Here is a 144,179-nt window from a genome sequence, read left to right as displayed (position 1 = left end):
TAGCTCACTATGTTCAACTCTTCAGTTAAAGCAGCTTCCCAGGATTTCTGAGGGCAAGTTTAGGCTGTGGTGAACAAACTGGACAAGCCTTTAGAATTGCTTTTGGGTAGACCTAAGACGTACAGTATACCCTTTCAGAATAAAATAGCAGATCCACTGGGCCTTGAACATACCACTCTCTTTAAGTGTAGTACTTTTACCCTTTACACAGCACTTAAAGATGAATTCAGACTGGTAATTCAGAAAAATAAAAATAATCTTTAAAAAATCCCACTTAATATTCTACTGTTTCATTCAACTGATTTGTGATTTTGATATTACTGGAATATGATGATTATTCATTAATAACTCCCAGGTGGAGAATATCAGATGCCTGGATTTGTTCAAACTTGTTCACCTCTTCCTTTAACCAACCTCCCTCACCCTGAAGGTACTCAAACAGTGAGAAGAAAACGCTTGGCTACATGCAACAAAAAGTGCAAAAGGGACATATCAGCCCCATTGCTCAGCTGGCTCAAGCATAGCCCAAAACACAGGCTGGCTCTGAGCACAACCCAGCTCCTGCTGCAAAAGCAAAGCAACCCTGCAGAGAACTTTAGCTGCCAGCCTGTGAAGACGGAGGTCCCAGAATTGCTAATAACCAGACAGTGGGGGAGATTGGGCTGGTGCATCTTCAGCCAAAGGAGGATTTTTGGGAGGCTGCACATTGCAAGGGCTCCTGTGTTTTGGAATTCACTCCTCCTCCTCTGTGACCAGAAATAACTCCAAATTCTTGACCTTTGGGCATAGTATAATCAGCCCATTTATTAGTTTGGGCTTTTGGGGAGGTTTCAGATGTACAAGGGGTGACTGGGCTCAGAGATTGATGATTTTTGGGGGGTCGTTGCTTTTTACTGGGGTTAGTGATTTGCTTCTGCATTTCTTGCATTTTATGGGGCATAACTGGAATAACTGAGGCTGTCAGAGTATGACATGGGCTTTCCTCATGTAGCCAAGTCAGAATTCATACAGATGTGAATGAAATGTGGCCTTGAATGCCTTGAATGTTATAGATTTTTTATTCTTTCTGGACTGTTCATCTCATTTGCTTCAGTACAAAGTTGGAACAAAATGCTACTGAATAAAAATTCTCCAACAATAGTAGCCTTTCACCAAGGTCAGGCTGACTGCACAACCCACCAGTGACTGTGGTCTACAAGCCCTGTGACCAGCCTTGCAGCTGGACCATGCTTACCCAAGAAAAGCCTGCACGCCATGAACAAGGTGGTCCTAGTGGTCTGACTTCAGGGAAGCTGGCACCCAGAGATGCTGAAGATTGACAGCCTACAAACACTTCATTAATCTGTGAAGGTCACTGCCCCTAGATAAAAGGAGGTCAAGTGCTCAAGAGGACCCCAAATGGATTGGCTTTTGTACTGCTCCTGCAGAATTCTAATTGTACTTGACATTCACAGAAGACAGCAGAGAAACCTTCATGTTACAAAGCACTATGCAACTGTTCCTGTAGTTAATGGGGAAAAAAAGACAGAAAAACACTGCTTGAACAGTTTCTCAGGAGCATTTGACAAGATCTAGTAAAAGAGACAGTCCACCCGAGAGACACCACTGCCATATGACCATTCCCAAACACCTCCCAGGTGTCTCTTGACTTGCTGAGGGGTAAACACAGGGGCAGTGAACAGCACTGCAGCTAAACAGTGAGTCCTCACCACTGCTTGATTGTCCCAGAAGATGCTGGCCATGCAAAATGCAGAAGCAGAGGTTTGGTGGGACAAGGCTCAGTGCAGTGTGGATGCAGTAGGCTAGTGTGACCAGCCATAGCAGTCCTGACTGCTTGCACCTCAAGGGAGCGGTGGCAGCATCTTGGGCCCTTTGCAAGGGAAGGCAGGGAGCCAGAAGCTGCCTCCTGACTCGGTGCGCATCTACCATCAGATCCTTGCCTGCAGCTCCAGGCTCGGGCACATACTTCAGAGGGGGCTTTGAATTCCTTCCAGAACAATGGCAAAAATTATTTTAAATCCATTGATGTAGACTGTGTTATTACCAGCTTGTTCTTCCCCTCTGAAATCAAATGAACTTTTACATATTATGGGGACTATATGCAAAGAAAATATTTACCAGGTTTTCCATATATTACTTAAAACACTGAAATAATAATGTTTTAAGCATATGACCCAGACCTTAACACACAGTTTTGAAATGTGCTTCTTTCCTGCATATTTACTGTACAGAAGAGTTCGAAAAATAAATTCAGGACTCGAAATACACTTTAGGCCTTTGATGCTCTAAATTGACCCATGTCTAATTTTGTTCCAATTAATCTGGAAAAGTCTCCAATTTTAATGTTACTCACTTTTTTGTTATGTTTTCAGACCAAGGTCCTGTAAGAATACAATACAAGGTGTTGTAAGAATACAAGCTTTCTGGCAGAGCAGTCTTTTACACCACCAATCTACTTTTCAGCCTTCAAAAATCGTTGCTAAGCACTTAGAGAGGTCTAAAAATGCACTTCTTCTTCTGAGTATAGATTAGTAGTCAAGAGAGATTATGCAGATCTAAATTCTCCTTCTGCAACCAAATACAGAAAAAGGGAAGCTTTGAAGTGCAAGAACAGCTAAGGATAATTGTCAGTAAACAGATGGAGTCACATGGATAGGAAGCAATACTCATGCTGCAGCTTTAGGTGACTATCAAGCTGAAATAGGAAGCCAGAAAGTTTTCGCTTCATCAGCAATGCTCAGGTTCATTACCCTACTTATAGTACTCTTATGCATGTGGATCATTTCAGGTGAACTGGTCTCTTTTGTTTTAGCACCAATAATTAAAAAACCATTCTCAATAAAATCCTGAAATACTAAATATAGGCATACAAAGGTATTAAATCCTAGTTATCAGCGAAGTAGTTCAGAAAATACCCATTGAGGTGTACTGATACAGTCAAAAATGTTCACAAGAGCTTAGAAACCACAACTAAACCTATTTTCATATTAGGTTAGATCTGAAATGCACATTAGCATCTGCTCCCAGATTTCCATCTCAAAAAGTTGTTTGTCAGGAGTGTTTGGGAATGTGGCCGTCAGCTCCACTGTGAGAGTGGTTAGGTGTTGAGTGAGGTGTTCTGGAAGCACTTTCCAGTTGTGTCTGAGGGCTGACTTTGGAAGACCATGACCTACTTTAAAAATTTGTCCCACTGCATGGGCAGAACAGAAAATATGACGTCTGTCAAAGAGTGCATGTAAGCATCAAGCAGTACATCTTTATGTAGAGTACCATAAATATTCACTGCTCTGGAAGCCATTATATCAAAATGGGTTCTTAATGGAAATATGTTGAGGAAATAAATATATCTACCTGGATATTAGTGAATCATATCCAACAGACATCCAGTGACAGAGAACAAATAACTGTTGCAGATTTGAGGACATTCACATTTTTGAGGGTAAACTCTTCCAGGGTGTTTAGATATTTGAGAGGACACAGTTGTACTTGTCACATTGTATTGACATGCCAGATATCTGTACTCGTGCCACACAGCTTGTGCAGGCATGAGTCTTTAAATGAAGCTTCAGCTTTTGGCTCAATCAATAGTACGCCCATCTTGACACATTACTTTGATCTAGGATCTTGACTGAGAGTCCAGTCCTTGGGTCATTGAGTTGTTACTGCACAGAAGATATTTTCCTATATTTTGTAACACCAATTATTCTCACAAACATTACAGTAGTGTTAATTGCATATTTGATTTTCATGTTCCGTATTTCCATATGTGCATCTCAGTGGATGGCATCATATATCACCTACATATGCTGATTTCAATGGCTCCACTGACCTTTAATATTTCTTCAGTGCCATGTGGAAGGAGTTTGCTGGTGAATATCTGGCCCCTGATATGCACCTTCACTCAGTAGAGAAGTTTCTGTGCAATTGGTCACGCTCTGTTGCCAAGCGTGTTTCAGAACATGCTTTGAAATAGGTAGGCCCACTCCTCAAATCTCTCCTAAATTTTGCCTGACACATTTTCATCAGCAAGAGTTAATATCCTTATTGCCTAACTTTTGCATCCTTTTCTCTTACTACAGCCTGGTTCCATGTGATATTTCCTCCTCTAGTCTATATAGGAATACTGCTTCTAATGATATTAAACTTTAACTTCAACCTTACGTTAAAGCAATGGGGAAAGAATTAGGCCTAAGTTGCCTATATGGAACAGAGATAGCCAATACATGAGCGGTTAACTATAAGCGTTATGCAACACACCTCAAAAAGCCGCACAAATGGTTCCCATGCAGCTAAATGCATCTTTTTAAGAAACAGGAGAATTAACATTGCAGTGCATGTACAAGACAGAAGTTTTCAGCAGGTTCCCTTCAGTGCAGTGCTCAGCTGAAAGAAACATCACAAGAACATCAACAAAGCCAGCTCTTGTCTCACTGTCTGAGATCAGAGGCTAGCTTGTAAGATCAAGTCTCCTGTGACAGGCTAAATCCTGCCATGTTAATTCACCTTCTACACAGTCCAGTGGTGGGAGGCAACTCAAGAAACCTAAGCTTTCTTCACAGCTAACTTGGCCAGGACTGGCTGCGTCACCTCACACAAAGCCCTTTACCTCCTCAGACTTCAGTTTCACCATCTCTGAAATAGGGCTTAGCAATGTTTCATAGAATCATAGAATTCATAGAATGGTTTGGGTCGGAAGGGACCTTAAAGATCATCTAGTTCCAACCCCTCTGCCATGTCAGGGACACCTTCCACTAGACCAGGTTGCTCAAAGCCACATCCAACCTGGCCTTGAACATTTCCAGGGATGGGGCATCCACAGCTTACCTGCTTTAGTGTCTCACCACCCTCATAGTGAAGAATTTCTTCCTTATACCTAACCTAAATCTACCCTCTTTCAGTTTAAAGCCATCACCCCTTGTCCTATCACTACATGCCCTTGTAAAATGTCCCTCTCCAGCTTTCTTGTAGGCCCCCTTCAGGTACTAGAAGGCCACAATAAGGTGTCCATAGAGCCTTCTCTTCTCCAGGATAAACAACCCCAACTCTCTCAGCCTGTCTTCACAGGAGAGGTGCTCCATCCCTCTGATCATCTTCATGGCCTCCTGTGGACCCGCTCCAATAGGTCAGCATCTTTCCTGTGGATCCAGAGCTGGATGCAGTACTCCACGTGGGGTCTCACCAAAGCAGAGTAGAGGGACAGAATCACCTCTCTTGGCTTGCTGGCCATGCTTCTTTTGATGCAGACCAGGATATGGTTGGCTTTCTGGGCTGCAAGTGTACATTGCCAGCTCATGTTGAGCTTCTCATCAACCAACACCACCAAGACCTTCTCCCCAGGGCTGCTCTCAATCCACTCGCCGCCCACCTTATAATTGTGCTTGGGATTGCCCCAACCCACGTGCAGGACCTTACACTTGTTCTTGTTGAACTACATAAGGTTTGCACGGGCCTACCTCTCAAGCCTGTCAAAGTCTTCCCGGATGGCATCCCTTCCCTCCAGCATGTCAACCACAGCACACAGTTTGGTGTTGTCAGCAAACTCACTGAGGGTGCACTTGATCCCACTGTTGCCAACAAAGTTGTTAAACAGTGCCATTCGTAATGCCAACCCCTGAGGTACACCAGTCGTCACTGGTCTCCACTTGGATGTCAAGCTGTTGACTGCAACTCTTTGAGAGAGAACATCCAGCCCATTCCTTATCCACCGAGTGGTTCATCTGTCAAATCCATGTCTCTCCGATTTAGAGACAAGGATGTCAGGCAGGACAGTGTCAAATGCTTTGCACAATTTCAGGTGTATGACTGGTTTCCTTGGAGTGCTTGAAGATCAGCAGCTGAGAAAAGGTATTTTGCTAGTATTTAGGTAAAAACATGTACAACTTTGTGGGAGTTCTGCACAAATAAAGAGAAGATTAATACTTTCCCTGAAGTGCCCGTCATGGGATATGAAACTCTCTGAGGAAGAGCCTGGGCTGACTCTGGAGCAGTGAGTGCACTAACATTATTCATACACTGAAACTACTTACTACAACACCTGAGAGCTGCTTGTAAATCTAGCCTCTAGTTAGCTTGGATACATTTTACCATCACCTTGCATAGTACTTACCTGGATTTCCTGGTGCACCTAAGCAACATATTCAACAGAAGTCTATGAAAATGGAAGAGATAAAAAGAACATTTTTTCCAAATTCTTCAGCTTTGTGGCTATTCACAAGTAGTCAGAAGGCCATCTTCTAGGAGTGAGGTACTATAGTTAAGTTCTCCACACAGCTTGAAAAACACTATAGCTATAAAATGGCTCTTAGTGAGTCCTAGTTACTTGCTTGTGGGAAAAGGAAAACAGTGTTATGTCCCACAGCAAGGTAAGCAAAACATATTTCATTTTAGAGTAGACTACTATAAAAGCAAATACTAAAAATTACTATATGAAAACCTCAAGGTATTCACCAAAACATTTTCTGATCTTTCTTTTAATAAAAATGGTTGTGTTTTTCTTCCTTTTATATATACAGAGGACACTTGTTTCCCAGGATGCCTTCCTGGGGGTTAGTCTTTGGGATAGGGTAGAATTTAAAATTATGAATATTTATTTATTTATTCTGGCTAGACACATGACTGGCATTTGGTTGCATTGTTTCCTCTTACAGTAAGTAATCAACATTTTTCTTTCTCATACAGCATTTCAATCGTCATTTGACAGTAGTTTAAACATATCAGTATTAGCAACTGTAAGCATACCCTGAAATAAACACACTAAAATGCAAGATACCTCCTGGTCTGCTTTTAATTCCGATTAAAGGTTTAGTAGAAACTCTCCTAGAAGGAAACATAACCTCAAGCAAACTATTTTAATGCTGTAAGGACAAACAAACTCTCAGGCAAAGCTAAACACAGCTCACTGTAAATTACAGGGGAGTCTTTCCCAGAGTATGAAAGATTATAAGCAGACTAAACTGACTTTCTCCACCCTCACAAATGAGGAAAAACACATGGCAGAGAAAGAAGTAATTTGTCTAGTCCTGAAGTAAAGACCAAAGGTAATATTATTATGATTACAGTTGTGGATAGTCTTAATAGTACTGCTCTGTTTTACGCTCATCCTTGCAGACAGATCTCAGATGTGCAAGCACAGGGCATAGCAAGCTGCCTTATAAAAAGATCTACCATAAAAGACTAGAAAATATGAAAAAATGAGGGAGTGAGGCAAAGCCCATTTGTAACTTGTCTAACAGTAGGCAGGGGTGTGACAGACCTGTAGTCTGACTGAGGTCAAACCTATGAGAGAAAGCAGACCCTGTAGGGTCATTACTCTGTTTTATATAAACAGCAACTCCTGCGTCCTGACCCCCAGGCCCAAGAAGATATTTTTGTTTAAGGTCACAATGAAAACAGAAAAAGCGAATAGATCCTGGCAGTTTTTGAAGGAGAAATACCTTAATTACATGGAGACAGACAGATTGCCTGCCTGTGGGAAGCTAACTGCTAGCTAGGCTTGATGTTAACTGTCCAACTCCAGAAGAGCTTTCCCATTTAGTATTCACGTACAAGATAGCCAGTGAAATCCCTTGTATTTTATTAATAGATGTTGTTTCTAAAATGAAAGAGATTTCCTGGATTCTTTTAAATAAAGCTACCAAAAATAGTCTCATACCACTGCCAAAAAATTAATGGAGTCCAAATTCCCATGGAAAGCACCAGTGTGTAGTATTTTCTTCAGCTGGTGTATAATTCCTGCCCAAATGAAATGCCACGTACCTCACCTGGAGTCCAAGAGCCACTGCTATCATCCATGAAAAGGAGGCTGTGTAACATGCTACTCCTTTCTTCGTATGGTGTTGAAAGGAGAATGCTTATAGTAATGAGGCATTTGAGGCAATGTTGTATACTATTAGGGTCATTAAACAGATCAAATAGAAATTACACTCTGTTCTAAAAGAATATTTGGCATGTCTCTATATCAAGACTAATAAGGATAACAGGAATACATATAGACATGTGGGGTCTGAGAGCCAAATCTTATGAGATGCTGAGTGGTCTCATCCTGCTCAGAATATTAAGCATTGTTTATCAGAAAGACTGATATTGATTCTTTTTAACCATTCACTAGGAAAAAAAGAATTCTGGTTCTTATGTATTGTTAACTGACGCAGGCCCTTAGCTTACAGTTATGGGACACTGCTCCTTTAACATCCTGAGAACATTCCTTCTCATTTGATTTTCAGTATCAGTCATCCTGGGTGCTCTGTATGAACCCACATGGCTCTTAAGCGCTGTTTTAAAAATCTGTGCTTATGGTGAAGGTTGTACATTCTGACATCTCTGGTAACCACAGCAGTTTGGTACGGTGATAGGCTGTCCTATTAGCATTTAATTTCAGCATCTTTTATGAGATTTGTGTGAGGCTCTGATCTGTGCATTCTTTTGAAACAGGACAGGATTAATACTGTTTCAAATGTGAATTGATTCTTTCCACATGGAAGGTATATAAGAAACTCTCATCCTTAAAAGTATTCCCCTGCAACAAAACACAGTTTGTTGTGACAGGGAGCAGGAAACACTATAGAAATTTGGGGTGGTTAGTCAGAAGAATGTTAATTATGTAGCAGGAAATTAGCTGGAACAATTTTCAGTTTTCAGAAATTGAAAATTTCTCAAAAAAAAAAAAAGAAAGATCTCAGAAAAGTCAAGAATTTTCAAGCTCTATTTGGAAGGCCCTGAAAATCTGCAAGTGGGTGCAAACAACTTTTCAGAAAAAAACCCAAAAAAGGTTACTTGCTAATATTCTTGTGTTTGGGTTGTCTTTTACAAACCCTTTAGAAAAGTAACTGCTAAGTTATGACATTGGTATAGAGGTGTAGAAGTTCGTTCTTCAGAAGCTGGGAAATGCCATGGGTCTTCATGATGTCTTGGATTTTAACCACTGAAAAGATAATTCTTTCAGCAATAGCAAAGAAAAGCCATATTGGTATCTTCTGACAGTTGTTTGGATTTTTCTTGGCTAATCACTGTACAGCTTTAATAATAATTAATTTGGTATTTCCTGTGATCATGGGCTGAGATGATGTATTTCTGACTAAATCGTTCTTAATTCTCCGTATTAGCTAGCATAAATTCTGATGTTCAGTGATTACATAGCTATGACCTTGCTGAGTTGTGTTGTATAATTTGACCATACTTACTGAACAATTTATGTCTTAGAATATTTATTTTTATTTTTTAAAATATAAGGAGAAATACTGTCAGATTCTATCTCCTCTTCTTCCCTCCCACTTTATCTTGTAAATGTCCTATCTATATTTCATCCCTCTGCATATCTGAAAACAAAAACATAAGTTCTCTCAGAGATATACGACATAGATGATTATCAGAGTATCACCTATGGATAATCATTCCCTACTCAAGGAACAGCCCCGATCAGTTTGTATCTCTGCTTCTTTGTATTTAGAGGACTAGACTTCCAGGACCATTAGCTCATATTTTGGAGGGATTTTAACTCCAATACTACTCCTTATTCAAGAACAGGAAGCATCTACATTGTAGGCATTCTTTCATTCATAAATATTCAGTAAAGATTTATTTCTTGCATACAGATGCCCTGCTCCTCTGAGGTTTGAGAAATTGTGGTTCCTTCCCAGGGTGAATCACACAAAAAAACCTATTCTTGCTAAGCTGAATTTCCACAGAAGAGCCTCTAGCCTTCCTCATTAGTGATCGAGCTTGGTTACTAAAATATTTGGTTGCTTTTGGATAATGAGAACTTTTGAAGTTACACTTAAATGTAATTTTTCCCTTTCCCCTTGTTCCTAGTATTTTCCATGAGCAGTTGTGTCAACATGGCTTAGAAAAATTGAAAGGAATCAAGAAGGAAGGCTTTTAGCAAATAGTCACTTCATTGTATAAAGATTCTTATACGGATCGTTAAAAACATTTTAAACATCTGGTATGGACAAGAGACACATGAATAATTTCTGATGGTCCAAAATCTGCATGCATTAAGCACCCATTGGGCTCTATTTGGAAATAGAATTTGGTTATTTGCTGTCATTTTCAATAGAAAAGAGTATTTCCAATTTAGCTTCTTTAGACAGCCTTAAAATTGTGATATGATTCTCTCTGTTTGCAAGATATATAAGAAACCCTCATCCTTAAAAGTATTTCCTTGCAACACAACACTGTTCATGGAAATTGGAGATTTGTGTGAAGAAACGGGAAGAGATAAAACAAACTGGCATTACAGATTGGCAATTTATAAAGGAAATGTTGCAACATAGAAACATTTTTATACCCATAACATAGCCCCAGGTTTAAATGGGACTACACGGGCCATCCAGCTTTATGTTGGAACCAAGCTGTCACAAAAACTGTCCCAGAATTTCTCCCTACAGCTCAAACCCTCATGAGAACTGTAGGAAGGGATCACCAAGCCTTTTTCTGCTTTTGAGCACACACATAAATGTATAGCTTGATAGCTTTAAATTTATAACAGAAAGATGCATTGTCACCTGCAGTCAGTGTGGAGTTTGGGTTTCTAGCATAATTTTAGTAGGATGGTAATGTGCAATAGAGACCTCCAAGGTAAAAGGGCAATGGGCTAGATTATTTATGATAAAATAGGTGTTCTTGTGTGAGCCTAGCTTGTGACAGGATGGGTTTTGTTCTGACAAAGAACTGCTAGAAGGCTTCTCTTGATTCCTGATGTAAAGGCTTCAGTGACTCATGGAAATCATCTAGGATATGTGCAAAGTTCTGAGATCTTTCTTCATGTGGAAACAACCTCATTTAAAGAGGTGGCTCAAGACAAATGAAGTTGAAATCTGAAATTCTCTGGAGAAGTAACTAACCAACAAAACAGCTGATGAAATTAATGAGTCATCTGAAGATTTAAGAGAATGAAAGGTAGGTAATTTCTCAGAGGAAGAAAAGATTAGAGACATCATATATTTTAGGAGATAAATTGTGTTCAGAAAATCAGTGAGACAGAAAGGATCCCAAACTCTTTGGTCAGTAGAGAGCCTGATCTCAGAGTGCTGAACCCAAATTTATAAAAATGTGAAAGAAATTGTTTGATTTACATATTTCTTGAGTTGCTTAATGTGCTATGTGAGTTAGCTATTGTTTGCCTGGAGAGAAAAAGCAGTGAACTTGCTTGGTCAGACTCCTAGAAAGCCTGGGCTGCAGACATGAAGCATTAGTGTGGGCACCCAGACCACAGATAATCAGCTGCACAGCAAAGGACACTCAGGGAAGCTGAGTGGGTTTAGCAGGAGAAGCACAGACCACTCCAGTCCTTGTACCTTTGCAGCTGAGATTGAAAACGCTTTGAAGCAGGGATTGCCTCAGCGTTTCTGGTAGTGCAGTGGGATTCACGTCTCAGCTGGAGTCCTTGAGCGCCACAATAAAGCAAATAATGACAGTCATCTCCCATAAACCTACTGAACTCCTGAGTCTATTTCAAGGAAAGAACCAGGATTATTAGTTCCTTGCTGGGTAATGGTTATAAATGCTCATCAGTTATTTTGCTTTCTAATTTTTTAAGCTTATTTTTTCAGTAAATGAAAATAATCTACATTTTAATGGATAGCTTTTACGCAAGTAAATACACAGAATGAAGTGCGTCAGCTAATTCTGACCCTACCTAATTTTAAATGTACTTGGTCAGAAGGGGAAGCTGTAAATAATGTAATCTTGCAGTTTCTGTCTGTAGGACAGAGAAATGCAAATGACAGTCTAGCTGTACATGCCTGAGTGAGGACTGGAACTGAACAGACTAGCCCATATTAACATTTTAAGAGATTTGAATCAAAGTGGTATTATAAGTTTAATCTAACCAAAGCTTGTCACAGATTTTACTGTCATACATAATCCTATCTAGCTCTTTAATAATGAGCAAAACACTTGAAAAATAACCTACAGAGACTTTACAGAATTATTTTAAAATACAGGCTCCTCTCCTCAACGTATGCATCTTAAGGGCTGCTCACTGTGAGTAATACAAAGATCAAATTAATTCATTTCTAAAAATCAGGCTACTTATTTAATTGCTACAGATGGATTTAGGTGCATGAATGTAAACACATATTTGAAAATCCTAAATTATGTGGCCTTTTCAGATATGGATCAAATTGTGGTCAGGTAGTCATATGCCTCAATTGCCTTCAGAAAAGGCTGCAGCAGCACATTTGATACTAAAGAAGGGGTCAATCAGTCCAGTATATGCATGGTGAGGGACGACAGGTACTGCATAGGCCTTCATGCCTTGCCTTGTAATCTCATTCCCTGGGTCTGATCTGGTTGTAAAGTTTCCAAAAGTTTAATGCCTGGATGTGCTGGAAATCATCTGTGGAGCCAGATAGTCAAAAATATTGTTATGGCTGAAAAATATTGCTGAATGTCTCTCACTGAGCACCAGAGAGTAAACAGCAGGCTCTCACCTGCGATTTACCTATATTTCCATAGAGTACAAAGTCTTTCAATCCTATTATGCGTGACTTGCAATTATTCCACATATGTACAAAACCAGGCCTCCCCCAAATAATTTTTAAGGGGACTACAGGCTATTATGTTTACCTAATTACAAGAATGACTCATAAATAATTTTATTATCAGGATTTGTCCACTTCCTAGAAGATCTGAGCTGTACTGATGCTGGATAAACTCCTCATTTCATTTCCTTTTCAAGATGTGGCCCTGGGTCACCTTTGCCAGTGACCTAATCATTGCCTTGAGGCCAGGGGTCCCTATCAGTACCAGGGGTGCCCCCCTAAAAGGTCTGGCTTAATCTCTATAAGAGATTAATAAATAAGAGACATTTGGGGATTTTTTAAAGAAATTACAGGTTTGCAGTTTCGGTGTGATTCGATTCCATGCATCCCTCATTCCTCAGAATGTAGCAGGGAGTGAGCACTCCAGGAGCCAGTGGTCTGTAATCAGAGTTGCAAAGGCAATTCTTCTCAAATCATAAATCCAGGAGATAGAAATAGATGTCAGGGTGTTGGGTTCTTCTCATTGACGATTTCCAGTTGTCAGAACATTTTCTAGCTGTTGTCTGACAGAGAGCTGTTAACTAAAAAGCAAACATTATGCTTTTCTGAACTAATTTAAAACTTTCAACTTTTTTAATGGGTGGGGAATTGAAAATGGCATTTTGAAAGTCAAACAAATGTCTCTATTTTTCATCCTGCAAAGACTGGAATGTAGCTTTTTGAAGTATACAAAATAGTAAGATACGGTGACATGTTAGCAACATGTAATTTCTATTACTGGTCACACAGCATTATTTTATCCCAATTGCTTTTGAGGTACTTGATTTAAGAGTTAGCCCAGGATGAGTGTGAACTCTGTTTCATGTTTGATAACATAAAAATAACCTCAAATTAGAGAAACGCAAGGCAGTCTCCATTTTGTGGGGCTGGTTAGCTTGCAGATCTTTAAAAAAGACTGCAAGTTATAATTCTATTAATATAGAATTACTACTGTGGTAGTAATTCATAACATTAGTGGTCTCTAAATTAATGTAAAGATGTAGAGGACTGGTCTGAAGAAACCCAAGTGTGTGGCTAACATTTCCACAGCCGGTCACTGGGATTGGAGGAAATTCTTGCCTGAGATACTCAGACTATAAAATTACCCACTGTAAGAGCTAAGTAGATCATTCTTGTCAAAGAAGCTGACATTAAGTGGAAAGCACAAACATATCAGTCTTTAATGTTTTGACATCCTCAGTAGATTATGTTGTTTTCTCATAAAATAAAACATTTATAATTAATCATAAGGATTGTTCATGGCATGTTTTGTAGTGCTTACGGCTTTTACTGCTGGCGCTCATGTAACAAAAATTTCTGACAACACTTATATTTTTAAAAGGCTTTCTGTGAGTTCTTGGCACAATTTAAAAATAATATATGATGGTCAATCCTTCTGCTAAATTCTGGAAGAGAGACTGTTTAATATTTTTAACTGCGTCCTCTGATCAATCAAACAAAATTAGTAAATATACAGTAAGTGTGAATAAGGTATGTTTTTATATCTTCTTCATCACTTTTCCCTTTTATTAGTGTTCACATTTACTCCCCAAAGTGTAGGCAAACAACACCCTGAATTTTGTGAACATATGTTTGTAAGCACAGCACATGGGTTCAAACCAGGCAGAAATAATACATGTTCACTTATAAAAGATAAGACTCAGAGCTTTGGTCTGCCCATTTCTGTCTCCAGTTGTGTTTTTTTGCTTTTCTGTCTTGACATTTTATTGTCTCAAAGTTGCCTTTATCTATGCTGTTTTTTCTCCTCCTTTTCTTTCTCCCCTAATTATTGATTTGGTCCTGGGTGGCTTAGGGCATTGAAGGCCCTGGGGTAACTTCCTGTCTAAGGACAGAATAAGATGAACCGCAGAACACAGCATAGGCATGCAATCCTACATCTCAGTGTCATCTTTTAGGGCTATCCCATCTCCTCTGTGATCAGTGCACAACATCCTAGTAATTGTGCATGATGCCCTTGCTACAGCCTTGCATCTACAGTAGCTCACAGGTGTATAACCATGCACGTCTTGAATCAAATTTTCCAGTGTTTGTGTCCACAAGCCTGCAAGAATACAATCTGAAGTGTAACTTTGTAATAGATATATTCAAATGTGCTACCAGGTACTGTTTGTTGAATATAATGAAACACAAATGCATAGGGTTTTACTGCAAGTCAGCTAAAGGATTAATGATGCTTAATCATGCATGTACTTCAGGTAAGTTAAAGTCCAGGAGAGCAACTTTATTCCCCTTGACTTACAGCTGCTAGGTGCATGCTATGCACAGGTGCATCTGAAGCCTTCAGTACTTTCAGCAGAGCAGGTTCAACCTGATGAGGGCCATGAGTTTCCTGAAAGATAAAAGAGTCTGTTGCACTGAAATTCCAGCTAACCTGGGAGCCTTCAAATCACATTAAAGAAATCCAGACATAACGTGCTCTGTAATCTTTCAGGACCTGATGATCTAAGTCGAATAACTCTTTCATAGACATTCTTAAAGATTTTTCAGGGTCACGTTAAACTCTGCATGTGCTTACAAAATTAGTACTTCCTAAGTAACTACAACATGACAACTTTCATGACCAGTCAAGTAACCTATCCAACCTTCCCCAAGCAGTGGGCAAGCAACAAAGAGGCATTCCATCACAGAGATTACCATAAGTGCCAGCTAATTTAGTTCATTCCAACAACATAAGGCAGTGATAAAACATTTTGTAAGCCATCTTCAGTATTTTGTGAAATATATCTTGGCCAAATGGAAGATTCTGAACTCTGTATTCTCTTTCTGAGTCCAGGAAATTATGTTTCATCTTGAACAATAGATTAATATAAAAAAGACTCCTATTCAAATAAAACACTGCTGCCTTCTCCCATGTCTATCTCCATGTGTTACTTTATGTTTTTAAAAGAAAATTAACCTTCCTCTGCCTTTAATATAAGTGCCATAGGAATATGTTTTTCACATTTATTCCAATACAAATTTTATCCCAAACTTTGTCATAAATACATATATTCCCTAGGCTGTCTCTCTGCCCCTAACAGTACCTGGTATGTTATAGAGGAGCAGAGCTGAAGCCAGTATGGTCTAAGAATAGAGTTCAGGCAAGGCACCACATGCTGTGTAGCAGCAACATGCTGTAAGAACAGTCTCATATAAATTGTAAACTCCTTTCCCTGAACATAATGCTTTCTTGTGCATCAAACTGCCTCAAAAAGAACGTTTTTTTCAAGTGTTTTCCTGTGGGGGGGGCAAACCCTTTCTTTGATTATTTTGTTTTTCTAGACATGAAGATAATTATTCCCCCAATTTTTCTTTTGGGGGAATTAGTACAATGAAAAACAAGTTGAGAAGAGAAGCATTAAGCCTGACATTTTCCCTGCTAAGCTAAAAGGCATATATGGTTTGGCAGAAAATAAATTACTTAAATTAGGCTCCAAATACCTTTTTGATAAAGCCATTTCATGGTTTAATAAAAGTACTATGTTATTGTGACTGGGGCAACTATGAAGCTCCCTTATCTAAGTAGGACATGACAAGTTACATGATAATAATACCTATTTCTGAATACAGTGTTGCTGCATTCTGTCCCTGCCCTTGAAGTCTCTTGACCTCTCATTTAGAAAGATGCTCTCTTCTCATGATCATTCCTTAGACTCAGGCTGTTAGCTAAATAGCAGTAGAGATGAGGATATGTAGCCCTTAAGAAATGGAGAAAGACTTGCATTTGGAAATGGGGCAGTAATCTTTTTTAATTACTACCATGATCTACCCCAGAGCTGAACTAGAAATTATTCTAGCCAATCTAATTATTCTAACCCAGTCTACTCATCTGCAAAATGACCAATACCTTTTAATTTTTTCTTTCAGACATGGTCAGCCATCACTGACTTTTGTCTAACAGTTTACTTAATTGACCACCTGGGTATGAAGCTATAAAAGAAGAAAACAAATAGTAATTCAGATCCTTGCAAGGAATGTTTTGGATTTTTTTTCTCTCTTCTTCTTATTACAAGTGTTAGAGGACTTTCTGAATATTTCATAATAATTACAGAGCTTTAAGTGATAAAAAGTAAGTCAAAACAAAAGAAAACTTACAGCTCTAGTGTCAATAATTTCACATTTTCTTTTAGAGGAATACGATGCTAGAGACATCTTTTGAACTTCGTTTTTCTAAGTAGATAGTCTTGAGTGATCCATGTAGGTAAAGGATACATTATCAACCCCCTTGATAATTTCTTACACACAGTGAAGAAAGTATCATATACAGCTTCATTCTTGTGTGTTTTTAAAAGCATGTTTTGCCTTCATTTTACACTTCTGGGAGAGAGACAGCCCAGCTGATGAGTGTTTGTACAGACCATATAGATCTTAGTAGGCCTTAAAATTGTCTTAATCTTAAGTAGTGTAGACCTAGAGCAGCATACCTTTAAACCAGTTTAATCCTTTTTGAAATCAGTTCAGCTTGTCTAAACACAGGATGCTTCCTTTGCACATTACTTACCAGATAGCTATTGCTCTAAGGTACTCTATAACTTATATACCCTTTCAGATCTTTGAATTTTGAGCTCAAAAATGGTTTTGGTAGAACTGTTCTTATGTTATGAGTTGTTAAAATATGTGAATGCAATGTAATAGAAGGAATACTGAAATATTGCATGGCTATTGTGCGTTTATGAAATATACAACTTTCAGTACTAAGTATGTGCAGCGTTGTATCCATATGATCATGATTCATCTTCTCTGTCTTTCTCAGCTGTTAATTCCCTGCCAAGTTTCACTGCTGGCAGTTTGTATAGTATAAAGAATTGAAATCAGTATGAGATTGGCAATCGTTACAGAAATAAGTTAAAAGATCACAATGCATTATTTATTTTTAAAGTGTTTGGACAGTTTTCTTTCTCAAGTTAGTAGCACAAATCACCCCTTTTGTGTTTTGGGCTAGGCTTCTTTCAGTTGCTGTTTCACAACATCAGTTTCACAATGCTAAGGCAACAGACAAACTAGTCTGCCTTGGCGACAGGCATTGTTATCCATTTGCATTTCATTTGAATATGGCTGGAAAATTAGGGAGGAGGAGAGTTGCTGCAAAAATGCATTTTAATATCATTGCCATCCAGTTAGATATGAAACTAATCCTTATCTTTGACTATAATTGCAAGAACTCGATATGAGGCGTAATTGATAAATCTTCATGTAACTTCAAATGTCTTAAGTTTTTCTCAGCAAGTACATGAGATTTCTCGGGTTTTCACACTTCACAGGAGGCAGATGGGATAGCTCAGGTGATGAACATGGGCGTAGGTGACAGGCACCATATTACTATGTCTAAACCCTAAAGAAGGGGAGGTGCTGCTGGAAAATACATATTCTCTGGCGGTTGTAACTGGCCTGCCAAGCGGCTGCCTTTGTTTCATGGTTTCCCAGAGCCAAAGGAAGCATGTGTGCTTTGCTGCCGATGCCCATGTCATAGGCACGCAGTGGGGCACGTTTGTAGCTATCAGTACATTTATAACAAGGACCTGTCCATCCTTGCAGTGAGCTGAGCTGGCCCATAGCATCCTGCCACTGCGATGGGCAGAGGATTTCCTGTCACTCCAAATCACGCAAGTATGGTGATTTCTTTGTCTGCAGACATTAAACTGGACCATTTTCTTGTTGTTTTTTATTTACAGAGGGAAACATTGGAAGTCACAAACATGAACAGTGTTGTGGTGACAGTCATCTGTATTGCCTTCTTCAAGGTGTTTGATGTTCCAGTCCCAGAAAAATGAATTCTTCAAGTCTTCAAGTCAATAAGATTTTGATCTACGTTTAAATGCATGTAGTCATGGCCATTATTTACATAGTTCAGATGTTACAGAAGAAATGATGCTTCCAATCTTGAAGGCTCTGCCACTGGACTATTAAAACTCTGCACATATGGTTCTTATGCGACTGGCTCATAAAATGCACACAGACTCTGTTTCTTACCTCTGTTTACTGGCTATTGTGGTTGGGTAGAAGGAGATTTAGAAGTGGTATGGACAGAAATGAGGGTGATGTCTTAGTGTCCCACTGCTCTGTTGCTGGGCAGGATGGGCTGTGTCCAGCCCTTTTGCCAGTCTCCGTTGGCTAATTTCTCTTCAGAGGGATGGGACCTGGCTACTTAACATGCTCCATGTCTGCACACCCTGCTTTCAGTTGCTTTCAAACCCTGCCCATGAAAATTTCCCTAGCACGGCAGCCACAGCCAGCCACGGCAGACAGAGCTGGGTATGAACACACTGGGGGACAGTCCCTTCCTGGGAAGCAAGTCAAGGTGGGGTGGGTAAGTCTGTGCAGAAGTCCAGAAAAATCACAGATCCCCCGAACCTCATCCCACCAATTTCTCTAATGAACTTCGCTGAGACTCTGTCATGCCAGGATCTCCCACAGTTGTCACTCTTCACGCACATGTGCCGTGGGCACCCATGAGGTTTGTGTTGGGATGAGAAGCATACCTCAGGATAGCTGACAAGGTTGTTATTGACAATTTAGTTTGCCCCTCCCCAGTTGCATGGATGGCTGAGATGTATTTAAATAAGCTGCTGAACCAGTGCAGTGTACAGCAAAATTTGAAGGCAAAAACCATGTTGTAATCTGCAGTATTTTGGCAGCTGAGGTGTGAGCAGCTCAGCTGTCCATGCACGGAGAGCAGCGTCGTGAGTTGCCAGCTGCAGCCATGCCGCGTCTGCTCAGGAGTCAGCACTCTTGGCATTTTTGGGGGTTTTTAAGCAGGGTCATTGCACAACTGTGGTTTAGACAAGCCATATAAGAAAGAGAATAGACACAACTGTGGGGACAGAAACTTCTGGGATGCTGAGACCAATCTGCTGGGCTCAGAAGTTTGGTAATGTCTTGAACAGATCTGTTCCCAACAGATTAGTCATGTGTAATGGGAATCCAGTTTGGACGCAGAGATAACCCAGATCAGAGTGCAGAATTTGAGTATGACACAGCTTGTGACTCAGAAGACTATAAAAGGAGAATACATGTATTCTCCAGTGTTTGGAGGTTTATTCTCCCCAAACCTTCTGGGTTTTATGTGGTAAAAAAAACCACTGTGCATTGAAAAAACCCACCAACTTGAAGTAAATGAGACTAATAGGAAACATAAGTTTATTTAATTTAAAATGAACCCACATAAGAGATTTCTTCATACACCAACACGTTAGGAAATTTTAAACATGAACAGTTAGAAAACCATGGCCTATTTCTGCAAACTTTTATTTCCAGCAAGTTCTTCCACACATATATCTTAATTTCCTGTACTGCGTTCTTCTTTAAGTATATGTTGTCACAAAGCCTGCACATCCTCTTCTGTTCTGAAAGCATTTTAAAGTATCTTTCAGAATTTCCAACAAAAATAAGATTATTAAACTTGATGTATCAAGTCCTGTCAGATGCATGAGCTGACAGTTTGTCAACCGTTCTTCACTTGATGGTGCTGTGAACAGCTACGTAAAATGTTGACATATGATTTTTGTAGCAACAAAAGTCAGCAGGACCTTTGACTTAGCATCTTAAAATATGCCTAATATGTATCTGTTGCTGTGTACATAATTTTATTTTTCAGCACAAAAAAAACATTGGCAGGACTTTGGATATATCTTCTTAGCATCTTGCTACCCCTCTATGTTTGAGGTTATGATTTCTAGAGTAGTACAATAACTAGAAGGAATCTATGCTTAACAAGAACTCCAATGTACTCGTATTAATACTGTCTGCTTCTGATTTTGTCTTGATTTATGCATATTTCTTCTAGTAAGATACTGTTCTTTGAATGAGCTTATCAGGAGACATCGAAGAAATACCATTCACTTTCACTCTAAGCAAAATAACTTTGATAAATATCCATCCTAATTTGTTTTACTGTTGCTCCAGCAACTGCTCCTCATCAACTGCTCTGGGAAAACTCAGCAGTGTACAAAGATTTTTCATAGTTGTACAGCAATATTTAGAAATGTTTGAAAGCCAATATATTTTAGGTGTCCCCAAATAAAGGCCTTGAACATAAGCACTTCATTTATTTAAGAAATAATACTTCTACCCAAAGGTTACCACTGCGGTCAGAGTAAAAACTCCCTTAAAGGAAGCCAAGATTTCACTTGTCTGTAAGAGCTCTCCAGAATATTGCAAATGTGACTAGTAACAGAGCTGACCACACGACTCCATCAGCACAAGTTCATTTCAAAATCTGGCTTACTTTTGTATTTAAAATTAACACTCCAAATGAAAAGTCTCAAGAAAAAATTCAGCTGAAATCAGCGTAAACATTTGATTCTGATAAGACATTTCATTTCAGGTCTAACTGCTATATGATCAATTTATATGCTATAATATGAAATAAATAACTTAAAATGCACAGAAAAAATAACCAGAAAACAGCAGAACAGGACATTTAGACCATACCAGAATCTTTAAAGGTCTTCTTTACCCAAACAAAATTTAGCCACATAACTATATGCCAAACACTGTTTGAGATGTGATTACAATTCTAGGTAGAAAACGGTTGCCTTAACTCTTTTTGCCTGTGTCTGATTAGCAGTAATGCATGGCATATATGTGAAAATGTTCGCTTCAGATTAGCTATGCCCTACCTAGCATATAACATGGATGTTTGTGCTTCTCTTGCTTTGGCTTTTTCCCTGTGATGAAAGAGGTAAGTGTCTTCCCAGTTCTAATACGGCATTGATAATCAAATGAGGTTGTGGTATCTTTCCCATAATTGGATCCATCTTACAAGTTAGTAGCCTTTAGAAGTACTGGGCAAAAAGGTAAGACAAGAAAAGGTTACAGATTACAATACTTATGCCAATCTGCAATTTTCTCTCTTTTATTGCAAAGGGAAAGACTAATACCTGCATCCAGAAAAAAGCAAAGTATCATTCATAACAGGAACTCACCTTCTTATTCATCTGTAACACTGGATTAATGACTGCAACATTTTAATGAAATGCTTCGGCATCTCCTTATACATAACACAAGACTTAGCTAATGTAAAAACCTGATTAATTCCTCTCCTACTGTAATGGACAGCATGCCATAGCAAATTAAGTGTTTCAATTTTTCTGAGATGAAGAATTTTACTAACTTGGCAATTCAGCAACAGCTCATCCATTCTCATGCTTCTTTTCAGATATTACAGATCAATCCAAATGTAAGATCCATTGCATTCACACCAAGTTTAAAATTGCAGGACTGTTGAAATGTTGTTTGGAAAGGCTGTCTTGAGATTATCTAGTCCAACCTCCTGCTCAAAGCAAGACTATTTGTTTTCATTAAATCAGATCAGTTGTCATGTTGTCTAACTGAGCCTTGGAAACCCCCAAGGATGGATATGTCACTACATTCCTCAGGTTCCAGTGACAGAGGAAGGATGTTTAATAGAAAAAGTATCCACCAGGAGCCCACTACCTGATAGTTCAGTGTTATGACAGCCTTACTGAAAACATAAGCTAAGCTTATCTCTGCATCCTGAAGGCTGGATGGAAAATTAGGTGGTGTTTGAATACAATAGTTTTTATTGCTTCTTGATCCTTGTTAAAGTAGTTTTATGCTCACACTTTGGCTGATTTATGTTCTGCTATAGCAGCATTTTTTGGGTGTTAGATGGTTTATTTATCATATGAACATAACTTTGGGTTGAATTTTCTGTGGCCTGACTTTGAGGGAGGAAGAGAGGCTCTAGGCATATTAAAGGTGTTTCCAACACTTCTTGCATGGCAAAAAGCAAATTCTAAGAGATGGAGGCTCTATTAGGAGCTAACATTGTATAAAACCACTTTATAGTACACCAAATAAGACCTATTATTTTGTATTTTTTCAAGTTGATTATGTTTACTGTGGAATCCCTGGTACATCATTACAAAGTTAGCAGAAATGTGATCCTCAAAGCACATTCATGGCAGGAAGACTTGGAAACCCCATGCAGCTTTGTGGCTGACACACTGAACTGGGCAGACACAGGTTTTTAGTCCCAACTTTCTACTCGCCCACAGTAGGCAAATAATTTCATCTGTTCCCCAACTGCAAAACAGAGTAAATGGCAGTGACCTACTTTATAAAGTGTTTTGAGATCTACTGACAAAAAAAGACTAAATGAGAGACTTTGCTGATACTAAATAAAAGGTCTTATCTCTGGGAATTACTCAGGGGCACTCTGATTCTTCATACAAGAGGATTGCTATGATTTAAATATGTTCTTTCGGAAACTGGTTTAGTTAAATCATTGAATCTTCTGCAGTACAGACAAGACCAAAGAAAAAGCCTGAAGCAATAAGTACAGGGGAAAGGGAATGTATTTACAGGTCAAGCAGTGCAGAGCAAAATTCCCAAGCAACCACTTCAACTGCAACCAGTTCTCACTAGCTTTCACGTCCTCCTGTTTTAACTTTGCATCACACTATACAAATGAATGCAATAGCAAAGAAGATCCAGCCCTTTTACCTAAAGTTCAACAGCACATTATTCTGTGCTGCAATATAAACCATACTTGCAACTTTCAGTAGATCATGCAGCCACGGAGGACAATTTAAAAGAACTAAGGAACAACCCGTGCCAGACATGGACTTCCTAGTATATTTTAAAGTAGAGATGATTCATTTTGGCAGCAATTCAAAGCCTGGCGGGGGGGACTTAGCCTGAAGGATAGATGGTGTTGTCACTCTCATCCTTCCTCATAGTTTTGTCTGGAACAGCTTAAGAGCCTTTTCAGCAGAGCATGCTGAATCAACTCATTCTTGGCCAGCTCAGTTTGCTTTTTGCTGAGCCCAGTGCAGGCAAAGAGGAGGGGGTGACAACCTCTTTATTCTGCAGACTTCATAGCTCCTTTGTCACGGTTTCTTCTACCTGGACCTAGTGCAAATTTTTGTGCATGTTCTTGAAGTGCAAAAAAGCTGTGGGCTTCACTATGATGCAGCCACAAACCCCCTTATCTGACTCATGTTATCAAAAAATTATTAGAGTTTAAAAATATTAATATGGGGATTTTTGATTGTAACAAGAAGAGGAAATAAGTGATGTCAAATGTAATGGCCCAGATTAATTAACTCAATTCTGTATGACTTTCTGTTAATTTGTGGGAGAAGTACATGTGTTTGCAGCAAAAAGACTTAAACATACTCTGCTTTAGATGAGTCTGTAAAGATTCTGGCAAGAGTATTTTGATGCTTGAATGCAAAAGAAACAGTATCTAGCCAACCTACTATCTTAACTGCAATCAATGCATTGAGACTAAGAAGCACTGAGCAGAGCACTAGATCTCTCTCTTCAGACCATTTGTTGCTGAAGCAAAGAGACAGCCCAAGCCATGACATGGAAGCCCATAAGTCCTGTATCTCTCCACAAGGTGATGTGCCTGTGCCTAGTGACCAGAGTAGATGGTCTCATCTGGTTTCACTTCCAGCTTAGGCCTTGAGTTTTCTGTGTGATGGTAAATTCTTTCACTTGTCTGTGCTTCTGGAATTGCAGTTATTCAAAAGAAGACTGGATATTCAGATAATTACAGGGTTAGAGGTGTGGAGCAACCTTAACACTTTACAATGCAATGAATGCTTTGCTTAAGGAGATCTTCATATCAGTATTAATACAAAATGCCACATGCCTTTCATTAGACACATGGGAGGATGAGACACAGTATCTTGATTTATCTTTTTCTCATTTAGAAAAAAATACTTTTTATTTTTTAAGAGGTTCTTCTAAACTTGAACTTCTTATAGGGACAAGATCCAGAACCCTTAAAGTTGGGATCTGGGCAAGAGAGGACTTTAGGCAGATGTTGTCTTCGCTGGGCCCAGGGACTTTGGTTACAGCACCTTCTCCCGTCACTGGAGCTGAACCATTTGGACCATGACTGGTGCTCTAAAAAATTTACATGAGGTTGCAAAGGAGAAGTGGACAGATCTTGCCGCTTCTATGTAATTTTGGAGCCTCCGTATATCCTCGTCTAGACCAATGAATGCCAAAATAGTCAGAAAATCATATGGTAAGCTTAGACTTACCAGCAAAATTTTCATTCATACTTTCCCATTTTTTGCAGCAAGACTAGAATGCAAGACATCAGTGGAATTCAGACCTACGACCTTCCAAATATTCACAATGAACCTGCTCTGAAAGCATCATACACTTCAATTTCAGGACAGCTTTTGTTGTCTTTGGTGTGGTATAATTACTAAAATAAGATGGTTGGAATGCCTTTCCACGTTGAACACAGACTACGAAAACCCTCACACAGTTCTGTAATGTCTATCTGACATCACATCTACTTTGGTTATGCATTTAAGCAAATCAATTGACAGGCTTATAAAGTTAGCCTAAGTCTCAAATATGAATCTTTATTATTCCAAATGGTAGCTATTTATCTCATGCTTTGTTGGGGCAGGGGAAACAGAAGCATTTTCTTTTTATAGCTACAACTTCGGCTTTCATTACATCATCAAAATGCATCGGAATTTAGCTTCTCTTCTTTCAGTACTTTAAAAAAAGAGGGAAAGAGGAAGGATACAGGATTTTATGTTACATGCCTCTCTAATATGCTGTCATTACTAATAGTTTTAGAATGAAAGATAAGAACCAAAGATAATTTTAACAGGAAAAAACCACACATAAAGAATTTTGCATTTATTGACTAACAGTCCTGTTTTATTTTAGACATAAATAAGTTGCTTTATACCACTCATATGAGGGGAAGTCCTGGGTTTAAAAAATAGGATTTTTGTCTTTCTGCAGGCATTTCCAATTGGCCACATTATGCTTTCATAATTTTCTCAAGTTATACTTTTCTGATGCCCTTCAGCTTCTTTCAAACATTGGGTAATTTAGAATGGCGAAAAGATGAGCTGTGATGTTCTTTGATATCTAGACTTTCATATAGAAGTGTATATACTACCCCAAATCCTTCAAAATTTGAAAGAGAAGCTTCTGGTGGACATGTATAGTGCTCTACAGAAGTACATATCTGACCATTGTGTGGAGACTGAAGATTCACAAAAACAAAATTGAGTTTTAAAAATTGAGGGGATTTTTGGAAACATGGAAAAGAACAGGGACTCTGTTAGTCACGGGGAGAAGACAGCTATGTACTGATTAATGATGCAGTGAATGGTGATCTACTCTACTAAAATCTAATTGGCGGAATAAAAGAATAAAGGATTAACCTGAACTATGAGATTGTTTTAACATATGAAGAGAAATGTACCTCTTCTTAGGGCTTAATGAGTTTAATGTCTGCCTGTGGGTTAACTGACATGGAGAGCTGGGCTATCCTCATACGTAAAATAAAATGTTGCTGCAATTATGATAAGCGCTTCCAGTAAACTAAACCCAAATAAATCTGAGTTGTCTGTGAAAAAGAAGGAATATCAATTATCAGAATTTATAGTAAAAATGGGGAGTTAGAATATGCAAAGGAATTCAGGAATAACTCAGAAAGCTTTGGGTTTAGGAACTTAAAGATAATAGGAGGTGCTCTTTTCTTTATTTAGCTTCTTCACCTTGAATTTTACTTTTACATTTGTTGTCTCTCCATGCTCAAAATATACATGGGTATGATCCAAAGGGTGAAAGAATTTATTAGAAAGGGGCCTGTACTAGTTCTTACTGTAGACTGAAAGGTATGTTACCACCCTGGGAAGGATCTTTTGTTCTGGTTAAACAGAACAAACAAATGTTATAATCTCAAGACTTCTGTGAATAATATGTGAATGTGTTAATACACATTCTTATCTTGCATAGAAATTAAAAAGAAGATTGTTCTTTTCAACATAAAGCAGACAGTTCATGCAGCTTCATGATTAAAATGGTAGAGACTACCTAATGAAGCTAATATAATGAAATTGATGGTAACATTTGTAAATAAAATCACCTCCCAGGCTTGTGTCTAGGGGACAGGAAACTAAGAGCAGCAGCTCAGTAGTGTCCATTTGTTAATGAAATTCAAGAAAATAGTGACATGTGTTTTTGAACTGATCTGGCTTGTGCTGTTAGTATCGTGCACATTAAACTTGATTAAGGCACCATCCTTGAAAAGCAGCTACGCAACTCACTGGAAGGGGTTTGCATGGCTAATACCTTCAACAGTAAGTGGTCAGTTATGCTTTTGAGGCTTGCAAGCCTTCATTCAAAATCTGAAAACTTTTGGCTTAAACTACAAAGGAAAAGGAAGATAGGCAATCTGACAAAATAAATTATGTATCCTACCTTGGCAAGCATTAAATCAATGCCCTCCCCCAAACCCACACAAACATCATCTGTCAAGGTCATTCTTTCCTTCTCAAGGCCTTTCACAGTGAAAACATGTAAAGCATGTGAAGTCAGCTCAGTTTTGTACCCTGACAATATTTTTAGGTTACCTCAGCAGGATGAAATGAAATAATCAAAATTAAAATTGCAAAATATAAAACCAATCTATTAAAGACGCAGCATATATATGTCACACATATACTTATAGTATATGCATGTATTTATATGACATGCAAATTAACTTTGCAAACGTCAGAGATGATCAGCTAATACATCTATTTTCTGTGATTTCAGTATCTAAGACAAGGAAGGTAAGTGTGCAGAAAGCAGAGGATTTATCTGCTGATGATTTATTGATAGGTGAGATTCATTAGTCTCTACAAATATCATAAAAATTTATATGAACTGGATGTAGCAAAGAAAGATATGATTTAGAGCATAGAAATCTGTAATATAGGGCAGCAAGAGCCCTATGAATTATAAACCCCAGGAACAGCAACCAAATTCAAGAAGTAAGTTTATACTGTGGAATAGATAGAATATTTTTTTAAATATCTTTAATCAGTAAATCAGGTCTCAAGAAAGGGAAGAAATCTGTTTTGCAATTATATATTTTAGTTAATTATATTTCTTCTGGAGCCAGCTGCTCATGGAATATAAAGGCAAGATGTTTGGGTTTAATACCAACCAAATACTAAGACTAAAAAAATACTTTCCTCAGAATTTCCCAGTGCAATCTTCCTTTTTCCAGAAACTGGGAAATGTTTTTATGACTCCTGGGCTTTTATTTACTTATGCATGCACAGAAGACAAAACTGTTGAAGCAACACAATGTTGAAAATATTTCGTCTCAGGATAGGCAAATGCCTACTACTCATGTCCAGATCATCTGGCTTTGGAGGATGTTTAGTTTAGATTATTGTTTCCTTTAAATGATCACTTGGGACACTGGATTAAGTGGCTTTGGAAACACCATTTTCAGGGACTGTCACTGGCACACAAGCAATAAAGTCGTATTGCACCTACTATAATTGCTGGAGGGAATAACTTATATTTAAGAGCTTAGGAAAAAAAAATGACGTGGCCTTTTGTAAAATGGTGGGTATGATAAAGACCTGATTGTTTGGACATAAAAGATCCCATAAGTATTTTTAAGATCTGTGGACTCCCTGCCATCATTACAGCAAAAAGCTATTTAGTTCACTTCTGACATGGTGCCAGAAAATTGAGAGGCTTGGCATAAAGGGATGATATGATGACCTAGGCACTAATGACACTGCTGTGTTTTCTTATTCCCTCTGACAGCTGTGAGGCCCTTGGCAGGTCTGCCTGCTGGATTTAGAAAGAGGAACAGTGCTGCCACCACTGCTAGCCATCATGGATGAAAGCGTACAGACAGTATTACTAGAGGGGCAGGATGGGATGAACAGTGGTAAAAAGGAGGGAGGGAATGTGTCAGGCTGGATGCCATTACTGCACCCAGAAAGGTTTATTCAGATATGAACTGGCTTTGGAAAGAGCAAGTAGGGTACTCTGCGGAGGGTGTTCTTGCCAGTGCCTTACCTATCTGGTGATTAATTAGGAAGGCAGTTACCGAGGTAGCTGTCAAATTGTGCTGCTCTTGTCTGCTCCTTTCCTACAGGATCCTCATAAGGCTTGTGTGATCTGTGCTGGATCTACCTATCATGCGAGACTCCTGGTTCGCAGCCCACAGCCATGCTGAGACACACCAACAAAACTGGCCTTGTTTTTATGTTTGCTGATGGCTGAATGTTTATGCTGTCGTCATGTTACTGTCCTACAGTAACTGCAGTTTATTGTTGGTACTGTATGATTCTGCTGCTGACAGAAGAAGGATGACAGAGCAGCAGGCAAGGGAAATTAATAACTGCGGGGTCCTCTTTGGTGGGAGTGAGGAAGTGGTCCTTCTTCCATCCTGACCCTTCATGCTCCCTTTCAGTAGGTTGCTATATTGCCCTTAGAGACAAAAATGAGAATGAAACTCTTGCTCCCTTGTAATTTAGAAATCTATAGCTTCCAGTGGAGAAATGCTTCCACAGTTTATTAAAATCTGTGCTTATGCCCCATGCCTTTGTCTCACAGAACAGAAAGAATAATAAGCACCTAGGTTGAAAGAGATGTAACAGCCACTGGTAGCAGTAGGGTAAAGGAAAGCTAGCTATTGCTGGTCTCCTGAGTCTGAAATTGTGCAGTTGCTTTCCCCTGCAGAAGGAACGGACAGTGGTGCTTACAATAGACCTAACTGCTGATCCAGGTGAGAGCTATGTTCTCTATTTAGTAGTCTGGAGGAATATAGGAAAAAAGAGCTGATGGCTGCAATAATTCTGGTAGCTTTTCATAAGTGATGTGCAAGAAGTCATTTAACAGGCCTTGGTCACTTCATTACTATACTTACTCTGAGCAACAGTATACGCGGAAACTCAATAATATTAAATCCCTCAGCCTTATGTCTGGCCTGAGGTAGGTAAATATATTTGTTACCCAGTTACAGTCGTGAGTAATTCAGTGATGAAAGGATGGTGACTTATTCGAGGTCAGAAAAATCCTCGGTAGCACAGCCAGGAATAATATCCAAATTAGACATCAAAGTATCAATATTTTAAAGACTACCTGAGGTCACAAATTCAACTGATTTTGGTAGCTAATGCAAGATGTACAAACTAGTTACAAAAAGATCAAGGCAGCAGATAGACTTCCACTGTACAAGAACTGCAATCTAGCTTGCTGATTGGTCTGTTCCTTGTCTGTCTTTCATACTTGCAAACTCTTTGGGAACAGATCACCTTTTTGCTTTGGATCATACGGTGGATAGACCAAATGGTTCCCCAGTTGATGAGTAGATGCTACAGGAAGAAAATTGATAACTGTAACGAATGTGACCAGGCAGTGCAGGGCGGTTAGAAGAAACATCAGTATTGTTAGTTATTAAGAAGAAACAGAGAACTGTTATTACGTGCTTTGGCAGAAAAAGGAGGATTGAGTACAGCTCTTATATAATGTGTCTGACACCTAACTTAAGATGTAATCTTTAAGTTTTGCAGATCCAAAATACATTTTTGACAGAAGTTCAGTCCTCTGTGAACTGAAATGTGAGAGAAGAAAGTTTTAAACGCATTTTCCATGGAAATCAATGCTGAAATTAGTAGGTAAACCAGTAGAAAAATACTTAAATTACAGTAAGACCAGATATTCCCAGTGAACTAAACCCATGGAATTCCCTGTAACAGGTTCTGGTTTTACCTGGCTTTCTCTATCCTGAAAAGTGATATGGCATCCTGACTTCCTGAGATGAAATTTCTTCTAAAAGGTGCACCTGTTACACTATGAACTAAGAACTGAGCCTCAGCAAGCCAGCAAAGCATTTCTACAGGCAACAGAGATACAAGCAGATTTTCAGCAGGTCCGAGGAAACAAGAATGAAAAGGACCTCAGACTCTGTCCTCATTCAGTTGCTTGATATCTCCATTACAGAGGAGTAAACAGGGAAGAATTATGGCTTAGAAGGAGGTTTGTTTTCCCTCTCTCGCAATGGAAAGAATGAATGGAAGATCAATGTGGGGATAAGTCTTTCTGTACAAAAGAACAGGATGGAGAGAATCTAGTTTGTATACAGTATTAAAGCACTTTTTGCATGTTTAGTCAAGACCAGAAGCTATGGACTGTGTTATCTGTTATATTTATTCTGTTTGTGGATGATGATGCCTAGATTATGTATTCAGGGGCATGGCAGATTCCTATCTCTAGCGTGTTGAAAATTGTTGGTTATTCATTATACTGTTACAGGTTTTGTGCAACGAGGAAAGTCCTTGGCTTGCAAAAACTTAAGTGTCTTCCCAAACAGAAGTTTCTTTGTGTACAACAGTTGATGTTCCAAATGTTGCACGATGCTAATTTGAGGCCAAAGGCTTCTGTTTCATAACAAACCCTGGGTGCCACCACTTATGACTTAGGGGAAACAGGCCCACTGAAAACTGCTAAAAGTCTCATGTTACCCTCCAGAGCTGTATTTTAGAGAGACTGAAAAACAATCTGTGCAAGAGGTAACAGAGAGTCTTCTGAGCTTTTCAGCAAGTTTTATGCTTTTTACGATCAGGTCAACTCACATTGATTAAGTGCAAAAGGATTTTTAAGAGCAGATCACAAGACAACACAGATGTCACTCAGCATGTTCAATTACTGATTTCAGAATTTAGTACTTCTAGTAGAGCCTCTGTTGTGCATAAATCTATGTTGCACACGGGCATTGCATTACCTAGCATTCTGGAGTGAGAAGTTTTCTTGTCTCCTACTGTGCTTCCCTGGTCAAGGCAGAGTGGAGAAGCATCCATTTGAGACAATATGGTGAATATAAGGATCATAGGCAAAATGTCATTTATTAGAGTTGGATTACAGCCAATAATCAGGGGATAAACAGCCCTTACAAGGCATGCCATGTATTCTTTAATGACTAAATAGTGAGGTTTTTCCACTTTGCATCTTGTTCAAAAGTAACTCAAAACCTTGCTAGTGCTGGACTTTCTCAAAAGGCAAAGTTGTGCCTTAAGAGGGATGGTGAGAGCACTTGTCCGCAGTTAATTCTTTCTTACACTGGTGCCTCCCAGTGTTCCTGGATTTCATGTTTTGCCCTGTTCTTAGCCACTTTCCAGAGGGCATTTCACCTCAGTGCACATGCACATTCCTCAGTACCCCATTGCCACTCTGACATTTTGCCTTGAATTTCCCAAGTTTCCTTCTCCTTTAAGCGTTGTTGGAGCCTTGGCACTCTGGGAGATGTCTCCCCGAGGACTCTCTCAGACCAAAAGGTCTCCTAGATTTACTTTTATTAGTTATTTCCTTTTTCTTCTCTGTACCCTTGTCTAACCAATTGCTATTCAAAGCTGTATTCCTCCTCCATGTGAAAAGTGTTTAGCAAATTCCTAAAACTGTTTTCTTTTCTGTTTAGAATGCTTTAAAAGCATAGGGGTTTTGTTTTAGTTTTGGGTTGTTTTTTTTTTTCTGCAAATGTTATTTTATGGCAGAAAGGAATATTTGAAAATACATAATAGTGCACTGTTTGTTGGTTTGTTTTCCTGTTGAAGCCTAGAGGATCCTGTGTACATGCAGGTTATGCTGCCAAGAACTGGTAATAATTTGAGTTCATTTCAACCATCTGCTTTGGAATTTGTATGCAACTAGTCTCATGCCACTTCTACGAGTCTGGAGGGAAAGACCTCTTCTAATCTGCTTGTCATATCCTTCAGCAAAGATTCTACATTTAGGTCAGCTTCTGATCACATCTGTAAGGCAAGAAAGAATCTGCTTCTCTTAGGAGCTACTTCTCACTCAGCTAACGCTTCAGGTCAAAGCAGTGATCCCAGCAAAGTGACCATAATCATTGTCGAGATGTTACACTTAATGTTACGCTTGGGGCACACAGGCTCATTTCTCAGAATTTGCTATAAGATACTCAGCTAAAGAAAAGTGCTTTGAACTGTGTGCCTTCTGTATCCAAAATCACTCCATCCTGAAAACAACCAGGCATGCATAGCAACATGTAGCTTTTCTTTCCTCGTCTCAGATTCAATCAGCATTCAAGTAGGTAGGCTTGTTTAACGGCAGCAAAACGGCACCTTTCCGACAGCAATGCACGCCCTTCCGTTCTTGCAAAATTTTAAGTCTCTTCTCTGCAGCTCGGAGGTTGAAAGCAAAACCACCCAATTGTGGTCGAGTGGAAATCTAGACCAAGAGCAAATTTGACTTGGACCTTCCCAAGGTTGTGGTCATGTGATGTCTCCTGCCTTTCTCCTCTCTCCCGTAGGTATATGTGGCAGGCTATAATCTAAACTGGATGTGCGTACGTATGCACATATGGAAACGGGCGCGCTCCGACGAGACGTTAACGCTTCTAAGTAGTTACAGACATGGAAAAGCATCTAAGGACGGGTGGAGCGGCGCCTGCCAAGTGAAGGCAGCCCGGAGAAGGACGCGTGACGGCTGCAAGCACGGATATGCGTTGAATTTCGTCCTACTCCCAGACAGCAACGAGCAGGTAAGCGCGGGCACGGCGGCGATTTCCCGGCGGCTCGCTGCAGCGCAGCATGGCACCGCAGGCGTTTTGCTCCCTCCTCGCCCTGCGGCCGGCTCCCGGAGAGGACGGCGCCCGGGGGAGTTTTGAGGGTGCTGGGGAGAGGGGACGGGCAGACGCCGTGCTGCGAGCTGGGGCGCGGCGCTGCCCGAGTTTCGGGAAGGGCTTCCCCGCGCCTCAGCTCCTGACAGGGCGGCAGCTGGCCCTGCGCCGCGGCTCCCCGCCCCAGGGCCGCCGGAGCGCCCGCCGGCTCGCCCACACGGGCGCCTCCGCCAGTTCCCGGGCGCGGCGCGGCCAGCCGGCCCGCCCTCCCATCCGTCCGTCCGTCCGTCCGTCCGTCCGTCGGCGGGCGGCCAGGCACGGACCGGGCCTGCCCCTGACGAGCGGGCGCGGCGCGCGGCGGGGGCGGGCGCAGCTCCCCCCAGCCACCAACACCTGCGCGGGAGTGGGCGGGCCGGGTCTCCACGCGGTCCCGCCCCACCGTACCTACGGGCGGCCGCCCCGCCCCGCGCCGCCTGCCGCCACCAATCCACACCCGCCTCTTGCTCCCCCCTCCGCCTCCTTCTGTACGCCGTTTGCGCAGGCAGCGCTGTTTCCGCAGCGGGTCAGAGCGCTGGCTTCCCCCGGTCCTCGGGAGCCCGATGTGACCCGCCAGAGAAAATGGCGGCGGCGGAGGGGGATCGCTCCTCGTCGTCGGGATTACCCTCGGGCAGCGGCGCGGAGGCGGCCGCCGCCGCCGCCTGCGGGAGCCTGAAGGGCGGCGCGGCGGCGGGGAGCGTCGCTGGGAGCGTCGGGGGGCTCCTGCGGGAGGCGGGCGGCGGCTGCCGGGAGCAGCGCTCTGACTGGAGACGGAAGCAGCTGCGCAAAGTGCGGAGCGTGGAGCTGGACCGGCTGCCCGAGGCGCCCCTCTTCCTCCCGGCTGCCGCCGCCGCCGCCGCCACCTCCTCCTCGCCAGAGTCCCCCGAGACGCTGCTGCTCCATTACCTGCCCGGGCCGCCGCGCTCCAGCCCCGCCAGCCCGGCTGCCTCCCCCAGCCGCTGCGCCGAGCTCCTGGAGCCGCTGCCGGTGGGGAGCCCGGGGGGGACCGACCCCGCCGCGGAGCGGAGGATGGAGCCGTCCCCCGCCGGGAGGTGAGGGGGGCGCCGGGGCGGGGGGGCGGCGGCGGGTGACAGCGGCGTGGCTGTTGCCGTGAGGAGGGCTTTGGGTGGGCTCCGGCGCCCGTTCCCCCGCCGCGGCCGCCCGGCAGCGGATGCGGGGGCGGCAGGAGCGGCAGGGCTGGGGCGCGGCGGGCAGCCCTCGTCCGCCGCCTTCCCCCGGGGCGCGGGGGCACCTGGTGCGTGGGTGAGGGAGGGGCGGCCCGGCCGGGCCGGGCCGACCGCAGCTGTCAGCGGCTCGGGGCTGCGCGGGGCCCGGCGATCGATGGAGCGGGTCGGGCTGCGCGGGGCCCGGCCGCGGGGGGCGGCTGGTGTTTGAGTGTCTGCGTGTGTGTGTGCGGAGGGGGGGCTTTTGTGTTTAACCTCTGCCGGAGCCCCGAAAGTCTTTGAAGTTCGAGCTCGCGGCGGCGGCGGCGGGGGCCGGATGTGTCAGGCGGTGGGTCCGGGCCCCGGCGGAGCCGCTGGCTCTGCCGGCAGAGCTGCGGGCCGGGGCCGGGCTCCTGCCGCGGGGGCTCACCGGGCACCTGGCCCTATCCTGCGCGGCACTAGCAGTTCGCTGCGCCACACTGAGTAATTTTTTTTTTAAAAAACTGTTTTTCCGAAGTCTTAATTACAGTTTGCCGTGTCTTGGTATTGCAGAACGGATTTCTTTAGCTCTCAGTAAGGAGAAAAGGCTTTCAAACATAAATGCCCCCTCTGCTTTTTACAAGGGAAGGTGATTTTATGCTGGTTTCGTCTAGGTGGTTTCATTTAGTGCCCTGGTCCTTGTAGCCCGTATTTGTCTTCTGTATGTGTTATTTGATCAGTCCGTTTTCTTGAGGTTTTTATAGAACTGACCATATTCTGCCTATTTGACATGTGTGGAAGTATTCGGGATGAAAGCAAGCTCATTTCCGTGATGAAGCAGTTTAAGTACTTCAGAGCACATTTCAGCCTCAGTGTGCACTTGCTCGGTGTAACTAGCAGAGCGTGGGAAGACACTGCAGTAGTGACAGTGTGATTTTTGATGTGAAACATACAATTCCATATGGGTTACTTGTAAGGTTATACATGATGTGGACTGTGTAGTTTAAGGACTTAGTAGTAACACCTGAGGACCTATTTTAATGCTGCCTTAAAGTTTGTCTGGCTAATGATTTAAATCTCATAAGAAATCTAGTTCCAGTTTGGACACACGACTTGTATGCTCTTTTCAATTGTGTCTTATGTCAGTTAAACCTCAGGGATATTTTTTTAAAAGTTGACTTATCTTAGGACTACTGTAATAAGAACTGTTTTCTAGACCAATGTCCTGTTAATACGAATTCTCAGCAATTCAGATGAACTTTCGTCTATTTCAAGGACACTGTAAAAATACTTGATATGTTGTGGTCGTAAGAGACAAATGCTTGTGTATTTACAGAAGAATTAGTGGGAAATCTTAAGTGTTTTGGTGGGGTAATGTATGGGCTTTAGTAAGTAACATGTCTTTTTATGACTCTTAGCACTGTCTTTGTCTTTATCAAGTAATGAGATTATAAGGTACTGTAAATTATACTATGAATGTAATCAGTTTCATGGCTTTCAGGGAAAACAAAGAATCAGTGTCAGAGCACGTTTAAAACAACTTGGTCTCATGGTGATAGCAAGTTGGAATTAGGCTTGATGATAGAGGTTCAGGAAGGTCAATATATGTAGCATTGATGCTGAACCACTGAGTCCATCCTTGCTAGTCAGTCCCACAGCAGCAATGACAGAGCAGCTGTGGAATTTTCTCCTTTCACATGGACAGTTTTGCTTGCTTTGAGGTACCTGCACTTGGACAAGTCAGTGTTTTGAGTGTGGCTACAAGTTAAAACTCTTCTCCTAAATGCTCTCTGACATTCGACTAGGAATGTTGACAAATCATAGAAAATACTAAATGCTGAGTGCTTTTCCCTTTAGTATTTTAGTGAGATAAATTCAAAGTAGATTATCATAAGTACAGCTGAAAATACATGGCGACATTAATAGTGATTGTTCTTCAGAAATACTCTACATTAGCATTTATAGGATATCTTGGTAATTCTGTATGATGTGTTACCAGTAAACAGATGTTAGACGAAGTACTACTTTGTCAGGCCATATCAAGCATTTAAAACATCTCTCTGCCCTTATTGTTATATTAATTGACTTGTCCTAGCCAAAGGAGGGAAGTTAATTTGTATGTGAGTAACAGCATATTACACATTACATTTGTGTGTGCAGCTGTTGCCCAGACATTTATTAAGAGGCAAACTGAAGGATATAATCAAAGTAATGTATTATGTGGAGGTTTTCTATGCTCTTCTTAAATACAGTAGTTGTACTAGTGTAAGGATCTACTGTTAGTTAAAAGATACTGTGCTTGCTCCACAGTCCCCCTATCGCTCCCTTTGGTATTACAGTTACTTTCTTTTTAAATAGATTTTCTGTTTCAGTTTATGCTGGAAGACCTGCATGAGCCTCAGAACAAAGCTGAGAAGGGAAACTGACTCTCCTGTTAAGTCCTAAATGCAAATATTACCCTTTTGCTTTAATCTCAATCATTCTGCTTGCCACAGCAGTAGAGCAAATATTGTCACTAAAAGCTGTGAATGCTCTGAGCTATCTTTTTATATCACTGTAAGAGGAGGATGGAGTTGTTTTAGTAGGAAATGCAGCTTCAACATAAAGCACTTCAGACCTCTTATCCCATATCTATATTGAGAGTATATTGATATGGTTTATATAAAAAGATCCAAATATTTATTTCACTGATAAGTGTGGTGTTTCTTGTAACTTGAGGAAAATCCGTGAAGGCAAAATGTACCTCTTTCTCTGTGACCTTAACAGTGTTCTTTTAAAACATTGAGACCCTTTAAGTGATGTTTATTTGTATCTGAAATTGGTGTAGGTGACTTATTACATCTGCAAGTACAGGTTTAGTTATACTGTCATCACCATGTTTTTATATAAATTAAAGGAAGTGCTGCAATTCATCTCTTCTGCATACAGTAGCCATGTACTCTCTGACTTGGGTGAAAACTAAGTGTTTGAATTTGAAAATTATATGCTAGATACGGCAGACTTGTCAGATAGTTGAGCTGCAAGACAGCCTTTGTAGATATTTATACTGTATTTTCTGCCATTGCTGTTTGATCCCTGCTAGAGACGCTAAAGACACACTGAAACCGAGTGCTGACTATACGTACAAGTGTACTAGCAAAAGCTTGTTAGTTTTAGCTCTGCTTATTTGCAGCACCTTTGACTTTCAAAGGAGGACATGAATGCTTTAACAGAGCACTGCACGTACAGTGAAAGCACAGCATGGCTAAGGTTTGACTTGCTCTTTTTTATCTTTTCTTTTAACTGCAATGATGATAACTTTCTCTTCGTCTTGTCAAAATGTAGCTAAGGTAAAAATTACAGCTTATTATTGACCTTGGCTATTCTTAGTTAAGGTAAGATGTAATTTTTTGTGTTTTAACCAAGTCCACAATGCTGAATGTTTTTAACTGGCTGCTTAAATAAGCCATCAAATTTTGTGCTTCCAGTTTGAACTGGATACTACTGTGAGAGAAAATCCACCTTGTACCTTTTCTGTGCTCTGTGGCATGAGAGTTCTTTTGGAAGAGGGTCACCCTCTACCATGTCTGATTTATATCACTCTCAGTTAATTGCAAGTTGTAGGGCTCTGCATAAATGTCTGATCTGGTATGGCAGTTTCTTTGTTCCTATGCAAAGTCAATAGATTGTAGCTAACCTGGAGCTTTCTGTCTCATTGGATTTAGTGATACTAAAGGTTGAGTCTCCACTGGCACTCAGTGGAGTCCAAGTACCACTAGGTGCAATACCTGCGTTTAGGCATGTGTGATTGTGCCTTATCCAAAGGTTGAACCTGTAGATAACAAGATTTGAGGGTCAGTTTTTCCTTCTATATGATGGATTTGAACTTGACGAGACCTTTAGTGTGCTAATGTATTTGTTCTCGTTTGAAGTTGGAGCAAAGGTAATGGTACAGCTATGCAAAAGAGAGGATGAGGTGGGAGTGGAAACAAGAGACTGGGGGTGGGGTGACTGTGGGAATGCTTCGGGTGGCTTTTGCTGGCTTCCAGTATTGGTGAAACTTGGCTTCGGCTTGCTTAAAATAGAAATTATACGTTGTCATGTAAATGTTCTTGAAACAAACTTGTAAAGCTAGTTTTCAGCAGCAGTGGTGATAAGAGAAGGGATCCAGTTTGAGTTCTGAGTTTGTAATGCTAACCTCTGTGTTCTTGGAGGATTCTCTGCAAAGAGCCAAGGGTCATCTTATTTTACTTTTTATCTGCTCTGCCTCACTTAAAACTCTAGAATTACAGCTCATTTGTTTGCTTGAGGCAAAGTGGACAGAAAGCCTTTAAGAAGGCTTCATTACTTGTCTCTAAGTGACTAGGAGAGCGTGGTTAAGTGGAAAGTTGCTTTCTGTTGCTTCCCTCCCACTTTATCTTTACCCGGAGGCTGAGTGTGTTGCCTGCAGGACGGTTCCAATTTCCTGTCTCACCACACTGCAGAAGTGGAGAATCCTGCTTGTCAGTGAATAGTCTTGACTATTACTTTCCTATCAGATATGTTGTGGGTTTGGGTTTTCTTTCTGTGTGTTTTGCGGCTTTTTGTTTGTTTCTTGGTTTGGGGGGGGTTTAGGTTTTGTTGGGTTTTGGGTTTTTGTTGTCTGTTTGAGGGGGTTGTTGGTTTTGGTTATTGTTGTGTTGTGGGTTTGGTTTTTTTTTTTTGAAGATCAGTTTTGTTGGATCTTGGTTGAAAAATGTCCTGAATAAAAAGCAGCTCTATGTACTTGATATCTAAGAGTAATTTGAAATTGCAAAGCTTACCTTCTGTCTGAAAACTGATGAAATACTTTTCAAATTTTCTTAATAAAAGCTGATAGAGGCATCATTCCCTCTCAATCTTGCTCAGAAACATCCAAGTTTTTGGTACTGCTCAGCATTTGATGACTAAAGTTTGAAGATGTTTGCAGAAGGTGGGTTTTTTCTCTTTCTTTTAAACACAGAAGTGAAACAGGAATACTCAATGACATTCTATGAGATTAAACTGGAATTCAGGTCAATCTACCTTTGCTTTACACTGTCTCCATATATTTCTTTTGTGTCCCTGATGTGTAAACTATTCACATCATTCATGGTAATATAACATCATACCATTCTCATCTCGCTTTTCCTAATATTGTAATTTTTAATGGAATGCTGCTAATATACTTATTATGTAACTTCAAATCTTCCCTAGTATTTCTTATCAATAGCTTTCACACTGCTGTTGATAGTGCAGCTCCTTGTGACTTACCCAGGGTCACTGTGGAGGGTGGGAGCAGAGTACGGGGAAAAATGAGCTGTGTCTGCTGGACCACACTAACGACTGACCACATGTGACATCTTGTTTTGTGAGTTCTTTTCCATGCTCCTCTTGAGCATCCAGTCACCTTGCTTTTGAGCAAACTCAAATGAATCTTTGCTCAGCTGTCAGCAATGATGATCAGGGCCTTTTGTGAGCTGGTAGTTAAACCTCAAAGGTATGCAACTAATACTCCTTGTTTTGACCCACGGATACGCGTTTCATTTCACTAGTTATTTCTCTCAAGTACCCTCTTACAGCCTGAGGATTTTCTGTATGTCCTGTATGACTATCATGCTTGTATCTTTGGGATTGTTTGTTTCAGACACTGAAAGTGCTTGCTGTAAATATTTTAAGTGTTGAAGGAAAAAAAATCTGATTTGTGATAATACCAAATTGAGAAGCAGTTCTGGTTTTTTAAACAAATTGTCAGTGTTACCTCCCATTCTGCCAATAAATACCTGCAGAATTTTATTTTTGTAATTGTATTTTTTAAAAGGGGAACTTCAAAACTCAGTGGATAATAGGGCCTCCCCATTACCTTCCGGTAATATTTAACTGTTCTGCATCTGAAAAGCATAAAAAATGCAGGTATCTGAAATGTGTGGTGGAACTTGCAGTGACCTCCAGTTTTCAGTTCATGTAGGGTTTATTGAGTTTGTCAGATTAATATACTCTAGCAGGCAAATGTTTGTTTATTGTAATTGTTAAGACAGTATTATTATTGCTTTGAATTATGACATACCTTAATTTCTGGTTGCTGATTATGCACTTTGAAAATTCATGTGTAGTCAGTGACAGCTTTCTCAGTTTATCAGTACTTTACACTTTTTTTTACTACTTCCACATTTTTAGACTGCAGAGTTGCCAAGTATGATACTAATATTCCTTTCAATTTTTCTCTTGTTGGAAGTTTTAGCTTTACCACCAGATTTGTGATCAGTATCTTAAATGTTCGCATAAAATATATCTGAAATGTTTCTTATTTCACTAAAGTAAATACCTCTACAGATGCTTAGCCTATGACTAAAGACTTGTTTGCTTAATGTAAGAAAATATTGCAGTTGTGACTAGCATGGAAGCTCACTGAAATGGTGCTATTGTGTTCTTAAAAATTTGGAAAGGATCTGCCATATTAAGGATCTATATTATTAATCTTGTTGAATTATTAATGTAAATAAAACATAGGTGATGGCTCCTGTAGTTGCATAAAGTTCTTACCCAGTTCAGACTTTCAAAGGAAATATGAGCAGCTGGTTCTTAAATGGAGTGGAGCTGAATGGAGCTTCTCTTAAAACAATATTAATATGCATAAGTTTATTTTTCAAAAATTTGTTTCAATAATGCCTGCATATAGTTCTAGAAAATGAGCTTTTCTGTAAATATAGGAGAGATATTAATGTTTTGGTTTGCTAAGTTCTGCATTTGTTTGTGACTAACAGCTCCATACAGTAGGTTTCCTGATCTCTGCAGGCACATCAGATGCCCCAGCCTGTAGGAAGTGCAGGGGCACTGGGGCTTCTGTTCGGTTTTTCCATGGTATGTGTGGAAATGAGCTCTATGCTGCCCAACAGATGCAGCCAGGCTCTTCACTGCCTGCCCGGCAGTGGTGGCTGCTGGCTTCTGGCAAGGTCACTGTAACCAGCAGAAGTAGCTTTGTCTTTGAACCTCCAAGGCTAGGGCCAGGATTTCCTGCATGGGTACGTTCTACTCCACACAACCTTGTTCACACCTTCTTCAAACATTTTCCTAAAATTAACTGAGAGCTCTAGTTTCTTCCCTTGACAAGAATTTACTCTGAGTTGCAACTGCATGTTTCTTAGCCCTCCCTTAGGCTCTTGGGAGGAAAAGCAGGGGTGTGTACGTGGGGAAGAGGTCCTAAAACATGCGGATTGTTCTCTGTATTTGTTTTAAGCCAGTATTACAGGAAGAGGGAGGAGACGGAGCTGCCCCCCACCCCCGCCTCCTGCCCTGGCCTTGTGTACAAGAAGGCATGAAATGAAACTCCTTAAGCCATGCAGATCTCTGGCAGAGAGCAATGCAGATAGTCTTCAGGGTTGTCATTTTAGAAGTGTGTTGTTCCAAATTGATACAGAAAAGATTGGATGGCTGTTCTATTTGGTTTCTCTCACTGAAGATTGACGTGTGGACTGACACTCAGTACTGCCTTTTTTGTGGGAAGAAGGCAGATAATCCTCATCAGGGAGCTGAGTAATAAAATATTTCGGAGTCTTCCATCTGTGCAGAGTTGTAAGGTGCTTTCAAGTAAAGATGTGTTCAGTATTGTAAACCAACATACACTTATATCCTCAGCAAGCTCAGTGAGGAAAATATTAATGATTGGCAAAGTGTTTGGCTTAGGTGATATAGGGCAATTTAGAACTGCTGCAGTGGATTGCAGTACTGTAATGCCTGACTATTGCTTTTGGCTTGTGGTGCAGGTCAGCATGCCTCCATTCAAAATGGTTACTGTTGTCACTCATTTCAGCTATATTGTTGGTAGGGGAGGATTCAGATCTTAGAAAGCTTTTTCCTTGTGTAGGTACTTCAAAGCCAGATGAGTCTAAGTGACTCTCTTGGGAATGAAAAACATGGTGGAAAGAGTTAGAAAGCAGCAGATCAGTAAAATAAACAAATGTGAAGTGTTTCCTTGTACGTCGGGTACTTACCATTTCAGCCCAGAAGTATTTCTCAGGCGAAGCTTTTTTTTCTATCCATGAAAGAGATCTGGGTTGGCAGACTGCAATCCTAAACTCTCCTACAGGTTCTGTTTCTTTTCTACAGTGGAAGCTGGACTTTCTGAATGGAAAAAAAATTGTTGAAGGTTTTGAGCTGAAAATTGCCCTATGAGATGTCATCAAGACCTTTCCCATGGACATATCATTCAAATGTTTACTGTCTGTCCCAAATACATCAGTGTCAGTAACTTTCCTTGGATATTGCTTTTGGGATACTCTGTATAAGTTTGCTAATGACATCACAGACCTTTTTGAAAACTCTGGCATTTCTCAGAAAGGTACTGCCTTTAACCAAATCTTTCCTATACTTTCTCTAACTAATTATATTAAACTAATGAAACTGCTTAATGTTCATCTTTCTAAACTCATTTGGAGTATAATTATACTTTGTCTTGAAATGACATTATTTACATTTAAATTTTTTAAGTATAGATGAGCTCTTTAGGTAGCTATGTGTACCTATGATGCGAGGAGTAGTGCTACTGTATCTTTAGTTTTGTCTTTTAAGCATGTGGTTAAGTTCCAGCATGTTCAGCTACAATAGTAAACCCTCTTCTCCTGGTAAATATGCTAAAGTGTATAATTCCCCTTAGTACCTCAGCAGAAGATTAGTATGCTCTACTGTTTGCTTGTTCTGACCTGTGCTGACGTGTTTGTGGCAGTATTTTACAGTTCTGCCACTAGTGAGGATGCCTAGCAAAGCCAAGTGGGGAAGGACAATTGCTTCAGCATTTTGAAATCAGCTATGTATGAGTTACATTCCTGAATTCTAAAATTGGCTGTAAATGGGAATACAGGTCTGCTGCCAGGGAAGGCCACTTGTAGACCTTGGGAATCAAGGCTGCAGAGGAGAGCACAGTCAGAACTTTCAGGCTTTTGGCTTCCTTTCAGCCCACGGGGTGGACCACCAAGGAGCTAGCAAGGGGAACTAGTAGGGAATCTGCGAGCTTCTACCATGTAGACAAAGTCCATAGGAGCTTCATCAAAATGGGTCTCTGACTTTTTCTGAATTGCTTAATAATTTCTTTTCAAAGTATTTTTTTCCAGGCAGCAGCTTAGCTGTATGCGTAAGTATTTCCACTGTGTTTAAAGTACTCTTATGCACGTAAGTAGTTGAAACCTAAATAATTGGGACTCAAACAAAAATACAGGCTTTAATCTTGCGAGTGAGCCTCTAGTAAAAACCTTACGCAATGGTGGTGCTTTACAGGCTTTATGGGTATCCTTTGTGAGTGAGTCTTCACTTCTTGTGTGTCTGTCCCATTTGTGGTATTGGTGCCTTAGGCTGAAATAAAGTAAGGTTTACCACGAAGTAGGTGAAGCTTCTCTAATTCAGATTTTGTTCAAAACATGAATCCTAATTCAGAGGAAAATCAGGACCTGAATTACTGCTATGCCCGCTTTGGAGTTGTGTGACTCTGGCAGGGTTCTGAGTGAACCTTGTCTGCTCTTCAGCTCTGTCCAGCGACTGGCAGTAGGACGATGCTAGCATCAAACCTATTGTACTCACAATGACTAGGTAGGTGCTGTGCATCTTGTGGCGCTCAGCTGTGTAAAACTTGCTAACCTTATGAATCCCATACCGAGGTGGGCAGTCTCTGATGCTTCAGGCAGCAGGTGCTGATAGAGCTTGGGGAAAAAGCAAGGATGCAAGATCCAGTAGTGTAATATGTGTTACAAAGTGCAAGACCTCTTGGTTCTAAAAGAACATCCACATATAAATGTGTGTTTCAATTTAGGTATGTTAAGCACTCTTAGCTTGCTTCTGCCTAGCTGTGCTGAGAGTGTTTTGGTACTTGCTGATTTGTGAAATACCTGAAAATGGTGAGTTTCTGTCATGACTAAAACCCAGATTCAAAGGCTATAACAGTGAAAGCTGTCAAAAGTAAGAATGAGTGGTTCTCCTTCTTTCCGTTTTTTTTTTTCTTTAATATACCTAGGAACGTTAAAACTATAAATAGCTATACTTAAGGAGCCATAAGATTTTGGAAAAATACTCAAAGTTTGCTTCTTCCAGCTTAATGGGAAATAATTCAGCTCTGTTCCAATTCATGTTTGTAAGGGAAAGACTACTGAACAAATTTATACCATCTCTGGTTACCATTGGTAGAAAGTGTATGTCAAGTTTCTTTGATCTTAGAGCTAAAAGGGCTACACATATCCGTGATTTGCACACGAGTAAGTAGGTAAACTGGCTTGCAACAAAGTGAAAAACAGATGGAGGACTGATTTATGCTATTGCAGTGTTTCCACATCTGTGAAACACTCTCATCTGTGCAGAAGAGCTCTACTGGTTGTATTAGTTGGGACCAGCTGTGCTCTGTCTCCCCTCTGTGGGGAGAACACAGCTTGTGTTACAGGAGCTGGTACCTTAAGGACAGGCTCTTTTTTCCATTAGGTATTTTCAGTTAAGCTCTGGGGGAAAAGACACCGTTGCCTCTGGATTTCAAAACACTTTTTTTTTTGTGCAGTAAACGTGATGACAAACATATGATTTGGAGGAGGCACAAAACAGGCCTATGGATTTTGCCCTAAAGAAATTTTTAAAACTGTTTTTTTACTTGAAGTCACAAATAATAGCATAAATGTAGTCAAAGTTTTCACTGTAGTTATAACTGGGGAAGGTTTTGGCATTTGTCAGTAACAGTCTGTCCAATCTTTTCCCGGGTTTCTTTACAATCACTTTTGGAGAAAAAAAATACTGTGTAGAACTTGGTTCCCCCCAACCCCGCCCAGTTCACTTCAGAGATCCAACATCTCACTTTCTCTCCGGATGGCCCAGTGTCTGCCTCATTGCATTTTTGAGCCTTATTGTGACAAGGTCTGCATTTTGGTACCTAAAAGGAAATGGGAAATGAGTCAATATGGGTCTAGCACTGTTACTCCCTTTCCATGTTAAAATAAATGGCATGTTTTTATAACTGGGAGGGGATAAAGCTGGCTTTCACAAGGGAAGTAGTTAGTGTAGCTGGTTCTTACCATAGTGACTTTTGATAAGGATTTGTTGGGTTACTGTATACTTACTTGCAGTCGCTAAAATAATCTATAGTTACAGGATTTAAAATTATTAACTCTTTCAGTTTAACTACAGTAGTCCTTCAGAAGCTGCAAATGGTCGGTCAGGGTATAAGAACTGAGAACTGTGCTGTTCCATATTTGTACAGCAGCTTGCTTCTAACATTGTGTAGGTGTGCGGCTGGCTGGCTAATGCTTAGCCCAGACACAGCTAACCAAGTACGTGGGAAGCCTGTCTTCTGCATGTGTTGACATTCCCTGTCTCCAGTGCTCAGAGAGATACAGTGGGGTCCTGTATCTGAACATTCGTGTAGTATTTGTTAGAAATGTGAGTGAAGCTGACTGTGCAGATGCCTTCAGTTTTCCAGGGTACGATTATGTGACAGTGTATCCTTCACTGGTCCTGTGCAGTCCGGGCTGAAGTCAGCCTTTTTCCAACTATGTTCCAAAGTTGCATCTTCCTTTGGACTTCCACGTGGACTTTGGGCTCTGTCACCCTAGCCACAGACTGCCTGTCAGTTTCGTGTAGCAATTAATTCAATGGGTGATACCAGTCTTCAGCTTCTAGTTCACAACCAGGTCACTTGCAGTACCTAGTGTAAGATTAACTTATTGAGAAAAGTATTTCCATATACAGTCCGTTAGTAAGACACAGGGACATGACCTGTTCCACACACAGACTTCCCCCAACTATAGTTCCACCAGTGTTTCCTGGAAACTAGTTTTTATTTCTGGTATTTTATGTATGTGATGTAGTTTAATAGTGACTAGAAAAACACACACCTGTTCAAAGAAATAAGACTGCTTTCTCAATTACTGTCCCATTTTTGAGGGGCTACTACTGTAAGACAAGACCTCATGGTAAGAAGTAAAATGAGCTGATGTCTTCAATGATCAGAAATATTTGCTTAATCTTTGAATATTCTGTTAAAATTTAATAAGGAACTGATCTGCATGTTATAGCATTTGCTTTAACACACAGATATCCTCTTGTCTTAAACATTTGTCTTGCAAAGGTCTTTAGGAATAGTATGCTTTTCATTGGCCTTAAAAATTAGCATATTGCAAGTGTGTTTCAGTGATGGTAGTTAACTTTGTAAGACATTTGATCACACATTGATTTGACATAAGATTCTTTTTGTAATGTCTTAATATGTGGCAATGCCATTGAACTAGAGCACCTTCTGGAGTTGTAAGTGTGGATTTTTTCCCTACTTTTTTCATTCTTTCAAAGTAAAATTTATATTGTGTAGCAAAGTAAAGAAAATGGAATTGGCTTATGAATTTGTAGCAATCAGACAAATTCTGGGATAGTTTCCTACAATGTCATGTTAGCACAGTTGTTTTTAACTAAGGTTGAAAGTCCATTCAGAGGAGCCATAACACAGCAGGGTAGTCACAAATGGGACTGTAAACTAGTACAGCTGCCACCCTGGTCAAACTGCTCAGCAATCACCTGTTTAATATGGTGCTGCTTTATCCTTCCATATGCTGAAGCACAGCTGGTGAGAAAAAGCATTCTTGGTAGCACCTCAGGGTATTTCTTCATATTCAGTTGTTGTTACTGATTATCCCCCTTGTTACAGAGGAAATATCTTTCACCCAAAGGTAATTTCCCCTTTCTTAAGTTGATTCAGTGAAACCTTGCACTCTATTTCCCACATTTTTACGATTATTTTGTTACTACAGCAGGTATTACTGCTTCAGGTCAGAGTCCTAGTTTGTATTTTGTGTTTCTGATCTTTAAATGTATTGCTTAAAAAAACTCTGCTTTAGGTTGCTACTGTTTTTCATATGGGCTCTGATTTTAAAACTTAAAATATATTGTGGAAGTGTGGACAACATGCAACTTAGATTTCACTTATGACTGTTTCTGGAAAAAACACCTGTGAAACTTCTGGAGGAAAGTTTTATAAGGCAGATTTAACAGTTTGATCTTTCCAAATAAGAATGAATGTTCTTGAACAGAATTACCTCTTAATTTTCATTTCACTGAATTTTGAGTAAAGTAGTTATGGCTGCTTGAAAATAAATGAAGTCTATCTAAAAATTGTGGATTGGTCTAATGAGTCTAGTACAAGAGTGAGCAAATAATAACTTGCTTCAGAATGAAGAAAAAATAGACACTCTTTTGAGCTATGCAAGATTAGATTTTTACAGTGTGAAGATACTTTAACCAAATTGAGTGTAGAGAGAATTACAGAAATCAGTTCAAACAGAAATGAGCTGTGCTTCTTCAAATCCAAAAATCAAAGAAGAATTAGGTAAGTTGGGCCCCACCTGTGCCTTAAGTACATGCTGGTACATGAATAGGGATACGAACCACACCAAAATGTCTAGCTAGTAACTTCTTGATTTTTTTTATATCCAGTTTGATTCTCATTCATTAAAGTCTCATTTTCCTTGTAATTAGGCTTTTTTCAAAGTAACTATCATATCCCTTATTCAGTGGGTTTTTTTATATTTTGAGTTTTTAAACACATTGTCTTCTATTGCTGCTTTCTAGCTTGATATACTTCTGTCTGAATGTTCATACAAAAAACCCCACTCAAGTTACTCAAATTTCTTTTAAATTACAGTTAATAGTTCTGAATTTCTCTTGTCGGTATTTGATTTATCTGTCTTCTGGAGATGAATGCATCTTCTGTTCTTTTTTTCTTTACTGTGCCCCCTTTAATTAGAATTACTTATGCAGAAAAAGAAGGCTGGATTTTAAATACAGCTGAAATATAGAATTAGTTTCTTAAATGTGAAGCCTAAATTTGATAACAGCTTTCAGAGGCTTGGCATTTTTTTAGAAAACCAAATTGCTCCTATGGATACTTATGCATTGGGAAGCTTTTGTAATGTGAAGGCAGGGAGGGCAACAATCGAGAACATCATTTGCTGGTAGTCTTTCACCTTCTTCAGAAATGTAATGCCCTTTTTTCTGAAGCTGTCAGTGGGAAGAAATTTAACGGAGGAGTATTTTTATCAGCCAGTTTGTTCAAACTGGTGTGCTTTATTCTGACTTTTTTAGAATTGAGTGCACAAAATTAAATGTTATTTGCATGATTAATTTGAAGTTGGAAGTGATTAAGAATCTTCTGAGAATAATGCCAAAAATTAATTTTCTCAAAATATGAAATTTGCTTGAGGTACTTTTTGTTAAGTGTTTTTGAAGGGAGACATAGCTGGCTTTTATCCATCAATTTGAAAACCAATAAGGTGTCTGACAGTGGGATGTAGACAGGAAAAGCGACAGGTCTTGGCTTTACTGAGACTCTGGAGCTGGTTCAGCATTGTCATTTATGGCCTCTTCTGGGTTCACCTTTGTTGTACGCGTATGTTTCAAGTGTTTTCCATTTGTTGTTCTTCACTGCAATAAACAGTAGGGTGAAAGTTAAGGAAAAAATATTTCTGTAATTAGGTTCTATATGAGATTTTTAGGAGGTGGATTTCTGATTTTGGCTTTTTTCCTGAAAGCACAGACACCAAAAAATGCTAATTTAAATAAAGTTTTTCTTGCAGTTGCAATATTATATGGATGTCTTTCAAACATAATAACATCCATGTCTAGGTCTAATACTGTTGTTTAAAACCCCTTAAATTTATGGAATATTTTTTAATAGCGTCAACTACCAAGGAGATCCTGCAAAGTAGCTAGTTTTATTATTTTCTGGGATATTTCGTTAAGGTTTTAAAATAAGATAAATTGTAGCATTATGCAGTTTGCTTTCATTGCAGATTCATAAATCTTAACCTGCAGATTGAAAATTTACATTGGGTTTCATAAGTTAATTAGAAAGGTATCCTAGACACACTGGCATAAAAACACCACAGAGGATTTGCTATGAAGTGAGCAATCTAGAAGCCACTTTTAAAGAGAAGTGGTTAAAAAAAATGGGAGACAAATATGGAAGTTATAATTTAAACTTGATACACAGATTCAGTCTAGTATTTACTCTTTTTTAAAAAAAATCTTTTACATGCTTTATTCCAAATAAAAGGGGGAAAAAATTAAAGCCAATCTCTTCTGCTCACAGGCAGCAACATAGTCAATGTCAGTTGGGAAAATTTTGGACCCAGCAGAAGCAAGGATGCCTTTCAGGCCTGCCATTATAGGTTGATTTGAACAAGTGAAATATTGTTGAGTAGTACAATTCCAGATCAGGAGAACAGCGTAATAATTATGGTAGTATGGGATAACTGTCTATATCAGGAATTACTTCACAAAAATGCCTACTAAAGTGTTGCAGGATCTTTGTCATGTCTGATTTTCAGCACTTTCTGGAAAAACAGTACCTTCAGTCTCCTGTCTCTATTTCATGGATTATTAATATACAAGGAGTTTACCAGCAATCTTGGGCATGTACCTCTGTGGCACAGTGACAGTTATGAGATACTTGAATACATGGAATAAAGTGCAAGGAAAGAAGATATACATTGGTTTTGGGTTGTTTTGGGGTTTTTTGAGGTGAGTGGGATACAGGTATTGGAGTGATTTCTTTTGACTTTTTCTGATAGTGTTTCAAGACTTTTGTGTGTTTTTCTTCCAGATTTAGTGTTAATTGCTTGCTTGCTTAGATAGAATTGCTTGATTGATTTGTGGGGCTGCCATTAATACCAGCATAGTTCTAATGTCTTTTGATCTGATGGCAAGTTAACAGTATGTTTCAGTATGTTTTATGCTAGAAGCCTTGCTTTTAATGATCAATTTGTGAAGCACTAAAGGGGTAAACAGTGGAATATCATCTTAGTTGCTTATAATTGTACTAGCTGGTGAATATATGAAACCAGAAGAAGATTCAGACAAGGATAACTGTTCCTCCCCTACATTACTGCCTGCCCGCCCCCCCCCCCCCACTAGTGGCACTTGTACATTGTGTTAAATTAGACACAGACATTTTTGCTTAATGTTCTTTTACAATTGAATTCTACAGCCCTTCATAAGGGTGAAAAACTATGGATATTTTGAGTATAATAAAAATACCAGGTAACTAACCTGCTTCACGCTTTGATCATAATTTTTGTTGGCAACACTTTAATGCATGGGCTAGATTTCATGCTTTACTTTCTCCTCAGTAAAGACATTGCTTTTAAATTAATGCTGTTAGATAGATGTGAAGACATCTCTTTGCTTATTGGGTCCTGGTCTAAAGAGGTCCTGGACAGATATGCTGTCCTATGGATAAGAGATTTCCATAGGATATGAATATGCAAGTAGTTTACTCTCTAATGCACTGTGAAATGAGCTGGTGAGTTGCAAATGGAACAGCCAGCTGCTGCTTACATAGTAAGCATAATTAGCTAGCATTTTCTTTACTGTACCACTTTCAACTTAGATGTATTATATGTGAATGGCACAAGATTTCTTTTGCTGTAAAGAGAAAAATTTTCTGAGAGAAATATTTGCATTTTGTGAACTGTAAAACAATTCTCGCTAATAAAAGGGCAGATCTGAGTTTGTTGCTTCTAGATGAACTTTTAAGAATACTACTGTAAAAGTCTTCTGAGATAAACTGCAGGTAACAAGTGCCTTGTACCTTCTCTTAGCTTACCTCATGCAGCTCAATCTTTAGCAGATGGTGAGTTTGCTGTGGACTGATGCAAAGTAACAAAATGCTTACTGCAAAGAAGGGTCCCGGTGAATGTATTCTGCAGTGCAAGGAAATAGTCCTGATCTCCAGCAAAACGCTTCCTATTGTGTTCATAACAGCTCTGTTGTAGTAAATTGTTTATTACTTAACTCATCTAAGGAGAAACTGAATTGTGACAGATTGGATAGTACAGTAAAATTCACTTCTGTGCTGATCATATCTCTTTTTATTTAACTATTATGTATGTTAAATTGAGTCAACTGTGTACTGCGCTAGTCATAACAATTCAGTGCAAAAGTCACGTAAGATTGTTTCACCCGTTATAAAAAGGGAAATATGTGTGTGACAACAAACAGCTATATTTCTATATTGTACAACCATTTTGGTTTTTTGAATATAACATTCTGTAGAAAAGGAATTGCTTCATAAAACATAGATATTAACACAGCACTTAGAAATCTGGAAAACAGAAGTTATTTTTGCCTCCCATGAACTGAATTTCACAGAGATTTTTGCATGCTAAAACAAGAAAGAGAAGGGGTTTTTGTTAGCTAGATAAAGGAAACTGAAAGCATGTAGCTGATTTCTGCAAAATGTTTTTCATTCCCTACTTCTGCAATGGAAGGAGTCCTTATGAGCCTTCTTTAACTTCCGTTAGTAACTCTGTCCTCATGCCATCTGTGATATGGCAAATATAACTTTAATGTGTGTATTGACATTTCTGTCCTTTTTGTATTAGTGTTTCAGAGAGAGCATGAGAATGCATCTTTCTTGACTAATGTTTGGTCTTGCTCTGTCTAGGCCTTGGGAAGACACTGCCTTTTTGTTGTTGATGCCTTCAGAAAGTTGAGGGTGTTTTTTTGTTTTTGTCTATCTTTAATTCTGCTGCCAGTGTTCCATCATAGCTGAGGTGCCATTTTCAGCATGCTAATGGAATGCTATCAATATCTAGGTATGGTAATCTGTTCCTGTCTGCCTGTTAAATGTTGAAAAAGTGACAGTTGTTTTGATAGTTTCGCAAAGCAGGAAATTACAGACTTATTACGCTTTGTCAGAAACTTCAATGCCCGGAGCAGGAAGAACTGCTGAGATCCCTAAGAACAAACACAGTGTTTCTGTTTTAGCCTCACTGCTTGTGAGGAAAATGATTTAATTGAACACTGTTTCTTTTTTAAATAGTTTGTACTAATTGATTATGATGTTCTGATTTGTTTAGGTATGACTTAAATGTCATTTTTTAACAAGCTATAATGCAATTAGACCTTATTTCGAAGAATTCCTTGTTAATATCCATGGGAAAGCCTTCATGAAATGGAACTTGCCTTCCTTCTCCTCTTTTGGGCTGTATGTATGTAATAACACTGGCAGATCTGTTTGAACGTCTGCTTGCATGGACAACTTCTTTGAGAGTTTTAACATAAACCATAGTTGTACAGTTTCTCCTTTTGCCTTCCCCAAAGGTCAAGTAGGTCATTTGGGATTTTCCATCTGCCAGTTTAATTTCAGTGAAACTTAGTCATTAAATATACTTTATGGCAATATCAGAGGTCCTAACCTTAAGTATCATTTCTCTGCCTCCTCATCTATCTCCCTTCCTAAAGGGGAAGGAAGTTTTAAGAAAGCTAAGGCAGTAGATTACATACATTGCTAGGAAATGCTACCTGTGTAACTCATGGTAATACATATCGGAGTCTGTAGTTCACCGCATTGGGAGAATTGCTTTTTGTAGTTTAAATGCAGTTGTATATAATGGCATTTCTGGTGTAAAATTTTCTGAACAATGAAACAGTGGTATTTCTTGTATTCTTGTGTATTAATGCTGGTAGTATGACATGTAATCAAGGACATACAATGTCCTCTACCTAGAGAAGTCAAAGACCTTCTTAAGATAACCTTATTCAAAGGAAAAGTAAGGAAAGCAAAGCCTATCCTCTGTGGACCAGTTAGTTTTCTCAGCACTTGGAAAGAAACCTGAATACTATCCTCCTTTTTGATTTACCTACAGGAGCAGATTTGATAATTACAGTTGTTTTGAACTTGCCTCAGAATTTTAAGATGGGTAGCTCAAGTGGGGGGTGTGTGTGTCTCTGTGGGAATTGTTTTTTAAGTTACTTTACTCCCAGGCCTTCAATTTTTCTGTTTTCTGACAATGGGGTTTGTTCCCTGACTTGCATTTGTACACAAAGGTCGCATATAAACTGTAATAAACAATGTGCACTTACCTCTAACATGTACCTAACATAACTTTCTGTACTACAGTTAATTTCAGTTGTCATCTTGCCTTTTCTTTTTTAGTATTGTGGTGTGCTGAGTAAATGTCACTTGCTTTTTCCCTGAGGTCAGCTCAACTCTTAAATATCTCAGGTGATTTCACGTGACATGCCTTCAGTTTCTAGACACACAAACCAGCAGATGAAACCTTGCAGCAGATCAAAAATCAGTTGGGCAAATTCATGTGGAGACATCCTCCTCTGATTCTTCCCTGAAGCCACTGCTGGTGAACGTGGGGAGGAGTTGCTCAGACGTTGTTCCTGTAGTTTTAAAAATTCAGTGTTAATCCCCCAAAATAACTACTTCTGCGTTAAGCTTCCCAATACATCTAATCTCATAGCTGCAGGTCATAACCCCCACTATCTTGCTGAGTAAATTCAGGTTGAAGGAGAACAAACTTCACATTTTGGGGGCTGTAGTTCCTACTTCTGCAACTTCATTTTAATAATAAAACTTTCTTCATTCTATGAAACTGTAGTCTCCAGTGTGGTAAATTACATTGCTGCATATGGGGCATCTTCCCTACTGGAATAAACCTGTATCATGGTGCATGTGTACTGTGAAAATGGAAGACCTTACTATTATGTCTTAAAAGACTGAAGTTTGTTCATCAGAAAAGTCATCCTGTCTGTTTTCCTGTGAAATTGTTGCAGGACCATGTTATAAATTGGTTTGGACATCAAATCCAGTTCAACAGTTTTCTATTTTTTCCTTTCCAACTTCAAGTTTCAAAATGTGTGATGGTGGTTTTTTGTTTTTTGTGTTGGTTTTTTTTGTTTGGTTGGTTTTTGTGTTTTGTTTTTGGTTTAAGCCAGATCCACATCAGTAGGGAGGAATAGTAAAGGATAATTGAGGTGGGGGAGTAGGAACTCTTCAAACTGACATTGCTGCTGGGAAGATGGTATATGGAACTGTTTCAACAGGTTTCCTACCCAAGTTATGACAGCTTCTGGCCCCTTCTTCCTCTGTAGTGGCATATATAGCTGTTTATTCAGAGCATAGGTATTTAAATTACCTAATGTGTTTCTAGGCTTGTTATCACTCTAGTTCTAATGTTAGTACGTGATCTAAGATTATTCTAGCAGCAAAATCAAGATCCCACTTGCATGTAAATATTTTATAGACTAATTGCTGTTTGATTATTATTTTTTAAATACTCAGTGTATTTTTTTCATGCTTAAAAGCATCTTAATCTATAAAACTGATTTTTATAAAAGCCAAAAGAAGGCTGAGATTTAGATCCATAACCAACCTGAAAAACCTCAAGAACCTACAGCAGCAGTAACTTGGCTTTTCTTTAATGGATATGCAATGGCAGGTGGGGAGTGATAAGAAATGAAATTTGGATGTCTTGCTGAAGTGGGTTTTCTTTCCAATTAATACTCTGAAAAGTAAGAGTTAACAATTTTTCGTTCCTCATAAATTCTTGAAAGCTGCTTAGTAAAGAAACAAAACTTGCCATTTTTGCTTTTTATGTGTTCTCCCATGGAATAAATTTTCAGTAATCTCTCTGAACCTCCAGTTTTACAAATGTTCTGCATGACCTTCAGTTTGGTGGTGTTCTTTGGGATTCAATTCAGCTGTTTTTAAGACAACATTATAATGCTAAAACATTTTACTATCTCTGTCACATACTGCTAGTGGATTGGAAGGTTTTAGAACTTTGTTGCAGCCTGCTGTGAGCTGATTTATGTTGAGAAAAAATGCAGTACTTCTGATTCTTGTTTTATGATCTAGTTCAGCTTTATCCTGTTGAGTAGACATTAGGTGTCTAATTTCCCTTTTGTTGTATGAGTGCATCCTTTAGTTGAAATATTAATAATAAAATTGTCAGTTTTATTTGGTTTTTTGAGTTAAGATTCAACATCTCTATTTAATCGATTTTGTATTTTCTAATGAGCTAACTACGGAAAATGTTGCATCTTGTGTTTATGCATGACAGGTTTTAAAATAGGAATTACACAGGTCTTTTCTTAGTAGCCTAACAATATTTCTTAAGATGACGAACTTGAGGAAGTTGAATTCAAAAATTGCCATCAGGAAATAGTTATTTTGGACTGAACTGCATAGAAAACAAAGCTTTCCATTGAGGCTTCAATTTGAAATCTGCTGCTTTCATGTAGTAGCTAGTTATAGGCCAACAATATATTGTCTCTAACTGTGCCACTTCCCTGAAAAGGAGAGCACAGCAGTCTTCATGAGTCTAAATGTCTGTCACACATTGCTGTAACTGCATTTTCTCATTAATACTTAAACAAAATGTAAGGATGGCATTTTACAGTAGCATGGACTCCTAGTCTGAGTGTTTGTACGTTCCACCTCGTGCTGAATTTTGTTACATCAGTTGCACTGACCATGGGTAGGTGGCAAGTTAAAAACCAGTCTCCTCTAGGAGACAAGGGCTGCAATTTTGTTGTATCCATCTAGAGCAGGTAAGTGTGGCTGTAAGCAAGACCACATTTTCCTACCTTTTGTCATTACAGTGTTGATTGTGAATTAAGCGTATTGAAACTATCTGAAATCCAATATTGTTGAGGGGCAGCATTGGAGCTTAATACATAGGCAGATGCAGGTAATAGGTGAAACACATCTGTGCATTAAAACAGTATCATAGAATGTCCTGAGCTGGAAGGGACCCACAAGGATCATAGACTCCAACTCCTGTCCCTGCACAGGACAAATTTATATAAAAGTTTATTTGCAGGGAGGGATACATGTGATATGCTTGCAGCAGCATCCAAAGTTGTTCTGTCTTGCTTTTGAAACTTGGCAGAGCTACAGAAATACTGTGCTGTATATAGGGCTTTCTTAGCAGGCTCTCTGCTTAATGTATGGATTTTTTAAAAGTTTAATGTTAGAGGCAACAAAATTTAAGATGAAGGGATCATAAAATGAATGTACTTCATAAATGAGACACACCAGGAACTGATACAGTCTATGTGCTTTTCCCATGTAGCTTTAACCTGCCCTGCAAGACCTTTCTTCCAAAATAAAAGAAAAACAAAAAAAAAAGTTCCAAGGACAGTGCAAATACATGTGAAACTGAAAATCAGAGCTCTGATACTTCTTCATGTTACAAAAACAAAAGCATGCAGGGATAACTTGAATAAAATCTCTGCTATTCAGGACTGAAGTGTCTCTTGAGCTGTTTTAAATGAAATGCAAAATTATTTTCAATCCCACTGCTGCCTGCATCATAATCCTATGATTCCTAACATTGATTGTTGAATATTGATTGACTGATCTTGTTCATCAGGTGGTGGTCATAGTGATAACTAGGAATCAGAGGAATATAAGCAAGATACTTGTAATCTTGATTTCCCTTATTTCAAATGGCTTCAGGATGGTAGCACTTGAGCATATTAGGTTTTTAGGGAGATGTGCTGGGAAATGTAGAAAAATAATAGTTGGGACAAGGTAGTGCTTTCAGTTGAGCATGTTGTTGGCAGTGGACTTCTGTGCTAAGGATTTCAAGGGTCAAATATAAATGAATCAAACACAGCCATATAAATTATACTGTTAGTCTCCATATCTGCTTAATGATGGAAGATGCCTTAAAAAAAACCCTAGGTGGATGTTGATATTTGATTCTGGTTTTTTTATGTTCTAGAACAAGTACTCCTAATCCAGGGGCCTACATATTTCTCCAGGGTTTATAGCTTAATTATATTTCACAAATTCCATAAAAATAAGAAAAGCAAGGCTTTCTGTATGAAGATATAATTTTAAAATGAAAATTGAAGTCGGCAAATCAAGACATTTGAAAACCATGCTGTAAATTTGGGCTTGGTAAAAAAAGCCTTCTAAAGAAAACTTAATTCCTTGTAACTTTAATTTCAGTATGGAGTTGCTTCTCCTGTGTAATACTGAAATGTCATCTTCCAGGTGGATGGCAGGAGGTTTCTCTCTTGTTTATACAACTCATGAAACATGTGTTGTGAGAAGTTTGAGAAAACTGTGGAACTTCTTTGCATGTCTGTCTAACTGAGTGATGTTCAACCAGTCAAAAATGTTTTTCATTATTTTAATTTTGGCACATTGAATAAAGCTTACTTTTATGTATACCCAAATTTTTATTAGTAAAGTTACTGTTACAGAGGCATTAGTACATTCTGGTTTTCTGGTCTCAGGGAAGCAGTACACTGCTTTCACTTCATTGTAAAGCTTGGGTAAGCATTAACACTTCATGATAGCCTGATTGTATGTTTTATATCAGTTTTTTTTTTTAAATTAGTTCCTTTGGGTGGGGAGGTAGGGATGAAGCAAGGAAACCTTGTCATTGCTGTACCTTAATACTTAGGCACTTTGAACTTCATGTGGGAGCATCCCAGCATTCTTCCTTATATTGGAAATATTCAGGAAAGGGCCTTGCTATTATTATTTTAGATGTCTTAATGTAAGCTTATTGATTGTGTCAGAATTCCACTAAACTTCAGACTTGATCTGTAGACAGTGAACATAATTGTGGACAGAAGAGGGATGTCTGAGGGTTGCATTGATGAGCTTACTTGAGTAGTCCACAAAGGCCTAGAGTATAGTATGGCAGAACAAACATAATCATTGTCTTTTGAGCTATGTGGGAGACCAATTTAAAAATCTCAAAGTATGCTTGTGTGTTAATATTTTTTTTCTTTGAAGCCATGGACTTCACTAAGTGTCAATATCTCAGCTGAAGCAATGCTGAGGGTATGGCACAAGTGGTTAATAACTGCTTCCTATCTATGAACTGCATGACAACTCTTAACCAAATTTTCGTTGGTTGCTGGTTCATGGCTTGGAGGCTTTCTTGCAGTTCTGCTTTGACTATCTTAACAAAGGTTGAGCAGGCCCCAGGCTTATTTTGTTAGCTACCTGGAAGATGGTCTGAGTAGTTGTAGGTTATATGTGGTTGAAGAAAAAATTTATATCAGTTACCATTTAAGACCAGTGATATCTTAACTGGTCAACAATGTACAGGAAATCAGAACCTATTAGCTTGAAAGCTGACAATCAATTTCTGATGAAGTAAGAGGTTTAAATGGGCAGATAGGTTAAAAGAAGGATCTGACATTGTGCACTTGTGGACTACTAAATAATCTATTCCATCTCTGATGATTGTCAATATTAAATATTTAAAACAAGTCCCAAATAAAGGCAAACTCAAAATTTAAGTGCATCATTGTAATGCTCTTTAAGTTCCCCTTTTAAGGGAATCTAATATGTGTGAGAGAGAAGTCTCTGATGTTGCAAGCATGTCTCCTCTGCCTAAAGTATACATATATCTCTCCCTTCCTCTGCTCCAGATAATTATCTTACAGATATACTTGGCATGCTGAAAATACCTTTGGTGGTTAACTTATAACCAGTGCTGTTGAGTACAGTTCACTCAATAAGCAAGCAAATGCTCTTTTTTTTTTTTGTAATCATAGTTATTTTGTAGCTTCAGCAACGTAAGACTACTTCCTCGTTGAAGACAACGGTAATTTCTTTTTTGTGCCTCTGGGTTAAGGTAAATGAAAAAGCTTTCTTACAAGTCACTTTAGTGTGATACCTAACCATGGCAATAAAGAAAACTACTTGAGTGCTGTTTTTGATGGTTTTGAAATAAGTGGTTTTGAGATTATTGACAGTTTTAATTGTTTGACTTCTTATAGTTGTTTTGAACTCCCTTGTATGTCCATAAAACTTGTGTACCATGATTGCCTGTGCTTATTCCAGTTTATAAACTTCATGGTTTTCACAACATTTTTCCTCCTTCCCTGATTCTTTTGGATCAATAAAAGATTACATTGGTGAATTTAGCTACTCTGATTTTGTTTAACAGTAGTATATGGAAGTTTGAGTTACTGTTGTAACTCCTTCCCAGCCAAAACCCATACAGTTACCTTGGGGAGGGGATCTCAGAGTGAAGATATGAACTGGAATTACTTTCTTGTTCAGTTGTGTTGCTGATTAGAAAGCACAGTGAAAGATCAACTCTCAAGTTCTGGAAAACTTTCCTCTGTTCCTCTTCAAAGAGGTTTTTAACAGCAGTAAGGAATTGTTCTTCATTGTGCCAAGTGTGGATACAGTTGGCATGATCTAGAGTTCATTACTTATTAAAATAATACTACTACTTATTTTCAATACATTTTGTGTCATCAAAGTCCCATATGATGTTAGAGACAGACTTGTTCCAACTACCATATAAGTACATATATCAGAATGTTTGAATAATGCAGCAGTGGGATATGGGTGATTATCAATGTAGATCTGGGGTTGTTCCACAGTGTGGTTTATTTTGTCCTGTTGGTCATGTCTTTTAATCTTTCTGTACTTCCTCAGATACAGAATTGCTTTCAGTGTTCAAAGTGCCACAGTGGCGTAATCAGTACAGTGACGATATTTTACAAATTTTTACAAAACAATCACTTTTCCTTCCATCAAGATTGTGTAAAGATTTGACACCTAGCTGACCCAATACCTCTTACTGCTTATATCCTCCCTCAAATAGTGTATAAATGCTTAATATTAATTATAGCTGCTGTTACACCGTGTGTCTTAATGAAATTAGACTATTCCTTTTCATATGTTAATGTTTTGCGTAAGTGTAATATCTGTATATGTAATTTCATGCTCATGCATCTTTCTAGATATATGTGATATTTTTATCTTTTTATGGTGGGGTGCCCATGGTTTGTGAAACTGTTTCTCCCAGGTGCCCACGTACAGGGGAAAATGTTGTGTCTAGGAGCCTCTGAGGGAATGACTAAACTGAAACTGGAATGTGCAAAGCCTTTCTGATCAAATTCTGTTAACATGGAACATTGTGGGTTTTATCTCAAATCACTAGTGACAAGCTGGAGCTCTTGTGAAGTGATGCCTCTCTAGTGTTATGCTTTCACACTGCTATGTGAATGTTTCTGCAATTTTTAAGCAAGTACTGAAGATACCCCTTTTCTTTTATCCAGGGCCACATCAAAGGGATTTGAGCTCACTGCTTTTTTTTTTTTTACTCTGACAGTATGTAATTTGTAATTAGTATCAAGAATTAAATTTTTAAAGTATGAATTACTATTAATTAAATTTTTAAGTATGTTGTTATAAGTGAAATACGAGTGCAACAAAGTTTTAAAATAAAATCTCAGTCAGGAATACACTGAGGATAATAAGAAAAAAATGGTGTATTTCTGTTAAGGAGTAGTCCGTATACCTGCTGTCCTGTAACTGGCTTTCTTGCTTTGTTATTACAGACCTATTTGGTTATTATGGATTTTTTAATTGCTTGCTAACTACAGTGATTTTTTTTTTTAATGTTGCTTCACTAAATACTCCCCATATCAGATAAGATTCCTGCATTTATTCCCTTTTTATACTATGGATTTTAAAGAAGCTGAAATACGAGGGACTGAAATATAACCATTTTTAGCCATATGCTTGCAGAAGTTTTGAATGCCTTTTCCTGTCTTTTTTTGCCATGCTAGCTTGTTATCTTACAAAAATAAACATTTGTAATAGTAGCTGCCATTGTTAAAGTGGGTGTGGTTACTGTATGCTTGGCCTGTGGCTAGATTAGTTGACAGATATCACCAGAAGGTCTCCTTGTTGCACAGGGAGACAGTGCTCTCTGCATACAGTACAGAGCACTGTATACATGCAAAGGCATTATATTTGTGAGAATTAAGGAACTGAAGAGCCTAAGTCTGGGTCTTCATGGTGAGAGCCTGTTATACCTGTGACTTTCTGCTGATCGAAAATATGCTGTCCACTGTGGATCCACCGTAAGTGGGTGAAGGGTTCTAGTATATTGCTGTAGAGTTGTATTTCTTCACCTAGCGATTACTCAAAATATGTTTGCAAGAAACTTTTTATTTTATTTCTGCACCCCAGGAAAGCTTTTTTTGCCAGGGCCAGGAATATATGTGGAAATGTTTAGTCCTCTTTGACTTTTGGAGCAAAATTCAGTATATGCATGCATCTTCATAGGACAGTGATGTTTTGAATGAGTCTGAGTGTCACTGAGCAAGACAGATATCCCTTTAGCGAAGTTTAGTGCTTATTTAATACAGTTCATTATTCCTTTATCATAAGAAATTGTATTAATGTTATTAATTCGCAGTAACTCAGACTGCTTTTTTCTTATCTTTTCGTATTTGTTGTCCATATATTTATCAAAGTAAAGCATAAGCTTTAAAAAGATTCGTACAAATAACAAAGCCAGACACAGACAAGGTAGAGAAATAACAAAACCAAAAAACAACAAATTGGGATGATTAGCACAGTAGAGTCCTCCTTCATGACTCCTAAATGCTACTTCAGTACACCTAGCAGATGACTATGATTGTCAGCAGCGTACACTAAGAAACAAATGTAACCCCTGTGAGAAGTAACGATTTTTATCACAGAAGCATAGTAGTCAAATAATTCTGCAGGAAAGAACAAAAGCAAACCTGTTAAACATCTTTCTGGGTCTCTGGTCTCCTTCTGTGAGACCAGAGATTGTTGGGTTTTATAATTTTTTGAATTTAGCTTTAAATCATTTAAAGATTTACTTGTTTTGAAGAGTAAGTTTGATTCTCCATTTGCCTTACCACTTACTGCCTAATGAGTCATTAAGACTTAAATTTTAGAGTATGTTTCTTTCCTAGAAATAATGTTTATGAGCCTTTATATTTTTACTTGCTTTTTTATGTCATTTATTTTTATTATCATCTTTTGCTGCGAGAACTTCAAAATTCTCTTTCCATCAGCAGTCTTGGAACATATGATATCTGCTGATAATTCTGCTGTTTTGAACAGTGCCAGAATAGTCTAAATTCCCTTTCTTGTTTATAAATCCTCCAGAAATTATTTAATAGGTTGTAGCTTTTGAAATTCTGCGTTCCTCATTCTTAGTTACTTGTTTTTATGCTGTCTTATTTCCACCGTTCTAATTGGAGGTGGAGAATGTAGTATGCAGTTTTATCTGCTTATTCCTATTATTTTAAGCTGATTCAAAGTATACCTTTTTGTATAAAGTATCTGCTCTTTGTTGGGTATAGTCGAGTTAAATTGGCTAAGAAACATTCTATCCCATACATTATGTGTGGAGACATTTACTCTGCTTTGACTGTCATTCAATATGCAATAAGCACTTTCATCTTTAGAAGTAGGACAGAGACAGACACTTATCTCAAAACAGTATGAATATTCTCATATACCAAATATATGGACATATGTAAATAATCTGCAATGAGAACTTTGTTTTAGAACTTCTATTTTGGCGTTTATCATACTTTTTAATCCCATCTTTCTGTTAATGGCTTCAGACTTTTACATCAGCAAGGACCATGTTCTGTTCTGACCTGACACTTTCTACATCTTAGCCAACTGCATTTCACCTAATGCTCCTGTTTTGAGGTATGACAGGCTTAAAGAATCTGAATCCAAACTTCAGTTTCGTGCCTACGAGATTAAACTGCATACTACAAGTGAAGAATTGGACTCTGTTGAAAGGAGAGTTGACTTAGGTGATACATGTAAAAACTTGGTATTACACTTCAGCAAGAGATAGAAGAGGGCTCTGGTGGGCTAACCGGGGGGGAAAAAAAAAATCCGTAACACCTACACTTGAGATCCTATGACCTGGTGCAGATGAACTAATCATGTAGTCAGTAAGCACTCATATTCCAGTCTTTTTAATTACATTACTGCTGTTGTTGGAGTAGGGCCCAGTAGTAAGTTGCAGTGGGACAGGGGCAGGACTTGTGTATTCCCTTCAGTTGCTGCAAGGTGAACTGGGCGTACTGGATTTTTGTTCTCTGTTAGCATACTGAAGTTTGTCATACAGTAATAAACCTATGAATGTTTGGATAAGTTATATTATCACACTTTATGCATTTGGACTAATGTATCTAATGAAAATAATAAAGCTGCACAATTATATAAATATAAAGCTGCTCTGATGCTCATGTATTGATATAAATTATCTACTTCTTATAATTTCTAGAAATTCTGCTCAGTAATGGCATAAACTTTTCATTTTATAGAGATAAAATACCAGATTCCTTCCATAAACCTTGTAGCATGAAAGTGAAGAGCCTGAGAGATCATGTAAGGTACTGCTATTTTTCCATCTCAAAAATACCACAGTACGTATATACCTTGATGCATTCGAGTTGGTACTGGAAAACTAAATAACAGCAGGAAGAATTAGAGAGCCCTAGGAGCTTTTGCAATACTTTTTTTCAGATGTGTGATGGCCTGCTTAGGAAACATACAGAAGAGAGAAGCAGATTCTATTAACTTTGTAGCAAGCATCTGTTACAAACAGAGGCTGGTATTGGCTTGTTTTGTAGGGAAGCATTTTCAGTGACTACTGAATGGTGCTAAAATCTGAAAGTATGTCTTAGTGGCTTCAAAGCAAGCAATCCAACCAATGTTTTACATATTTCAAGTAGTTGGATTTTACTTCCTAGGAGCTAGAAAATCCAGGCAGGTAATTTACCTCTGTATCTTTAGACATCCATCTTTGGAGATTTGAGCCTTCATCACTAAGGGGATGATTTTTCTTGACCAGGGCCTGTGAGGTTTCACTGAAGGCACTGGCTCAGTCTGTGGTCTTAAAGCTTTGGTTGTGAATATTGTCCTATTGTCAAAGAAAATACTTCACTGCTAAAGGTACCTTTTAACATACCAGTCTTCAAGAGATGCTTGATAAAATTACTTCATGGGGAGAGAAGGTAAAGGGTGCATCAAACCAGGTCTAAATAATTATTACCAAACTAGTAGAGGTGTAGCTCAGTAGTTCTCATTTTAGAGCCAAATAACAGAATGGTTTTTCTTTCATGTTTTCACATTCTGTACAGGTTTGTTTCCCTTTTACAGAAGAACACTGGAAGACGTAGGGTATGGTTTGGCTTCTAAAACTACTTTGATGTAAAGATGTAATGGCGGTTACTTGATGGTGTTTTCCAACAGGGGCTCTTGTACTGCAGCTGGGGATCCCCAGGGCAGCAGAGGTTCCACAGGAACCTGCTGGGTGTTATGTTTCTCTGTTTAAGTGTATCTGGGCACTGTTTATCCTTTTTTTTTTTTGTATTTTTGTAACATATAAATGTATTTATAGTTTATAAGTAAGTTTCAAAATATATGTAGAAGATACAAGCTTGTTTGAGGAAAATAAAAGGGGGTTTCTAATTTAGAATGCTTGTTAGTGATTCATCTACATAACATAAGAAAGTGACAATTTTTTAATATGAGTGAAAGGCAAACAGTGGATATAGAGTACCACTAAATACATACTCTGTGTGAGCTTCAGTGGATGATGTCTTGGCCAAATGAAGAAAGCCTACATTATTCTGAAGGAGAGGTGATGAAGTGGTATTGGAGAAGCTAAGGCAGCTAGAAAAAAAGAAATATGATTATTTTTTGCTTTCCCTTTTGTGTTTGTCAGGTACTCTAACAGAAAAATAGAACTTAATTTCACGCTTATATCATTTAGCTGAAATCCCTGTAACTATTTCAGGACGCCAGATTCATTAGTCTCTATGAAGTGGTGTGTTCAATGCTGTCTTTAAGTGGCAGTTGCTGTCATTTAGTTCCAGGTTGAGAAAGTTTTTCCTGTGAAGTTTTTCATTTTAATAGAATGTGCCATACCTGATCTTTTGCTTTGTTAGGATGGACACAAATGGTTAGATGATAGACAACAGCAGTTGTGGCATCAGGAAGATAATGAATGGGAGACCGGCAGGAAGACAGTCTTGATCTGCCCATCTTGATCTGACTTTTTGACTGATCTTCATAGAAGTATAGAATGGTTTGGGTTGGAAAGGACCTTAAAGATCACCTACTTCCAACCCCCTGCCATGGGCAGGGACACCTTCCACTAGACCGGGTTGCTCAAAGCCCCATCCAACCTGGCCTTGAACACTTCCAGGGATGGGGCATCTGCAGCTTCTCTGGGCAACCTGTTCCAGTGCCTCACCACTTTCACAGTGAAGAATATAATTAAAAACACCTAATGTCAAAAGAGAAACTGTGAGCACTACTGGAACTGTTAGTGGCAAAAAATCTAAAATGCTAATAGCTATCCTCCTCAGTTTGGGGAATGGCTAAGTCTTTTGTCCCCACTCCCAACACTGAGTGCTGCTCCTAGCATGCCTCCAGGCCAGCTGACTAGCCCAGTGTTCACAAGACCTGTTGAGGTTTGGGTTGCAGGTAGCTGGGTGCCCTTATCTTAATTCTTGCTGAAGGTCCCCAAAATGAGCTCTGTACATCCCATCTAAGCTTGTCCTCAGTATTGATTGTCACTTACGTAGCATTTGCACTGAGCAGAATGTAAAACTTCTCCCATATTCATCATTCCTTCTTAGTCAGTGCTTTTCCATCAAACCCTGTGCTCCTTGCGTCACAACCTGTTGTTGTTAAATGCATTGATTGTTCTGATGGGGCTGCTGTATGACCGCTTCTGTTTGTGAATGTTTTCTGTAGTCACCCATGGTTTGACTGCTGGTGGTATGCAAGTTACCTTTGCTAACTTGCTTCAGACAAATGTTTTTTTTTTTTAAAAAAATATACTCAGCTGCAAATAACTCTTTTCCTCCCTATGATTGGGTACTTGTGGATATAGGACAGAGCTTCCCTTTTCTTGGTGAATTGACTCATATTCCAGAACTTGCCTTTTTCCTGTTTTCCTGCTGCTAATAAAATCTGGTCCACAGTTGCTTTTGGATAAAGCCACTTGCCCAAATAAGATAGCAGAGAAGCCAAGGTGTTTAACCCTTTCTAAACACCAAGAAGCACAAGAAAATGAATTGGAGCTATGATTCAGCTTTTGTATAGCATTATATGCCCTTTGAAAAAAAACAGACAAAACCACAAACCAAAAACAAATAAACAAAACAAAAAAAACTTGCTGAGAATTGGTAGCAAATTCACTGAGTCATTCAGAAGTAAATCTTGCTTGTGTACTTCACAATAGCTTGCTTAAATAACACCTGTATTGCATACCTTGTTTCAAAATATTGAATCTTTGATCTGTAGAGAACAAGTCGTTAACCATCTAACTATTCAATTACTGTTTGCAAGTCTTCAGAATTAAGACACAGAAACAAAGGACAGTGTTTTGCCTTTGCTGTTGCACAAGATATTGCAGTAGACTGTTTCCATGCAGTACATAATCTTGTTGGATTATTTGCTTCATTAACTGTAAAAGTAAATACAAAGTGAGTAATGCAGTTATTAATGTGCAGACCACTGAGCTTATGCATTAAAAAATGGTAGTGATCACACTGTTGAGCTTGCTTAGTATTTAGAATTACAATTTAGGTAATTTATTTGGAATTTCTTGAGTAATAATACAGAAGCTGATGTCTGTTGGTTTAAAACTACTAATAAAAATAATTTTAAAGATCCTTAACGCTGCCTTTAGGTGGGGGCAAGGTTTAAAACTTAAAATTTATCTGGCAAAAAAAGCATTGTATCTTTTTTGCTTGATTAATGAAAAGCTGAACTATTAATGGGCAAAATCCTTGCTTCCTGATAAAGCAGAGGGGTGGGCTATCGAAAAATGTCAGACTCCCTGGTCCAAGCTAGTGTGTTCTCTGAGATTTTTTTTTTTTTTGGCCTGCTCCTTAGTTTTGTCACTGCTGTTCAAATAAAGCACCACCTGGCAGTCACTTAAGCATGTCATTACCTTGACTCATGAATAGGTTTTGCTGTATGATGTTCAGAATGATCTGTTCCCTGCTCTGGTGGAATATGCTCTGGATTTATTATTTTTATTTTGTGCTGAGATACAGTAAGATGGAGGCTAGCCACCTAGCCATTGTCATGTAGGAGAACTTCAGCTTGTCTGGCACAGATGAGAGGGTTTATTTTAGATTAAAATAATAATAATAAACACACTGCAGGTTCAGAGCCACAGAATGAGGATGTCCTGCAGTATGCAGGAGCTTTATGCAGTCACATGAAGACAGGTTTTTTCACAGACCTAATAGTATAAGAACATATAATAAATACTTTAGCAAGCTTAAGCTTGAGTTAAAATATGGAGTTTTCTTAAGCACTTCAGAAAGTGTTCTTTAAAAATACACATAATACTTAAAATCTTGAAAAAGATAACCATGGTTTGCTAAGCAAAAGCTTTCAGGCTCAGTTGGTCTTTCCCACCTGCATGGAGGAAAAGCACAAGAGTTCTTTGTGTAGACGAGAGTAGATCGGTTTAGCTGTCACATGAGAGGACGATAGTTGCTTCTGCTTTTTAGAGAACAAGCACAGATTATGAAGCCTCCACTGTTGTATTACATTGTTCATGAATTCAAGTCCAAAGGCCTTTAAAAGACTTTTTTTGTATCAGTTGGGAAGTTAATCATGGTTATATGAACAAATGAAATATTGTGTCGTTCTTTCACTGCTGGGATAGTGTTTTCTGCCTTGCATGAATACTTTTATACAACTGAGATGGTTCATGCTATGGAATAATTAATATAAAAACTCGAATAACTATATTTTTAACTGGCACCTATATTATTTTGGAGCTATACTGTTCTTATGCAAGGATTTTTGTCTTTTAACTGATTTTTTTGACTGAGGAAAAAATGTAAAGTTGACCCTTTTTACACAAAAGTTTTTTTCCTGTTTTAAACTCTTAGGGACTTTCTTCATTTGGACTCTACCTGCTGCTATAATATCTTCATTTTTCATGAATTATCAGTAGTTATTTTTGTCTCTGTTTCTAGAAAGCAATAGTATGGAATTCAGTGCTGGGACAACAATGATTTTTGTCATTTGCATTAGTTTTGACATTAAGCAATCATTAATGCTTAATCTCTGAAAAATCATTCTTAGGTGGATTGTGTTTATAAATATTTTTAAGTCATTAATCACTAGACACAGTTCTGGGTGTCTAAAATTACTTACAGCAGCTTTAGATGTTGCTTGAAAGAAAATATATTTTGTTTACAGTTTCCATCTGCTAGTTACTTTTCAGCACTGAACAGGAAGAGTTATTTCCTGCCTCAGTATTCTTTATTTCCTTTGTCTCTACAATGAGAGAAAAAAAAATAACAGGAGCACTCCTGATGCGTGAAAACTTCTCATTTTTCTAAGTAGGGATTTCCGATAAATGAAGCTTAGTAATGTGTTGTTAATGAAGACAAGAATTGTAATTTTAACATCATCTTATTGCAATGAATGTTACGGGGAATATGTTGTAGATCATCATTCAGTACATAAATGTAGTTTTAACTGCATAGCTAAATGTTTTAGAAGCTGAAGACCACATGCTTGAAAGCAGCAGTTGTAACTAAATTTATATAGCCTTATCTTCCACTGTAAGATGTGATTTATTTTTTTTTAAATAAAATTTCATTCTGATACTTGGCTTAATCAAGCTTGCTTATTTTTTGAAGATGGCTAACTTCAAGAAGATGGGTGGGGATCATTTGCTGCTGGTTAAGAATGTGGTTTTCTTGGTGATTTAGCAGATATCTCAACAGAATCAGGAAATCTTCCAGACTGTTCTTATTTGTTTTTTAGTGTCAGACAGTATTTTTTGCTTTTTTGTTGCTGCCAGCAATGACAAGCAACTACTTTGCTGTAGGTCAAAGTAGTACAAGCCCAGATGGATTACACTTTCATTTTACAGATACAAACTTGCTGTGAATTTTGCTATAATTATAGCTGACTTGTAGAGCTTGTGAGTCATCAGTCACTCAGAAAGCAACACGCAAGGCCACTAGCCTTAGTTTCAAGACTTCTGTGTCTAGTTTAAACATACTTACTGTGTATGCTCTCTTTTTTGAGGAAGAGTTATGAATAGGAAAATGCACTACATTGTAGGATGCGCGAGCATTAAACTATATAAGATGGAAAATTTTCACCATTAATTTATCTTAATTTTGTAAATTGTTTGAAAATAAAGATTGCAAGCTTTGAATTGCCAAGGAATGCATGAACCATCACAACACTTGTGAAACCTTTTGGTGAATGACATGAAATATAGGGTAACTTTTGTATTGGTTTAATATTTGCCAAGACCTTCCTTTTTAGTGGGTGTCCAATGTTACAAGCAGTACACACACTGTAAAAAAAACAACGCTGCAAACAGCAGACTAGCAAATTAGTCGTAGCTCTTAAAAGGCTTGCTGTGTTAGCAGCTGCGTACTAAGGAGAGGGAGAATAGGATGGCACAAAGTTTAAGAATTCTGTGGTATTATACTTTAAGTAAAATTAATTGTGTTTATGACTATATCTTTTCTTTGCTGTAGTCGTGACATGGAGAATAAAGAAACCCTCAGGGGGTTGCAGAAGATGGATGACCGCCCAGAAGAGCGCATGATCAGGGAGAAACTCAAGGCAACATGTATGCCAGCCTGGAAGCACGAATGGCTGGAAAGAAGAAGCCGGAGGGGCCCTGTGGTAAGTGGCACTGATAGAAGGGCGATACCTGTAACAGCTATTACAAAGAAAAATCCCTTAAAGTTCTTTCTATTAGAAACCTCTTTTTCTTAACAATTTGCATACTGCTAATTATTGTCCTCCTGTTCATTTTTTATGAGCCATTTAACAAGAAACTGTGGCTGACTTTTAGAAATATACACATTTATTAAGCTTTAACGAAAAAGGCATATAGCTGTGCTGCTTTGTGTAGCATAAAATAACACTGTGACAACATTGCCCTCTAATGTCAACAACAAAAGCAGCTCCTGTTCATTAGGTAATAACATAAGTTTGTGTGCAAAACTGTACTATAGTGCTTTGTACTCCCATGCTTCTTAGGTGTTTTGTGATTTAAGTTCTCCTTAGTTGAAAATGTTAGTTTTCTACGTGTTGTAATGGAAGTGTATGGAATTTTTGCTGGATGAAAAAAAACCTGCAATCTTATTAGCCCCAGAAGAAACCAAAGATGAGTATCTCCTTTGCACAAGTCTCAACTCTGCTAACCTTTGGATGCCAGAGTATTCTGTTAGCCTTTTGCGTAATTCTTTAGTATAAACGGCCTGGAAGCAGTTTTAGGAAGTTGTGAGCAGATCAAACTTGAAACTTATTGAGCATAGTTACAATTCTATTCAGTATAATGCTGGTTGTATTAATAATAATAAAACCTGTAAGTGTAGTTGCATTGGTCAGTGTGACTCCGATGTACCACTTCATGGGAGTGCTAATTTAAAGCTAAGATCATTTGATGCAGTAAACAAGTGTTTGGGAGCAGCTTTTCTAGAACAGATGAGAGTTCTGCTTGTCACTTTCTGTCATGAGAAAAAAATGTTGAAAATACTTAAAAGTACACCAAGAAAGCAATACCTCACTGGGTCAAATAACACAAAACAGTTCTCAATTTGAAAATTTTTTAATAGGTCTTGGCTCCTGCATAGCTTGAAATTGCTTCCTTGTTCAGTCCACTTACCTTGAGGTTTCTGGGTTTTTTAATACAACTTTCAATACTCCAGATTCTCAATTACTACCATTTTATATTTTAAATGTTTTCAAGCACTAGCAGCTGGTAATTGTAATTGTCCATAGGCATATGAATTTGCATTCTAACCTCCCAGGAAAGAAAAAGCATTACAGTAATAGGTAGGAGATTAAAAAAAGGCTGCACTGCTTTTTATACTTCTCCTTTATCTGGTAGTTCACTTTCATAATCAGATAGCAGTATATTTAAAAACAGTAGCAACAAAGGTTTCTGAAAAGTTCACATTTGCAATACATTAAATATGATGACTTCTTAAAGGAAAATAAGCAGTGCTTGGATCAAGTCTGTAAATGCAATTTTTTCTTCTTTTAGGCAGTGCCTAACTGCTAGACCACAACCTCCTCATTGTCCTCTTCTCCCTGCATTTCAGTTTCAGATGGCTACATTTCTGGATAGTGGAATAGCTTCAGTTGGATGAGTCAAATGCTTCAATTTAAAAACAGCATTTGATCTTGTGGGTGCAGTCCTGTTCATCAGGTAGAAAGGCACTGAGTCTCTTCCTCCCTGGACCCTAAGCAGGGAAAGCCCGTTCCATTTTTTGCCTAAATCAGAGACACCTCTGGAACTTTCTAGGAGAGTTCTGCTCTGTTAATTTGTTACTTGGAGTGTCTTTACAGCTTTGAGTCAAGCTTCTAAGGCAGGGAGAAATGTAGGACTAAAACTGAATCTGACTGCTGTGACTGCTTTTAATTTGATTCCCTGGGGCCCTACTCTTCTCATGCATTATGTGGGTCTGAGAGGCAGGCAGCTGAAAGTTTTCTTGAAATATTCCATACCTCAGTGTAAAAACTTAGTGTTCATGCAACAAGGCACTGTATTAGAAGTGTATTTACTCACTGTACTTGAGCACATGTGCCTCCTCATGTAGAGCAGCACTGTATTAGCTCAGATACTGGTTGTGGTGTAGCTGTTCTTACATGGCAGGCGGAAAACCCAGGTGTGGTTCTCGCAGGGTGCAGCACACCTTAATTCTGCTGCATTGCCTCCAGGTTTAAAGTAATTTTTACTTTGCAACAAGTGGTGTGCTGTAGAAATAGCAACCTTAGTGTTTCTCAGCTGATACTTGTTGTATGTAACAGATGAATCCAATGTTGTAGCTCTTAATAAGCAGACCATGCCTGTAGAAGAAGATTCTTTCGGCTCCTGCTGTTCAAATGGGGGAACTGTTGTCCTTTGAGATGTTATGAATTACAATTACAGAAGTAATTTGAGAATTAAATAAGCTGCTGCCACAACTAACATGAGTGGCACAAATGGACAGATGCTTTTGTGTTGCATATAGATTAACGAAAGACCCCCTATTAGATGTTAATATTAGAACCTAGGGAATATGCAAACTTCAGGTGTCTGGATAATGGCTTAATTACATAATGCTAGTAAAAAAAGTTTTGATGAATTTGTTTTGCTTTGGTGTAAAATGATCAATTTGTAATTCTAACACATGGTTTAATTTCTGCAAGGTGGTGAAGCCTATCCCTGGAAAAGGAGACGGACTGGAAATTAACAAACTCTCTCTAGAACCTCAAGCTGAAGGACCAAGCACTGTTTCTTCACCTGCGCAGAAAGGAAGACGTAGTCCTTCTCCTAGTAGCTCCTCATCATCATCTTCTAGGACGGTTAAATCTGAATCACCTGGTGTTAGAAGGAAAAGGGTATCTCCAGTGCCTGTAAGTTGCAAGCCGTGATGTAATTTTTAATTTGGCTATATTCTTGAATCTTTTGCTTGGAGGCAATTAATCTTCCCTCTGTAGGACAATATGCTGATACAAAAGGATTATGACAGGGTATCATTTTAGAGAGAAACACAGACTGCATCTCATTATGTTTCTTATATGTGGAATTCTATTCTCTACTCTTAGGTGCATGTTTTCTTTTTAATTCTGTTCCACTTTCGATTTTTATTTCTAGGAAATAAATGAAGAAATATAAATACTCAGTCATGAACACGTGTATGTTCTCTTAGCACCTCTTTGTGCAAATCAAGCTAGTAGTTTGGGTTTTTTTTCTTGTAGTTTTGCATGTCAGTTGTCCAGGCAGGTATATTTTGGTGGGGATAGGATTGTTGACTGGGTTAAGATTCCTACAGAAAAGTGTTACTGTCTGCTATTTGTGATCCTCTGTTTCAGAAATTATCTTTATGTCCAGCTTAGGGAAGATTTAGTTATGTGCATAGTTAGAAGATTAAAATCTCTACCATTTACATTTGAGAAGATCTGGAATAGAACGTTTTGAGCAATAGTAACTAGCTTCATTAAAGTTCAGAGTTTAATGTTTTGAGCAATTGTATCTAACAGGCTTGCTTATTATAAAAATGCTCATCCACATTTAAGCTTCAGTTTTCTACAACTGTAAGAACAAGTAAGAGTAAGAATAAATTCTAATTGCTTTTATGGTCCCATTGCTCTAAACAAAATTTCCAAAATCAATTAAAATCTGTACTGCCATTCCTCTGAACTAGGGATGAATATCACAGGTTACAGCACTGCAGCACAGCTCCTTTCCTCTTGACAGGAGAAATTGGAAGGTTAAACCACCAAACAAAAAAAAAACCCGAAAACAAACAACTCCAAACCACAACAACCCACAAAACTATCCTATTTAGCCTTTGATCCTTTTCTATTTGATTGTTTTTCTTTGTTTTATATTAACCTTTCACACAAAACCTTAGAAGTTCAGGCTATCTTTTGCTTAACTGATGGACAGTGAGTCAATTATAGCCTGCATCATAACATAAAATTCAAAGTGGATATAAATCAAAGCAGAAGATTTGAAATTGGACAGAGCCATTAATGAATCTTGTAATGTTGGAAATGTGATGCATTTAAGTGAAGAAAATCTTAATAAAAGGTTTGGGCCATTGAATTTTTGATCGTGGGGAAACAAAACAAAAACCATCCTGAGCTGAAAGTTGCTTTACCTGTGCAAAGGAGAGGAAGCTGTATCCTTTCTCCTTCTTTGGAATTTTTAAACTTTTGTTCTTCATTGATTGTATGTTCCCCTTTGTAAACTGTAGTCATAGGACTTCTTAATTTATTAAATATATTAGCGTTACAATCTTACATAATTCCTGTATTGAGCCACAAGTCTATGATTATCTTCTGATTGAATTATTCAGTAGTAATATGGTAAGGCAATCAATGAAGACTTGAAAATAGATGCAATTTAAGAGATCCTTTTCTATTGTAATGTCAGGCAAAATTTCAGTTTTTCTTCTGCCCTTGAGTTCTAGGAATGGAAGAAAGTAATCCTTTTAAAATCATATACCCTCAGCAGGTCATAGTATTTTCAGGTTTTGAGGACTCTTATTTTGTGTCCCTGGGGGTGGGGGGGCGGGGCCTGGCAGGGCAGAAAACCAACACTTAATTAAATGTGTTGTTGTCTGGAAATGCTTATGGATGGAACCACTTATGCAGTTTCAGAGTGGACGAATAACACCACCTCGACGAGCGCCATCTCCAGATGGCTTCTCTCCATACAGCCCTGAGGAAACAAATCGTCGCGTCAACAAAGTTATGCGAGCCAGGCTGTACTTGCTGCAGCAGATAGGACCCAACTCTTTCTTAATTGGAGGAGACAGCCCTGACAATAAATACAGAGTGTTTATTGGGCCTCAGGTAGAGAACATTTTTGTGTTGTCTGTAGCTTTTATTGATTTGTAGTTAACCTTGGAGAACTGTTCAAAACCAAATTACATCGAGTTAGTCGCCAACTCATCATAACGGTTCTATAAAGTGGCATTTGAAAGTTGTAATCTGTGCTAATGGAATATAATCAGCTTTTTTATCAAATATGTAGCAAGTGTATTAGTTTTGTCTGAAGTTTTGCTTTAGAAAAAAAAGATTCTAGTTTGGAAGTAATTGCGATATGTTCTGTGATGCACTTAAATGTGGAAATATTATCTGTGTAGTTACCAGTTCAGTAGAGCCTTAGTATATACTGCTCTTTGCAGACTTGTAGCTGTGGCCGTGGGACATTTTGTATTCATCTGCTGTTTGTTATGCTGCGGGTGTTCCAGCTTGAACCGTCAGACCCAATGCTATGGAGAAAGACATTGAAGAACTTTGAGGTAATCAATTTCTAATAGATACAATGGAAGATCTATAATACACTCCAGGCAAAAGTCTTTAGGACATTATCTTAAAAATGCTGGAAGCTGTTGCTTTGAAAAGCAACAAGAATATATGTTTTTAATTATCTTTAATTCAGTCTCAAGAGCTCTGTAAGTAGAAAAAAAAATAGCTACAAATAAAAGCCATAAGTAAAAGAATAGTAGAGACCTGTAGTTTAGTCAGTAACACAAATCTTGGATTTTCTACTCAAATTTGTGTATATCACACTGATTAGCTGGAAGGTAAACAGAACAAGAGTTTTCAGAAGTAATTGTGTGTATACTTAAAACTGTTGTTTATTTTTAATAAGCAAATAAGGTTTTGTTGTGAAGTGTCTCTTGTGATCTGTTTATTAGTAAGACTTCTGAAATTCCTGCTGCTACTGCTAATGCATTTTTGTGAAGGTGAATAGACCTTTTTTTAGCAGTAGTTAAGCTTCAGTAATATTACTTTTAATTACAAGCTATTCATAGCATAAATACGACTGTTGCTGTCTTTTTCTGATGTTAGGTTGAGAGTTTGTTCCAGAAATATCACAGTAGGCGTAGCTCAAGGATCAAAGCTCCATCTCGTAACACCATCCAGAAGTTTGTCTCACGCATGTCAAATTCTCATACATTGTCATCATCTAGTACTTCTACATCTAGTTCAGAAAACAGGTTAGTATTTTTCTAAAGGAATTAAAAGCTTTTATTCTGTAGTTTTCTTATAATTTTGGAGGTTTAGAATCCACCTACATTCTTTTTGTTCAAAGCTGCTTTTGTTTCAAGCCACATTAAGTCTTATGTATTTGCAAACAATTGAGTCAAGCATATGTTAGTCACCTTGGTACCAAGTGGGTGTATTTGCTTTATAACTTTATAACTTCTGTTTGAAAAATGTTGAATAGAGTTGTCAAAAGAGTTTATTTTGACCCCTTATGAATTCAGGAAACAAGATTTTGAAATGGAAGTGCAAGACTAAAGCATATATTGACTATGGAAACATATTTGTGTGTATTTATTCAAATACAGCACTTGTGCAAGTGTTGACAAATGAAGAAACATGATTTTTCTTTTTCTCTTGTCCTGCTTTGGAGAAATGCTAGTGCCTATGACAATATACCGAAAAAATTTTTGTGTAAACATATGTATGAAGTTATATATATAAAACCATAAGTAAACATATAAACACTTCATATAAAATGGGTGATTAAAGGGAGCTATTAAATTGTTATGATTTCTATTGTTAATACAATGTTAAAAGATTACTTCTCAATTTTAAGTTTGATTCTTTGATTCCCTCCCTCCCCCAGCTTCTACTACTTGAGTGCTTTTGCATGTTCTTTTCCTTGATTTTGAAAAGATATGGATTTTTTAAACAAGTGATTTGGCATGCGTTAGTAGATGAACTAGGCATCTTCTAGAGAGGTCAAAGCACAGAAGGCTCCAAAACTGAGGTTATCTTTTGTGTAATGTGAAACCTAACTTAAGGGGTACCTTGATACATTACTTTGTGATAATAAACATAGAGTTAGATTAATATATTCAGACAGGCATGTAATTCTGATGTACAGATCGTGACCTTAATTGCCCGTCATCTTTTACTTACTTTTCCAAATCACCAAATAGTGTCACTGTAAACAAATTGCATAAACAAAGCAGTTACATAAATAACCTACTCTGAACTACTTATCTGGCAGTCCAGTTCCTTAAATGTAGATAGCATGTGTAGGAAATTTTTATTTTCATAGAATTAGGTTCACTGGATTTTGAACTTCACTGCATTAGTTCTCATTTTTTACAGGATGAGAGATTTTTCAGTTGTTTGCCAGTATACCTGATAATTAGTTCCTAGCATTACTTGTTCAATGAGACAAGTTGCTGTTCTGTGGAAGTCTAATCTTGCATGATATAAGTATTGGAGCACAGTGAGCATCAGAATAATTTGAGAGTTTACTGAGTTCTGATAATTACTGTGACTTGCAATTATGTTTGGTTTACTAATGATTCTTCAAAAATAAGTTTTCAATTAAAACTTGTGTTTCTATACATGCTGTGGAAATGAATTTTTCACTGTAAGCTTATTCTTGTGGATTTTTCAAGGAAAATACTGTCAACTATTTGCAAGAAAACAGAATTAAATATATACGCATAGAAATTATGTAAAAATTAATTTTATTTTAAAAATATATTGTTGTTGAACAAGTACAGGGTTCCTGAAGTCTTGTAGACTCACACTAACTATAACTTATATTTTTGCCATGAGTAGTAAGAGTTTTGCACGTTTAAACAATATTACAGAAGATTAAAATCTATGTTTTTCACTAAACTTGTGTAAGTTCAGAATAATTTTTCTGGTGAAATTTCTAGTTATATCCATTTCAAAATTAAGAGGAGGGTAAATAAAATGGAAGCAACATGTAAAACAAGGAAAATGGGTTGGTTTTTTTTTTTAAACCTACATGTCACATGTAGGTATGTTAGTGTTCATGTGAATCTGTTGCATCTGTTTCTGTTTGTGGCAGGAAATTTTGAGTGGCTGTTATCTTCTGTTAATTTTGAGTTTTATGTATGTTCGTCAAATATAAATTACTGTTTCCTGTAATGGGTTAAAGACTACCTTGTGACTCAGTACTCTAATGGGAGTGTGATGGGAAAAAAAAATGTGGGTACCTTTCAAAATGTCTTAGTTTTTCAAAACCAAATGATAAGTTAAAAAAGCAAAGGTTGGTTTGCTTAAAGAAGCCTTAGGAAAAAAAAAAAATCTAAGTGCCCAAGACTGGGCTTTTCAATCTCTAATTGGTATCTGACCTAGTTTGGAAAGATGTCATGTGTTTTGTGACTTTCCCCTTCATTTCAACGGTGTTGTCTGTACTCAGTGCTTCTAAAACTTTGGTTGGTTACTTAGACCAAGGTTTAGGAGAGTGATTCATTAATAGCCCATAGATACTCAGAAGTGACTGTTCCGAACAGGAAGTTAATCTTTTTTCACTGTTAAAGCCTGTTCTGAATTCTAATGTGCCACTTTTACAATCACAAATATCTGTTTTTACAGTATGAAGGATGAAGAAGAACAGATGTGCCCCATTTGTTTGTTAGGCATGCTGGATGAAGAAAGCCTAACTGTGTGTGAGGATGGCTGCAGGAACAAATTACACCACCACTGCATGTCAATATGTACGTTGTCATCTTTGTCATGTTAAGTTCTGGTGACTCTAAATATACTAACGTATTATAACAGTGTGGTTTTGTTGGGTTTTTTGTTTAAAAGTAAAAAACCAGAAACCCGCTCTTAAGTTATGGCTGGTAGCTCTTTGTGGGAGTCAGGTACTATTGATAAGCTTTATTTTATCAGTTTTTCACAAACCAATTTTGTATCTGATGCTTTGAGAAAGAAGTTAACTGCAGGGCAAGAGTTTTGAGCCTCTCTTACCTGAATGACAAGATTATCTCCAATTAGAGCAAGGTTGGGAACAGACTTGTAGCCCCCTGTGACTTATCATTAGCATGCATGAAAGCATCTGTTGACAGCTAGGATTATGAATTATGGAGTATGCTTACATACTACATTAAATAAAGTATGTAAATAGTTTGCTTTAACAAAATTCTATCTCACATGTATTAATACTTTTGAAAAAGCATTACCTATGTTTGTGGTACAAAAGGAACTGTATTTCAGTTCTTAACTTTTAATATTAATCATAGTGCTAAACAAGCATTTCTGCATGCAAAAAAATGTTTAAATGCCCATATTTATCAAGCTGCTGCAAATCACTGAGTTCAGAAGCATTTATCCTGAAACTAACATTGTTGAGTAAAACTTAAAAATAATAATGCCACCTTCTGGTTTTGTACACTGTAAAACTGAAGTACATATTATCCCCTTGCTGTGTTCCAGGGGCCGAAGAATGCAGAAGAAACAGAGAGCCACTTATCTGTCCTCTTTGTAGATCTAAATGGAGATCTCATGATTTCTATAGGTGAGGATTCAGTCTGAGTATAACAAACTCTGTTTCTGGATCTTTAGCTGATGTTCCTAAATATGCTGAAATATTTACTTCAGTAAATGTTTCATTTTTTAATCCACATTATTTGTTGTTAATCCGTAGTCATGAATTGCCAAGCCCTGTAGATTCTTCTGTACTCCGTGTGGTTCAGCAACAAACTCAGCAGCAACCTACAGCTGGATCACAGAGAAGAACCCAAGATAGCAATTTTAACCTTACTCATTATGGGGTCCAGCAGATCCCTTCTGCTTATAAAGATTTAGCTGAGCCATGGATTCAGGTAATTTTACTTTGAAAAAGAAGCTTCAAATGTAAAAACTAATTTTTGAACCGTTGGACTAGATTTGTCAGATCAACAGTTCAAAACTTTTTTCTGAATCCCATCACCTTTACGGTTCATTATTATTGGAAAGAATTACATTTAACTTGCATCAGAAGAGAAGGTTTTCCAGTTTTGTTTAACTAAGGTTTCAGTTTTGGACTTCATCTCAGGCCTCCTATTAAAGGTCCGTGTAATAAAATGTAGTGTTCTTAACTCTAGTGTTGGTTGTGCAAGTGTCACATAAATACAAAGTTGGCACTTTTTGTTAGCCAAGTTGTGTGGCAGGAGCTGAATAACCTCAATAAGACTCTACCAGTGCGTTCAACTGAGCAGGGGTCACACGCTTTTAAGTGGGAGAACTTGCTTATATTTCTGCTGCAATTTTTGTCTGGTATAGACCCTGGTTTCAGGGTTCTTTATATCAATGTCTAGAAACAAACTCCATACTGAATAATTAAAATTCAAAGTGAATAAAGCCATCTATACAGTCATCCTCCCACTTACAGAGTTTTTGGAGAACTGATGATTTATCATTTATCATGTTTCATTTCTATCACAGAACCCTATTTTAAGATGTTGCACTTTCTGACACTTTTGCTGTCAGACTTCTTAAGGTGATATTTCACCAGAAATGTTTCGTTGTTTTTTTTGATTGCTCTTCTTAGGTACTTAAGTTGCAGTATTATTCAGTTTGACTCCTGTGACATTGCTTTTTCTGTGGCAGGTGTTTGGAATGGAGTTAGTCGGCTGTTTGTTTTCTCGAAACTGGAATATACGAGAGATGGCACTTAGACGTCTTTCCCATGATGTTAGTGGTGCTCTATTACTGGCTAATGGTGAAAGCACTGGAAATTCTGGAAGTAGCAACGGAAACAACACAGGTGCTGGAGCTCTGGGAGCAGCTAGTGGGTCTTCTCAGACCACTGTCTCAGGAGATGTGGTGGTGGAATCCTGCTGCAGTGTGCTGTCCATGGTCTGTGCTGACCCTGTCTACAAAGTGTATGTTGCTGCTTTAGTAAGTAGCTTTTTACTCATTTGATTCTAACAGTTTCAAAGCTACTTTATTTTTGAAGGGGTGGGAAGGGGAGGAGATACATGAATTCAGCAATCCTAGTAATTGTTGTTGAGCTCCACTGATGACTTGACTTCTAACCATCATCTGAAAGCGAGATGAACAAAATCCTCAGGAAGAGTGAAATAGCGTGACTCCACTGGCCAAATATAAGGAAGTGCTTGCTACAGTGCAAAGTATTAACAATACTTGTATGACTAGGTTCTCTCCAACCTCGAAGAATACCTTACTAATTCTAACAGTGAATATGTAGTAAGCTACTTATCCTTTGAACATTTCACTGATACTTTGAATGCAATTTATATAAAACTATTTACAACACTTGAAAAAAAAATTTAATTGTGTAGCTAATTTGATTTCATATGTATTGCTTTTTTCTTTCTCTTAGAAAACTTTAAGAGCCATGCTGGTATATACTCCCTGTCATACTTTGGCAGAGAGGACTAAACTACAGCGACTTCTCAAGCCGGTTGTAGAGACAATATTAGTTAAATGTGCAGATGCCAACAGGTATGGTGTCTTGAAAACTTCAAATTCATATTGGATTGTTACTGAAATGTCTTGAAGCTTCATTTGTTACTACATATGTGACACTAGGAGACCATTTACAGTTGGTGGTGAAATAAAATGTGTAGATCATAGGTATAAATATATCATGTTTCTGTTACAGTCTGATTGCCCCCAACAGACTTCTGGCTTGAAAGATGTAGTTTCTCAAGGCACCTGACGATACTCTTTCAACATTCACAGATCTTAATCACAGAATCACAGGTTAGAAGGGACCTCGGGGATCATCTAGTCCAACCTTTCTAGGAAGAGCACATTCTATCACAGAATGGCAAGGGTTGGAAGGGACCTCTGGAGATCATCTTGTCCAGCCACCCTGCTTGAGCAGGCACACCCAGAGCAGGGGGCACAGGACCGCATCCAGGCACGTTTTGGATGTTTCCAGTGAAGGAGGCTCCACAACCGGCCTGGGCAGCCTGTTCCAATGCTCTGTCACCCTCACAGCAAAGAAGTTTTTTCTCATATTTAAGTGGAGTTCCCTGTGTTTCAACTTGTGCCCATTGCACCTTGTCCTGCCATTGGACACTATAGAATCTAGTTCCATCATTCTGACGCCCACCCTTTAGATATTTACAGGTATTTATTAAATCCCACCTCAGTCTTCTCTTCTCCAGGCTGAACAAACCCAAGTCTCTCTGCCTTTCCTCATAAGGCAGATGCTCCAGTCCCCTGATCGTCTTGGCAGCTCTCCGCTGGACTTGCTCAAGCAGTTCCACGTCCTTCTTAAACTGGGGAGCCCACAACTGGACACAGTGCTCCAAATGTGGTCTCACTAGGGCAGAGCAGAGAGGATAACCTCCCTCAACCTGCTGGTCACACACCTTTTAATGCAGCCCAGGATACTGTCGTCCTGCTTGGCCACAAGGACACAGTGCTGGCTCATGGTCAGCTAGCTGTCCACGTGCACTCCCAGGTCCTTCTCAACAGAGCCGCTTTCCAGCAGGTCAACTCCCAGTCTGTACTGGTACATGGGGTTGTTCTCCCCAGGGGCAGGACCTTGCACTTGCTCTTGTTGACTTTCATGAGGTTCCCCTTGGTCCAGGTCTCGCTGGATGGCAGCACATCCTTCTGGTGTATGAGCCACTGCTCCCAGCTTGGCATCATCAGCGAACTTGCTGAGGTTGCACTCTATCCTATCGTCCAGGTCATTGATGAATATGTTGAAAGGACTGGACCCTTTTTCTAGGCCTTCTTCCCCCCTTAAAATAAGGAAGAAGTTAAGTGCAGTCATCAACCATCCCCTCCATCTCAGCTGATACTGCTTTGGTCTAATTCTCATGACTCACCTTTAATCAGTCAGCAAGTACCCTTTAGCAAGTACCAATCATGTATGTTTCCTGTTTCAATAAAAGCTGTTGTACATCTGTGCCATGAAGTGTTAACATAACACTTCTACTTTTTATTTCATGGTCTAGTGCTAGAAGATGGCTATTCTGCATGAATGCCATTAGCATTTCTGGCTTGAGTAGGCCTTGTCTTCCTGTCCCAAGCTACCCTGTCAGTTCTGCCAGACCAACCATTTCTTCACCTGTACTGTAAACTAGATGCAGAAATCCACCAGCTTGATTTTTGTCTCTTTAGGTTTAGTTCCTAAGCAGCATTTCTTCTGAAACTGCAACTAGAAAAGCCCTGACAATAGTCTAGCAATAGAACATCTAAAGGTAAAGGAATAAGTGAAATATAACTGTTCCTTGTGTTGCTGGATTCCTGGATTTGGCCTGTTTTTGCAAGAATATGAGGTCCTATTTGGGTTTGTGTTTATTTATTAGTGATACACATTATTTCTGGAAGTGTCCTTGTAAAAAATGTTGTAACTATTGGCAGCTTACAGATAGAGGTTTGTAGAAATGTATCGGAATAAAGTGATGTGAAATAATTTTCTGTGCACAATTCCAAGCTAATGATTATTGAAATATAATTAGAATGTTTTCCCTTGAAAGCCATCTGTTAAGAGAGTTATTTTTTGGTTCTAATTTCTTACAGTCGAACAAGTCAACTTTCAGTCTCAACGCTATTGGAGATGTGTAAAGGCCAAGCAGGCGAGCTGGCAGTTGGGAGAGAAATACTTAAATCTGGTATTAATAGCTCTTCATATATAATTGAATTATAATTACAAGAAATATACTGAAATGTTTTAAATTTAATACAGGATTTGTTCCAATATCAGCTTGACAAAGAGAACAGTATTTCTCTCAGCAGTTTGGGAGGGGGTTAATTTGTGCAAACTGTGTATTTGTGTATGACACAGTTGTGATCTTTATTTAGATCAGAATTTAGACTGTGAACATAACTAATCCTTACTTTATCAACTTTTTTGTAGGGTCCATTGGTATTGGTGGTGTTGATTATGTCTTAAATTGTATTCTCGGAACCCAAACAGAATCTAGCAACTGGCAAGCGCTACTGGGGCGACTTTGTCTAATAGACAGGCTTCTGTTGGAATTTCCTGGTGAATTTTATCCCCACATTGTCTGTGGAGATGTTTTACATGCTGATACCATAGTAGACAGGTACTTTCTTACACTATGTGACTATTACTCTTTGTGGTTGAATGTGGTGTTGGCGATTTCTTAAAAAAAAAAATAGTTGTTCTAATTCCTGTAAATAAGTAGTATATATTTATATGCAAAAGTGCACTTAGTATATGGAGTAAATGGTTGCCTTTTTTTAAAACTTCTGAGCTGTGAATCAATTTTGAAGCACTAGTGCAGCAGTAAGTCTCCTTTCTGCTGCAGAACTGACAGCTAAACACATTATCTGGAAATGGCTTTCTTGGCAGTAGTTAACTAGAGCATACCAGTCTATAAAATACCTCTTTTCTTTTTTTAGGTATAAGAAACTTCTCTCCCTCTTAACTTTCGCCTTGCAGTCAATTGACAATTCTCACTCAATGGTTGGTAAACTGTCACGGAGAGTATTTTTGAGTGCAGCAAGAATGGTGGCAAGAGTGCCCCATGTTTTTGTAAAGCTGTTAGAAATGTTGAGTGTGACAAGCTCAACTCACTATGCTAGGATGCGTCGACGTCTCATGGCAATAGCAGATGAAATGGAAATTGCAGAAGCCATCCAGCTAGGCATGGAAGAAATGCAGTCTGGGGAATGTCAGCATGAAGACTTTTTGCAGCTACCTGTACCAGATAACTCTCCAGAAGCTACAGAAAGTAATACTCCCAACAATACTGTCCAGTTGTCGGGGAAAAGTGGGAAAGGTTTAAGTGATAAAAAACTGATTGCCAGTCCAGAGGACATTTCTGAGACGCTGGCTGGCCTTGCTGTGGGACTTCCTGTTTCATCAGTAACCACTGAGCAACCAAAGCCAGCCATTCAAACAAAAGGAAAACCCCACAGCCAGTGTTTGAACTCTTCTCCCTCATCCAGCCATTCCCACTCACTATTCCCAACACTTCTCTCTCCTTCAAACCCATCTGTACCAGCTGGCACTGTAACAGATGTCTCAAAGCTCAGACCTCAGGGATTCGTTCCCTGCAAAGTCCCCTCACCTTCTCCTCATACACAACGGAAGCTTTCTCTCCAGTTTCAGAGAAACCGTTCTGAAAATAAAGAATCAGAGAAACTTTCCCCAGTTTTTACCCAAGCCAGGCCATTGCCATCCAGTCACATACACAGGCCAAAGCCATCACGGCCCATGCCAGGTGATGTGAACAAGCAGGGAGAAACCTTAAAAAACAGTATGACACTTGACCTGAATGACATTTCACAGTGTGATGGCAATAGTAGTAGTAGTAGCAGTGCAGTTATACCAAGTGAAGAGACAGTGTTTACACCAGTAGATGAAAAATGTCAATTGGATGTTAATGCAGAGCTTAATTCAAGTATTGAGGACCTACTTGAGGCCTCCATGCCAACGAGTGATGGCACAGTTACGTTCAAGTCTGAAGTTGCGGTTCTTTCTCCTGAGCGGGCGGAAAATGATGATACTTACAAAGACGACGTAAACCATAATCAAAAATGCAAGGAAAAGATGGAAGCTGAAGAGGAGGAGGCTTTAGCTATTGCTATGGCAATGTCAGCATCTCAAGATGCCCTGCCAATAATTCCCCAACTACAAGTCGAAAATGGTGAAGATATCATAATCATTCAGCAGGATGTAAGTATACATATTGGAATTTAGCATAAGCCTCAGTTGAGGTTCACTGAGTTTATAAAATAGTGCTGTTACATTTCCAAAGTTACGTAAAACACAAATGGATTCAATACCCTCTCCTAGGAGTTAGAGTATAAACAGTGTGCCAGTTGAGGGCGCTAACAGAATCTTTCCATGGTTATTGAGAAATTATTTGGAAGAGAAACATCATGTGATGTACCAATCTTTAAAACAGCAAAGAAGGAAGTGTAAAAGTGGGGTAACCAAGAAATGAGGATGAAGTTTTTAAGCAGGAGTAGAACTGTACTGAGTCTTAATGCTGGTTTACTTCAAAGGCAATTGTACAAAACCAAACTAGTTTCTGAAAGAAAAGGCAGAGTCGGAAGAGATCTTGTCAGCACATATTGAGAGATATGTTAGATACTTTAGAAGTCAGAAAAAAGATATTTGTTTGCAAATAGACAACAGCACAAGAAATAAGAGTAGAGAAAGGAGTATTTTATTTGTGATCCTTTGCATGAGGTAACAACATGTGAAGCATGAACTGGGACAAATAAATAAAATAGAAAGCAATGTGATTTTGGTTGTTTACTGTAGCTGCTAACTAAAACCTTAACTAGATGTGAGATGAGGAATAGAAAAAATGCCTTGCTCCTATTTGTGTCCTTAAATCTTGCCTTTCACCTTCAGGTAGTAACATAGAGGAGGCTCTCTGTTCCTACATACAGTAGGAGTATGTGGTTTACAGAATACACTGGTGTTCTGGCCTTAGCTGAAACGTGTATAACATGCAGTACAAAGAAACGTAAAGGAGGGGAGATGCATATAAGCTTGGATATTTCTTAACCTTCCAGAATGTCTGCATCTTGGATGCATGCTAGTAAACATAGAACTGATTTGGAATTTAATTTGCAGACCCCTGAAACCCTGCCTGGACATACCAAAGCAAAACACCATTACAGAGAAGATGCAGAATGGCTCAAAGGTCAGCAAATTGGTCTTGGAGCTTTCTCTTCCTGTTACCAAGCTCAGGATGTAGGAACGGGGACATTAATGGCTGTAAAACAGGTAGATACTCAAAATACTTCACTTTCTTGAATATATTGTGTTTATTCTTCAATATTTCTTTGGAAAATTAAATATAAAAGCTCTCTGCTCTCACAGACTTCTTGTGCTTCCTTGCTTCCTCTGCTCCCTGTCATGTGTTCTCATGTAATACATAAGTCTTTATGTACATGGTATTAATATGTTCAGGATTTTGTCCCTTCTCCTTAAAATGAAAAAAACCTGTACTTCTTTATATGCCCATTTTCTTTCACAGTTCTTCAAATGTATTTTTACTTTTACCAAGTTCATAAATCAGTGACAGAGTTAGGAATGGAGCCCAGATCTCTTGATTCCGAATTAATGCCCTGTTTGCATGGTAGCTATTAAAAGTAGTTTCCCCTTGCTTGTCAAGCTGTTTTTCTTTTCCTAAAACTGTTTAGAGCAGAGGAAATGTAGTTTAATGCTTGTTTCCTCTGATCTAACAGCCAGCTTTGAGGCAAGTATTTTTAATATTTAAATTAATAGACACAGACGTGTGATTGAGAAAAGAGGCCCAAATGTACATGCTTCACTCAAGATTTTTTTGAAGGTTCTAGGTGTGAGTAAATCTTCCACACTTAAGGTGCCATGGGTCTGAATCAGTGATACCAGCATAGAGGAAATCTTAGTCTTAACATGTTCTTATTTATTCTAGAATGACCTTAACATTTAATCAGGGAAAGACTATCTGTCATGAGCTATTCCTCCTCTGAAACTCTTCCTTTTGAAAGAGTAGGACTGTCTATGTAGTCCTTGAGGCTCCTCCTGGAGAGATGATGATGATTCTGATGCCCAGGGGAAATTCTCTGCAGCATACCATCATTTCAGATTCAGTGTGGATTGGAGCTGGGGTTGCCTCCAGTTCTATTACCAGACTTCTGATCTGTTTTCCCACTAATTTCTGGGATAAGAGGTTTAGTTAAGAAACAGATAGTAAGGCTAAACTGGTAAAAATCTTACAAATAACAATACTGTCAGAATCTGATTTCAGGTCGGTCTTCCTTTTCTTCAATGTCTGGAAAAAAAAATTCTTTTCCTAATTTAAGTAGAGGAGAGTGAAAAGAGAAGTGTCCCCATTCCATACTTGGAGAGATTTTTGTTCTTATTTCCACAGAAGATCAGTTTTTAATTTTCTATGACTGGAGCACATGGAGATAAGTTCTCAGCTGAAGGGGCTTGAGATAAAAGAATACTTGCTATTTCCAGATGGTGAAAAGGGACAGAAAACAATCCGGTTTTGTTACTGTACTGAAGGGGGGGGCTTACAGGACTGGGAATTCTGTAAGGCAAGTCTGAATACCATATTTCAAAACAGGTGACATATGTCAGGAACACATCATCTGAGCAAGAAGAGGTAGTTGAAGCACTAAGAGAAGAAATACGGATGATGAGTCATCTGAACCATCCTAACATTATTCGAATGTTGGGTGCTACATGTGAGAAGAGCAACTATAACCTCTTTATTGAATGGATGGCAGGTAAACAACTACAATACCAAAGAAAATTAAAATATCAGTTGAATCTTGAACTATGTAGTTCAATACTATATTTTGCATTTTAGTCTGCAAATTTGTATACTGTTGGTAACCAGTATAAAGGTCCACTTAACAGAACAGTTTAAGTGGTCTTAACAATATTCTTACTGGTGTATCCTTTTTTTTCATTTGGGATTTTCCATACCTAATCTGTCATACAATTAAAGTGGATGGAAGCCCTGAACAAGAATTCTACTACTTTTTCCTCAATTTCCAAATCTAAATAAGGAGTTAGAAACTTTGAGAGCAGGCACTTCAGCTGGAAATACATCAAACTTGCATTTTCAGTGTACCTATGTAACTTTAAGTTATTATTAAAAGTTTGGAATACCTGTCAATTGTTTTTGTCCCAAGCATTTTCATAAAAATTGTGTGAGGTGATGTGAAAGGCATTTAAGAACTTAAAGTAAATTTCTAATAAAAGGTAGCAAGCAGGATGTTTTGGGAAAAACATGTTCAAATCTTAAATATATTATGTGGTAATTTAGTAACAAATAGTGAAGTCTTTTCATTATTTTATAGAGTGGGGACAAGAAAGTATTCTTGTTTTTTTTTTAAGAAGGGTCTTTATTAATTTGATGAATGGGATTATACATTGTTGACCTTCAGTTACCAACACTAGATCTGGTATTTTATACATCCTTATTTCTTATAAAAGAAAGCATTGCACCTTAACTTATGTTCTCTGGCAGAAACCACTTAGCAATACCAGAGTGCTAACAAGGAAAGCCCAAGTATGTGTTATTACAAGCAGTAGCGCAGAAAATACTTTCTCAAAACTAAGGGTGTTTAACTTTCTTTTAAGTATAGATTTTCTGAAATAGTATTATTTAGGTAGTGTCAGGAATTGTCTTTACCTCGTTCAAGCCTAAGTTATGTTAGAATACTTTGAGAGGCACAATAGAAATCCAAAATCTTGAGGATCTGTAAGTCAGTTTTGGAAAACAGAGGAAGATACTGCTTTTCCTTGCTTGTCTACTTGCTTCTGTTATCGGTACTTGGATGGTAACGAACCTAAACTGAGATCCTCAGAAGGAATGCCTACTGGAAGTGGTGCATCTCTATTGCCGCAAAGAAAGTTAAGTGTTCTGCTGCTTAAGTGTTAATGCAAAATCTGGATAAATATGTGTAGTTTTATTAGCAACAGTACTTTGTACACTATGGGATTTGCATATTCTTTTAAGGAAGTATAAAGTTATTAGGAAGCATGAAGACTTATGTCTTTAATATGCACAGTTCCACGTAGAAAGTAATTAAGTAACTAAGTATATTACTTTTTGCCTATGAAACATTTTATTGTTTTTGGAGGAGAAAAAGTTCTAGTTAAGATACCAATAATACAAAATTCTAATTTTAGGAGGTAGTGCTGCATCCTAGTAATGCAAAATATGAGTGTTGATAAAATTTTTTTATCTTCTAGGGGGTTCAGTTGCTCATTTGTTAAGTAAATATGGAGCCTTCAAAGAATCGGTTATTATTAATTATACAGAGCAACTGTTACGTGGCCTTTCTTACCTCCATGAGAATCAGATTATCCATAGAGATGTTAAAGGTGAGAATTACTTAGAATGTCTTTTAAAAAGGAATATTCAGAAAGCAACACCTCTTTTGGCTTGAGACCTATTGCTTCTCTCAGATACCATCTTAAGAGTGTTATTTCTATTGGGTTTGTCTGATCATTCATTCTTAAGACCTTTTAATTACTGAAATTACTCTAGAATTTTCATCACATGCTTGGGATTATTTGCCGCCCATGCTGACAGTTAAGAAAAATTGGTTTTCTCAGTTTGTTCAAATAAAATATGAAGTTGCCGTATAGGTTTAAAGATTGCTAGTTAAATTAATGTAAATGTTTACACTGAAATGATAGTAAAAATCTGTAAACAAGCCAAGATAAAGAGGTCAGGTTTCTAATATATAGGAATATTGTGATGAGTTTTCTTCCTTCATCCTAATTCCTCATAAATACAGTTGTACTGTGTTTGAGCAAAATGTGGACTTCAGTAAGACTGATATTTCCTAATAAACTTTTCCTTTTAATGTCACTGTAGCTGTCCATGAACTGGAGAGATATCCAGATAAGTAGCAACATAGCAATGGCAAATATTTGTCTTTAATATTTCTTCTTAAAATAGGAAAACTTTCAGTTGCTCTGTAATTCTCTTCAAGACAACTCAAAGTTGCTTAAGGATGAAGTAAGTTTAAATTTCACAGGGAGCTGCAGGCAATGAAAACCTCCAGGGTTTTAGGTCACAATTTTCTTTTATTATGCCATCTCTAGGCAGTGTTCCAGAATCCTGTGTTTGCCCTACTTCGAAAGCTTGACTGCTTCTCTAAATCTCTTGGGCAGCCCCAGGCTGTGTGCAGTGTTATTCAGGCATAACAGAAAAGTGACATTATTAAACTTGGCCCTTGATTTTTAGATTTTCTTGATATTGGGGTTGGGGAATGTCAACCTGTTAAGTCTTGAAATAGAGGGAGGAAGAGCGTCTGTTCATCCTTTTGCCTTTAATAGAAAGCCAACTAGTAGTATTTTTATTATGCTGTTGACAGGTGCCAATTTGCTAATTGACAGCACAGGTCATAGATTAAGAATTGCTGATTTTGGAGCTGCAGCCAGGTTGGCATCAAAAGGAACTGGTGCTGGGGAATTTCAGGGACAGTTGTTGGGAACTATTGCATTTATGGCACCGGAGGTAAGAAACCAGTTTTCGAAGTTGCTTCAAAAAGTTTGCTTGAATTCTTCAAGCTAATTCATACAGCCAAATAACAGAAAATGACTGTAAATGCTTCAAATATGTTTTAAATATACTTGTTCTAAAGAACAGGAGTGATTCCAGCATGGCGATAATGACATTTCTTTCTTGCTCTAGAAGTTGTCTTAAGTAGTTTGTTACAAAATATATCTATCATAAATATTGTTCCTGAAGCCCAAATGACCATTTGGTCAAAAGCTAACTATTGCAAGGTACTTTGCTTTGCCCCTTGATTAGGCATTTTATTTACTCGCTCTCTACAGCTGTATAAATCTTATGGCATTTACATCGCTGATCACACTCTCAACCTGAAAAATTAATCAGAATGCACTTGGTTGAACGTTTTGGGGTTTTTTGGTTGTTGTTTTTTTTAATCTAAATTGCTTAGAGTTAAGAGACTTTGAAGCAGATAATCTGAGCTTTGGTCTGTCTGTCCAGGTTCTGAGAGGTCAGCAGTATGGTAGGAGCTGTGATGTGTGGAGCGTTGGCTGTGTTGTTATAGAAATGGCTTGTGCTAAACCTCCCTGGAATGCAGAGAAACACTCCAATCATCTTGCTCTGATATTTAAGGTGAGGTATTTGGTTGCTACCAATATCCTACAAAAGACATTGCTGTATATTATATTAGTCAATGTGAATTTTAGAAAAGTATACAAATAGTAAATTTTGTTGCAATAGCTCTTTTTAATATTGGAGCTGTTAGTACAAAATCAATACTGATACCAACATAATCATAGTGCTTGTTCATAAAAAAAAAGCTATCAGCACAATAATATGCAGAAAAAGCTCTCTTCTAAGATATAAATACATAGTGTAACAGGCTAAAAAAAAATTTGAGAATAGAGTTGATCTTGACTCTAGGCAGCAAATTGGGATTTGAACTCTTTCATACAATCCTGTAAAATGTGGGAGCGAAAACTACCATAAAACATTTATGTGTCTATCAATATTTGAGTGGGGAATGTCCTTCAGTAAAAAAAACCTGATGTTCCATGTTCAGATTTTTTCTGAAAGATATCTACCGTTATGCTGTGCTATATATCAATATTGCCTCTCCCTGTTCTAGGTCATCCATTTAGCATTCATATTCCTTACTAAAATCAACTAGGTATATTTAATTCTAAAACTCTAGTTGAACTGTAGGCATGAGTGAAGAAAATACTGTGACAAGTGAAGAAAGTGATTACTAGCATTCTCACTAGCATGAGTGAAGAAAGTGTTTCAACAAAACAGAACTAGCACAGCAGTACTGAAGTATGTACTATGAAATAAATACAAATCTATTGTGATAAGAGTCTTGGTTCTGTGTCTGTGTGAATCTGGTGGTGCCACTCTAGTGTTCTCAACCTTCTTGCTTAATTTGATTGAGAGAAGATCAAAATTTGGCTGGGTGTGATCTGTGTCTATCTGAGAAAGATTGCCCTTTAGGTGGTAGCAGAAATACAGTAAAGACAATGCAAGAGGGCATACCCAGCTTAACATAGCATCACTCAGCTTAACATACATCTCTGTGTTGGTTTATGCCAGTTAACAGTGATGGCAACTAGCAGAGTAAAGTACGAATGGCATAAGAGCTTTTCTTACACCTGCTGAGTAGATGGTCGCTGCAGAATCTTGCTGTAAGAATCAAAATCAGAGAAAAGTGTAGAGAGTGGCAACTGAAAGGCAATAAGCGTAAGGGCAACTTAAGACCCATTTGGTCAAATGGAAGCAGTAATGTAACCTTCAAACTGCAGTACAAACTATGCTAGGTGGAGAAAAACTCACAAATGTAACTTATCAGCTGAAAACGATCTGCCTGTGGAAGTTTTTTGGGGTAGGAGCGGGGGCTTAAGAATCAACTGACTTCTAAAAAGTTATTTTTCCTTTGTTCAGATTGCTAGTGCAACTACTGCTCCATCAATCCCTACACATCTCTCTCCTGGCTTGAAAGATGTGACACTTCGGTGTTTAGAACTTCAACCTCAGGACAGACCCCCATCAAGGGAGCTGCTGAAACATCCAGTCTTCCGTACTACATGGTAGCTATTTATGTATAAGGCTGATATATTGAAGAAGATGCTACTGAACATAACTGTCTTGCAGTGCAGTTAAGCACAGCAAATTGTATTATTCTGCTGGCCTTAATGATAGATACATCAAGGACATAGGCCAGTGGAGGACCCTACCTAAGTATGTGATTGACAAATCAAAATATTTACCTAAGCTCAGTATGCAACATTTCACAACTTGTGCAGAGATTTGTAAACTGTGCCTTTTCAAACATCTGGCTTTGTGAACACAAAAGCGTCTTTCCTTAAATCTGCATAGTTATTTAGCAGATAAGTGATTTTTATTTTATTTGGAGCACTTTTTCAGCAATATTAGCAGCTGAGGGGCTCAGGATCTATTTTAATTAGCAATCACTGTTCCATTTCACATCATGTAGGTGTACGCAGAGGGTTCTGCAATTAGTTTTCAGCACTGGTTAAAAGGAAGTTCTCTGTTCCTTTTAATTGCATTAAGTTCTCTGAGGAACAAATCCAGTCGTTGATGGATACTTTAAAAAAACATTTTGCCTTCTTAAAGTAAGAGCAGGCAGTTGTGGTTCACTGTGCATTTACTGTTGGCCATGTAATTTCTTTTGAAATTAAAGTTTGTTTTAATTGTATTTTTAATTTTCAGAAAAAGGGGATCTTAATAGTCTTTAGAAAAAGATACAAGCTGTGTCATGGACACCTTGTTGACACAAGAGTTTTAAAAACAGATTTGCTGGAAATCTGGAATAAAATAAAATGCCACCTTCAACAAGGCAATGTTGAAGGCTCTGATAACATAGGTTAATTTAAAAAAACACAACAACAAAAAGATTGTTGGGTATAAAACAACTTAGTCTGAATCAGGCTAGAAGTTGTTGAGCCTTTTCATATAGTGGTTTCTTCTGGCGAATCATGTAGAGAAGTTTCATGTCAAAGGCCCCAAACCCAGCTCACATTAAAGGTTATGGGAGCCTTTGTCATGTACTTCAGTGGTAGCAAGTGCCAGCTATGAGCAAATCTCATTCTTTGTGTAACAAAACTGAGGTCACATTCTCTACTGATAAGTTTTACCTGCTGTTTTCCTTCTGCCATACATCATCTATTTACTGTAGCCAGTAGAGGTAATTTAATTTGAAAATGTTAAAAATATTACCATTACAAAGGTATTTATTTTAACAAGAAACAAACTTGGACTTGAAAAGCAAGATAAAGTAAAATGTGAAGTAAAGCTTCATCTGTAGTGCAAAACTTGGGGTTTTTTTAGCAGGTGTGTTTTTTTTAAAACAGGTCTATAAAATTATTTTAAAGGCAGGTCTTTAGATTCTGATGCATGTAATTCTGAAGGAAAATGGCAGCTTTTCTTTTGCTTTTTTAAGAGGGGATCTTTTTAAATCAAATAATGATTGTGTTTAATTCATTTGGAAGAAAATACTGTTCATGTTTTAACTCTTCAGAAGCCAGTTGGATTCTTGGACTGAAATAGAATTGGTTATTTTCAAAGACTCAGGACAAACTAAATAAGCTATAGTACATTAAAAATGTACAACACAAATTGGAAGTAAAACATCTTAAAGATAAGTTTACAGGAATGATCATGCTCATACTAATAAAAAAAGCAGTGTCATTAGTTGTGAATGTGTTTCTTTTGGAAATTTTACATTCCTTTGTTTTGGAAGATTGGAAGACTTTGAAGAGTTAAAAAGTTAATATGAAATGTGAAGTTTGGTAGCTCTGTTTTGTACTTGACTTTTTTTGACCACTTTAGAATTTCTCATTCTAGTAAGATTGTTTCCAAGTCTTTCTTATGTGCAAGCTTTAAAGGATGCACTCTTGCCAATCATGTACTGGAAGATCAGTTGTCAGATTAATACTGTTTCTGGCAGAAATGTAAACTGTATAAACTGATGAACCTCAGCTAATCAGTATTACTTCGTAGATCACCATGCCTACCACATTTCAAACTCAAACTGCCTCTAGGTGTCCAAATGCATTTGTTTGAGTTTGTTTGCATTTCCCTCAGCTTGCTGGTAATTGTGGTGTTTTTAAAATGCAGATGTGATGATGTAATATTCTTATTTTCTTTGGATCAAAGCTGGACTGAAAATTGTATTGTGTAATTATTTTTTTGTGTTCTTAATGTTATTTGGTACTTAAGTTGTAAATAACGTCTACTGCTGTTTATTCCAGTTTCTACTACCTCAGGTGTCCTATAGAGTTTCTTCTACCAAAGTTCACTTTCACAATGAAATTATATTTGCTATGTGACTGATTCCTAAGACTTCCAGGGCTTAAGGGCTAACTTCTATTAGCACCTTACTGTGCAAGCAAATTTTACAGAAATCTCTGGGTTAAGAAATTTGGCTTCATTGTATCCTTTGTTATTTTAAATATATCAAGATATTTTAATTAAAAGTTTTTACCCCACTGAACCAATTTTATATAGTATAATTTGTACCTATTTTGGTGTTTTTGTCTTTATAGTAAATAAAAGTTTTTGAACAAATTTTGTCCCTTGCTTATTGTAATATAAGTAAGTTCAGTTTACTGATGTGAACAAAAGATATCTGGTACACTTCATATACACAATTTCATATGCAACATTTGATAGATCAAGACTTAGTTTCTAATATTAAATGACACATGAATGAGTACTGGCTGATACACGTATATCAAATGCATCAATAAAAATGCTTAGATAAAAGGGCAGCAACAAACACTAAATTTTTGATCTATAATGAAGGTAGGAACTTCTGTTATGACAACACTGTATCTATGAATGTCACTTGCTTATGCCCTTGGATCAAATATTAAATGTCTAAATTTTGCATTACTGCAAATATAACTTAATTACCATATCAGGTGAGCTCATTTGGTTAGATGAGTTCTGGAGCCACTGAGGTATACTTTGGAAGTTAATCTGCTATTTTATGTTTTCAGGTAAATGATTCTGATTTAAGTAGCAAACATAAGCCTTTCCTTATTCAGGCAATCTGAATACATATTGCAAAGCTAGGGCTTGTTTTAATCACTTTTTGCTAGTTCAAGTGTTCTGTAGCTTTTTTTGTGACTACTAAATTCTTCATTTCACTCTTTATAGTCTCCATTACTTCCATGACCACCTGCAAATAGAGACAAACATATCAATTCACAAGCAAAAATTGGCAGCAGAAATCTTCAGATAAATTCTAATATCTGATTTTTTAAAATCAGAAAAATGTACTAACTGTCAAGAAGGAAAATATGACAAGGATTAAATAAAAGATAAATTGAGTGTTGTATCTCTTCCTTTACTTGATTTACTGTAGAACGCCTTAATCTTATAGTACAGTGTGGTAACGCCTGTCCCCAGCAGTTGGCAGTAAATGTCAAAGACACCTACTTACAGAACCCAATGTCTTCATTTGCAACGGGTGTGTTCAGCTCTTCTGCAGGCAAATAGTAAGCTGTTCCCATTTTGATTTCTCTGGTGGGAATAACATATTTGGGTTCTACGCAACAGTCATCAGTTGAAGTCTAACAGTGTTTCATCTTTGCAAGTTCTCACTGAAAGGTAAGGATTGCTTCCAGAACATGTTGGAGTGTCACCAGGATCATGTATTTCGTCTTCATCTTCTGAGTGGGCAGCTTGTGCCCTGGCTGTTCTGACCTGACGCTGCCCAACCCCCAAGACACTGTTTTTCCTTACTAACTTTTTTCCATTGCTGTCTCCCTGAGCTGAATCACAAATGTGACAGTCTTGCTTTTAAGAGCCACAATATGCATATACTCTGGCAAACATGCATGTTTTCTTGTGGCACACAGCTGCCAAAATCCAGAATTTAGTTGTGAATTGAGACCTTTCTTCCCTGTCCAGTACCAAGAAAGTCCAGAAGAGGGCAGGAAAGCATTTTGGAGCAGCCACTGTGCCATTTCCTTTTATTTCCCTCAATCATTTCAGTCTGCAATACACCCTCACCCAGTTCCTGTTCTCAGAAAAAATGTGCACGGCCAACAATAAATAGCATTAAAGTGGATATGGAGTAAATCAAGAGCCAATTTCTAAATATTTGCAAGGCCCTGACAGGAGAAGTTAATTCTGCTTGCTTTGTTGCTTTGGTAGGCCTGCCTTGCAAAACCCCAAACTCTTGGCAGGCCCAGACATAGGAGTGTAAGCCTTGACCGTGGTTTGAGGTTTGATTTCTCTGCTCACCCCAAAACTAATTCTCAAATGCTAGCTCCATATGATTATATTTTTTTAAACTAATTTCTTAAGGTATGTGCTGTCACGTTCTGTCTCATTTTCCCAATAACTTCTGACTTCATTGGTAGATTTTAACTAAAACTGCAGATACAGAGCAGTATCCAAAGATGAGTGTTTTATGAAAGTAGGTATCCAAGCAGAGAAAGGAGAACAGAAGCCAAGGATAACATTACCCATATCTTGATATAATGATTTGTAAAGAATTTTGGGGGGGCCTCTGTTAATTTTTAAAGATCAATTCCTGAGCGATTTTCTTCACTAATTTTTTTATTTTACAGACAATTGATGGTAGAATGTGTCACCAAAAGAGCTTATGCCCCCACCCCACATGCATTTGAGTCGTAAATGCTTATGATTTGTAGTAAAACTGTTCTGTCTGGCTTGTTAGGTTAGCAGTAAATGCTGTGGACTGCTTCATGCCAGTAAGTGAGCTGTGCCTGCTTATCATTTTACAAACCACAGCTCATGTCTTCTTGTTACCAGGGCCAAATAACAGTTAAAAATGTCAACAGGTTTCAGCTCTCAGCTATTTATGATGAGGATCATCTGAGGCATTAACAGACTTCAGCAGGCACAGGATAATTTTGGAAAGGTGCTGGGATTGCTCCTGGATGCAGAATTGTCAAGGAGGTGGGGTCAACTGCTGCTTCTAGGTAATTTTTAAATCTCATTTTGGTATCAGATCTTGCCTTTTTGGATTGCTTAATAAAACAGAGAAGGGGCACTTAACATTTTTTAGATATAGAGAAGTGTGTGTGTTTACATATGTAGAGTATACACCCATGGTGTTTTCCCGAAAGTGGGATCGTTCACCCAGTGTGCAATGCACCAAGATACGCACAGATCAAAGGTATTTTATTCATGTCATATTTGCACAAAAATGGGTGCTAGGTGATAACATCACAAATCTAGCACGCAGCACAATGAAATTACAATGTATTTATCTTGTTACATGATTACTAAAAACCAACCTAAATTTGAATTTGTAATTATCATCTTATCTGCTATTGATTAGCTATATTTCAATTAGCCTTGCTAGTAAATTAGCATGCATGCTCCTTACCGGAGTGAGGGTGCAAGTCTACTCCGTGCTGAATGGGATTGGTGGTTGTGATTTCCCCCTGCTGCCTTTACCTCTCCCCTAGTTATCATTGTTTTGACTGACTTCACACTTTATCATAGAATCATTAAGGTCAGAAAAGACCTCTAAGTTCATCAAGTTCAGCTGTCAACCCAACACCACCATCTCTTCTAAACCAAGTCCTGCAGTGCCATGTTATCATGTTGTCACTGAAAGCAGGAATAAACCTCTTACCACCAATGCAGCATTAAGAACCAGGCATTCTCTTTATTGCAGTGCTGGGTGCACAGGGGATCTTTCTGCCTGATGTGCACACCTTCTGGAGTTCATTTTTGACGTTTATACATGACAGTTAACACACCACACCCATCTAATATATAATCATTGACCTGACTGAACATCCTCTTCTTCTGTTGGTCTGTACCTTCTCCACTTAAATTTAAGCTACAGTGTGATTTTAATTCACTGCGTGTACTCAAAAAGAGTAGGGAGGTAGTTCTTTCATCCCTCAGTAGAGCCAGTGGTCACAATTTCCCGCTGCCAGAATTACTTTTCTCCAAGTTACTGTGACTCTCACTGGTTTCAATCCCTCTATCTTACTTGCCGGAGATTGCTTCTGTTATCAGTCTTTGAAGTTTCTCAGCTTGTGAACCTTGAATTCTTTTCACAAGTAGGCTCATCACGCCATTTGTATTTCTCAGGCTGTGGGTTTCGGTTAATAATGGCTCAAGCTGCAAGTTTAACCCTTCAGCTATTTACAACACTCCTGGTGCCCCAAGGCGGGCCCTGGTCACCCCCACATTGTCCCCACAGTTTCCTAGCACCTCAAGAAGTCCCCTGGCACCAGGAAATGGGTGAACAGAGAGCGGCAGCCTCCTGGCCCTGCTGAGCCCCACGCCAACCCGCAGGACGCTGCCAGCTGGAGCTCCCCACTGTGCCAGGCACATCCTGGGGCTGCTAAAGATGGCTGCAGGGTCCCCAGGGTTGAGGCCAGAACCTTGTGTCTTACAGCTTTTGCTCAACATATCAACGTTATCATCCAGTTTTCAGTGTCTTCTGAGGTGGGATGTTCCCTCTTACCAGTTTCAGTTCTTCTTCAAGTATATAGTCGTAAAACAAATGCTTCCTTACATATCAGCTCCCTTCTCTGACCCCCAGATTCTATTTTGTGAAGCTCACCTGGTTCATTCCTCTTACACTGCAGAAAATTGAATTTTCCACTAAGTATCAATGGGATATGAGTTCTCTTTTCTGGTGCCTGCAGCTCTCCCTTTTTTGGTGCAAATACACATTACCAGCTCTTCCTAAGCTGTCAGCCGTTGAAGAACAGCTCTGCTTGAGTCCAATTTCATCAGTCAACAACGCTATGTTTGCATAAAAAATTTTCTCACGTTGCTCGCGGACTGTCTCCTCTCCTTAGGTGTATGAAAATCACACCCCGCCCAGCTGTAGGCCGCACAGGACACGCCCCTCCAGTCATGTTTTCCCGGAGATCCCTCCCCAGGCAAGGACAAGATGGCGACTCAGCCGGCTGGTGAGTCTGAGACAGCCCGCTCAGGTCAGTCAGTTCTGAAGGCTGACTTGGACTTTGGTTTACTCTATTTAAATATATAGGCTTTTCTGGGTATCTGCCACATAAAAACGCACGTTATTTGTGCCCCTAAGGGATGTCTGAGCTCACGACTGGGGCGCCCATCACTGTTACACCTCCCGGGGTGCCGAACGCCGGCCGGCGCATGAGCTTCTGCCGCTCCGGCATCGCCGCAAACCTGCTCCCAGCCGGCCAATGGCAGCTCCGTACGCAAATGCGTCCGCGCGTCCGGAGCGCGGATAGGCTGGGCGGGATGGGCGGGCGCTGCTCTGGGGAGGGCGGTGGTGAGGGGACGGGCGCCGCTTGTTCGCCGCCATGTTTCGAGCTCTGCGGCGGCGGTGGGACGCGTACAAGTACCGCTTCGTGCCCTGGCTGGCCCTCAACCTCCGCCGCAAGCGCAGGTGAGGTGGAGGGGCAGGTTCCAGGCGCCACCGGGCAGCGGCGAGGCCGCTTTGGGGGGGCAGGCCTGCCTCGCCCCGCCGCCCTTCCTGCCGTCCAGCGGGGTGAGGTGGCGGCACCAGGTTCCGCCTGGTGGGTTTCTCGCAGGGTTTTTTGGCCTCGAGTAGCTGCTGGAGCTGGGTGTGAGCTCGCCTCCGGGGTGAGGACCTTCCGTGGCCCGACCCCGCTGCCCCCTTGGCGGGGGTGACCGGGGACGCCGCAGGAGCTGACCCGGGTGTTCACTGAGAGGTGGCAGCTTTGCCGGAGGGGTTTGGCCCTCTGTGCCTCTTCGCTGGCGTAAAACTCTTAATACTTGGATACTTTAAAATTGTATTTATTTAGGAAAAATGTAATCTTAAAGTATTTTTTTTTCTTTACAGGACCATCCGATATGTTCCTGAGAGCTCCCAAGACAAAATTACCTCTGATGAGGATGTCTTTGAGACCCTACTGAAAATATTTAAAGCTCTGTTCATAAATGACTTCAGTAGACAAGCACATGTTTTAGCCTTGCTTCCAGAAATCAGATGTAAATATCTGGAATTACTGACTGTTGAGCAGAAGCAATCAAATGTAAATTCATGTAACTACCAGAGCCAACATGTTTTTAGTCCAGAGGAAGTTCTCTTCAACACACTAGGGTTCAGTATTTCTCGAGATCAGAGTTCCCTGGTGTCCGCAGGAACTGGAGTCTTTGTTACCAAAGGTTTTGTGCCAAAAGGGATGGTTGTATCTATGTATCCTGGTAATGGAATGTTCTTTTTTTCTGATTGAGTTAGATGTGATTTCTAACCATCTTATCATAGAATGCCAAAGTTGTCAACTAATTTTTATTTTACAGGTTTTATTTCTATCACTCTGTAACGAAATCACAAGTTACAGTGAAAATACTTCTATATAAACTCACTAGAGTTCTTTTGGAAATAGCAAAGCAGTGTTGGGGAGGGGGTAATTTTGTTTATAAAAAACCCTTTTAGTAGTTGTAGTCTAATTTTTCAGCTGCTAGAAAAGGTGTTCCAGATTCATTAAACACAAATGCGTGGGAACAGTTTCAAGTAGATGAACAATACAGCTTGATTCTGTGGGGTTTCTGTTTTGGATAAGGATCTGAAATATGAGGTTTTGAGATCTCCACACAGATCAGCAGACAAGACTGAACTTTTTCAGAGCACAGAGATACAAATTGGAAGAATGAAAATAAAACCTTTATTTAGCAGAACTCTCTCCCATAAAGCATGGTCTGGAAAATCAGCACTTCTCTGTTCTTCTTTTCTTGGGACTGCATTTGCTTACATTTCTAAAAAAAAGATTTATAATTCTGTCAGTATGGCCAAGCTAGAGCAGCACTGCTTAAATGCTTTGGATTTGTTTACATTTCATCTCTCAACAGAATCGTCACCTGCATGCGGACTCTGGCTTGTGCCAGAGCATTGCAGGATCGGGACCAGCCCAAGCATTGGGCAGCGGAGCGTGTTTTGCCATGCCAGAGCCAGAGTGCCTGGCTGTTACCATTGGCTGGTAAAGTGACTGATTTTCAAATGGCAATCACAGGGAATGAGCCCGCGACCTTGCAACTCGCTTCAGATTTCAGGCATATACTAAATGTGAGCGTAGGCTCATGGAGAGTCTCCTCTAGCAGCTTGTTTAGCGAAACAAGAGGACGAGCTGTTGAAATGCTTTCCATTTTCAGGGGTGAGAAGGAAGCTGCAGGGCTGCTGGCTGGGGAGGGGACCCTGTGGAGAGAGCAGGTCAGTGCGCTCCTGCCCTTGGCAGTGAGTGCAGCCTGCTGGCAGGGCCTTCACCCAGCTTCTCATGAGATTGCAGTGAAGGGTTTCTGCTGAGGGTTGTGGAAGATGTGTGTGAGGGATGCAGGACTGCAATGTCATGAAAAACTGCAAGCCAGTCTGCTGTGACTTTTTTGTGCTTGGAGCCCAGTGCAGGTTAAATCCTGGTCACAGACCTGGGAATCATTGTGCTGAAATGATGTGTCTGTTCTTGGTTTGGCATTTGCCCTTTCCTGTACCAAACAAAATGTCTGATCAGGGTGGTGGAGGGGAGGGTTTTCAGGCTCTTTGCTGTCTGCGTGTGTACTTTCCAAAAAGTCCTGAGACAGCAATAACAAAACAGCTTAGTATCTTCAGCTGTGCATACCTGAACAAATGCAACCTGGTTTCCTCTCTGAAGCAGACCAGTTTGCTGTGATGCTTTATCTACCTCTTGCAAGGATACTGGATGCAGGCCTTCTCTTCAACGATTTCCTTCAGTGGCTTCTCTCTTAGGAATATCTCAGCTCATGTAGATTTTTTTTGCATCCGACAAAGATGCGTCTAAAAGCTTGCAGATTCAGAAGTGTTAATGCCATTAACTGATCGAGGAGTTCCACCCCCTCTGTCTCGTTTGAGTTGCGATGTGGAGGGGTCTGGATGATATCATAAGCCCATTCTGACAGTTAACTGATTTTCTTCTGAAATAATCATATCTGTCTTGCAACAGGTACAGTATACAGAAAGCACGAGCCCATCTTTTTCCAGTCCCTTGGCAATCCCTTTATTTTTAGGTGCATAGATGGCATCCTTATTGATGGGAACGATAAAGGACTATCAAGATCAGTGTACAGGTAAGCAGTCAAGAAATAGGGAATTGTTGCTCAACTAATTGTAAACAGCGGTGCTAATAGTCTCAGTTCCCTGTTGTCCTTACCCAAGACTGAATTATATTTGAATATCATCCACCTATGTGTATCTTGTAATGCAAACAACACAAGGGTAAGGGAAGCTGGATGTCATCTGCGATGTACTTGTGTCTTCATCTGTGATGCCAGTGATGTGCATTTTGATGTACAGAGACTGTTTCCTGTAAAGAAAATAGCTTTAATAGGAGCAGGATGTAGCATAAAATGTTTTAAATGCTTCTAAGCTGTTTTTCAAATCTGCTTACTGGTTAAAAAAACCCCAAACCTCTATATGTACTTGCTAATACCAGAAGGGTGAATCTGGGAGGTCCAGCTCTGGTCTACAGCTGAGCAGCACTTAAGAAGGGACCAGTAACCCTTACATTGTTATTATTAATTACATTTTATTTATTTGTTTATTATCATCTCAAGTTGGAAGGTACCCATAAGGATCATCGAGTCCCAAGTCCCTACTTCTCGCAGGGCTACCTAGGACTAAACCACATGGCCAAGAGTGTCATCCAGATACTCCTTGAACTCTGGCAGGCTTGGTGTTGTGACCACTTCCCTGGGGAGCCTGTTCCAGTGACTGACCAGCCTCTCAGTGACAGAAGCTTTTCCTAACATCAGTCTGAACTTCCCCTGACACAGCTAGCCTGGACTGTTTTAGCTTACCTTAAAATATGATTTGCAGCAATTTGTGTTTAAATACAACATGAAGAGAAAATAAAATTAATAACAAGCAAAATTACCTATAATAACACCTAATTTGAATACTAATACCTACTAATCCGAGATTTTAATTCTGTGATTCATTTTGAAGCTGATATTGTAATGAGCCTTCACATGTTTAGAGGTGAACGAGATGTATTGACACTTCTGTAACAGTAACATACGATGTTGATTTCTGGAATTGTATGTGGTGGTTTTGTGCGTCTTCTTCCATCAGAGTCTGAAAGACACCACATACTAGCGGGAGGTTTAAATGTCCTTTTTAAAGCATCAGTGAGGTGTTGGTCCATGCACACACCACACCACACCCCCACCCCAGTGTTGTCCTGTCTCCCAGGTGGGTTGGACGTCTGTAACTTCGCCCAGCGACTGTGGCCATTTCTACAGGAGGAAGTACAGATAACTGGCTAAGTGAAGGAGTAGTGACGCATGTTAACACTCAGTCATTTCAGGTCTTGCAGCAGGAGGGATCAGCTTGGCCCATTTCAAATGAGTGATGAGAGCTGGCTCACAGCTGCCCTGCAAAATCCACTGGCGGTGGGACAGTATGTCAACAACTGCTCACATGGTAAGCTGCGAGGTAAATTTTTCAGGCTTGAATTTGTCTTTATGAATACAGATTATTTCGGAGGCGACACAGAGAATCAGATACTGATCTTGGGGGACAATAGTGCTGTTAAAAACAAGGATGAAGAGTTTCTGAGGTCTTTTGTGACAGCTGGGTGTGAGAATCCTTCAGTGCAGCAACACTTCAGATGTCCTTTTGCTTTCCTCACTGACTCCCCTAGATCCCCTGGTCTCGCTCCTGACACGTAGAATGAAAGGTACACATCCCAAAATGTGGGATGGTGGGAAAGGATATCTGGCCAATGATTGTGGGGCTGAGGCAGCAGAGTTGCAGATCAAGTTCCTCAGTTATGGTTCCAGCAGGCGGTGTGAGAAAACCGTACGCACAGTGACGTGTACAGTAAGATTTGATCACTGCTCAGTTTGAACTATAGTACTTTTTTTTAGGCTACTTATGCTTCTGTGCAAAATCTAGGAAACAGTACAATTTAGCTGTTGGACATGAAGAGGGGAACTATTTATTCTGTCTCACACAGTACATGTTGGTCTTAAGGTTTGGGGAAATAAATAACTCATGGGAATGGCTGTGAGATACAGAAAGTTGATTTGCTACCATACCTAGCTTCTAAGCAGCTTTCAGAGCCTGCATTACAGTAAAGGTAGCCTGCCTCCAAGTAGCATCCAGAAAGATTGCTGGAGTAGCTAATGCAGACAAAGGGCTGCTCATGAAGCTGTTTCTTCCAGGTCCAATGTCCATGTAAAGAAAATTCCCCTCTTCCTGCTGGACAGATCGTGATTTTCTCCCTGGCTGTATTTATGACATATTTTGCCACCAGGAAAATTTTTTTCAGTATTTTTTAAACTGTAAAAGCAAATGTATTTTAACAACATTTAGCACTGCTGTAAGCTAACCCTGACACTATGCAAGTTGTGCCCCTTCATATACATATCGGTAATCGGGTCTTCTTGTTTAATGCAGTAATGGTGGATTAAAGCACCTGTAGTTGGTTGTTATCTCATGTGTGAATTCAAAATAGGACTTCAGAGGAGTGTAATAGCTCGCAACAGAGGCATCGTTTTCAGGCTTGATGAAGCATCTGGTACTCCTGCAGCAGTACATTTGATATTTTTACACATCTCTAAACCTTATTTAAGATCATCTCAGTACCATAGAAACTCTTTTTTTCCTTATTTCTAGAAAAAGCAGCCAATGTATGTTACCAGGAGTTTGATGTGCCGGGATATTTTCCAGTAGAACTGAAACAGTATCTTCCAAACGTCGTCTACAGCCATGACATAGAGAGGTTAGCAGTCGATCAAAGAGCTCATAGATTTGTATGATACAAAGCATGCTGTATGTGTAAAAAAGACAAACTTGGTTGAAGAAGAATATTATTCTGTATGAAGATGAGCTACAGGAAAGTGTGCACCTGTATGGAAGAATTAGCTCTTTGAATAGACTAATTTTAAGTGATTTACAATACTACTACTTCTTGTTCCTTTTTCCACATCTTCACAAATGAGATTAGCATAGCTCTGAAGACAGAGTTTTTTACAAGCTGTGGTTACACTATGGTGTAACTATTAGCTTGTATTACAGTACTGAGGTTTTTCAGTATGTATTTCAGATGTAGTTAGCGACCCTTAACCAATGAAAGCCCTTCTAAGGTAGTTGAGATTTAGGGTTCTTACCCTCCTCTCCTCCCTGTCTGCTTCTTATGTGAGGAATAAGCAGATGAATTTGCAAGAAGAAACCTAAAATTAATTTGTATTGAGACAATTCAAATAATATGCAGTGTAAAGGCAAGTTACTTTTAGTTATGCTACACAATTACAATGTGTTCATCATGACCTGAAAAACTGCCTCTTTTAGAAATTAAAACACTTGGAAACCTTTCTCAGATTTTTGTTTGGAAATGTGGGAAGAGTGACAATTAGATTAATATGTACAAGGAGCAATATGGACAACAAGAACAGACAGTATGTTTGGAAGTGAGTGTCCTGTACTGGCATGCTGTCTAGAATAACTTCGAAGCTGTGAGGCACAGAGCCATCTCCCTGGATGTTGTTCGGTTGAGAGTGGATTCAGCCAACCAGCACCTGTGGGCAGCCTGCTAGAGGATTGATTGCTGCTCCATGAGCTTTGCTGTAGCTTCTCCTCCTGTCTGCATAACTCTTGACTCCTCCTGTCCTTTTCTCTCTCTTGACTAATTCTTTTCGTTTCTGAATAATTGTGTGCGTGGAAACATGATTTGCATACCGACACAGGCTGTGCCTTCTGTGGCAATTACATTGGTTTTGCTTATATTTGCTCTCTGTATATCAGTGTTGTGTTTCCAGGCTCCCTGGCCTGCATTATGCATTTCTCCCAAAAGTAATCTAGACAGAGCCATTGTTTTGGCTCCTTGCCACGAAGAATTAAATTCAAAGGGAAATATAACAGTTCACTTCCACATGTTTTGCTTTTCCCTTTTTTACAGCCACCTGAGGTGTGTAGTGCTTGTCACTCTCAGAGATGTCAAGCAGGGAGAAGAACTTTTTTCTAATTACTACACTGTTGTCAGCTGAAGTAATAGATTCAAGACTGAAGAAATCTGTGTCATTAAAATACTTACTCTGTGTGTACTTCAAGCTTCATGAGCATTTTTATGTAACGGGGTCTGTTGCTCTGCCATTTGGAAAGCAAACTGTGGGCCTGTATTCCCCCTGAAAATACTTGATATTTGGTGCAGAGGTGAAGGTTTAACCATTTACATGACTAGGTTCTCAGCTCTACTGTTGTTGTTATTATTGGTTATTGGTGTTCAGCTGTCCGTACAACAGCTCACAAAAAAACCAATGTTCTGGGTACGTCATTTAATCTTCTAGTTTGCACAGTTGTCTGCAACTGTGGCTCAGTTCTAATATTTTGCCAGTTCACATCTCGTGCTTACAATGAACACAATTTTGTAAAAACTACTTCCTTCCCCTGAACTATGCCTTGGATAGTCCTCATGGTTCAGGGTAATTACTGGTTCTTGTTCTGGTTTTCTTGGAGTTGGCCCCTTTGGTATCTGCATCCTTTTATAAAGTATTTCAGTGTAGCCAGTTGTCCAAACCTTTTATTAAGCCTTTTGTGGAACGGCACTAATGGTCACTTCAGATGTGCCTGCATGCTGCGTGGTCATCTAGAGGCCAGCTTGAGCCACTGGCTTTAGCTATGCCTGTCTTGGGGGGTGAGGAAAGATGTCTTGTGTCTTGAAGCCCTGCCCAGTCCTAGTTTCAGTCATTCAGTGAAAGTTTCCTGGCATGTGGCAACTTTCACGGCTTCTATTCTCATGGCAGCGTAGCTGGAGGGAATAATGCCAACTAAGTGCACTGTCTTTTTTTTTTTTTTTTTTTTTTAATGAGTTACTGGCATAAACAGAGCCAGCCATTCCCACACTAATTCTTGGTGCTGTCTGCAAACTGCCTTCAGAAAGTAAACAAGAGACAGCTTGTCAGCCTTTTGGTCTGGCTAAACAGCTTGGCAAAGAAAAATCATCCTAGTATTAACTGCAAAAGTCCCAGCACGCCTCCCAGTGAATTTGTGGTTGGTGCAAGCTCATGAGAACGGAGGAGCCGGGAAGTACTGTGCTCTAATGAGCCAGGTAGTGGTTGGGGCAGCCAGGGTGCCCTGCTTAGCTGCAGGAGCATCTCAGCTCTTTTTCAGGCTGCAAAGCTTTTCAGTGTCTGTGTCACTTGGTCCCCCTCCAAGCCCGAACCTTGTCTTTCGTATTCATCTGGAAGCCAGAGAAAGCTGGCTTTTTCAGGAAGATTTCAAAAGCAGATCTCTGAGATAGCAGCATGTGACTCAGCATGGGTTGGAGAAGCTTTATGAAGATGCTGGGGACAACTTTTAGTGAAAGTCCTTGTGTCTTCACTGCGTGGCAACAGCTCAGAGCAGGCAGTGATCTCCAGTCTACTAAAGAGGACGTTCCTCCCTCGCTGTGAGGATCCCTTCTCTCCGGAGCTGGGCCTTCTCCCCAGCTGTCTCTGTGAGGGAGGAGGTTATCGGGCACCTCCTGATCTCTGCAGAGGAGGCTGGCTGTTGGGGCACCTGCGGTGTGTCTTACCTCGGCAGGTTCATGGGTAGGTGGGGCATGCTGGTCTCGGCATGCCAGAAAAGGCAGGTGCTGTTCGTGTTGTCCAGGCTGAGAGGCTTCAGCTGTCTCATTATACATTTGTTAATACTTTTTTAAATGACTGGACTTGAAAGTATACTGTCTGCTGACTGTGGAACTTGGGTTTACAACTCATTGAGAAAGGTTTGTTTTCCTGCACTTGCTGCTTCCTGGACCTGAGTGTTCGTGGCAGTGTCAAATTGCTGTGCTAAGTGCAGGCTGCCTTGTGCCTGACAGGGTACCTGGGACTGGCTCCTCCATGCTGAAATACTGAAAGCTGACAGCCTGCTTCAGGGACTCCTCATGCACAAGGAGAAGCAAGACCTGGTCTGCAACTGGCAGCAGCAATTGATTTCTGTCTGCCGATGGCTAAAGAAAGCCAAAAAGTGGCAGGAGGAGGTGCGGTCAGTGCTTGCTTAGAAGCAGCACAACATGGGGACAGAGCAGGAGAGAGGAAAATGGAAATAATGGTTCAGTGAAGTGCTACGGCCTATGAAAGGGCCACTGGTATATCGGACTTTTCCTCGTTCTGTTTAGATTCCCATCTCTTAATTAAAAGTGAAAGTCATTCTAATTCCTGTGTGCCTGTTTGTTAATACCGAACTGACACCACCAGTGCCCAAAGGAGGATGCATTCTGGCATTACTTCAGATGTAATGTGCAATCTGATGATAACCCAGTAAACTTCTCTATGCAATCTATTTATGGTTTGTTAATAATAATAGATTATTCATTACAGTAAGTATAAGCTTTCTCCTGAAAGATTATCTGCCTGAGTGATTTTTTTGTTGGAACTCCCTAAAAACAGGGACTTACTAGGCAAATTTTTGCCTCTATATGCCTGTACACTTAGTGGTAGGAGGAGGAAAGCAAAATCGAACTAAAATCTATCGTAGTTTCAATTACTGACAGGCCAGACCCACACGTCCTTCTCCCAGAAACAGACACATAGTCTGGTTGTGTTAAACCACTGTACTAATTCAGGAGATGGTTTGTATGTTTAAATCTGTTGCCAGCTGTGAGGCGCTGGCTGGGACCAGCTGCCTTGGGCCCAGCTGGAGTGGAGCTGACTCCCTGCCCAGCCCTCATCGTGCTGTGCTGTGTATTGGTAGCTAGAAGGATGTCGCCAACACACCGGTGCTTTGGCCACCGCTGAGCTGTGCTCACACAGCATCAAGGCTGTCTCTCCAGCATTCCCCCTCACCAGTAGGCTGGGGGTGGGCAAGAATTTGGGAGGGGGCACAGCCAGGACAGCTGACCCAGAGTGACCAAAGGGATATTCCATACCATATGACATCTGCTCAGCAATAAAAGCTAAGAAAAGGGAGAGGCGGGGGGCACTTGTTATTACAACATTTGTCTTCCAGAACAACTGCTTCAGGTGCTGAAGCCCTGCTTCCTGGGAAGTGGTTGGTCATTGCCTGCTGACGGCAAGTAGAGAATAAAGCTTTGTTCTCCTTTCCTTCTGCACACAGCCTTTGTTTTTGCCATATTAAATTGCCTTTATCTTGACCCATGAGAGTTTTGTCTTCCATATTCTCCCCCTCCCCATCCTGATGAGGAGGAGAGTGATTGAACAGCTTGGTGGGCATCTGGTGTCCTGCCAAGGTCAAGCCACCACACCAACATGAGAGCAAAACCAGGAGCTCATGGGAAAATGGAAAGGTTTGCCACTGCATAGAGAGTTTTAGGCTTATTTTTCTTGGATTTGTCTGAACTCCGTACCCCCATGGTAAATATCCTGGCATTGCCAGTGGGGAGTCCCCTGACGGCCGGCACTGGAGTGCAGCTTAAGAGCTGTGGGGGTTGAAAGGCTGAGAAGTTCCACCCACACTTCCATGTGCCTCCTCAGTGGGAGCAGGAGGATAGAGCCCTTGACACTACAGTGTTGATCTGGAAATGCTGAGGGCCAGCTGCTGCTGTTTAGATGGTGAAATCAGCTTTTGGCATAAACGAGATTGCATCAAGAGACACCCAGGTGGTCTCATCAGGCTCTTTGGAAGAAAATTGGTCTGCAAGGCTCTGACTTTTGACGACTTCGCTCCAAAGGCAAAGCTGGTGGTAATAGTTAACTAATTCTCCAGGAGGCTAAACTGTTAACTGGAATCCCCGTTGATTTGGCATGGCAGGAGACCAGAGGTGCTCAAAAGATGAAAAGATGAGTTAATGAACTTTGCAGGGGTGCTGCAGACTCCCAGGAAGAATAGAGAGATGGCCCACATGAGGAGAGGGATGTGTCTGCTGGGGGAAGGAGCTGCAAGGGGAGCTGGAAATTCACTTTAGAAAAAAAATCCTTAATCCAGCTACTGAAGTACTTGGTAATCAAGATTCTGAAGTATCACCAGTATGCTTTAGAGCAGGTGGACATCGAATAGCCTGTGTCAGCTTTTCTGGCCAGCACCCTTGTGTTTGAAATGCCTGCCCAGGTGGGGAGTCCACCCTGAAGGGCTGGGGTGACTGCTGGCAGCTCAGAGGTCACCCTTCCCTCAGGGCTTCGTTCTTGGAGATGTTTTGTCCGTCAGTGTTGTGTGTGCGTAGAGGATGCGATCAAGGCAAACCACATCTCCCTGCTGCGGTGCTTCCAGTTTGGAGGAACTGAGAATGAGTTTGTCAGGCACTGAGAAAAATAGTCTGTTAAACTACTGAGCAGTATGTATGTGGGTATATATAGTTGTATATATGTGGTCATACATATAAACAGGTATGTTTCTATACAAGTATGCATATATCTAAGGGACTGGTGTAGAGGCTACAGTTCCCAAGGCAACTCCCACTGCACTCTGGTAGGAGGCAAGAGGGAAAGGCGTGAGGGTGCCTAACTGCTGCTGCTCATCATCCTTCCTCCCTTGCTCTCAAAGCCACCCTTCCTTCCTGGCCACTGCTCATCCCACCCTACTGTGAGCTGATCTGACTCACTAAACATGGTCACAACAACAGTACAAACCCTGGGCTTTCTTGCTTGTTTTGTTTTCTGCTGTTACAGAAACAGCTGTAAACAGTTCATGGACAGGCCAGAGCAAGCGAGCCAGGAGGAAGCCTATAGGTGGTGGCTGTGAGTTGCTAACTTGGCTTGTTTCCATATACAGTTAAAGTATATGCCCTTATACATGCCTCGTTACCTGCCAGGCTGCTCTGCTCCCTGGCTGCATGCTCCTTCCCCGCGCTAGTTCTGGAGCTCACCAGGCATCACAGAAAACCGAGTCAATTACTGCAAAATTGAAGCAATGCAAAAGGAGGAAGCGATGTTTGTCTGCCGAGTTAACGAACTGTGTCAAATCTGTTGGCACAGCAGGCAGACGTGTGCCAGCGCTAAGGCAAAGGAGCATGTGGGGATAAGCAGCTGCACTGCAGGGCCAGAGGAGGCCCATGACTGCAGCATAGCATGAAGGCAGCAGGAGACAGTGTTTCTGCTGAGGCATCTTGGCCTCCTCCCCTATCAGAGGGCCAAGATTTGCTGGGAGCTCTAAATTACTTTTCCCTACAGAGAGGGAAGAGAAATCCACAAACTAGTGAAAAAATGGTTTAGCAAGCTGATCGCTGGAGTTCATGCTTCTAGTCTTTGCTGCCTTGGGTTTTGTGGACAAAACAAGAACTTGGGCACCAAATTGCCAAGCACCATACAGACTTCAAGGGCTGCTTATCTTTTTAGTGGCATAAGTGGATGTGTCCTGAAATTACTTCAATGGAAATTTAAGTAGTTAAAGTAACTACTGAGCCGGAGGGAGAGTTTTACATTACATATACATATACTAATTAAAACTATTTTTAAGACTCCAGCATCACAAGGCTAACAGTTACATCAGAACAAGAAAGGACTGGATGGGGTTGGTCATTATGATTTGTTCTAACGACATTGATCTTTATGCTAAACAACTATAAAAAGCGAGGTGCAGCTTGTCACCAAAGAGTTTTGGATATTTTGTTTTCAAATCAACCATCATTATCAAAGACACTCATTTTGCACCCATGGTGCATCACGGGAAGCAAAGCTTATTACATTGCTTGGCAAATTACAACTTTTGCTGTTCAGAATTACACCAGCTTGCATGCTTTCCTAATTAATTTCTTTACAGGAAGCTTTATTGTGCCAGCCGTTACAAAAACAAGCACGCTGGGCCTAAGAAAGCACAGCACCAATTCTGGCCCATGACAGAACTGCTATGTAACATCTCTGAAGTGATACACCGCTTTTCAGGGTCTGAGATTAGCGTTCATTTTCTTGAGGAAAGGAAAACCAAGACAAAAAAGCATTTCAAATAGTTAACCTTCAGCATTAAGGCCTAAGCCAAGTAAAAATGTTGTATTCATACCTGTAATCTAACTTGATATGGGTTTAAGGATTTGGGCAAGTTTTCTTCCAGCAGAAGCCAGGAGTGTTCCCCACAGTTCACCACGTAGTTTGAATAGTGGGTTACACTGCTGGGGTGCGTTACTCTGAAGCTGCATTTAAGTCCCATCTAAGATTTTGCTATACTTAGGCCATCATGTTTTAATGTTTCAGGGAAATCATTACTTATTATTTTACCTGCATTGCTACTTGCTGCATTTTTCGCTGGTCTCCATGTAACATTTGGTAGCGCAGTAGTGCACCCTTTAGTGGTACCCAGAGTCCTTAAGTTGTGTTCAGAGTTACTGCTAAATATTTCTGAAAATGAAGTAGCAAACATAGTGCAGATGCATGAAAAGCTTTACAAGTAAAGAAAGGTTTCCAGACATTTATTTCTGGAACTGTACACCAGGTATTAAAGTACAACAAATACAAAATAATGCTCAAAAAAATCAGTGTTTATGTACAAATATTAAAACCAACGCAACAATAGCGACTTCCTCTTGAACATCTGATACTAAAACATGTTCCGATTGTCACTAGATTTGTTGTTACGCACAGGGTACTTAATTTGAACTGAGAATAACTGGAATCTCTGTTTATTAGGAGGACTATAACCATTCCGACGGTATTTTACAACTGGTGTATCTTCCTTCTTCTTTCAATGAAAAATAGGAATAAAAAAAATAGTAACCTTGTCATTATTTTATAAATTACTGTATTTAGTTTCCCTGTCTGTAGACAATGTGCTTGTAATGCTAGGCAAATAGTGTCCCTGTCGGTCAGTTTATCCATTAGTTTACATTCAGAGTTGAAATACTCACTAGAGACTTTGGTTAAATTAAGTAGTATCACTATGTTCTACTTGATCTGAAGTTTTCCTATATTTTTGACCCCCAGTTTTAAAATTAAAAACAGGAAACAATTGCACAATTCACTGACCTAATTGTACACAATTTAGTATTCTTCAAACAGTATTGTACATCCTTCAAGTAAATCCAGCAGTTTGACCATGACAAGAGGAAAACCAAACATTTAAAAACCTAGCATGAGAAGATGACGTATGACTAACCAAAGTAAAAGTATTGCTATAATCACAGCACCAGTTACACTTCTAAATGAATCAGCTACCCTCTTCAGATTCCCTGTACATAAAAAGGATACATTTACCAACACTGCCATTGCCCATTATGTATTTTTTTGGTTTGTTTGTATGAAGAAAAAGTGTGGCAAAGGTCAAAGAATTCATCACAGTTTGTTATAAGAATTGTGCTTCACCATCTAAGAACCAAGGCAATGTAATTTCTTCATATGGTTGCAATTCAGTTATCTTCATGCTGACTTTCAAAACGCAATTCTTTTAATAAACAGTAACAAGTTCTCCATTTAAATGGTTAAACTGAGAGAAAAATAAGTAAGTCCAGCTTTTAAAAGAAAAGTTCAATAAATAGTTATTTTACATGGATAAAGTCATAGTGGTACAAATTTATGAATGTCACATCAAGCATGCACAAAAATGTTACTATACACAGAAGTAGTCAGAAAATATTGAAATAGATATCTAAAAAGATATGAAGAATTTACATATTTACAAAATCTTGCAAATTATTGCCTCATTTTAACAAGGAATTAAAAGTAAACGATACCAGCTAGCTAGCCAACAGGCTAAATAACATCAGCATTTAAAAACCTATTAGACTAGCCGGAATTCATTTTTCTCTCATATCATTTTCTGAATTTTGGTCAAAAGTCTTTATTAAATAACTAAAGTGTCCATTCAACTTGCTGACAACCCAAACCTTAGACAAATCTCTGTCTACATTAAGATCCCAGCAATGCATAGATAAACTGAATATATTACTGCATCAGCTAATGAGAATGGGCATGTTCATTTAAGTGCAACTGGTTTAAGCATTCAGTCATCTTTGTATAATGGTTTGGTGTTTTGTGTGTGGTTTGTTGTTTTTTTTTTTTTAACGGACCAGCCACTCACTGTAAACCCATAGATAAACTTGAATGTATAACAATGGAGGATTATGGCCAGTATTTTACAAAATTACTTAAAATGTGTTGATTCATAAACAAAAGAAACAAGGTACAAAGTTCAGCACAAAACACAGCAACAAGAAGCTGATAGCTTGGCTAAAAATGTCAGAGTACAATGCAGGGCCAAGGCTACCTGTTATTTACTGTGTACTTACTAAAGTTACATATTTCAGATGTGTAATGTAAGAACTGATTACAAAATTGCCTGTATTTTTGTCCACTGTGCTAAACTGATGTACCATAACATGGTAAATGTGCTACTGCATAAACCCTTCAAAGCAATCTTCATTACAGTGCTGTAAAGCAAACTCCATACGCTGCAGCTGAAACTCAGGATGTCAATGCAGTTCACAGTATGCATAATAAATACCCTCTTCCCTTTCAAATATTAAAGCCACTACTTTCTAATTACTCAGCATAACCTTGAAGCAACTATTACAAATAACAATGCAAACTTAATCACTTGAATAATGAAAACAAATTAGTGGCAAATAAATTTGCAATACAAACAGTGCAAAGAAAAGTATGGAGGGAAAGGGGTAATCCTATTGAAGTAAGGTTCCGATTCTCATTAAAAAACCCTGCAACTTGTATGCTGCAACATCTTACAAGCCAATACTATGCTTGATTTGACTCTCCACCAAGAATCAGAACAAATGTTAGCCAGACAAACTTCCTGGATGGCTAAATTGCACTCAATGTTCAAAATAAAAAACTTACTGAAGTTAAATAGCTGCTTTTATGGGCAACTTTTTTACTTATCCTTTCCTATTTGACCGAAGTAGTGAAGTGCCATTTTTGAGCCAATGACTTGCCAAAACAAATAAATGCAATCCACACTAAAGAAAAACTTTCAAATACATACTTCAAGGTTCTACTATTCCTATATAAACTAGATAGTCCCTCAAAAATATAACACTTTGAACTGCAGTGCTCCAAACAATTTAAGATGTCTTCCAAATGTAGACTGTTTAGTGGTAAATCCTAAGCTGTGCAGACTGTAGCTTTACACAACATCAGCTGCCTTAGGAAAGTTAAGGTACACTACTACATTACTCTTCAAAGTCGTGGACGAAACCCATTAAAATACAATATAGCCTAAAATGCATCTGTTTAAGCCAGTAAGTTTGAAGTACACAGACACCTATGGCAGCATAATTACTTCTATGTAAGGTAGCCATGGCCTATAATTCGCAACAGCATCGAAGTGTAGGTCTTCACACTTTACTCATGTCAAGTCCTTTGTGCTAGCTTCCACCAAGATGAACTTGCTGTTTTGTAAACTGAAGTGCTCTAGTTTAGTATCACATGAGAGAAGGTTCCATTTAAAAAACATCCTGTATGTTTGTGCAGTTTAAATTAAAGAAACCCATCCCTGCCTTTATAAGAAAAAAAAAATGCTACATTGAGCAGGGATCAGGATTGGTACCTGTAAACATTGTTATTCCACTGCATCCGTTACAGCAAAAGTAACTTAGACTAAAAAGCCACTCCAATCCACTCAGTACTCCTGTGCTGGTTTTGAAACGGTGGCCTCTGTCTACAGGCTTTAAAAAAAGTTGAAGCAGAGCTTAAAGCTGCACCACAGAGTTCTCTTAGTCCCAAACTCTGCCGAACATCCTATGACATTTCCACATTTATGGACTGAGAAAAGAAATTACTCTTGATAAATCAAGATATAGTTCTATACATACAAAGACATCACTGATGTCATAAAGTTCAAACTTCCAGTGAAAGACTAAGCAAACCTGATAGCTCCCATCAAGTTTACTACTACTGCATAAAGTACCCACTGTTTGTCTAGTTTTCCACAGTCATTCTGAGTGAAGGGCAGCATGTTGGTGAAGAGCATGGGTACTGATAAAACCATTTGTCTCATTTGCAGATAGACTGCTGAAGTCGGCCACTGAAACAGCCATTTTGGCACTGGTAATATGGTGTGTGTGGTTCTCAAAGTCCACACCAAGGTTATTTACAGAGACATCATTCATGAAAGATTCTGGGACAGCAATTCCCATTTTCAATCTCTTTGCAGGTCTTTCTGTCTCCTCGCTGCACATGTTTATTGGGTTTAGCTCTGAATGATAAAAGCCAGTCTCAAATAAATTAAAACAATCACTTTCACCATTGCTAGGCAAGTTAAGCAATTCTTCTGTTCCAACAGGCACATGATTAACTGGTGCTCGGGGTAAGCTGTCCATAGGAGGAAAGGCGTCATCCAGGCAGTTCACGTCTGAAGTGTGGCAGACTGTAGCTACACTGTTTGTCAATGCTGGAAAAACAGATGAACACAAAGTCAAGTGAAACAGTTGTATGTACAGTTACAACAAACAGATTTCTTTTACTCCTGATTTACCTGTCAACTCATTGGCAGTGATAGAGTTCAGAATGCTTAACTGTTGATCAGGAATGGTTTCTGTTCGACTGTTAGATGTTAAGGATGAAGAATGCACTGCTCCACCAAGGGCTTCTGCTTCATCTACCAAACGATCCATGTAGTCCCTAAAAGAATATTGCACCTATAATGTTCTATTTAACCAGAAAATAAGGCCTAAAAATGACAACGGTTTTAATTTCAGTTGCCATAGCCACTGCAGCATTACACTGTGATGACAGAAGGAAATAAAACAAACTTCCAAATTTATGATTTGCAGAAGAAAACATCTTCCAAGAACATTTTACTTACGTAACTCCTGGGTGATGGTTATATCTCTTCTTTCCAAATCTTGTTTGCTGAGCAAAGTAATCATAACGTTCTGACTTTTTCCACATGTAGTAGAAAGCCACACACTCAGCAACTGTTCTGGTTCTTACCTAAAAGAAGGCAAGAATAATTGACAAGATTAATGCAAAGACTTATGTTTTGTCTCCTCTCTCCAGTTCCCATATTCCTGCAATATTGTTTTATTGTTCTGCTATGTGAAACAAACCAATTAAATTACGAGACTTCAAAGAGATCTACAGGTTCAAGTAAGTATTATATTTGTTCTACTGCATGTGTTATTGGCTTTTTTAAAACTAGATTGAAACTGCAGATACATCTGAAGCATTTTTATATATAAATATATGTAACAATTTGTTAAACTATAAGATAGACTCTCTTTAAGATGGAGAAAGCTGAACAAATCAATGACCTAAGAGAAGTGAAACATAGAAGACTGGGTACTTGCTCCTTTTAGGAAAGTCCAGAACTGTGGAGGCTTTGACAACAGATCATCACAATAGTAAATGCTTGAACAACAAAAGAAAATTGTAATTTTGTTGAGAAGGTATAAAGGACTCAGACTCATTTTGATCTACATTAAATGTTTGCCTCTTTCCCCGAAATGGAGGTTGCTATGTGAAGTCAGACTCTTGGAGAAAAAGTCATTACTTCTACCTGTGTTACTATAAGCTATACCCACTTTTAGATGCAGAAACATTTCACATCACCATCCCACAGTTCCAGTTTCAGTTTTACAGCTAGAATATACAACTCTATCCAGACACAGTCTAGCAGTAAACCGTACTTGCGCTTAATCAAACTCACAGAAACACGAGAGGCAAACTGAAAATGCCTTGGGTGTAGTAGTGAGGCTTGGTAGTTTCAACACAAACATACCAGGCAGGGGAGGAATGAACAGATGTCCACATGCTGGTATATAAAGTCCCAGTTAACAACGCTTTGCAGTACAGTGCTAAGGAAACATCTCTTGCTGCACTTCTCCACACACTGAATCTTGTCTAGTTGACCATGATATGTATACCATGTATATGGAAGATATATCATGTAAGTGACATCGGGTTATGCTGGGTTCCAGAACTTTCCCTAAACTTTCTGGCATTTTACCTACTTGGAAAAAAACCCAGAGGACTTAGACAAATTCTGGACCATAGTAACAGATACATCAATGCATGTACTTTGTTGCATGTTGGAAAAAGTATTTTTTAATTATTTCTTTGCATCTCTGATGAATTACTGTTTATTGGTAAGGACCATTTAAAATCTGAACCACCCAAATATTATTTAGGACAGGTTAAACCAGGTATGGAGTAGGACTAGCTGACTGCTGTTGAACAGCAACCACAACTCTATGAAGTTTACCTGAAATACAAAAACACCAGACTCCTAAAGAGCAAAACCTCAAGGTGGTATCAAAGCATAAAGGAAATACACAGAAAATTTGGAAACGTCCATATTTCCAACTTTGGCTTTTTGCTTTAAGAAGCAAAAAACCCCAAAATCCCTATTCTTCAGGCACAGAGGAGTCAATCAGAAGCAATCCAGATCAAGATTAGAGCTCCTTCACTGGCCAGAAAACAGAAGACTGTTTCTGTAAAATTACACTCTCCTGGTGACAAAAGCAAGTTAAGGTGCATTTTTGCCTCCCACAGTCATGGTATGAAAATACTGTACTTCTAAGAGAGGCACAGATTTATCACTAAATTACATATAAATGCATAAATGGAAGTAATGTCAACATCGGTCAATTTCAGAGATAACACATTGATTCATCTTGCGAGACCTAGCTTTTCCAAAGACATCTGAGGTAAAATTAGCACAAAAATGCCAAGCTGGTTTTAATGTGTTGGTTCTTATTTTACTTTTCTGCACGGCTTCTGACAAATGTATTGCTTTTATAGATTTTCAGCATCATATCATCTACTAATTCTTCCATTTAACTGTAAAATACTGACCTTGTTTTTCTGTATGAGATGAAAGTCTTTTCCATAAATCAGAAGTGCATGTTCAAAGCTTCTGCATTCTTCTTCTGTCCATGCCGTCATCTCTTCTAGACAATTACAAAAGTAGCATAATGAACTTGTTTTCACTCACTAACCTTTCACAAAGAACAAAATATTTTTTGCTAATGGATGAATATCCACATGCATTCTAAAAAAACCCAATAGTTCAGTTATTTAGATCATGTTCCTTCCTCTACTGTACAGATATCCTACCTGAAATCTAACATTTTCTTTAAAAAGGCTCTTTTATAAAAGACTGTGATTTCTGAAATATTTCATCCCTATGCGCAAAGGAAACTCAAAAGGATTTGATTTATGATTTCTTAATACGTTTGTCATCAAAAAACATCACCAAGGTAATTTTTCTGAGTATTTCTTCTCACGTAGGATACAAAGAACAGTGGTTGCTGGAAAAAAGAGTGAAGGAACAACCTGTTGTGAGGGATGTCCCTGCTCTGACTGAGTGAGCAGTCAGGCATCACCGACAAGTGGGCCTGACTGACATCAGCCCTGCTGTACAAACTGTGGGAACTGCACTAGGGCTGTATCTTCTCAGAACTAGGGAGTCTAGGTCACATCTTACCTGCAGCTAACAGTACCAGCCCAAGCTGGGACTAGACAAAACTAAAACTGTTACAGCTGCACAACTGCATATACACCAAAGCGGAGGCTGACTACGAGTCAGTCACTTTACGCTATAAATATGTGTAGCCCCGCTGAGCTCACTGAGCTCTCCTGCACAGCGGCAGGCTACACGGCAGTGATCTCCCCTCAAGCAGGGAAGTGACACCTCTCAACGTTACTCTTCAGGGCTGAGACATGCCCTACCCTGCACCTGATGGCTTTAACCAGGTAAGTGACATTTGGCATTAGGCCTAAAAGTATATTGTATGTTAGCCACGTGTGTGTTATATATATATATATATATCAAGCTATTACTTAATTTTTAGAACTGTAGTAAATAGTAGTGTGTTTGACCACCACCTAGTTGTTATTGTTAAATTATTGTTAAATCACTGTTTAATTACTATGCAATTATTACTTAAAATTTAATTACCGATCATTGATTAATCATTAATAAAACCTTTTAGTTAACACCATAATGATGACTTTTCTTAATAACTCACCTGCAACAAAAATATGCATAATCAGCAGGGTGGCAGATGCAATCACTGACTAAAGGAGGCACGAGTTAACCCTTCACTGAAATTTTCAGATGATTGGGTGTGTGAAAAGCAGGATAATTGGAGTAAAATAAAAGAACAGTTGAACCTTGCAAGAGGGAAACTGGAAGATGGTTAAGGGAAAGTAGTAGCAATACACAAGATGTTGAAGAGGTATTTAGGAGTGGCAGATCAGGATAAGGAATGTGAAGAACAGGAAATAAGAATGCTGCAAGATGATGTTGAATGAAGAAAGTGACTAGAAATGCTGTTACCCCTGTGAATAGACCAACTGCTTAAACAACTGGGGGAGGAAAAAGAAAAATGCAGGAAGGCAGAAGATAAACTAGAACTCACGATGATTTGGGTCCCCAACCCTTCCCAAATCCTGTAAAAATCTGTAAGCTACTCATTCCTCCGGAAAACTGTAATGGAGATATCTGGGAGGACCCCAGTGAAGAACTTCGTGATCAAAGTGAATTAGATGAATAAGAATTTAAGGTAGCCGCTATTATTAAAACTGAGGTATGTGCTGGACCTTGGGGAGGCAACCAGAGAAAAATCATAAGACCATTCCATGGGACCAGCTTCTGCTGGCCAATCTGCACAAAAAATACAGGCAGAAGCCTGGTGAAAGCAAGACTGAGTATCTCTGGCATGTCTCCTTAACTGGAGGAGATCATTTTATGTAAGATCAATTATATTAGACCAATAAGATCATTAAGTAACTTTTTACTGCTGTTACAAAAGCAGCCTGCCTTCAGGCCACAAACAACAGAGGTGCACATGGTGATTACCCAATCTCTGCCCCTGCAGACCCCAAAGCTATGAAACCACTAATAAAGGAAGCCCCGGCTGTTTTAAAATTGTACCTCATTGCAAAAAGGGATGAAGCAAGACAAACTGTAGAACATAACGCTCAGGAGGGTCAGGATGTCTGACACCACCTCCAACCCATCCCAGCCTGGGCGGACTTCGTGTGTGGCATTGTAAATCACAGTCGAGAAATAGTGTGATCAACTGACACCAGCAGGGTAATCCCGAGCTGACGCTCACAGCAGATGGATCCAGCAAGAAACACAAACTCCCCACAATCCCTAACATTTTCCCTGATCTCATAAAACCCCTGGTGAGGTGGCAGACCCCTAGAAAAGGCAGGATGAACCGTGGAGGAAAGCCTGAGTGCTATGCATACCTTGGGCAGCCATAAAGGGCCAACGGACTGGGGCTATATTGAGTCTGATACCCGCTTTTGGAAAACATGGAATATCGGAACCCTGAACAAAGCAACCAACCATCTGCTCCTAAAGATCCCACAAATAACACTTTCAGACCTCTTACTGAGGAATTGCAAATCTCTCTTTTAAGATAAAACCTGCAGGTTCTAAAACTGAATTTTAGTTTTACACACACAACAACAAAAAAATCACTAAAAAAGAGTAAGACTTTTAAAACAAAGTACCTCAAAACTTTTTGAAGAGGTCAGTTTTGTCTCAAGTATTGTTGCTTTCCTATCTTCATTATGTCTTTGGGTCTATATGTAATTAAGAAGGGGTATTTCAGGCATCTTACATTCATAATGGTGATCCAAAAAGTTTCCGTTCAGCTGTTATTTAAAGCCAGCGGGGGGGGGGGGGGGGGGGGGGGTGCGGAAGCCACATTGTAAAACATTTCTGGAAGCAGACACTGGAACGAAGACCTTTCTGCTCCCAGATGAAGGTGATAACCATTCCACTGCAAGGGCATTTTCTTTCTCACCCCATTAATTTTTGCACTCCTTACTATAAAGTTCTCAAGCTTCAAAGAGAAGGAAAGATCCCCATGTAAAGTTAAGAAATTATCTTGGGAGTGGTGGATTTTTGTTTCTCATCTTGAGAGTAACAATGAACTTTAGATCATAGCGTAATGATTACTCTAAGACACAGGCACTGGCAGTATTATCATCCTTTGCCACTTTTAACGAGAGTATAATAAGTCCCATGTGATTTGCAGCGGGGGGAGGAGTATGAGTACTAGTCCTTAGGATAGAATTCTGGGCTCTGAACCACAAATGAACAGAGATTTTTCAATCCTGAAACAGGAATCTAAACCCTAGAGAGGCGTGGGATTTAGGATACAACCCTGCAACTGATATTCCCTTATTGTTCAGGTCTACACAGTCTCTTCTTGTACATGATCTTTCTGAAGCACTGCTCTGATAGTCCTTATTGCCCATTTCAGATTTACCTTAGGTACTTTTTGTAGCACCTGACTTGTAAACACAAGTTCCCTTTGGATCCAGTTCTGATTAGGAAATATCTGCCAGAATATCAGCTCATAGCAGGGCTCATACTCCACTTCTGCTTTATGCAATACAAATGTTAAAATACAGGACAAAAAACTATCTCTGCTAGATGATAAACTCTGATTTTCATTTAAGGGAGTAATAAAGTTAGGGACAAAAAAATTGGAAGCTCATTTTCCACTGTAAACTTGAGCAAAGCTCTCCATGCTCTACCAAAGCCCTACAGAACTATAGGGTAGAACCTGTTTAGGATTGGCACAGCACAAGGTTAGCACAGTGAGGAAGAGATCAGGGCTTATTTATATAGCTAGCGATGTTCTCCCGATCCTGGTACAAATGTCACCAGATTATATCATGACCTCAGTAAGATACTGTACTGTGGGTGAAAACTGCCTTATGGGAGCAAAACCACTGCTCTCCCTGCCCCTCATCAGGCTGTGCCATTCTTACAGCAGCAATGGAGCAAAGAAGAGGAGGTGAAAAGCCCATCCTGCAACCTTTAAACAAGTTGCAAACTTCTCTAGCAGGAATTTTCAACCGGCCAACAGTCAGATTATACCATATCTGTGCTAAAGACATCATAGAACAGGATGTGCTCATCAATCTGATTATTTCTCAACTTTTTTTTTACACAACTTTTTAAAATTCTTTTTTCTTCAAATGCACATTTCTGAAAAAACAGCTACTCTCTTACCCTGGTATGTCTTTCCATTTGAGCAGTATCTCTCAATTGCCTCTTTAACATTATGGCTGCTCTTGAGAAGTTCATACAGTGCCTATAAAACAGAAAAAGTCTTTAGAAAAAGTCAAAGTTTGCAAATATCCTGTCTAGACTTCTAAAACTAGCCTTTCAGTGAGCGTATCTAAAAATATATGAAAAAGAGGATTTATCTTTATACGTGATGAAAACTTTAGAACAACCAAAAGCGAAATGATCCAGAAGCCTAGGCAAGGTTTAATTAAGAAAACATTAAAAATTACATGTAATTATTAAAAAGCTGTATTTGTCAACAGCATAGAAATCAGAAACATCACAGATCACAATACTGCCAACACTGAAATACTCATGATTTTAAGCATGTGCTTAAAATTACAAATAAGATCCTGACCCCAATAACATCTAATGAAAAATAAAAACAGAAATTGAGTATTGCTGCCGTTGTAACACAAGGCAGAGAATCAGGACACGTTAATTAGAAAGCAACATGTCACAAATGGAACTGAATATAAACCATACTTGTTCATTGTCCCGTGTATGTATTCCTTCAGGAATTCTGCCAATCATTTTTTCATTTCCTGTTCTTAAGGAGGTTTCAAAAAGGTATTCTTTAACTTTATTTTCAGAGATCACGTCAGGTTTCCAAAGTAAATGGTCTTCATTTTCATAGGCTGTTAAAACAGCAATCCATTAACGCCAGGTGTGACATTTTTAAGGCTGTAACATTAAAAGCTATTTAACAAAGACGAAGAACAGGAATACAGAAGTAATCAAATCAAGCACCACCATGCCACTTTTATATTGCAGCGCACTTTTTCCCCCCAAAAGCCACAGTTAGGGGACAGACTCTGCAGTGTGACACGGTAAAGAGATTGAAGTTCCATGAGGATGAGATTAGAGACTGAACTTTTGAGACAAAGAGTCTTTACAGAGGAGCAGCTTGTTGACAGCTAGATGACTCAAGTCAAATTATGCAAATGTATTCATAATTTTCATATAAACTAGCAAAACCATTCAGTTATATTCAGCTGTTTTCAAAAAATAAACAATAGTTTACAGTAAGAGAGTGTAAAATATTACTTTAGTATTTCAAATACTATATGTCAAAAAAAGAGGTGGCTGATTGGTCATTTTCAACTAAAATCTGCCAAAAATTACTTAACAGAATGGTAATCTAGGTCTCAATGTGGTAATCTGTTTTTCCATTTACTAACAACTTAATGCTGTTAAGAACTTGTATGTTGCATACTTCACAAGCAATCAGGATGTATAGGCCTCCTTCACAGTACACTGACATCATGTATGTACCTCTTAAGTAGCTTATTTGAAAGACAATATTTTGTAAATATGCAAGTGTTGGACCTAACCTTTGTCAGTCTGTGCACATTTCAATTCTAGATCAAACTATAAATCCTTTATGCTGATCAACAGGTGTGATTAACAGTGCACATACTGTTTCACATACTCTCTTAGCGATACAAATTTAGGAGTTATTCAATTCAAACCCGCAAGCGTAATGGCTGTTCCAGTAGAAGAGATTAAGATTCTCAAATCTCTCACAAAACTGCAGGAAACAATATTAAGTTGAGGAATAGATTTTACCTTCTCTGAAAGTTCTGTTACAGCTTCAGAACATGGAAAGCTTTCAAACAGACATGTTACAAGTGTAAGGTTTATAGAAGAGCAGAACTGCCTTCTAGCACAATTCTGGTAGCAGGGGCTACATAGCAGAAATATAGGCCCCTCTTTGCCTTCACAAGTTCTTCAGGGAGTACAGAAGAGGCTTTCACAGAATCCCCACACCCACAGCCAGCTCCAGCCTCTCTGAGGACTGCTGACACTCAGCTTCAACTTCCTTTATCAACCAAGAGAAGACAGCACTTCCTGCTGGAGTCCATGACTGAATCTCAAGAGGAACTCCTTGGGGTCTGATCTGGGAGCTACCCCTTTGCTCTTAACCATGCCAGCAAACATGAGTCTCACTGGTTCTCTGTAGCACCAGCTCATACCAGAGAAAGCTGTCACATCAACCCCTCCCTGGTCATGCTCTGGTTATTGGCCCTTCTCTAATTCTTGGCTGAGAAGTCAAGGTGTGTAAATAGTAAAACGACTATCCAGACAAATCTGGTTTTTACTCCTCCATTTCTTACAAACCATAAGCATCATGACAGAATCTTAGAGAACTGGAGACTCCCCTAGGTCTCTCAAGCAACCAAAGAGATGTTTGCTTGCTAATGCTTCCAGCTCCACCCATAAAAAACATTCTTCTCTATTGCAAAGGATGATTCTTCAAAGAAGCAGTTGGCAGTGGTGAAAAGACTTGATATACTTCACTAGAATAATATTCCCATGAAATGTTCCAGTTTGAACACAAGTAACTTAAAGATATTGAAAATTTACAGAAAAAAAACCAGAATGCCCTTCACTTATTAACATATCCCCCAAATGGTTCCTTAATTTCACAGCAGTTCCACCCACAAGCAAATTGCTTTATTTGCTTTTTGAATTCCACAGCTATATGTGCTATACTTTTCTCACAGTGAAGGTTTCTGAAGATACCAAATAAAACTCTATCAAGTAAGGTCTTTTTCCTACTCTAGCACAACTGCAGTTTTTAACCTAAATTTACATGGAATAACATCATTTTTAAACATAAAATTTTTTAAAAGACAGCGTATCAGGACCTACATCTTCTACTCATGCAAATGGAAATTTAAAATGGTTTATTGTTTTGTTTTCCATATCCATTTGTAACCCACACTGTTGTGCTTGCCAAAAAACACGCAAGGAAAAATACTCTTTTGAAGATCTTCAATGTAAACTAAGTTACATACTCACAGACCAACTATGATACTCTGGTAAAAATATAATCTTCTTGTCCCACAGTTTGTTGGCTCCGAATATTACTTGATACTTCAGAATTAACACTGCCATCCAGCCTCTGATGTTTTCTTGAGAATGTCCTCTCAAAGTTTAAGAATCACATTTCTGAGATGTAATTATGTGGTTGTGTTACTTCAGTTTTCTAGTGCCTTTTTTTTTTTTTTTTTTAAGGTCTCTGAGACTTCAACTAAGCCACTGAATTTAACTTATAAACTTAAATAACATTTTTCCATCAACTGCTATGTATAAACCTAAAATAAAAAGTAGAACAGTCAGAATAACTTACCCTTTTCATCATCACTGTATCTGCCAAGGTAAGGTGGAATTTCAGCCTGGTACTGTGAACCAACCATTATTTCCTGAAGATGTAACAAAAACAAAAAGAGAAAGTTATTAACTTAATAATTTGTGTATGGCAGATTTAAAAATGCCATTAACCTGGCATTTGGCAGAGAATTCCAGAATTAAGGTACTATTTTAGATATGTACTATAAATCTTAATGCATTTTAACAGTAAAGTGTTTTAACCTTTTTTTTTTTAAGACGTAATTATTACCTTTCTCAAATCTTCAGATGAATTACCACTGTCTGCTTCTACATCTTCACCATCTGATTCCTTATCTCCATCACATGTAGTGTTTGCTTCAGACACAAAGAATTTTGGTTTTAGCTAGGAAGAATTTTCAGTTCAAACACAGAACTACAAGATATCCTTTACTTTGAAAGTAGCACCTGCTTTTATTCTGGGAGACTTACCACGAGTCTGTGGATCTACATTTCTATCAGAAGTCTGTTAACCTACATTTCTATCAAACTAGCATGAAGTGCTATATTTCTAAGAGTCAAAAGGAAATGAGACCATTTTTCTTCATCAATTTTCTTCAATAATGGCTTAAACCTTACAGAAAAAGCATGAGAAAACCAGAAAACTTCCAGGGCTATGACTCAGGCCGAGTTTAATCACTAAGAAAGTAAAGTTGAAGGCATGCCTTTACTACCTACTACAGCCTTCCATCAGAATTTTTAATGGGCATTCAAAACATTCCTTTAAACAAGGCTGCCTCAGCACGGAGTGAAGATGCAGCAGAGATACGAAAAACTGAATAAACAAAAGGCAGCAAAGACTGCTTATTCCTCTTTAATCTTTTTTTCTTTTCTTCCTTAGGAAGAAAGAGAAGAGCACTCGACGCAATTCAAACACAGTACTCCATAGAAAAAAAATCATATTTTAGAATTTGTTTAGTATCATTCCAAAACAATTAAAGCTATTTTGTATTCTCAAACTTCAGAAACAACATGCTCATAAACAGGGTTGCAATTTTAGCTCCATCACGACCAAACAGAATTTTCAATATCAGAGGCAATATCCAAGACTGTAAGGACTGAGGCTCTTCTGTAGTCATTACTAGAATCACCAGCCTATCTCTTTTTGTCGGCAGAAGTAGCAAACAAGTAGCTAATCTGAATGAATGAAATAACAATATGCCTGGATAATCATACGCAATTACTTTCTTCCAATTAATCCAAATTCAGTAAAATAGCCTATATTATGTATTAGACAGGTTTATCTCAAAATTTAATGTTATGTTAATACATGAGAAATGAAGAGAAGAAAGAAAAAAAAAGATGAAACTGTACACAGTACAGAGAACTGACATCTCCCTCCCTGAAATGGTGGATATTTGATTTTAACATGTCCAACCAAAAGTTCTAATAAAGAAAGCAACATTCTGACAGAAAACCTTGATAGCTGAAAATGAAGATGACTGCTCCTTAATCCTCAGTAAGATGAGGGGCTAGTCGTTTCTTCTGTAAAGCTGTCACACTTTCAGTGTCATATTCATTAACAGTTCACAAGCAATGCTCAAGTGCCAGAAAGTCTGGGGTTTGCTTAATTGAAAACAGATGTTATAATTTTCAAGGTTTTTGTATCTCCCTTTCAGTACAAATGTCTTACATTTATTACAGTCAGCAGCATGCAAAAGACTATGGTTGCTGATGACTGAGGCAGCACATCCCCTTTATCATCCCCCTTCTCCAGAGGAATGAAATCCCCCAGGAATAGCTTAAGATATTTGTCAAATTAAAACTGTGATAAAAATCCTTCACATTGCTCTAACTCTAGTACACCAATGAACAAATGAGCTGCAACAGGCAATGAGGAGCATCTCGTCGAGGCTGAATAACTGATCCAATGGTTCTCAGATCTTTCCTGTAACAGCTCCATGGGTAGCGAAATTTTGGTGATCATGGGTTTATAGGCCCCCTCCCACAAAAAAACACTTCGCTCACCCCATGAAGTTCTGTGGAAAAGTGCTGAATGTGTGGAGGGAAATAATCACAAAGAAACTGCATTCGAGTTCACATCTGCAAGGTCCACAGAGGAATCACTGGCTTAAATGCAGCAGCAAAAATTTTAGTAGAGAAACACTATTCTAAAAGAATGGGTTACATATTCATATAATTCACTAACATATGGAAAATCTTGAAGGGTGTTCCTCAATACCACGTTAATTATGAAGTTATTTTATTTGTAAAGAAATTAAATTTACTTGTGCTTTGAGCACCGTACCAAATATAAGTCTTTTAGGTAATCAGTAACACCAACCAAAGACAACATTCACATACAACAGCCCGCAAAGCAATGTTTCCTAATTCCAGGTAAAGTCAACACCACTCTGCAATTTTGATAACTGAAGCTAGAAAGTTATATATAACGCTAAGCCTTTTTGAGTACTATGATAAAATTAGGTTTCCTACATCTTAATGGCCGAGGAAAGAAGTCAGTAGCCTCATGTGAAGTAACAGATGGTGTCAAGTCATCAGCAGAGGACTGTGTTTCTTCATCATCACCTGACAAGAGGTCTTTCGCGATTTCCTCCTATATCATCAAAAATAAAAAAAAATAAACCTCAGACTGACTATTAAGTATAGACTGGTAAGTATTTAGTTTCAGCAAATTTAAGTCTCATTAATTAAAATGAATTATTTTACCATAAGTAAATTTAGCAGACCATACTCTCTAAATTAAAAAGCTAGTCTGCTCCTCTGAAACCTAAGAACAAATTTAACCATTCATTTCAGAGTTGAACACAGGGGTTTCACTTCCCCTTTGTCTTCTATTAAAATAAATGTACAAGAAGTAACTTCTGCAAGCACCAGTCTCAGATGTTCCTCCATTTCCAATGAAAAGTGCCAGTGGAAACCGCCTCAGATCTTTAGAATGATGTCATTCTCTGCATCACAGATATACTGAAGCTTTAGAAGGCTGCTACCCCTGAAACTCTGGGGGGAAATCAAATCAAAACAAAACAAAACAACACAACAGCCAGACACTTTTGTAGACTTTTGCCGAGAGGATAATTACAGAAAATAGACAACCTGTTATCTTCCCAAAACGTAAAAAAAAGATGTTTCTGTAGGTTAAAAAAAAAATTAAGAAAGAAGCAGCATACTTCCTCTACTAGCAGACATGTTTGAACCCCTCCATATATACGTTAGGAAGGGAAAGAACTGTATTAGACAATAAACTCACTACATTTTTGTAGCCTCAACACAATCGTGAATCCTAATGAGAATCAGATGTGCGGAGCCATCATTATACCCTACTTTCTGTGGAGTTTACCATTAGATCATACTCACAGAAAGTTAAAAATAAAAAAAGACGACATATACTTACTACCTACATACTTCATAATCCAAACTACTAGCCGCATATGCTTTATAGCCAAAAATCAGATTAAAATCTCAAAGGTAGCTTGCAAATCACAAAACCTGAAGTTTCAGATTTTTACATCAGCAATGCAACACATATAGTCATTGCACATAAAATAATCTCTGACTCCCTTAAGTTGAGACCTTTCCAAACTGTATGCATTTGAAAGCAACATTCCAAAGCATTCAGGAGTGCATTTTCAAGTTATTCACAAATGTTTTGATATTTGACATGTGTGCTGGAAGCCAGAGTTGTTATTTCTGCACACTGCATACAATATCAAAAAATCCCACTTCTATTAGAAAAATCCCACCTAGTCAAAGTTCTTTGGATGTGTTTTAGAAGAACTGTTAACTTATTAATTTCTCATTTGTAGTAATATAGTGCCCCTAAAGTTGCTGTGCATTTGTAAGCACTATAATTGTAACTAGAATCAGATCCTCAAATCCTCAATATCCTTGAAGAGGAATGAATTCAGAGTAATATAGATATTAACAAAGATGCATATTTTTTAACATTAAGAGATAGTGAAATATAATTTAAGGTCACCTGGATTTCTGCTTTTAAAGCATAATACAGGGGAAAATGGTTCTGACTTACTTTATCTAGAGTCATATCTGGAAGTTCATCTGCCAGTTCACTCGGAGAGCTATCTGCACTGGAACCTGCCATAACGGGAATTGTGGGTTCGTAGCCATAGAATGCCAGTAAATCTTCCAATGGCATGTTTCCTTCCTAATACATGAGGATTTACAAATGTTTCAATATATAGCCAAATACTCGTACACAGTTCAGGCTTAACAGGATAAGATACTATTTGAAGAACAAAAGTAAAAAACAAAGAAAAACTTAACTGAAAGCAGGAATCTTAATTAAAGATTTAAAATATTTTCAAGTACGGGACTGAAATAATTCATAGCCATCTCTCTTGGCATATAGTGAAGTCCAATCAAGTTACTGGAGAAAACTGTCTACTGGATAAAACTAAACAGTAATTATTTAAAATTTGCTCCTTAGCTGATTCATAGTGTAGAGCATGATTTGCCTATATCTCTTGAAGGCAGAAGATAGCCTAGAAACACTAAAAACTCCCCTACAAGAGAAAAATGCAGAAAAACTTTTAAGACTTTAGTCCTACATAGTTACAGCTGCGAGCATACAAAAAACCCAAAAAAGTAAACCAGTACAGCAACTTTTAAGCCCTCCTTTCCATCTCCCGCACAACATATTTTATAATGACAGTTGGCAAGGTAATAGGTGAAAGACAGCTGATGTTACAGAAGGCAAAAATCAACAGAAAAGATTTATAACTTCTTTTTATCCAACAGCTTCTGATCAAGTGATTTTAGTAGGTAACATCATACTTACATCTTAACACAATTAATCAAGCAATAAACAGTGGAGATTTTTTTAGTTACCTGACTGAAGCCATCAAAATATTAAAATATTTTCCAATATTTATACCTTTAAAATTGTATTACCTTTAAAAAGTTATTGTTGAACTCATAACACTGATTAAATTACTTGTTTTCTTTAGGCACCTAAGGTCTTAGTCCTGCAAAGACTTTTCACAATGGGTAAACGTAAACTCATGTCCAAGTCTTTCCAGGATCGGGACCTAAAGTAATAAAGTGTTTAAAACAAGTGGCTCACAGTTCTTCCTTCTATTATAGAAGCAATAAGATAATTTTCTGGAGTAACAGCTCCATTTTAACCACCAGACCTGGCAAGCTGCTTTGCTATTGTAATTGCAAGTTCACAATCAGCAAAAATGTAGTTGTAAGGGTAGCAGGACATTAAAAAAAAAAAATCAGGAGTATAAACACTGTCAACTCCACATTTAGAAAATTTGTTTTTAGATGGACTACAAAAACACATCTCATACTTGATGCTAAAAAAATGCACTTTCCTGGACTTCTGTTGACCCAAATCTGCAGTTATGCTGAGTGTTGTAAGTGGGTCACCAAACAGCAATGCAAGCAGCATCAATTTGTGGGTGTTCAGCATTCAGCAGGCATTTAAAATGGGTGATGCCCTACCACAGACGAACAAGAGGTGTAAATAGGAAAAAACATGTCATTAAAGAGTGTAAAATGGAATAGGAAAAGCCAAGGAGTACGCTGGCCATTTTGCACATCCACTGAATGCCAAACTGATGAAACTAAGACCTAGAGCTACCATTTACATAGCAAGTGAACATGATCCATCATGCCTAAAACAGGACTGTTTGTTTGCATGTTGGAGAAGCAAAACCTGACCAACAGAATGAAATACAGCTTGCTGCCACATAACAGTGTGCAAAATGTGCGGTTTCAACTTATATCTGACTTATAAAACTTAGAAGTGGTGATATTAGATGATAGGACTTGAAAATCTGCTTCAGTGATTTCTCTACCAAAGTGAAAGGACTACTAAATGAAAAGGAGTATGAACTTAACATAACACTAATATCTTTGGGAAGCTAGGTTCAGCCTTTTTGTGAGGATGCACTGCTACATCCTAGCCAAACCTGATTTTATTTTCTTTTTTCAAACAAGCTGCAAAGGTATATTGCAGGAAACTACATTATACAATACAAACTGAAGAACAGGTTGAGCATTCTTTTCACTAAAAATATTAAAACATGTACGGACATTTACGAGAAAGCAAGTCACTCCTACCTTCTCTAAATCTTCAATTTCAGAGTTGAAATTTTTGCTTTCTTCCATCATTTCCTCTTCTTCGAGAGTTCGCTCATCATCATAATCATGTACCAGCATTTCAGCAGATGGGTCGAAGTCATGATCCTCAGATGATAAAGAGCCAACTATCAAAAAAACCTAATTTGAGTCTTTTTTTTATACTCACATATGAAATCACATCACAATAAAAAAACATGTTGCATGAGTTCTTTTACATACAGGGTCAGAACTCTCTATGCAATAATTGGAACAAATTCCTAACTCCTTGACAAATTCCACTGTTTCAGCTCGACTTCCCTTTTCTTATCTCTAAGTAACAGCTGCAGTTTTCTCTCTTGAGTACAGAGTACTTGGGAGAAATACCTAAACTACTAACACAAAGTTTCAGAAAGTATAATCTCAAATTCGTGTTTTATTGAATAAAATTGTTCAAAACATCCTTGAAATAATAAAGGTAAAAAAGCACACAAGATTTCAGATGATGCAAGACTGATTTATAGCCTGATTCTATTTATGTGATTTATATGCCAGTTTTTCACTGGTAAACAGCTAACTTAGGTTATGAATCAGCTTCATACTAACAGCAAAATAAACAATGAGACTTGCTTCAGATTAGTTTAGCCTCACAGATGGACCTTTTATTAAAACTGATTTAATACTTAGCATTTGATACAGAAAGGATGAATAAGCATAGCAGAGTTTCAAGAAATATTGAAGAAAATATACTGGAAATAACAAAATACTTCTAATGGGCCATATTAATTAACAAGCCACTGTGACAGCTCTGTGGTCCACCAGCCACTTTTTCATTACTCAAGAGGATACTCATAAGTCATCAAAAAAGCACTGTTATTAAGTGCATTTTGTCATGTTAGAAAGGTTATAATTAGATTGAACAAGTTTTAAAAATGCAAATATTCTGCACCACAAAGTCAGCGCTCTACAATGAAAATCACTGAATTACAGGGTTGTTCTTCAGTATTCACTTTCTTTAGGCTTTCAGGATGCAAAAAAGAAAGAGATTAGGATATCTCTCTCACTTCTGGTTCCCTCTTCTAGTTCTTACATACTAGTGCTCTGTTGTAATCCTTGGCTTACAAGCAACAAAGAAATGATTTGTCAAGAACTATTTCCATGTAAGAACTTCTTCAGAAGTTCTGAAGGAATTACCTACAAATTTTCAATCCCCTTAAAAAAAAAAAAAAAGCAGTAGCTCTCTTTTAAGTGCTTCCAGCCTTGAAAGAGACAGCTATTTGTATTAACCCTTCTGAGTCTTAAGAGTATCTAAATATTTTTCAGCAATTATGCTGTGTTCATGTCTGTTTAGCTCACTTAATATTGTGAAAGTTAACAATATACTGTAGAGAAACATTCAGGCGAAAACTGCTTTTTATTCACATGCTATTCACATTATGGTCACACAGAACTTTCAGTATAGCTGATAATGCTACTCCAGTTACAATAATGATATTACGTGTTGAATTTTCCTGCTGTTGACCATCACATCCTGATCCAGTTTTAAGGGAGTGTCAACTGTCCTGATCTAGTAAATATTTATACATGTGTCTCTGAGCGTGCTCAAGATTAGTACTTCTGATTGCTGTTCTAAGTCAGAGTAACCCAAGTGGAAGTTCTATTCCACTCACAGACTTTAGATAAAAGCAGCTCTGAATGCTTAATATCCCATTTAAAATATTTTAAACCCCATTCAAAAGTAGAAGCTCAATAAATCTCGTAACAGTAGTTAAAAAAGGATGACAAACAGCCAATGCAGAAGGCAGTCACAGAGAAGCAAATACATTCCCCAAATACTTCTTCAAGAGTACCCCTGCTGATGTTAACTATGCTTGCTTGTGTAAAGTGTTCCAGAGAACCTTAACAGCAGTTCAAGCCTTAAAAACTAGCTATCATTACAATTTTAAACATCTGCTCTTACTACGAGTAAGTAAAAAATTTACACAAGCCTGCAGTTATCAGCAACAAGAGAAGCAGTCTCTCTCCAGGCTACATGGCTTTAGTGAGATGCTGACTTAAAAGTGCTACAAAACTTTGTTTTCATTTTGGGTTCTGAGCAGCCAATTACTAACTACAACTTGAGTTAAGGGAAGGACTCCACGGCGCACATCTCCTTCTCTTAAAAATCTGGCAGGTGGTTAATTGCATGAACATGAAGCGTATGGAAAGCTACAAGGGGGATAAAATTGGGAAGGAGCAGGAAGGAGAGAGTGGCGTGTGGGCAGCAGGCCGGGTGCCGGAGGAGGTGGGCGAAGACAAACCTGGGCTCGAACTCCCAAAGGATGCCTGTAGGAAGAAGACATAGCGAGATGAGAGCGGGCTCCCCCAGACCCAGCAGCAAGCAGGGCGTTTCATTACATGCTGCGCCCCCCCCTCGCCCGCGGGACTGCCCCACTCCCCGCCGGCCCGCCCTGCCGCCTCGCTCACTCTCTCCCACCCCTCCTTCCCTCGGTCGCTCCCTGCCTGCCCCTCTCATTCCCGCCTCCTCCCCCGGCAAAAGCCCCCCAGCACAAACCCCCCCAACACACGCGCCCGCCCCGGCCGGTGCTCCCACTGCCTCCGGTCCCAGCCGCGACCCGGCGGGACATGACAGGGGCTGGCAGCGGCGGAGGCAGCCAGACCGGCCGCCGCCTCTTACCCGCTCCCAGCCCGGGGCTCACTCCTCCTCCCTCCCGCCGAGCGTTTCTCCACCGCCCGCGCTGCCGTGGCGCCGCCGGCCTGTCCGGTCCCGTTCTGGGGCCCGGCGCGGCGGCCGCGCCCCCCTCCGCGGCCTGTCGGCCTCCCGCGGGCTGCGAACCCGGCACCCGCGCTGCGCGGCGCCCGCCCTGCGGCCTAGTCGCGCAGACGCCCGCTGCCCCGGTGCCGGCGGCTCCGCCGGCCGCCCCGCCGCCCCGCGGGCCCCTCCGCCCCGCCCCGCGGCGCCAGGCCGCCCCGGGGTCGCCTTACGGGGGTGTCGCGGCCGGCGCGCGGGGGCCTGTCGGCGGCGGGGCCCCACGGGAAGCCGGCCGAACCCCGGCGCCCCGGCCCGCTTTCCCCGCTCACCTCCGCCATATTGGGACGATCGGGCTGAGGAACGGCGCTGCGCCGAGTGCCCGGATGGGGCCGCTAAGCCAATGGCAGCCGCCGAGCCCCAGCCGGAGCCGGCCGGGAGGGAGCGGAGGGGCCGGCGGTACCGGGCTGGGGCGGAGGAGGCGGCGCCGGGGCAGGGGCAGCGCCGGGACCCCACCTCCGCCGCTGCCGCCGCCGCCGCCGCCGCCGCCACCACCCGCCCCGGCCAGCGAGGGCGCTCTGCCTGCCGCGCCCCGGCTCTGCCCCGCCCGGAGAGGGCGCTAGGCGCCCGCCGCTCCGCACCCGCCCCGCCCGGGGAAGCCGGGGGTGGGAGGGGCCGCCAGCAGCGGTGTAGCCATCGTCGTGGTGCCCCGGGACCGGCTCGAGCCCGGGTGGCCCGGACGCCCCCCGCCGAGGCCGGGCCGGGGCCGCCGTGCCCGGCTACACCGCCTGCGCCGCGCTCGCCGCCGGGCCCCGTCCCGGCCGCTGGTGCGGAGGAGGGCCGGCGGGCAACACCCGAAATCTTGGGGCGGGAAACAAGCCTTCAAACAAGCCTTCAAACCTCCCTGCTGCTGGCCGCCTGCTGCGGCTTAAACAGAGACTGCGAAATTTGCTTTGCAGTGGGGTTTTATACCTAAAACTTGAGGCATTTTGCGTGCAAGTAGTATCTATTCCATTTTTGGCCCGGCACACGTGAAGTGGGAATCGGCCCACTTTCAGCTTGATTTCTTCATCCCAGGATATACAGGTGCATGCTTTTCATTTTGGAGTCGCATGTTTTCTGCTTCAGGCCAAAACAGCATCTGCCATACTTGCTATATCAAATATTGCTCTGCTGGAGGAGTGGTGTGCATCACAGCAACACTTGGGTGCCATAGTGCCCCGGACTGTACCTACCCAGCGAATGAACCTGGGAGGCTCAAGGCTGTACGTATCCCAAAGTGAACGTCTTCTTTGGATGCATCCTAAGCTGGGTTTGCAGGCTGCATAGAGGTCCCAAGTCCCAAGCTAGGTACTTAAGCAGTGGAGCTCTATACTGTTTAATTTATTCTGCTGGGGCCTGTGGCTCTGAGAAACAGAGTAAGTTTTGTCACGTGCTGCACTGCTCAGTCCAGTCTAATTCCAGTATATAAACTGTGTACCTCCAAACTACACAGCAGCCTAAGATGTGGACATACCTGCTCTTGATGTAGCTGGGATAAGGTGTTGACTATGTAAAAATCCCAAGACTTTGCTGAAGTGCATTCTTTAGCAAAGTTGTTGTGGTCACAAGCAGTTCCAGCAGTACCTCATCCTCTGATCCCTGACCCGTCTTTGCCTTTTTCCAAAGTTGTATATACAGATTAGACAGTTACCTGGTAAAAATGATCAACAACAGACAGGCTATGTAAGAGCACACTGCATATACTAAAAAGAAGGAATATTTAATCCTTTCCACATTTGACTGCTCTGGCATGCCACTAGAACCCCCTAATTCTCCTTAGCCTTTCTCAGTTTCATTCCTCTGGATACACCACACCCAGTTCCTATCCCTCTTCCGTTGAAGCCTCAGCTCGGGTAAGGCAAAATAGCTTCTCATGAACACAGAATGTGTAACACCTGCACAGACCTGTTCATCTTATCAAGAAAATAGCACAGAAAGTGCAGCAGGAAGAATCCCCAGTTTAGGGAAGTACATATTTGCTGTTTGCTGCTATGTACATTTTCTTAATAGCAATTCTCTCCGATTTGGATGCAATTAGCTATTTCCTAACTTCTGAAGTGGTTTACTTCACAGTCTTTCAACTGTTTAACATGATTAAGCTTTTAAATCGTGTGCAATTCTACAGAAAAATTTCCTGTTGTTCATTTGCCACTTAAAATCTCTTATCAGATTTAGAACAGAGGTTTTTGTATTATAATTCAGACCACTCTGATAGAATCATATGAACACATAGCTCTACCACAGCAGGTCATGAGGGGTGTTGCAGAGCTGTCATATAAGTTGCAGCAAGAATTCTGGAAAAACTAGTGCTCAGAGTTGTGTACAGGGGACTGCAAGTCAGTGGAAAAAAAAAATGAAACTTGACAGATTCTAAAGCGTAACAGTGAAAAATCCAAGAATTTTCTTTGCCTGTCCTTCCCTGAGATTCAGTTTTGCACTTGGAATTTGCAGCTATACAAAAAAGCTTACAAATATTTGCAGACACCAATACCTACAAAAAGAATGATGGTGAAAATCTGGATCTCCAAGATTTGAAAAGGGCTGCTATGGTCCTGTATCTGAGTGGGAGCTGGATTTTGACAGCAATATCTATAGTGCATTTATGTTCTATGCTCTTACAACGTGTTTTACCTCCCAGTGGTTTTCACTGAGTACAGATCAAGATAAAGAGTAAGGGTGGTAAAGTTACTGGGGTAAGCTCATTTGAAGGAGATGGAAGGGAACAAGAATGTGGTTACACCACCTCTTCCTCATTTACCATTTTTCTCCAGAAATGGGTGAGAGCATAGTATGTTCCTAAAGTGTAATTTGGAAACCAGACTACCATGAGCTTTTCTGGAGTGTGGTATGGAGACTGGTATAGAGCTTCCACCGGAGCCCAGGGCTTTCATGGGTGTGCTTCTGCTGTCTGCCTCGCCTCCCTGAGCAGAAAGGCAATGTGAGGTTGCCCTTTCCATCTTAGAGGAACTCAGAATTAGTGATGGCTGAACCAAATATATGTATGTCATATATACAGTGAATCAAATAGTTACATCAATGCAAATGCAGTTTTCCATAGCTGCAGGGCATACGAGATGGTGTGCAATTCTATATTTCAAGTTGTCTTTTCTCTTGAATTGGAATCAAGATGTGACAAAAATCTGCCTCAACTGTTCTTTCTGAAGTAATGGAGGAAAATATATGTTGTGTCTGTATTTTGACTATATCATCCACATTAATCTTAGATCAATAAATAAAAAATAAACTTTTAAAATATATTTTTTTGTTTCAATTTATTGAAACAGTGAAAAAAAAAAAGGAAAAAACTAGAATGAATTAGAAGAGAAGAACCCAGCCTTTTTAAAAAAAACCCAAACCAATCATGCAATGTAGCTGAACAGTTACAGATGAAGAGTTGTAAGATAAAGAGTGGAGAAGCTCTAGAAGGAAATCTCTTGATCTGTAGTATTTTTTCTCATTTACCGTAGAAGAATAATAAAATTAAGTATTAAGTCTTTTACTTTCTGCACTCTTAGGTGTATGCTATCATGGATACATCCAACAGATATATAGTGATCAGAAAATACTATAACCATGTTTGAAGTCTTGGTCTGTATCTTCATGGCATAAATGTTGTGATACTTTTTCCCTTCAGACTGCACTCTTTTAGGAAACCTGTTGCCCAAAGCCCTAGAGTAATGGCCTCAAATAGGCTCTTCTGTAGGCATAATGACAAAAAATGGAGCTGGTCTTAGACCCTTCGGCTATATCTCTACTAGTAGATTAAGCATGCTCAGGGATGTTTCCTAGACAATATTTTTAGAGGTTTGAGATGGGAGAAAGGAAGGAACCCCACCTGTGTGTTAGGCACATCACTTAGTACTCCTAATCACATTGCTTGTTGTGCAGATACCATGGGTTTGAGCATCATATTTGCAATAGAGAATGGATATGCAAAGAAGTTTTTTAATCCCCTAGTCGTATCTGTCTCCCAGTGCTTTAATTTTCATGGGTGCAAATAACAGAGCTTGCTGCAGTACTAACAGGATCCCTGTATAATGTGAGGAAGTTTGACTTTTTTAAATAGCATTGCTCACTTACCTCTCATGCCAAATTTTCAAAGGGAATAGTTTTCTTTACCTCCTTCCCAAGCTTTTAATATTCTGCTATTTTTATAAAAAAGAAAGTTTAGTTCCTCCGTAAAAAACATGTATAAAAAGTTTTAAGTTATTTACTTTTCATACTACTAGTAATAACTTCATTTTAGTAATAGGCAAAACAGCTTATTTTTGGTGAAGCTTACCAAAAGCCAGCAGACTTACGTCAAGGATATGTTTTATCCAGACTTACAGACAGAGGCAGCACATGCATGTAATGACAACACTGGTAATTATGTAAGAGATGGTGTAATGTGAGCATAACAAATATTTTAATTTAGGGGATTTTTTTAATGGTTTGTTTTGTGCATTTAAACAATTTAATTTGTATACAACCATAAATATTTGTAAACAAAAGGTTAGTTATTGTAGCAGGAACTTAGGCAGCCTGAGTCTCCCAGCCAAGTTACTCCCTCAGTTCCCGTCTACCAGGAGAAGCAGCTTTTCAGTGAGCACTTGCTTCCAAATCATCCTTAATTGGAATCGCTGTTTTTGTTTGGGTTTATTAGTCATTCAGTTTAAAGTGCTAAGGGACCTCTAGCTAACCGGTATGGAGTTTGCCCTCCAGCCTCTTTTACATGTTGCTTGCATAGCCTGTATTACGTTTCTCCCTCTTTCTAGGCTCCAGAGTCTTCCCCGTCTTTTCCCAGCTCCTGTAATGCATCGTCTCAATTCCCAGGTGGCATTTCCCTGCCTGTTCCTTAGCAGGCACCCACCCCCATGAAGCTCCTGCTCACTGCAGCTTCCTCAGGCATGTTACAGAGGTGGACTAAGGAAGGCTTGTTACCAGAGATCCATGTTAGGCTGCACCCTATAGCCCTCCTGGTTTTACCACTGAAGGGATGGGATAATCCTGATGCACAGGAGATGAGTCCCATGCTCCCTTGAGAGCCCAGCTTTCCCAGGAAGGGCTTCTTGCTTAGCAAAACTAGCTGATTGTCTTTGAGCTGAAATGTGGCTTCACTTGCAATATAACTGAAAGCAACTGTTAGTCAGCTACACATTGAAAAACTGATGACCAAGTACCTCCCCTCTATGCCTTACTGTTGGGCAAGGAGGGGTGGAGGAGTTTTTAATGAAAGGGTAGGAGTGTGATTAAATTGTAAACAATTAAGAGCATGACAAGAAACTACTTCTCCTGAGTATTGCACTTTGCTAATTTTCATTTTATGGCATTGGCAGATGTGTCACATTGCATGAAGGAAAAAAACATTGTGCTTTTCGGTGTGTCTCAAAGTATTTTAAATGCTTATACAATAGCTATCATAATTTGAAAAATATTTACAGTAAACTTGCTTTTACGTAGTAAAGAAATGCTATTAGCCATTTTGGCAAAGTTAGTATAGTGTAATAAGATACCATTGTTTTGTAAGGACTGAGAAGGAATGTCTCCTAAACAGGAAGCTCTGTCCATGTGTTTTGAGGGTGTTTTGCGTATTTCTTTTGAGCCAATTTATAATAATTAACAAGTTTACAGAAAGTTTCATCACTGTCTTTCAAAAAATTCACAAAGATGCACAAGCATTTATATTCTACAGATGTGGAAATTAAGGCACAGAAAAGTTAAAAAAAAACACAGCCAAAGCCTAGTGCAGGATCTTCTGGCAGATTTTCACTCTGGCAAAAGTGAAAATCAAAACAAGACAATGCTGATTTGAAGCTATTACATCACCTTCACAGATTAAAGTTTGTATTTCAGGGATATCAAAGGTAGAGTTATTTTCCACTTATTTACAAATACCAGGAGTTTCTAATACCAACATGCAAAAATGCCACTATGTAAAAGTAGAAATATCACTTATGTTGGGTGCATGTCCAGTAGGAAGGAACCGTATCTCTAAATTTCCAGTTCTGTATGAACAAAAGAGAGCCTCTGAAATTTGTTCAGAGGGATCTGGAAAACAGCATAACATAGCTCCAGGAAGATAAGTCTGAGAAAAAATATTTAATTACCTTTTGATCCTATTCAAAGCCTTTCATACCGTTAATTTCCTTGGGTTGCCTTTTTTTTTTTGTGGTGGGGAGAGGGAAAAGTTGGCAAAGTTTTAGATGACAGAACCACGCAACAGATAGTAGAAAACTCTACTGCCTGTTTTCTTCCACAAAAGGAAGAATAAAGAAAGAGCATCACCTGAGAATGAGGTAGATTTCCCTCTTAACATTGGTTTGCATCTAACCTTCTTAGATTACTAAAGCTTTGCTGGGGCATTCCAGCCTGGTTTAAAAATGGAAGAAACTTCCAGCTAGTCAGGAAGCTAGTTTTAGTCTTTATTGAAAACACTTGTTAAATGAATCATGTTTTGGTCATATGTGATGCATTTTTTTTTTTCTCTCAAAGGCTGATTGGTAAATAAGGCAAGAAACTGCAACAGCTGAGCCCAATTTACCAAACTTGATTGTACTTCTTTTTACGCCAAAAAAACTCAGGAGATCTTTGAATTGTGAGTTATATCACATTATGTTTAGTATATATGACAAGATTTAGGGTTCCAGCAGTTCTAACAGACATATCTGAAAAGTGGTATAAATTTGTGGTGTGTTTTTTTTTTTTTCCCTGGAGTGATTTCAGGTGAGATTATTCTCTTAATTAGATCAGTTCATATGGCTGGGAGACACCAACAGCATTTACTTTAGGTGCTCCCTTTATCAGCTCTGCCTTTATAGAGAAACAACACCTCTCTTCTGTCAGTGTCCTAAGGTAGGTCTCTGTAGTAACTATACATGCTTTCAAAAAATATTGTAATATGTACATTGGCAGTGGGCAAAACTTGCAGAAAATCCATAACAATGGTTTTCTTCACTTTGGCTATGAAAAGTTTCTAAATTAATCTAGGTATTAAAAAAAGTCAAGTTGGTATCAATACAGATTTTTTTAAAGAAAAGGGGGTAAAGCAAATAGTTTGGGCTATGAAATCAACTTGCCTCAAAATGAGATTTGCTTATATTTAAGCATGTGCCAGATCCTATCACCATGCTGCTTATCTAGTCTCCTTATTTCAAAATTAACATGCTTTAAGTTTGCAAGTTAGCTGGGTTCATTTTAGGGAAAATACAGAAATTTCATTTTATAGAGAAAAGGGTAGGGTAAAGACATAATAATCTTTTACCTCCAATTAGTATAAACAAAAGAATGACCTCTGAGTTCTTATCCTGGATTTTCATTAGTGTCACAAAGAGTGATACTTTTAGGTAGAAACAGTCATTCTCTTGAGAAAGTTAAAATGATCGATTAATTTCAATAATATAGATCAAACTTATAAATATGTGTCATTCAAAATTAATACTTAGGTATGGCTTCAAAATATAAACCATTACCTACAGCTTTATCGAGGTCTTTGCCCCAGTGGTGCTCCTGTCAAAGTGACTGGTGATTTTAATATTGAAATTCTTCAGAAAACAGTGAGTCAACAAGCGTCTATGACCTATGCTTTAATTTTCAGACCTGTTCTGTACTTGCTAGTTGTATTAAAGTGCATTGGGCATGGAGATGCTCAGAACTCTTGGAAAATCAAATAACTAGATGCTATACATACTACGATACAAATAATAGCAGTCAATTCTTCAATACAGTCAAATCCCATTGTCTTTTTTGTGTAGCTAGACCCTCTGAAATCCTGAAGCAACTAGAAAAGTCATCTTACCTTCCTCTTCTGGAAGGGATAATACACATAAATAAAGAAGCCCAGTGTTCATCGTGTTACTGGAAATGATAACGACTAGATGTTGCTATGCACTTTTATGTAATGCTTCCACTCTTGTTACTTAAACTGTTTCATACTGTGAACATGCAGCTGAAAGATATTTAAAACTGTGCAGTTAGAACTGTTTGTTAGAACTGTGTTTGCACTGAGGAATCCTCACTGTGTTTGGGAGATGATTATGCAAATACACCGCTGTTGAGAAGAACATATATTAGAATTGAGTTTTTATTACTAATATTAAGTGACCATTTTCTTTCTGTTTTTAAATATTGGGCTCTCTGCATCAGAAACTTTCTGTTTCAAATTTGTATTAATCAGAGCTTAAACCTGTTATATGAAAACTTTGATTTTGGCCTTCAGCCTGATTCTTTGGTTCAGACTGATTGTATATTGGGCGCACTGGGTTTTTTAGTACAAGGTCAAGTGGTTTGTACATTTTCATGGACTGACAAAAAAAAGTGTAATAGTAAGAAACTAAGTATGTTTCCATATTTTTCTTTAATATTTGCTTAATTAACAACCTGAGTGAGTAATATAGTTGTGTAACTGTCTTGTATTCTTGTCCTGGTTTTGGCTGGGATAGAGTTAACTTTCTTTGTAGTAGCTAGTATGGGTCTATGCTTTTGATTTGTGCTGAAAACAGTGTTGGTAACTTGGAGATGTTTTAGTTGTTGCAAAGTAGTGCTTATGCTAGTCAAGGGCTTTTTCAGCTTTCTGTACCCTGCTGTGTGCACAAGAAGCTGGGAGGGGGCACAGCCAGGACAGCTGAACCGAACAGACCGGAGGGGTATTCAACACCCTATGGTGTCATGCTCAGCATATAAAGCTGGAGGAAGAAGGAGGAAGTAGGGGATGTTCGCAGTGATGATGTTTGTCTTCTCAAGAAACCGTTATGTGTGACTGAGCCCTGCTTTCCTAGAGATAGCTGAACAACTGCCTGCCCATGGGGAGTGGTGAATGAACTCATTTTGCTTTGCTTGCATGTGTGGCTTTTGCTTTACCTGTTAAACTGTCTTTATCTCAACCCATTAGTTTTCTCACTTTTATGCTTCTGATTCTCCCCGCATCCCACTGGGCCTGAGTGAACGAGTGGCTGTGTGGGGCTTGGTTGCTGACTGGGGCTAAATCACAACAATTCTACTCCTACAACAAATGAAAGTCAGCATGTTTCAAGTACCTGCCAAAATACACTGTTAATTTTTGGGCTTGTACTTCATCCCATCATCTGAGTTTGTGCAGTAAATAATTTTGAATTCATGTTACATGTTTCGTATTGTTAATGGAGAAGCTGCAGCCCAAGCACTCACACACCATTCAGGGAGCCGCACACACACCACCCGAGAATTTAACATTGAGGACTGGAGTCCCTTTGCAGTGGGCAGCCCCACTGAGCCGGCAGGTGCCCCTTTTCAGCTCCTTGCTCACACACCCTCACTTTTGGGTGCTTTTTCTCCTCTCAGGCTTGACCCTGAAGCAGTGTCTCAGCATGACATAAATCAGATGAATATTGAGTGGCACAGCAGTGAAGAACAGCTCAAGCTGGCTGCCTCTGGAGAGGGACCCTGAACCAAGAAACCTCTGGGCACTTACACCCTTACAATCGAAGTTCCC

At 39.3% G+C, this 144,179-nt stretch overlaps 3 protein-coding genes across 10 annotated transcripts; 2 read left to right on the top strand and 1 right to left on the bottom strand.

Moving 5' to 3' along the window:
* Positions 1-32,609: 32,609 nt before the first annotated feature.
* MAP3K1 (mitogen-activated protein kinase kinase kinase 1) lies at positions 32,610-94,463 on the top strand. 3 transcript variants are annotated; one of them, XM_075079962.1, is made up of 20 exons: positions 32,610-32,829; positions 69,195-69,345; positions 71,863-72,069; positions 73,816-74,016; positions 74,352-74,468; positions 75,022-75,170; positions 77,548-77,669; positions 78,391-78,472; positions 78,602-78,779; positions 79,546-79,836; positions 80,282-80,403; positions 82,444-82,535; positions 82,781-82,970; positions 83,290-84,568; positions 85,481-85,633; positions 86,967-87,129; positions 88,607-88,738; positions 89,740-89,882; positions 90,381-90,512; positions 91,818-94,463. In XM_075079962.1, the coding sequence occupies exons 2-20, from the start codon at positions 69,202-69,204 to the stop codon at positions 91,965-91,967; spliced, it is 4,047 nt and encodes a 1,348-aa protein (XP_074936063.1). In that variant the 5' UTR covers positions 32,610-32,829; positions 69,195-69,201; the 3' UTR covers positions 91,968-94,463. The 3 variants fall into 3 exon arrangements, with proteins under 3 accessions (XP_074936063.1, XP_074936064.1, XP_074936062.1); XM_075079963.1 differs by lacking the exon at positions 32,610-32,829 and adding an exon at positions 33,498-33,995; XM_075079961.1 differs by lacking the exon at positions 32,610-32,829 and adding an exon at positions 62,995-63,041.
* Positions 94,464-98,781: 4,318 nt separating this feature from the next.
* SETD9 (SET domain containing 9) lies at positions 98,782-105,905 on the top strand. Its single transcript, XM_075078124.1, is given in 9 exon segments — positions 98,782-98,815; positions 98,947-99,091; positions 99,093-99,180; positions 99,182-99,273; positions 99,691-100,055; positions 101,804-101,927; positions 103,166-103,281; positions 104,479-104,584; positions 105,761-105,905. Coding segments are annotated over 9 exon segments (1,143 nt in total). The 5' UTR covers positions 98,782-98,796; the 3' UTR covers positions 105,849-105,905.
* Positions 105,906-112,121: 6,216 nt separating this feature from the next.
* On the bottom strand, positions 112,122-135,233 carry MIER3 (MIER family member 3). 6 transcript variants are annotated; one of them, XM_075078366.1, is made up of 13 exons: positions 135,022-135,233; positions 134,241-134,265; positions 131,944-132,089; positions 129,884-130,018; positions 128,329-128,449; positions 126,125-126,210; positions 125,855-125,927; positions 123,205-123,356; positions 122,662-122,743; positions 118,473-118,564; positions 116,482-116,609; positions 116,152-116,297; positions 112,122-116,067 (listed from the first exon to the last, which is right to left on the bottom strand). In XM_075078366.1, exons 1-13 carry the CDS (start codon positions 135,028-135,030, stop codon positions 115,610-115,612), a joined length of 1,653 nt encoding a protein of 550 aa, XP_074934467.1. In that variant the 5' UTR covers positions 135,031-135,233; the 3' UTR covers positions 112,122-115,609. The 6 variants fall into 6 exon arrangements, with proteins under 6 accessions (XP_074934467.1, XP_074934466.1, XP_074934468.1 ...); XM_075078365.1 differs by having other exon boundaries at positions 118,473-118,567; positions 135,022-135,155; XM_075078367.1 differs by lacking the exon at positions 135,022-135,233 and adding an exon at positions 134,618-134,741 and having other exon boundaries at positions 118,473-118,567.
* Between the last annotated feature and the right edge of the window lie 8,946 nt (positions 135,234-144,179).

The sequence above is a fragment of the Phalacrocorax aristotelis genome, chromosome Z (genome assembly GCF_949628215.1).
Source record: "Phalacrocorax aristotelis chromosome Z, bGulAri2.1, whole genome shotgun sequence".
NCBI lineage: Eukaryota > Metazoa > Chordata > Aves > Suliformes > Phalacrocoracidae > Phalacrocorax > Phalacrocorax aristotelis.
The sequence above is the reverse complement of the archived record's forward strand: the minus strand, read 5'-3'. Positions and strand labels throughout refer to the sequence as shown.

Coding starts and splice junctions, on each gene's coding strand:
- MAP3K1 (XM_075079963.1), top strand. CDS start 33,526: ATGGCGGCGGCGGAGGGGGATCGCTCCTCGTCGTCGGGATTACCCTCG. Junction 74,017..74,351: donor GAGTGTTTATTGGGCCTCAG/GTAGAGAACATT, acceptor TGCTCTTTGCAG/ACTTGTAGCTGTGGCCGTGG. Junction 87,130..88,606: donor CTTTATTGAATGGATGGCAG/GTAAACAACTAC, acceptor TTTATCTTCTAG/GGGGTTCAGTTGCTCATTTG.
- MIER3 (XM_075078365.1), bottom strand. Junction 128,450..129,883: donor CAGATATGACTCTAGATAAA/GTAAGTCAGAAC, acceptor TTGATGATATAG/GAGGAAATCGCGAAAGACCT. Junction 116,298..116,481: donor AACCATCACCCAGGAGTTAC/GTAAGTAAAATG, acceptor ATATTCTTTTAG/GGACTACATGGATCGTTTGG.